The 139,018-nt window shown below is 37.1% G+C and overlaps 19 protein-coding genes and 1 pseudogene across 32 annotated transcripts; 6 read left to right on the top strand and 14 right to left on the bottom strand.

The window, feature by feature from the left end:
* Positions 1–4,510: 4,510 nt before the first annotated feature.
* LOC121803207 lies at positions 4,511–5,259 on the bottom strand. The gene has a single exon (XM_042202904.1). It carries the CDS (start codon positions 5,248–5,250, stop codon positions 4,645–4,647), a length of 606 nt encoding a protein of 201 aa, XP_042058838.1. The 5' UTR covers positions 5,251–5,259; the 3' UTR covers positions 4,511–4,644.
* Positions 5,260–7,894: 2,635 nt separating this feature from the next.
* LOC121804751 (26S proteasome non-ATPase regulatory subunit 1 homolog A-like) lies at positions 7,895–13,474 on the bottom strand. Its single transcript, XM_042204400.1, has 13 exons — positions 13,233–13,474; positions 12,517–12,580; positions 12,237–12,342; positions 12,029–12,140; positions 11,771–11,939; positions 11,118–11,629; positions 10,885–11,020; positions 10,518–10,766; positions 10,191–10,411; positions 9,840–10,098; positions 9,420–9,652; positions 8,832–9,324; positions 7,895–8,578 (listed from the first exon to the last, which is right to left on the bottom strand). The coding sequence occupies exons 1-13, from the start codon at positions 13,373–13,375 to the stop codon at positions 8,252–8,254; spliced, it is 3,024 nt and encodes a 1,007-aa protein (XP_042060334.1). The 5' UTR covers positions 13,376–13,474; the 3' UTR covers positions 7,895–8,251.
* A 1,188-nt stretch (positions 13,475–14,662) lies between these two features.
* LOC121803167 (cytochrome b5-like) lies at positions 14,663–16,068 on the top strand. The gene is made up of 3 exons (XM_042202868.1): positions 14,663–14,793; positions 15,562–15,628; positions 15,722–16,068. The coding sequence occupies exons 1-3, from the start codon at positions 14,707–14,709 to the stop codon at positions 15,964–15,966; spliced, it is 399 nt and encodes a 132-aa protein (XP_042058802.1). The 5' UTR covers positions 14,663–14,706; the 3' UTR covers positions 15,967–16,068.
* A 7,188-nt stretch (positions 16,069–23,256) lies between these two features.
* LOC121802821 (glycine-rich cell wall structural protein-like) lies at positions 23,257–25,707 on the top strand. The gene is made up of 2 exons (XM_042202523.1): positions 23,257–23,992; positions 25,649–25,707. The coding sequence occupies exons 1-2, from the start codon at positions 23,257–23,259 to the stop codon at positions 25,705–25,707; spliced, it is 795 nt and encodes a 264-aa protein (XP_042058457.1).
* Positions 25,708–27,758: 2,051 nt separating this feature from the next.
* On the bottom strand, positions 27,759–29,712 carry LOC121802193 (F-box protein PP2-B11-like). 2 transcript variants are annotated; one of them, XM_042201791.1, is made up of 4 exons: positions 29,689–29,712; positions 29,337–29,626; positions 28,687–28,796; positions 27,759–28,444 (listed from the first exon to the last, which is right to left on the bottom strand). In XM_042201791.1, the coding sequence occupies exons 2-4, from the start codon at positions 29,595–29,597 to the stop codon at positions 28,054–28,056; spliced, it is 762 nt and encodes a 253-aa protein (XP_042057725.1). In that variant the 5' UTR covers positions 29,598–29,626; positions 29,689–29,712; the 3' UTR covers positions 27,759–28,053. The 2 variants fall into 2 exon arrangements, with proteins under 2 accessions (XP_042057725.1, XP_042057724.1); XM_042201790.1 differs by lacking the exon at positions 29,689–29,712 and having other exon boundaries at positions 29,337–29,675.
* Positions 29,713–30,421: 709 nt separating this feature from the next.
* Positions 30,422–36,937, bottom strand: LOC121804937 (glutathione reductase, chloroplastic-like). 2 transcript variants are annotated; one of them, XM_042204659.1, is made up of 17 exons: positions 36,877–36,937; positions 36,393–36,543; positions 35,785–35,849; positions 34,576–34,645; positions 34,245–34,316; positions 33,940–34,143; positions 33,385–33,458; positions 33,210–33,293; positions 32,969–33,056; positions 32,675–32,756; positions 32,359–32,435; positions 31,915–32,022; positions 31,733–31,797; positions 31,392–31,505; positions 31,192–31,291; positions 31,051–31,104; positions 30,422–30,769 (listed from the first exon to the last, which is right to left on the bottom strand). In XM_042204659.1, exons 2-17 carry the CDS (start codon positions 36,531–36,533, stop codon positions 30,677–30,679), a joined length of 1,491 nt encoding a protein of 496 aa, XP_042060593.1. In that variant the 5' UTR covers positions 36,534–36,543; positions 36,877–36,937; the 3' UTR covers positions 30,422–30,676. The 2 variants fall into 2 exon arrangements, with proteins under 2 accessions (XP_042060593.1, XP_042060592.1); XM_042204658.1 differs by lacking the exon at positions 36,877–36,937 and adding an exon at positions 36,682–36,842.
* Positions 36,938–38,213: 1,276 nt separating this feature from the next.
* On the bottom strand, positions 38,214–44,802 carry LOC121804599 (annotated as a pseudogene).
* Positions 44,803–50,644: 5,842 nt separating this feature from the next.
* On the bottom strand, positions 50,645–52,923 carry LOC121803210. Of its 2 annotated transcripts, none has more exons than XM_042202908.1 (5): positions 52,722–52,923; positions 52,509–52,632; positions 51,927–52,164; positions 51,100–51,222; positions 50,645–50,951 (listed from the first exon to the last, which is right to left on the bottom strand). In XM_042202908.1, the coding sequence occupies exons 1-5, from the start codon at positions 52,832–52,834 to the stop codon at positions 50,869–50,871; spliced, it is 681 nt and encodes a 226-aa protein (XP_042058842.1). In that variant the 5' UTR covers positions 52,835–52,923; the 3' UTR covers positions 50,645–50,868. The 2 variants fall into 2 exon arrangements, with proteins under 2 accessions (XP_042058842.1, XP_042058841.1); XM_042202907.1 differs by having other exon boundaries at positions 50,646–50,990.
* Positions 52,924–53,703: 780 nt separating this feature from the next.
* LOC121804630 (pre-mRNA-processing protein 40C-like) lies at positions 53,704–64,062 on the bottom strand. Its single transcript, XM_042204251.1, has 15 exons — positions 63,927–64,062; positions 61,518–61,757; positions 60,525–61,155; positions 60,281–60,417; positions 59,678–59,715; positions 59,178–59,256; positions 57,780–58,187; positions 57,464–57,547; positions 57,127–57,267; positions 56,915–57,021; positions 56,021–56,144; positions 55,491–55,634; positions 55,157–55,303; positions 54,302–54,424; positions 53,704–54,224 (listed from the first exon to the last, which is right to left on the bottom strand). Exons 2-15 carry the CDS (start codon positions 61,698–61,700, stop codon positions 53,919–53,921), a joined length of 2,652 nt encoding a protein of 883 aa, XP_042060185.1. The 5' UTR covers positions 61,701–61,757; positions 63,927–64,062; the 3' UTR covers positions 53,704–53,918.
* A 495-nt stretch (positions 64,063–64,557) lies between these two features.
* LOC121802882 (putative vesicle-associated membrane protein 726) lies at positions 64,558–66,686 on the bottom strand. The gene is made up of 5 exons (XM_042202569.1): positions 66,305–66,686; positions 65,655–65,796; positions 65,470–65,590; positions 65,147–65,209; positions 64,558–64,872 (listed from the first exon to the last, which is right to left on the bottom strand). Exons 1-5 carry the CDS (start codon positions 66,492–66,494, stop codon positions 64,729–64,731), a joined length of 660 nt encoding a protein of 219 aa, XP_042058503.1. The 5' UTR covers positions 66,495–66,686; the 3' UTR covers positions 64,558–64,728.
* A 1,029-nt stretch (positions 66,687–67,715) lies between these two features.
* Positions 67,716–69,965, bottom strand: LOC121805992 (protein SULFUR DEFICIENCY-INDUCED 2). Its single transcript, XM_042206055.1, has 4 exons — positions 69,740–69,965; positions 68,819–69,031; positions 68,439–68,594; positions 67,716–68,205 (listed from the first exon to the last, which is right to left on the bottom strand). The coding sequence occupies exons 1-4, from the start codon at positions 69,836–69,838 to the stop codon at positions 67,801–67,803; spliced, it is 873 nt and encodes a 290-aa protein (XP_042061989.1). The 5' UTR covers positions 69,839–69,965; the 3' UTR covers positions 67,716–67,800.
* Positions 69,966–77,774: 7,809 nt separating this feature from the next.
* Positions 77,775–81,837, top strand: LOC121804590 (dihydroxy-acid dehydratase, chloroplastic-like). The gene is made up of 14 exons (XM_042204195.1): positions 77,775–78,329; positions 78,632–78,703; positions 79,190–79,237; positions 79,323–79,477; positions 79,554–79,748; positions 79,826–79,937; positions 80,020–80,089; positions 80,180–80,238; positions 80,316–80,439; positions 80,560–80,630; positions 80,805–80,906; positions 81,013–81,093; positions 81,198–81,356; positions 81,439–81,837. Exons 1-14 carry the CDS (start codon positions 77,790–77,792, stop codon positions 81,487–81,489), a joined length of 1,839 nt encoding a protein of 612 aa, XP_042060129.1. The 5' UTR covers positions 77,775–77,789; the 3' UTR covers positions 81,490–81,837.
* Positions 81,838–82,523: 686 nt separating this feature from the next.
* On the top strand, positions 82,524–84,364 carry LOC121802208 (sm-like protein LSM5). The gene is made up of 4 exons (XM_042201808.1): positions 82,524–82,682; positions 82,794–82,917; positions 83,959–84,031; positions 84,136–84,364. The coding sequence occupies exons 1-4, from the start codon at positions 82,646–82,648 to the stop codon at positions 84,166–84,168; spliced, it is 267 nt and encodes an 88-aa protein (XP_042057742.1). The 5' UTR covers positions 82,524–82,645; the 3' UTR covers positions 84,169–84,364.
* Positions 84,365–85,581: 1,217 nt separating this feature from the next.
* LOC121805075 lies at positions 85,582–91,673 on the top strand. 4 transcript variants are annotated; one of them, XM_042204831.1, is made up of 9 exons: positions 85,582–86,130; positions 86,852–87,876; positions 88,039–88,699; positions 88,849–88,905; positions 89,850–90,044; positions 90,368–90,453; positions 90,946–91,042; positions 91,140–91,235; positions 91,374–91,673. In XM_042204831.1, exons 2-9 carry the CDS (start codon positions 86,855–86,857, stop codon positions 91,434–91,436), a joined length of 2,277 nt encoding a protein of 758 aa, XP_042060765.1. In that variant the 5' UTR covers positions 85,582–86,130; positions 86,852–86,854; the 3' UTR covers positions 91,437–91,673. The 4 variants fall into 4 exon arrangements, with proteins under 4 accessions (XP_042060765.1, XP_042060763.1, XP_042060764.1 ...); XM_042204829.1 differs by having other exon boundaries at positions 85,585–86,120; positions 88,819–88,905; XM_042204830.1 differs by having other exon boundaries at positions 85,585–86,242; positions 88,819–88,905.
* A 2,643-nt stretch (positions 91,674–94,316) lies between these two features.
* On the bottom strand, positions 94,317–103,279 carry LOC121804481 (3-ketoacyl-CoA thiolase 2, peroxisomal-like). Its single transcript, XM_042204036.1, has 14 exons — positions 103,049–103,279; positions 97,281–97,357; positions 97,076–97,160; positions 96,846–96,972; positions 96,662–96,760; positions 96,520–96,587; positions 96,327–96,434; positions 96,169–96,246; positions 95,925–96,057; positions 95,751–95,847; positions 95,116–95,239; positions 94,928–95,036; positions 94,723–94,806; positions 94,317–94,657 (listed from the first exon to the last, which is right to left on the bottom strand). Exons 1-14 carry the CDS (start codon positions 103,142–103,144, stop codon positions 94,548–94,550), a joined length of 1,395 nt encoding a protein of 464 aa, XP_042059970.1. The 5' UTR covers positions 103,145–103,279; the 3' UTR covers positions 94,317–94,547.
* Positions 103,280–104,830: 1,551 nt separating this feature from the next.
* LOC121803670 lies at positions 104,831–110,840 on the bottom strand. 8 transcript variants are annotated; one of them, XM_042203303.1, is made up of 11 exons: positions 110,615–110,840; positions 110,228–110,413; positions 107,949–110,132; positions 107,486–107,862; positions 107,323–107,409; positions 106,292–106,444; positions 105,964–106,127; positions 105,740–105,887; positions 105,504–105,626; positions 105,326–105,413; positions 104,831–105,191 (listed from the first exon to the last, which is right to left on the bottom strand). In XM_042203303.1, the coding sequence occupies exons 3-11, from the start codon at positions 110,047–110,049 to the stop codon at positions 105,004–105,006; spliced, it is 3,429 nt and encodes a 1,142-aa protein (XP_042059237.1). In that variant the 5' UTR covers positions 110,050–110,132; positions 110,228–110,413; positions 110,615–110,840; the 3' UTR covers positions 104,831–105,003. The 8 variants fall into 8 exon arrangements, 7 of the variants coding, with proteins under 7 accessions (XP_042059237.1, XP_042059240.1, XP_042059236.1 ...); XM_042203306.1 differs by having other exon boundaries at positions 107,949–109,964; XM_042203302.1 differs by having other exon boundaries at positions 107,949–110,413.
* A 151-nt stretch (positions 110,841–110,991) lies between these two features.
* Positions 110,992–113,338, bottom strand: LOC121803671 (purple acid phosphatase 23). Its single transcript, XM_042203309.1, has 7 exons — positions 112,986–113,338; positions 112,715–112,906; positions 112,300–112,636; positions 112,012–112,229; positions 111,739–111,929; positions 111,278–111,682; positions 110,992–111,207 (listed from the first exon to the last, which is right to left on the bottom strand). The coding sequence occupies exons 1-7, from the start codon at positions 113,245–113,247 to the stop codon at positions 111,079–111,081; spliced, it is 1,734 nt and encodes a 577-aa protein (XP_042059243.1). The 5' UTR covers positions 113,248–113,338; the 3' UTR covers positions 110,992–111,078.
* A 14,112-nt stretch (positions 113,339–127,450) lies between these two features.
* LOC121802621 (probable pectate lyase 8) lies at positions 127,451–131,409 on the top strand. Its single transcript, XM_042202300.1, has 7 exons — positions 127,451–127,667; positions 128,023–128,082; positions 128,806–128,880; positions 129,501–130,143; positions 130,222–130,325; positions 130,419–130,557; positions 130,648–131,409. The coding sequence occupies exons 1-7, from the start codon at positions 127,564–127,566 to the stop codon at positions 130,867–130,869; spliced, it is 1,347 nt and encodes a 448-aa protein (XP_042058234.1). The 5' UTR covers positions 127,451–127,563; the 3' UTR covers positions 130,870–131,409.
* Positions 131,410–132,560: 1,151 nt separating this feature from the next.
* On the bottom strand, positions 132,561–136,212 carry LOC121802308 (inosine triphosphate pyrophosphatase). The gene is made up of 8 exons (XM_042201944.1): positions 136,028–136,212; positions 135,876–135,940; positions 135,654–135,717; positions 135,570–135,579; positions 134,481–134,512; positions 134,274–134,386; positions 132,934–133,010; positions 132,561–132,810 (listed from the first exon to the last, which is right to left on the bottom strand). Exons 1-8 carry the CDS (start codon positions 136,167–136,169, stop codon positions 132,696–132,698), a joined length of 618 nt encoding a protein of 205 aa, XP_042057878.1. The 5' UTR covers positions 136,170–136,212; the 3' UTR covers positions 132,561–132,695.
* Positions 136,213–137,385: 1,173 nt separating this feature from the next.
* On the bottom strand, positions 137,386–138,447 carry LOC121802819. Its single transcript, XM_042202521.1, has 3 exons — positions 138,337–138,447; positions 138,038–138,175; positions 137,386–137,523 (listed from the first exon to the last, which is right to left on the bottom strand). Exons 1-3 carry the CDS (start codon positions 138,445–138,447, stop codon positions 137,386–137,388), a joined length of 387 nt encoding a protein of 128 aa, XP_042058455.1.
* Between the last annotated feature and the right edge of the window lie 571 nt (positions 138,448–139,018).

Genomic DNA, 139,018 nt, shown 5'->3' with positions numbered 1-139,018 from the left:
CAACTACCAAATTAAATCACACATTATTTTCATTTCTTAAAAGTCCACAACAATCTAAATTTATTCTTCAAGAATGGCCTAAATATATAAATACATATTAATGCCAATTAAACTCGAACTCAAAATGATTATTATCGACGTACAAATAGAGGCCAGAGCGGTCAATATGCCATAAACAAAGCCTATCTACACATTTGTTCTTGTCTCGATCCCAATCAGATACAAGAAAATTCCCACGCAGATTCCCCAGAGTTATCGAACATGTTGCCTCGCTTCTCTCCTTCACTATGATATGAGATAGGAAATTCTTTTGGCCGAGAGAGGGGATGCTGAAGGTGCCAATGCCCGCGCCATTGGACTGGCACTCCGCGATTAGGGTTATGTTTGTGAGGTTATTCAGAGAAACCGAGGCATCGAACAACGTTAACGAGGATGCCGAATTGGTCAGACAAAGTGCCACCAACAATGTTGGAAGTACTATTAACCTTGAGCTTTTTTTGAAGCTGCCATGATCGATACTTTAATTTGTTAGTTGATGAGGTATTATTTACCTCTTTTTATAGTGACTCAAGATTGTATCAAAATTAATTATTTTATACACATAATCATGCAAGGGATCAATCATATCCTATCAACGGATTTGTGATCTTTTTTACGAGAATTAATGTGTTTAATGTTGGAATGAAGAGAATGTGTGATTGAATGAAATGATCAAGGCTACAATAATTAGGGCCTATTTAAGAAAGGAAGAAATCAATTTATATCAATCAAAGGTATTAGAGTTATAAATTAATGAGATATGTGTGAAGAGAATATGTAATAAAAAATCATTATTTCATGAATTTATATTTCAAAATTTTGAATAAAGAGAATATATGTGATTGAATGTGTTTAATGTTTATGATTCCAATTTTTTTCCATAAGTATACAATGTTTTTTATTTCAACATGAATTGACTATGATTCCAAATCCATGACTTCTGAAATTCTGATTACATGAAATCTTCTTATCAAATTTCTCAAAGACAAAGTGTATCTTTTTCAAACAAAAATTGAAATAAGTGGAAGTGGTTGTCCCATATGGTTAAGCTACAAGCACAAATATATACATATGACTATACGAGTATATTAGTGGAAGTCATGCACCCCCACGTGGAAAAGGACAAAAGTATATTAGTGGAAGTCATGAAGAAACTTAAGAACGTAATTATTTATTTGTTGATAACTAATACTCCCTCCGTAACATTTGCTTTTCGGCACGGAATTTTATGTAGTGTTGTTTTGTGAGTTAATGAAGAGAGAGTAAAGTAAGAGAGAAGAAAAAGTAGAGAGAGTATTGTTTCTATTTTTAGAAATGTTTCATTTTTAATGAGACAAATCAAAAAGGAAAATGTTTCATTTCTAATGGGACAGAGGGAGTATAATAATTTAAATATATAGATGTTGGGAGATAGGGGGAAGAAATTGACATAAAGGTATTGTCGTACGGATCAAACACATTAGGGGATAACCATCTTATCTACATATATCATGTTGGCCAACTTACTAAAAATCTTCTTTAATTTCGATGTGTAGAGAAGGAGGCTAAGAGGAGGGTATTAGAGCATACTCAGCGGTGAGTAGGACGCTGTCCGCCAGCGGCACGACACCGTTGTCCGCCACTGCGCTCTTGCCGCTGGCGCGCCGCTGCTCGATGCATCGAGCACGTCCGTGCCAGCGAGCAGCTGACGTGGTGCGTTCTGATTGGCCAACGACATTTCCGTTGTAAATTCAATTTTTTTTAAAATCGAAAATAATACCAAAAATTTAAAAAAATATATATTTTCAGAATCCCAAAAATCTGGCCGTTTTTTTACCGTTTTTCTAGTTTTTTTTTTATTTTTTTATTTTTATTATCCCCAAAATCATCTATAAATACACACATTCATCATCCATTTTCACATCAAATCATCTCTCATTCATCTCGCATTCATATTTTTTCATACAACTTATATCTACATCTTCCTCTCTCACTCAAACCCTCAAATGGATTTTACCCATCTCATTGCGGAAGCGGAGCGCGAAGAACAAGAATACTATGAACAACATTGTGCCGCTTATGAAGCCAATGTCGCAGCGAATACCCCCACCCCTCCTCCTCAACCAAGTAGATCAACTCGCCGATACATCCAAGGTGACCGGGAGGGAGCCAACGAAAGGCTCGTTGCCGATTATTTTTCCGACCAGCCGCGGTTTCCGGAAGATTATTTTCAGCGCCGTTTTCGCATGTCAAAACGCTTGTTTATGCGTATTGTCAACACACTGTCCGCCCGTGTTGAATACTTTCAAACAAGTACAGACGTGTGCCATCTGACAACTTGCTACTGCGCAAACGGCTGACCTCTTTCACGAGTATTTGCATGTCGGTGAGTCCACTGGAATCCTTTGCCTTAAAAATTTTTGCGAGGGCGTTCGTTCAGCTTTCGGGGATGAATTCCTTCGGGCACCCACCACCGATGATTGCCAACGGTTGCTTCGTCTTCACGAAACAGTCCATGGTTTTCCCGGTATGCTTGGCAGCATTGACTGCATGCATTGGAGGTGGAAGAATTGCCCGACTGCTTGGAGGAGGCAACACTTAAGCGGCTACAAAGGCGGCGGCCCAACACTTATCCTTGAAGCGGTCGTAGACTACCGCTTATGGATTTGGCATGCATATTTCGGTGTTGCCGGATCCAACAACGACTTGAACATGCTCTATTCTTCACCACTCTTCAATGATGTGTTGAATGGTGTAGCACCGGCGATCACCTACACCGTCAACGGAAATACATACCACATGGGTTACTTTCTCGCCGATGGTATCTACCCAAGGTGGTTGACTTTCGTGAAGACGCTCAGCAACCCACAAGACCCGAGACGGGTTCTTTTTGCGCAGCGTCAAGAGTCCGCTCGTAAAGACGTCGAAAGAGCTTTTGGGGTCCTTCAAGCCCGATTCAACATTGTGAAGGCCCCGTCTCGGCTGTGGTACGTGAAAAATATCGTCGACGTCATGTACACGTGTATTATCTTGCACAACATGATTATAGTCGACGAAGGACCGAGGGCGACTAGCTTTTTCGACTAGGATGAAGCCGGAAGCTCAATCGCGAGGTCTCCCCCACGCCGAGGTGTGCATACGACAGTGGGTGAGAGGATCGAAATAAGGCACACAATGCGCGATACCCGAACCCACGTTGAGCTACAAGAAGACCTAATCAAACACATTTGGGCGAAATTCGGCCACGAGTAGTGGGTTTTTTAAATTTTATGAATTTAATTATGTAATTTTTAATTTTTAGGATTTAAATTATATAATTTTTAATTTTTAAGACTTTAATTATGAAAATTTTAATTTTTAGGATTTTAATTATGTATTTTTTATTTTTTTTTGTAATTTGTAATATTATTCCGGTTATTTTTAATGCATTTTAATATTGTGGAAATGTTTTTATTTAAATTGAATAATAGAATGGTGGGACCCTTGAGCTTGTTCTTGCGGAAGAGCACGGATGTTGGTGTTGTGCTCTTGCCTAAGAGTAGGGAGTAAAAGTGGGTCCGGGCCCACATTCGTCCTCGTTGGCAAGAGCACGGATGTGGATGCTCTTAGAGCTATACAAAATGTGTCGGAGATCTATCGTCTCTCGAAAAATATTAAATATTTTAGTATTTTTATAATTTCATTTTGTAATCATAATTTTTAATAATATTACTACTCTTTTCATCCTGAAAAAAGAAATAATACATATTTTTGGCATCTGAATTAAGAAATGGTGTTCAGTTAGTTAACTGAAAAATATAAGAAAAAAAAAGGGAATGGGAGAGAAGAAGAGTTAATTTTGCACATAGATGAAATGCATCATTTATCTAGGACATCTCAAAAAAGGAATAATTCATTTTATCTTGGGACAAAGTGATTATTTATTTGGTTAAATTTGAGAATTTGGACTATGTGACATGTTGGAGCTTTAATTCTATGGAGATTCCATTTTCCTTTCTTTGCTAGTATTATTGATTGTTTTAAGATTAATATCAAGAATTTATAATAAAATTAGATTCTTTTGGATATATGTTCAACTATGAAATTTATGGAAAGTTAAGTTTGATTTGTGTTTTAATTTGATTTCGAAATCATTTTAATTTGTTGATAAACTATATATATAGTACTAGTATATTTTTTTGCCCTTCTAGCGGGAAATACATTACTCTTTACTCGCGTAGAATGGCAAGATATGATCACATTGATATTAATATTATATTAAAATGTAACTATAAATAATAGTAATATGATGAAAAAAGTAGTGGCTGCCGTTTTCGAATGATTAAAGGCATCATAATTCACGACCCTAGTTGTTATCAGAATAGGAGAAACTAACGAATGGAAGACATTAATTTTAAAAAAAACACGTAAAATTAGAAACCGCATTTCTTGCATAGATTGAACATTCTTAAAAAAGCAAAATCCATCATCCTTCACTAACTACTACAAAACAAACACAACATAGTTATTTTTTTTACTAACAAGCTCATAATAACCATTATACATAAACAAAAAAGAAGCCCAAACTTCTTATTAATTCATTTAGATTTTAATTTACACATCTCAACAAAAACAGCTTATATTTGCTTACATCCATGCAAAATCTTTGATCCATCCGACCCCATCATTGCTGAAGTAAAACCCATCCTCTCTCACCAGCCAAAGGCATTGCCCGCCGCGGCGTCCGCACCTAAACACGTCCCGGCTGGCCCGGAACGCCTCGAACTTCCGCCTCCTCGCGTCCCACTTAAGGGTGCACACGAATCGAGCCGAGCTCCACAGTGGGGCCACTCTGACGCTCCAGCTGTAGTCGTCGCGCTCTTGGAGGGCCCTCCCGCCTATGTCTCGCCCGTCCGCGGCCGAGCACCACACCACCAGCGCCAGCGACGAGTTGTTGGTGAAGCCGTTGATGATGCGGACGTCGTACACCCGGCCCGCGAAGGAGAGATGCTGCTTCCACGTCAGGAGCGTGATGTACACCGCGCAGCTTATGAGGAAGAGAGCCACCGCGTTTTGCGCTTTCATTATTTGGACTTTGTCGACTGCATTGGGAGGTTGTACTTTATATAAGTAGATTGATATATTTGGGTGATTTTGAGATGAAATTATTTGTGTAAAGTGTGAAATATGATTGTGGTGATAATGTTGCAATATTATGAAGATTATATTGCGAGTGGTGAGAGATTTTGTCATTTTGGCGTGGTTGAGATTTCTACTATTGGGCTAAAAGTGTAGTCAGACACAAGTAACTGTTTTTAGAAGATAATATCATTATTGACATCGATGTGACATCATATAGTATAAATTAAACACAGGGTGAAACATGGTATGTGTCCATATCATATAGCTAAAATCCCACCTCCGTCCAAAATGAATTTTAAATTATGAAGATAAAATAGTTGCAAACTTTTTATTTAGGAGTAATTGTCTCTAAATTCTTAAACTTTCGTCAAATTTTGATTTTGCACACGAGCAACTAAAATATGAGGTCCATATATATTCTACAAACACTAGTACTCTCCAATCATAATATACTCAGACAATTTTTTTATAACTCATGACGAAACCAATACTAAAAAATGGATGGCAGTGGCGTATCCAGTATATGAACAAGGGGTACAACTGTATCCCCAAAATTTGAGATCTTTACTATATATTGTCGAGCCTTTGTAAGGAAAGCTCTATTGGTCTAGTGGTAAAGTACCTCTTGTTCTTCTTACTCACCCAAGTTCAAATCGCAGTGGCTACTTTCAAGTTTTTGTATATTAATTTATATTTATTATATTGTTTCTTTTCTATTTGAAAAATAATAGATATTTCCTTGAATAATTTATACTATTCATTATTATATTTTTACTAATAAGATTTGCAAATATTTTATCAATTATTTGGTTATTAATTCTTTTTCTTGTAGTAATTGCAACTTTGTTCCAATAATTTATGTTCAAAAGATTTACTTTCAGGATATTTTATTACTACTATATAATTATTATATTTATTTAATATAAAATATTTATAATTAAGAAAAATATCTAAATAAGATATTCTCCACTAACAAAACAAAAGAAAAATGATTAATCGAATTTTAAAGCTTCAAATCAATATAAGTCTCGCACCCCCGAATCAAAAATTCTAGATACGCCACTGATGGATGGAGTACTTTTCATTTTTATTTTACATGCCACAAATTAAAAGAGTTGAACCATCCACTTTATTGATATGCAATTTGCAAGATGCTTTGATTAGAGAAGGGAAGCTTACAAAGACCCAAAACCAAGTTTTTATACACATAAATACTCATAATCATTAACAAACTAACCAAATCATCTCACACAATAATATCAATAGTGCTTCCACATAACTTCACTAAGAATAATGGATCTTGATGTGATGCAGCTACTTGTGATTTGTTTTCTTGATCGAGTATGATTCGCTCTAATCAAGAGTTATCAGGTTGGCACTGGCATGCTTTAGGTATTTAATATGATAATAGTGTCAAATACTTTAATTGATAGTGTAATATACTTTTTGAAAATGGGAGCACTATTGAGGTAGTTGCAGATAAGTACTAGTCAAGGGTTGGTGCTAACTTCACAATGAAAGTGAGGATATAAGAATTGTCACTGTCAGGCAAATTACACTCTGCAATGTATGTCACACTTGTAGCCTATGCAAAATGAAACCATATAAAAGTATCACAATAAGATGAAAAGTCATGAATGGTGTAATTTGTACCTTTAGAGAAAGCATTGAAGGAGTATATGCCAAAGAAAGGTCAAAGAACACATGAGAAGTGATGATGGGGAGCAAATAGTTCAACCATTTTGTATTCTTGAGTCATATCAATGTCATTCTTAAACAACATGATTATGAGTATTAATTTATGTATTTATCCGTGGCCTAGAATACTAATAAAATCATTGTCGCTAAAATGGAAAATAAGCTATGAAGCATATTCAGTGCGGTAGCTTCTGTGGTTGCCACTAGCAATTTATTTGCTACTGTTGTTTTGTAATTTTCAAATTTGATGATGTGAATTTTTCAGTACTGTGCTTAGATGGATATACAAACTAGTTCATGATAAAGAAAGTAGAATGTAACCAAGTTTTGCTACATCTTCATGACAGCTGAAATGGTTCAAAAACTTGAGTCGGGTTGATTCTGTTGCCAGTAGGAAAGGCATTCTAGCATAACCTTCAAGCCGCTCTGTAGCAGTTGGATTTCATTAGGGAATTTCCTTTTCTTGCTAGGCTGTTTCTCATTCTCAACATCCATCATATCACATAATGTCACCTCTGGAGCACATTTCACACTGTCCCTACAAATTTCCTCAGCACTTGAGCAGTGTGATCTGATCAGGACTAGCTTGTATTGTTGGACATGCCATATCCTTCTCCAGAACTGCATGGATCTATGTTGGTCGGTTTCACTTCCCCGCTGCAAATCAAGAGACAGGGAAAACATGTTGAGATGTGCAGGGTGTCAAATAAACTTGATCAGCTGGCCCCATGAGTAACAATTGTACAGATAAGTCTTTCGCAGAGAGGTATGAGAAAGCATGGCTGTGTGCAGATCAATTAGTAGTACTATTTTTGTTATGCAGATTCATTAACATTTCCATTCAACATCCATCCCAATCTTGTGCTCCAAGTAAAGATGTCCCCTAACTTTGGATTTTTTCTGAATTGTTAGTGGCTATTTCATTTATTTAATATAAATGAAAATCAAGAAACAGGTCATGAGCAATTGTATGATAAAGGGCTGCATCAGTCTAGAAACATGCAAAGATTAAACCGTGTCTCAATATAATGGAAATGGCAAAAACATGAGAGCGTGCTAGAGATAAAAATAGCGCAATCGAGGAAAGATATCCTAAGATCCAGTTCATGTAGAAGTGAAAATAAAATTACAGCCAAGTTAATCCATTGAGCAAATTAAAATGCCCGAGTCTCTCCTGCAACCCATACATCTATAGAGAAATTATGTGTTCGCCTTCGGCCCCGTGGCTAATGCAGTTTTCTACAGTTCTCTATTTCCCCGCGTTTATATATTGCGTAGGAAATGAACATGATTGAGCGGGGTGGAAGGACGAGCACCAGATAAAACCAACATTGACATTCGGTTAACTGATGTTCAGGCCATCTGTTGGGGTTTATCTGCAGAATCTTGGAGAAAAGAAACGGAGCATTCCAACCTATGATGTATATTCAAATGCTTGTGGCGGTGCAGGCTCGTCATCCACTGCCATTGACGAGGCAGAGCCCTGCTGACCAGTGGCTGGTGCACCAGTACCATTTGGTGCTGAGGATGAGAGTGAATCGGTCAAAGCTAATGCCTCAGGTTCACTTGGACGAAGGTCTTTTAGCAGAACAAAGCCCGAGGGTGCTGACTTCACCGGCACATATCTACTGTCTGTAAGAAACTTGATGAATTTTTCTTGGGCAGGAATCACTCTAGCCGGGTTGGTCAACATTTCAAATGATGGTTCAGGTTCAGCCTTCTTTTCTGCGGCACTATCAATCTGGCAACATAAGACACAGAAAAGCGCAAAGTCAGCAACTTCACATGTTCCCCTTATCAAGCAGTTGAGCGAGATCCATATGGGGTAGAGAAGAATTTCGGGTGATTCACCCCGTTACAAACTCTCATAGCAACCATATATATATACATATAATATATATATATACATATACATACAAAAAATAGGTGCAGATGATATCACCACATGCATCATCCATATACCAAAGAAAAGGTAAGGAAAGAAAGCAGATTACCTGCATAGAGTCGCCATCTTTCTCACTTGCTTTACCCTTTCCAGAACTTGGATTGGCCTTCTCAGCATTTGCTTTCTCCGCATCTTTCTTACTAGCCCTGGCCTTGGCTCTAGCTGATGTTGATAAAACTGCCGTAGGTAGCTTAGCAGCTGAAGTAGTGGTAGGTACAGTCGTAGGCTTCGGGTACTCAAACAATGACGGCTTTGCGTGTGATAGGAACTCAAACTTCGGCACTTTCAAGTCATTGTTCAAACCAATCAATGCAGTTGGTGAAAACGCCAGACTAATGAAATATATAAGTGGGTACCAGTACCAAAACTGACTGAATACAGCCAGGCCAACAACTGCCGTGATTTTATCATGCTTCGACTTTGAAAGCAACTTGATGGTCACATTCCTTCCACCAGCATCTAGAATTCCAGACGCTAAAATTGCACCCATCTTGCTCATTGTGTCTTCATGTTTATCAAGGATTATTTTCTCCAATTGTCGCCTATGACCAAAAGACAATGTAAGCTGAAAGAATACTAATGGATATGGTTAAGGCGTGAAGATAAGTTACGTATACCAGTATAGTCAGAATAATACCTGAACTGACCAACACGGGAATCACTGGCTTCACTGGTTTGCACCATCACCATTGCCATTGCAATTAAAGCACCTTGGCGGACAAAGTCAACGACATCTGATGTCAAAGGCTCTAGCAATGATATGGCCTCGCTAAGGCCAGTACCTGCACAAGAAATTCCAACAGCTAGTGCAGCACCATAACGAACATGTGGGTTGTATGACTCTGATAGTAGCGAAACAATTCGAGGAGTCTGCATTTTGAGTAAGTGTAAATAAAAAATTAGTCATGATAGGGAAGAACCCTTGCTTAGCACTTAGATCTAAGAGGAAGCAAGATAGACAAGTTTAGCATCCCATAAACACAATTTTCTCCCTTGATTTTCAAGCAAAGTTAATAAACAACAGATTAGCAGAAGGAACACCAAAGAAGGTACCAACCTGTTCCGGATCAGAATATAGAACAAATCCAAGGGCAAGTACAGCAGTCCTTCTGACATCATCACTCACGTCTGATACGGCAAAGTGCAGCAGTTGACGTATGGCCTTATTGTTCGCTGTTCCCCTGTATGCTAATGCCAGAGCATACATTCCACCATAACGCAAGATAGGGTCTTGATCTCTAGTCATTTGCTCAATCAGAGTATCGGCTTCTTCCTCTCTCCCGTAAACAGTAAGTGCAATACCCAATGCCAAACCCCTGCCAAAAAGCAGAATGAAAATAAAAGTAGGGAACAAAACATGACATGCAGTAATATATTTACTAGCCTTGAATGGAAAATCAATAATTACCTAATAATCTTCTCATGCTGCGTCTCATGAGCATAAGCAAGCATTTCTCCAGCTTTCTCGCTAGCAGTTCCAACCATCAATAAACCCATACTTATACCAGCAGCCTCACCAGCAACAGCACTGTCTGTGTATAAAACATTTTTTATCTCATCAAAAATTTCATCATCTGCCGTGCCCAAAGCCGCCAGACCAAGACCGAGGCAGGCACCATGCTGAATAACCTGCACCATTTGTCACATTCCAGCATTTAGATACTAGCTACTGGTGATTAATGAAATCATATAAAAACAAGAGTATAATATCACTTGAAAAGATCAAAGTACAAACCTCAACATTAGTACTACGCAAACTCTCTCTGAGAAACTGTTTAATGCCCTCCCCGTGATTTGCATGGATTAAACCAAGAGCATACAAAGCACCACCTTCGGAATAAGGGCTACCACCACTACCAGCCCCACCTTGTGGTAAGTAAGGTGCCATTAGCGATCTTCCTTGCTGCAAATGACCTCTGTGGATAACCCCAAGTCCTGCAGTAGCACTAAACTTAGCCCAATTTGTTGCCCTACTCAGCCAGTCCTGACGCACAATTAGTATGGAGTATTAGGAGAATAAATAGTACATAGATATATGATTATGATTTATGACTTATGAGGGAAATATTTATATAACTCAGACTAAGCCAATGGGTACATACCAGATTCTCGCGAAGAAACGTGTCTACAGTTGTTCCAGCATGCATAAGAGCATTGGCATATATAGTTGCACTGTGGCAAACACTATTTCTCATTTCAACAGATTGCTTTATCGTCTTAAGAATGAGAAGATCTGATCTGAAAAGAGAGAACAAATCAAATATTTATTAGACCACTTCATTTTTACCATGTCAGAAAAAATCCAAGACTAAGAACAAATTATAGAAACACCTACTTGTTATGGCCATGTAAAAACTGCAGAGTCAACTGAATGCAAGTCTCTCCAGACAAAATTCCTCTCATTTTCATTAATCTCTCATCATAAGCAGCTTCACGTGGATCGGAACATGTTGCACTATCATCTACTTGAGTCACATCTGTCATCTGAACCTCCTCTGATACAACAGCATTACTGCCAGTTGCAGCATCAGCGTCTGTCGCAGCATCAGCTACTGGCACAACATCTGGCTGCGCAGACTCGGACTGCTTTGACTCTGAAGGCTGCAACTTCTTGGCATTAGGGAGCTGATCTCGTACCTTCAAAAGGAAGGCTTGGTGTTCATTCTCCACTAGATCAAATGCTATTTGATATGCCAACAGTGCATCATCTGCATTTTCAGATCTTAGGAGTTTCTCCAATATGCTTGCTACACCTTCGGGCTCATCCAAAAACATTAGGCGCTGGCACATGCTCAAGTAGTCAGGTGAAGGCAATTGTTGGTATATCTTGACCAAAAGTCGGAACACCTGTTTAAGTTAAGAACACGAATGTCATTTTTATAAATTTATTACACATATAGCTTCCATAACTGCTAAACTTCAGCCATTAACATATCACGAGAATTTTGGCTACAATCGTAACTATCCAATGGGCTCAAAAAAATTCACCTCGAGGCGATACTCTCTTCTATATATAAAGTTATGAGAGACATCAATGCAGTAATTGATAGTAGAATGAACATTGTCACTCTTTATAACCGCTTCCTCAAGCTTATCCAATCGTCTGCATTCAATAGCAACTCCTATAGCTTGTTGGTATTTTCCATCCGCAATACATCTGTAAAAAAGGTAAGAAATGGCAATACAAAGTTATGAATTGAAACAACATAGCTATTGTTAATAACATGAAGATGTCAATTGACATACTTATCAAGCATTCTCTCCACAATTGCCTCCAGTCTAGGGTCAATTACTGCTGATTCATAATTTGCCTCAGCTGCTTTAGTCTTCAGACTAGCATATTCATCAATTGCTTTCGCTGAGGGAAACAAGAAGATAACAAAAAGCAAGAGTTTAAGTGAAATAGTGAATATCACATAATATCAAAGGGAAACATTGAAAATTAACTTCTTACCAAGAAGAGTATGAACATAGTCAGAATCCTCTGACACATCAAACTGGTGATCAGCTCCCAGAGCATATGATAGTGAGTCATTAAGTTCACCAAGATAATAGAAAACCTGGTGGGAGAAACATATGTACATTGTGAAAGAAGACAAAAGAAATTAAAAGAGGAAACAATTTATCATGCTTCAAGCAACACTTCACCTAAAAAGTGTAATTTCTAAAACCTAACACAGAGGAAAACGGCTATAAGTGTAACCATATTAAAACCAAAAGATGAAATATTATACCTTGGAAACAAGCAAGGCAGCCAGATGCCTTTGTTCGAATTCTTCATCTTCATATAAACTTTCGCTGCAGTCATATTAGATCATATTATAAACTCACTAATTACAAGTCAAGAATATACATATACTGACTTGGTCAAAACAGAATTCCAAGACAAACTCAAACCCAACCAAATCTTGCTAAAATATCAGGTATTAATAAGTGACTAACGATCCCAAAATGGTAAATACTCATCAGTAAATACCAAGGTACAGATAGGACATGCTGGTATATGTCTAGTCATTATATGGAGGCAGTTGCTTATTTAGTTTCATGAAGCTAACTCAAGTTTGGGTTGCTACCTATGCTGTTGGTTAGGTTACCAATACCATCTATTAACTTTGGAAGTCTATCAGACCTAATGTCCAAAACTGAACCAATCAAAAAGCTGTAGCTCAGCTCACTGAATTCCCTCTAATTGATGCTATTTCTATAATTCGAGGATTATAATACATCAGAAATTCAAGTATATCCCATCAGAAAATCAAACATGCCGATCACCAGGCTGTAAAGAACATAACTTTACTAAAAAGGATCACAACAAACATCCCAATTTTCAAATCAACTCGACAAACACAATCGAAATTCTCGACAATGTGAAAACAACAAGAACAAACCAAGAGAGAGAAGGCCCAATTGATGCAATCAAATGAGAATAAGAAAGAAAAAAGGAGAATACATGATCGGAACAGAGGTGGAGATCTCCGGCCAGAAGTAGTTGACAAAGGTATTGAGATGGGTGAGCGCGTGTATCTTGAGAGCGGGGTGGGTCTCGTTCAGCATAGCCAGTAGCCCACCGGCGCAGCTCACCGTCGTAGCCATTGCGCAGAATTAGGGCTTTCGATCGACTGGGATTTGGGGTTGAGGGTTTTCCTTGAGATGCGATTGATTGATTCAAAGACGAAACACAATCAAACTGAAATTAATTTCGTGTTGCATTCTTGATTTACCTGATTTGGGCCCTTATAGTAGTGAAGGTAAAGGTAAGATATTTGGGCCGCTTGTATTCGGCAAGGCCCAATTTCAACTTCGTTTAATAAAAATCACACCATCAAAACGAACTTTTAAATATGTCAATAATTACTCGAACTTAACAACTTTATCATTACACATCATTTTATTAAATAGTATATGAAATTTACATCATTATTACTTTATCAGATGACATCGTTGTAATTATACTCTTTCTTGAAAATAAAAACTTTTGAAATAACACGAGTTGCAAAATTGGTAAAGATAGAAAGAAAAAATAGGTTAGAGAATAAAAGTTTTCTACTATGAAAATTTTCTGTTTTTAAAGAACGGATCAAAAAGGAAAGAGTTTCTATTATTAAGAAACGAAAGAAATATAATACTTATATGGAAATTGTTATTCTACACTTAAATACTTGAATTAGAAATATAATACTTATATGGAAATTGTTATTCTACACTTAAATACCTGAATTTGGAGTGTATTTTGATTTTGCACACGTTAACTTTGAAAGTTGCGAAGAAATACATGAATTTAAAGTTTATTTTAATTTTATGAGCAAAACCCAAATGTACAGCTTTCATAAAGTTTTTTCAGCTCCTAGTTGCTTCCATAAAAATTTATATATACTACATTTTAGTTTAATTGTGAAATGATGGATGATACGCTTCATAATCAAAAGGAAAAAATAGTTTGTGTGAGTTGGCCTTATGATAGAGTGGTAATGTCTGAGGTCAAAAGTTTTGAGTTCGAATTATGTTTGTATCATGTGATGACCTATAAAAATTGTCCAACTTATCACAAGGCATAATATTAATTGCATATTAATTAATTTGATCAAAAATAAAAGTTTAGACCAATATTTGGAAAACGTTCTAATAGTGATCCCCCTGCTTCGATTGCTAAGCGACAGTTTGATTCAAGAGGCTCTTTCTATAAACAATGTAATTATTGAAACAAACAACAAATTGACAAGCTTGAAAACTCCACCTAAGTTAATGATAAAATATGGTATCAACCCTGTCAATAACCTAACTATGCATGTTATTATAAGATTCTTATATTTGTAGCATCGGAATACTTAATTAATATCACTAGTACTATGCCTATATATAAAGACATACAACCAATAATTGCTTAAACTCTATTTTAGTTTTAGCTTTAAAGTTCAAGAAAGAAAATGGGTGTAGAGAGCAAAGTATTCACATATTCAGATGTCTCTGCACACAAAACTTCTGATGATTGCTGGGTTATAATCAATGGAAAGGTATTTATATATTTTTTTTCTTCTTTTCTCTTCTTCTTCTGAAATTAATTGTGTCTATTTTTTAATTACATGAAAGCTTATTTTGGTTCGGTGAATAAAATTAATTTGTTACCAAAAAAAAAGTAAGTTTGTCAACTGATGCTTCCATCAATAAACTCTCAAAAGCTTTGTGGGCAAATTCGATGGGGAATTTACTAACGAGCAAACTCTTCCATTTTTTATAATGAGCCCAATATTCCAAAACATTTTAAATATTTACACAATAAAATCAAGGTGGAGATGAAATAAGACTCTGCCTCAGTGTGCAAAAGTCAACAGGAGTAACAGTAAAACCTTGTGTTTTTGTCTAGACTTTGTTTAAGTAGTAACTAGAGGTGGACCTCATTTTCTGTGTTATATAGTTAAAAAGTTTGGTAATAGTTTTTGCACTTTTGAAAAAAAAAATACTAAATGTACAATTATTGTGTACTATAATATTCTAAAAGAAGATATATCTATGATTATGGCAGCATGGGTCAATTTGTTTGGTCCACTAAATTTTGTTAGATGAAAATCTTAATATACATTTATTTTAGTGAAATTTAAAGCAACATGATATCTTAATTTTTATCGATTCAGTATTTATGAATTATGATGCCCTTGGGCTGAATGAGCTTATGCCAAGTTAGAACAGACTTGTTTTGACATCTCTACTTATACAAAAGAAAAATATATTTATAAGTTTGCTTGTATATATACATTGTTTCCAATGTTGAAAATGAAATACAGGTCTATAATGTTACAAGCTACTTAGACGAGCATCCCGGCGGTGACGAAGTCATACTGGGACAGGCAGGTACGAGTCGTGCGACAATATAAAAATTAACCCTGATTTACTTATAGTAAAATAAGCAAAATGAGATTAAAAAAAATATTGTTATTTTTCTAGGTAACGATGCAAGTCAAGAATTCGAAGATGTAGGCCATGGCAGCGCTGCAAGACTAATGTTGGATGAATTCTACGTTGGCGAGGTGGACTCCACCACAAAAGTTGAAGTTGTGGATTCGCCACCGGTGGTGGCCAAAGATTCCGGCGTCAAGCCGGAGGAGTCAACTAAGTTTCTTCATTTTCTTCTTTCACTTGGAATACTAGGATTGGCTTTGGGGGTTTTACTATTCAACTTCTCAAGATGATTATATCAATTCTCTCCTTTACTAGAAAAAATTGTTTGAAATAAATTTGTAACTGATATTAATGTTTTTAATATATTCCTATTCCACCTGCTTTAGAGTTAATATTATCTTAACACCCCCACATGGCCACACACTGAAGAGTGCATAATTGCAAAAATAAGCTTGCACTAACCCGTCAATTTGGAATCCATCGAATTCGATATCTTATTTTTCTTGGAAGGTGTCAAGAAAGAATTGGAATGGAATAAGATCGATTTATTTTAAAAAAAGGTTCGTATTATTTGACTTAACTTATATGGATATACATTGAAATTGTCTTCAATAATTATATTTCTGCCTATGGAGTTATTATTAGATTAATACACGTGAAAATGCCATTCGAATGAGTTCATCAAGTAAAATTTCTAGTTACATATTATATGTGATAAAAGCTAAAACGGGTTAAGTATAATTGATAAAAGGGATTATAGACCACAAAATTTGCTCAAATTTTGTCTAGTCTTATAATGTTTGAATTAAACATGTTCTCAATTAATTAACCGAATATTAAATCATGGAATTACAAATTTTCTCTATTAACTCATCAATTTATAAAATAATGTCTTTTAATTTGGTGGTGCTCAAACAATGTCGTTTCAATAAAACAAGGTTTTTTTTATAATATTATCAAATTTTAGGATTTAGTTGTTTATTATCTCTCTATAAATCGAAATGAATGAAACTAAAAAGTCCTGTTTGTAAAAAAGTTGCACAATATATGGAGCATTGCCATGTCATCTCTAGGTATGCATGTGACAATCCCCTATATAATGGAACCTTAGGAAATTGCAATTAATGTTCATGAATGCCAACAACCAAACAATTCGATAAAGTCCACAAAAATTCAAAGGTAATTAATTATGAAGTCATTAAAGTCTACTGTGACAAATACTATCTTGCAGTACAAAATTAAGGACTAACTTTATTCTTACTCAATCACTTCTATTAATTGGAACAATATTTTTTATGGTAATTAATAGTGTTGGTTAGTGGAAACTTGTTAAAAGCTCAAACTTAGAGCCACCACATCCACATCCATCCATGCTCTTTTGCCAAATATCATGGATATGGTCCTCGATCAATGTTTATTCATTTTTAATTTCATTTTCTTCCGCAAGAGCACAACACCCACATTCGTACTTTTCCGCAAGAGCCTACTTTTACACTATTCAAGGGTTTTTCACCATTTTATATTCAATTTAAATACTTCAATTACTAAAAATATTTTCATAATATTAAAATGCATTAAAAATATTTGAAATATTGTTACAATTTATTAAAAATTTAAAATTTTCGTAATTAAAATCCTAAAAATTAAAACTTACATAATTAAAATCCTAAAAATTAAAAATTATATAATTAAATTAAAAAAATTAAAAAAATCCACTATGAGAGAAGTGTGAGTGAAAGATAATTTGATGTAAAAAGTGGATGATAAATGTGTGTATTTATAGATGATTTTGGGGTAAATTAAAAAATCAAAAAATTTTGAAAAATATCGGTAGAAAAACAGTTACTCCCTCCGTCCGCCATTAGGAGTCCCGGTTTACCATTTTAGTTCATCCGCCATTAAGAGTCCCGGTTCACTTTTACTATAAATGGTTGGTACACCTCACTTTCCACTAACTCATTCAACTCATATTCTATTATAAAACTAATATATAAAAATGGGGCCTACATTCCACTATCTTTTCTCACCTACTTTTCTTTATATTTCTTAAAACCCGTGCCGAACTCAAATGGACTCCTAAGAGCATACACAATGGCGCCCGTCCCGACGGACGTCCGGCCGGCATGCCGGAGTTCCGCGCGGGATGTCCGCCATTGCGCAGCGGTGATGCCGATACGGACGTCCGTTGCAGACACCAGAGTTCTGCGGCGTTCCTGGGACGTCCGTCGTGACGTCCTTGCGGACGTCCGCCATTGCGTTGACCCCATGGACGTCCGCACGGACGTCCAGATTATTTTATATATATTTTTTTGAAAATTCTATAAATACGGCTCGTTGAACTTCATTTCATTCGCACTACTTGTATTAACGAGTATCTCTCTCTCTCTACGTTTCTGTTATATATCCAGAATGGCTGGTAGTGGTAGTGGTAGTGGTAGTGGCTTTGGTGCGGGCGGTAGCGGTGCGGGTGGTAGTGGTGGGGGGTATGATGACATAATGAGGCGAATTCATGCACGTGTGCGGGAGGCAGCGGAGAGGGAGATACAGGCGGCCTTGGCGCCGGGGGTACGTCGACCCATCCATCGTCGATCTATAGTACCCCGGGACCACCTCGCTACACACCGTCGGTTGTATGAGGATTACTTCGCTCCGGAGCCACGATTTGAGGAGAACATGTTCCGGCGACGTTTTAGGATGCATCGTCCGCTCTTTCTGCGTATCGTGGGCACTTTAGAGCGTCGATACGGGTATTTCAGGGTGCGGGAGGATGCGGCTGGTAAACCCGACCACACTCCGATTCAGAAGAGCACTGCCGTAATCAGGCAGCTGGCATACGGAGGCGCGACTGACATGTTCGATGAGTACCTCCACATCGGCAAGACGACTGCCCGTGATTGCCTAAAGTATTTTTGTCAGGGCGTTAGGGAGATATTCGGGATAGGTATCTTCGGAAGCCTACCCCCAAAGATTGTCAGGCTCTGCTGGATATGCACGGGACTCAGCACGGGTTTCCGGGGATGCCAGGCAGCATAGATTGTATGCATTGGGAGTGGAAGAACTGCCCCGCTTCCTGGAAAGGGGTGTACACTACGGGTTTCAAGGGCAAGAATCCCACGATGATCCTTGAAGCGGTAACTGACTACCGGCTGTGGATTTAGCATGCCTATTTTGGAGTAGCTGGGTCGAACAACGACATCAACGTCCTCCAGTCGTCGCCCCTTTTCAACGACCAGTGCATGGGCGTCGGTCCGGCCGTCAATTTCGTCGCCAGCGGCGACCAACACAACACGAGCTATTATTTGGCTGATGGGATATACCCTATGTGGCCCTTCTTTGTTAAGACGATCAGATGCCCAACAGAATAAAAGAAGGTATATTTTGCGGGTCGTCAGGAGGCAGCGCACAAGGATGTGAGGCGGGCATTTGGTGTGCTCTAGGCTCGATGGGCGGCAGTGAAGGGTCCATCACGGCTGTGGTATGCTGACAGCATCGCCGACATGATGTACGCATGTATTATCATGCATAACTGATAAACTCGTGGTTTAGCAAGTATTTTGGATGTTTAACGTGAACATTTCAGTGTTTTTGTAGCATACTACTTGAGTTTACATCCATTATCCACTACATAAGTGTTTTGACGAGTTTGTCGAGTGTTTGGAGCTAAAACAGGTGAAAATGACTTGAAAACGAGTTTGAAGGAAGAATCGCCTGACCGGGCGCGCTTCAATGCGCGACCTTCGTATAATAGTCATAACTCTCTCATCCGGACTCCGATGGGGGCGTGCAAGATACTCACGCGAAGCCATTTCGAAGACGAAGACAATGCTTTTGAAGGATTCCAGAGAAAACGCCCGACCGGGCGTTTTGGTTGTGAACTCCAGAAAGTTTGCCCGATCGGGCATTTTGGCGACTTAAAATCGCCCGGCCGGGCGATGTGTTCTGCGAGATTGAATATTTCTGCCCCGGGTATAAAAGGAGACCTAGGTTTTTGACCTCAGGAGACCATACACGCCCCATAGCAGCTTTTGAAGGTTTGGAGAGTGGAATTGAGAGGAAAGGCGTCCCAATCCTCAACAAGATTGAAGACGAAGACGAATTTCCGTTCAATCCACCCTTGGGAGTATTTTCATTGGTTTTCATGTTTTATTCAATGACTATGGTTTATTCTTATGTTTTTGAGTTGAATATGAATAGCTAAATCATTTGTAGAGTTTTGGTGAAGACTACAATGAATACTTGTGATTGATTCAATAGCTTTTGATTACATATGCTCTTGTGATTATTTTGTTTCATTCTTGTGCCTTTCAATTCAATTTCCTAGCTACCAATTGGATATATTGACCTAGTTTTGAGTAATCGAGAGATACCTAATTAGGATTGATAAAAGAATGAACAACACCTAGATAATTTGCATTCGAGAGAAGGAATTCTAGAGTGAGGACTTGAATCTTTTGAGTATAGGAGTTAATTGTGAAGTATAGAAGGAGACTTCAATATTAATAGTTAATCAACGGGTTGAGTGCACTCGAGAGGGGGCTTAGCCTAGAATAGCGATTGTCCTTCTAATCCTACAGACTTCAACGGGTAATCAAAGTTGTTGAGTTGTTTACATTGTGGGTATTGTAGTCGGATCCAAAGCTCTACCTCGTTCTTTTATTTGAAACCTATCCTTTGTTGTGTGCTTTTAACTTGTTTATGTTTAATTGTTTTTCCAAGAATCAACCAAACCTTTGAATCGTCTAGATAGTAGTTAAAATCGGTCCGTGGTACTTGAGTTTATACATTTTGTCTCTGTGGGATATGATACTCTTGCTTGCTTTGTGCTACACTAGCCCCGTACACTTGCGAGATTTTCTTGTGTTAAAATAAGTTGAGTCAATAACATTATTATCGAAAATGAAGGTCCAGCACTAACGGATTGGGCCAATGATGATGCTGATGATGCGTTCCAAGCCACGACGTGGCCACCGGCAATGTACGTATGGGAATACCCCATGACGAGGTCGAGCGAGTCCGTGCATTTGCCGACATGCGCCAAAAACAAGCCCATATTCGACTCCAGAACGATATAATTGAAGAAGTATGGCAGCTGAGGGGTCGTCGTTGATGGAATTTATATTTATTGAAGTGTACTTTTTTTAGTTTTTTTTTTGTTGAAATGTACATTTCTTTTTTTTATTTAATGAAATTTTTATTTCGTAATCGTGGTGAAATTTTAATTCCGTAAATTGATTAATTCCGTAAATTGTTTAATTTGGTGAATTTGTAAATTTTTATTATTGTGGGAAGTCCGTCGGGATGTCCTTGGGGATGTCCGTCACTGTGCAGTGGGAAGTCCTTATGACGTGGCAGTGCAGTGGGAAGTCCTTATGACGTGGCAGGAGGTGTTTTTGGGATGTCCGCCGGGACATCCCCACCACTGTGGATGCTCTAATGGCGGACGGAGTCACGGAGGGAGTATATTTTTGGGAATCCGATTTTTTTTCGGATTATTTTTGATTTAAAAAAAAAAGAAATTTCCAACGACATTGTTGTTGGCCAATCGCAGGACGCCACGTCAGTGTGCTCTTCTGCACGACGGTGCTCGTTGGGAAAAGCACGTTCGTGCCTTTGGCAAGAGCACAACGGCGAGCACGGTACTCGCAGCGCCGACGGCACGGCTGCTGCTCATCCGACAAGCATCGCTGCGGATGCTCTTAGTTTCACAAGGTAACTAAATTAATAAATGAAAGATTTAATAATACACATAAGTACATAATTAACTACGTTAAATGGATGTTATTAGTACTTTCTTTTTGTGCATACACTTTATCTTACTTTTTTTTATTTTTACATTGCATTTTCGTGACCAAAGTAAGGAAGTGGAAAAGAATATTTCGTAAAAGCATATCATGTTCTCCTAGGATTGTCGTTGATGTTTTAAATTATGATTGTAGGAGTATATTATATATTCCTTCAAAATTTAGTACCAATAAAACGATTGCCTACGGCAACAAGACTTTTATTGAGATTTAATGTTTGTGTACCTAGCCTATATAATTGTAGCTTTCAATATACGCAAAGCTAATTCAAATTATACTTTGATATTTTGAAATTTCACTATAATTACTAGCTACTTAAGTACTATTCCACAGTATTTGGCATGCAAATACAATGCAGTTTGACTCTCCCATTACTTAAACAAACTTTGACTTTTCGTAGATAAAGTTTGATTAATCTTTGACTCTCCCTTTGGCTTGTAATATATTGTTTGTTTAATTCGTATATAATCTTTTTACTATCATATTAAATGTAATTTCAAAAAAAATATCATAGAATAACTAAGAGCAAATCCAAACTTAATAGTAATCTTTTAGCTAATTTTTAAGCTGCGACACACAAAAATTTAACCAATTTTCATGATTTTTCAATAATTTTCTATGTGGCTCTTGATTAATCCCAACTTTCATTATTCTTGCATGCGACGGACTTTCCATTTTGCCATAATTGAAGCGAGTTTGGATATTATCCATTTCAAATCAAATCACTCAATTTATTATACACAACGCGCAATGCTTTTCATTTAATGCATTTGAAATATGTAGTCAACTATACATTTCCATAGAGCATTTGAAAACCAATTTTATTTTTTTATTTATAAAACCTAACGTATGTAGCAAAATTTCGTGAAAAATATCATTAGTTGGCTCACGCCCACGTCTTCAAAATTATCCTATACAAATGCGCTCACTTAATAATTAATATGAAAATAATTTACTTAAATGGATAAAGTTTTAATAAAATCACAATCATGTTGCTATCCACCTTACGATCAAAGATATATTGTAATGTAACTCGACTGAATCGTCCAAAAATTTGAATCGAATATTTTAAATTTGAACCATGAAAATCAAGTTGAACCAAAAGAGCCAAATTGCATAAAAATAGCAAAAAATCCGAAAATTCAAAAATTAACGTGAAAATCCTAAACCTATTTTTATAATCTTATCTTCATTTTAAAATATGCGTATACAAAAATAAATTTCAAATTTTGAGAATTTTAATGTATACAAGCCAAACCGAACCGAAATCTGAAAAAAACAATCGAATTAAAATTTTAATTTCGATCTGGTTGGTCGGAGTTGTGGTACTTTGTCCACCTCTGAGAGCTATGGCATAAAGATACTTTTAATTTAAACAGAATTTGGATCAAACTCTCCATATCAAAATTTTATGTATCACACGCCATTACTAATTAATAGCACTATTTCAATGAAAATTATTATAAAAATAAAATTATTACTACAATGAATACTATTGTGACTGCTTAGAATTCGGGACGGAAATTCAAGAGTCATGATTCGGAGAAATAAATTTGAGACCAATGTCAAGTTAGAATCAGCAGGGTGACAGTTGAGGGTAATAACTCTCAAACTACACACATTTAATTCATATATACAATGTGAGCTGTAGCGCTGAACCTACCATGTGCACAGCATCTCCACCATTTGTATTTTTTTTTAATTTTCCACTTCTATAAGTAGTGTGGAATTATGCATCACTCTTGCATGCATGTGGTAATTAGGGTTTGTCAGAAAATAATGAGAGGAGGGTTTTCGAGTTTGTTTGTTGGTTTAGTGGTGGTGGTTTTGGTGGTGGAAAGTGGTGTTGTTTATGGTGATTTGAAGGATGAGAAGTTTTTGCCTAGGGGCCCTCTTTTGGGGAGGAGGATTGGAAGGTTGAAGCATGGAATCGGTGGGGGGTTAGGTGTTGGTGTTGGAATTGGCATTGGAGTTGGCGTTGGCGTTGGCGGTGGCGGTGGCGTTGGTGGTGGTGGTGGCGGTGGTCTTGGAGGAGGTGGTGGCCTTGGTGGTGGCCTTGGAGGTGGTGGTGGTGGGGGTTTAGGTGGTGGGATTGGTCATGGTGGCGGACTTGGTGGTGGACTTGGTGGGGGTGGTGGTCTTGGAGGAGGTGGTGGCCTTGGAGGTGGTGGTGGTGGGGGTTTAGGTGGTGGGATTGGTCATGGTGGTGGACTTGGTGGGGGTGGTGGTCTAGGAGGCGGTGCGGGTGGTGGTCTAGGAGGGGGTTTGGGAGGTGTGGCTGGCGGCGGATTAGGCCATGGGGGTGGCATTGGGCATGGTGGGGGTCTAGGAGGTGGTGGTGGACTTGGAGGTGGTGCAGGTGGAGGAGGGGGTTTGGGAGGAGGTGGAGGACTTGGTGGTGGCGCGGGTGGAGGAGGGGGTTTAGGAGGGGGTGGAGGACTTGGTGGTGGCGCAGGTGGAGGATTAGGTCATGGAGGTGGCATTGGGCATGGTGGGGGTCTAGGAGGAGGAGCTGGTGGTGGAGGAGGACTCGGAGGAGGTGGAGGACTTGGTGGTGGAGGTGGAGCTGGAGGAGGTGGAGGACTTGGTGGTGGAGGTGGAGCTGGTGGTGGACTCGGAGGAGGGGGCGGATTAGGAGGGGGCGGCGGCTTAGGGGTTGGTGGTGGTATTGGTGGAGGTGGAGGTTTTGGAGGTGGGGGAGGTTTTGGTGGAGGTGGTGGTCTTGGAGGCGGCGGTGGCTTTGGTGGTGGCGCAGGGTTCGGAGGTGGCGGAGGCCACTAAACTTAGTCATTTGCAACAAGTGGTTGGTTGCATTGTGTTTAAAATGGCATATATGTTTAAGATCGGTAAATTCAAGGCTTTGTCTTATGAATTTGTGTATTTGTTTCAACTGTTTCGACTTGCATATGAACACTATGAAATATTTTATGTTAATGTTATATTTTTACATATCGTGGATGATATTCATGAAAACAAATGTTGTTTAACTAGGGTTCAATCCACATTGCAATTCTCCCTCCAGAAAGAGCTGTTGCAATATATTCATTGAATTGTATATGTGTGTGTGTATAAGGCATTATAATAATTTTCTGATATTTAGAAAAAGCTCATAGAAAAAGAGAAACAAAAAGCAAATGTCCTATTCTCTCTGAAGGTTACCGCCCTGAACCAGCCCAATGAACAACACGAGTTCCAATTCCAGTAGTAGTAGTAGTAAATAAATTTCGAAATCAATTGTTAAAATAAATAATTAATCAAGAAAATAATTACACAGATATATATTTTTTTCCTATGAACATTGTGGCATATTATTTGACATAGCTAATTTTCATAGTTGAAACCAATTGCCAGATATTTAAGGATACAATTTAACCAAACGCAAAATTTTAGATGCCAATTACATCAAATTAATTCAAGAATTTCAAATTTTTGGAATTTTAAACTTAAATATACTAACATATCCCTAGCGGCCTAGCCAAACATAGCATTTAGCATATGTCATTTTTCCATGACGTAGAGAGACAAGCATCAATTATTCAAATTTTCACCATAGTCATAATTATCGAATCATAAGAGCAGTTGGAACCCACCTCTTTATGCGACAAATGCAAAAATCCACTCAAAATAACTTTAACAAGTAGTACTACACTTCTCACTTTTTTGCACATCACTGAATTTCTGATTCTTCCAACACCCCAAAAAACGAAAATTAATGAAAATATGGCATATATAGCATCATTTGGTAATAAATAAAATAAATAGCCAAATATAATCAAATTCTCGTCCATTCCACAATTTTCAAAAACACAATTAAAAATTACTAGAGGTTTGCAATTTTCACAAATTTCTATGGAGAAATACACAATGATATGACAGCCGATTTTAAGATGAATTTTCCCGTGGTGATCGAGGTAATTAGATTAGATACATAGTTTATTAATGGCATTATTAACACACTGCATATGTTAAAACCCTAATTAATGTATAAGATCCATATCCCCTCAACCAATAGGCCTTTCATAGAAAAACACACATGAAAATCAAATAAAACCCGCATCTAAATACATTCAAACACAAGAATAACATAATTGTCTCCTTACACTATATATCCAAACAACTCATGAAATTATATATTACCTTCAAATTAACTTAATCTGAGCATCTTCACCAGATTCCGACACATACATCAGTTCGACTCCGGATTCGGACCACTCGGAACCTCATGCTTAGCCGCACCATAGAAATCTTGATTTTTCTTGAACTTTTCATTCTTGGAAGAAGAAGAAGAAGAAGAAGAAGAAACAGTAGCTGTAGTTTCTCTCTCATCACTCAGCCTCCTCATCATGGGATCATGAGAGAGAGTAGCCATTTCCTTAGAATCCGAGGAAGCCTCGAAGAAAGATGGAAGAGAGAGAAATAAAAGGATTAGAAAAGGAGCAATATGAGATGATGATGATTTTGTAGCCATGAAAATGTGATGAGAGAGAAAATCCAGCACCCCCCAGTTTTCCAGCAGAGATCAATATCCATGAACCAAAAGGGCTTCTCTCTCCAAATTTGAAGAAATAATTTCAATTTAAGAAGATCGAAGGAACAAGGGTTTTGAAATGGGAAAATGGGTTAATAAAGCATGGAGAAATGATGTTTCACCATTTCGTCTATTTTATTTTTGTGCAAAGAGTGAATCTTTTGCTTCATAATTGCGAAAATATAGGCAGCCTAAGTGAACGTGAATGTCAAAGTTTCATATCTTTTGTCGACTATTTGTCGTCGTTTTGCAATATTTTATATCTGCTCCGTATCTTTTTATGATGTCTTATCTTATCACTATGTGGAAATAGATGAATCATTCATTTGAATAAATCAGCTTAGAATTATGAACAAAGTATTACTGATTGGATTAATTTATGTATGGCCGTTTTCTTTTGTGAAAATTTAAAAATAAAAACAAACATGTACAAAAAGTAAATCAATGAACAAGAATTAAACGAATAAATATATATTTTTCGCTACTAATGGGATTCAATCTCAAGAATTGCACTTATCCAGAAAGATATGCATCTATCGTAGATCTTTGTTTAAAGAGCTTAAAATAATTCTCAATTTCCTCTTACATATTTGGCATATACGACTATACATATATAGAGATCAGAGAGTGTTCAAATGAAAACCCTTTCATATCGTAATTAAAAATACAAAATTTATTTTAAATTTCTAGATCGCTAGAATCTACAATGAATGCAAATATGTAGTCTTAACCTATGATTGACGAATAATTCCCCTTAGAATAAATGCAATTATGTAGTCTTAATTAACCTTTAAAAGGCAAATAATTTTAGCTTGATTAATTAATTTTAGTAATTGACTTAGATATTTAGATTAAAATAAAGAAAAGAAACCGCTCCTCTTCTAGAGTAGTACGTTGAAATGATATTTTCAAGTTTGTGAAAAATATGAAAGTAAAGTAGGGAAAAAGTAGGTGAAAAAAGTGAAAAAAGGGTGCAGAAAGCTACCAACTTTTTTTATTGTTGGACTATATATATTGCCTCTCTGTGTTAATTTGACTTGGACTTTGCATTAATTGGAAAATTACAATTTATTAATGTTTTCTTGTGTAGTATGGCGTGGCTGTCACATTTGTATATATAAAATACACGCATATGTATATATAAAATAAAAATAAAGCCATGCAGAACGTGAAAACAAAAGCAAAATCAAAGGCATGAGTGGGGTTAGGCTTGTGACAAATTTCAGCACTTGTCTCCTTGATTGAATGCACACATCCCCACTTCTAGGTGTCTATACATATTTAGATTGATTTTTTCTCTCTTAAAAATCAACCATTCGTGTATACTCAAATCTGTACAATAATTGCATCAAACTTATACTATAATTGTGTTAAAAATCCTCAAGTGTGATTAAGCCATCTAGTATAAAAAAATAAGTGGTTAAACGAATACCCATTTCATTTAGCAAAAATTAATATAACTAATCATGCTTTAATGAAAATTTTATCATAAAACTAAAAATATCACAAAGCTGCAAGATTTGAGATCACTTTATGATTTAGTATATACTAGTAAACTGAATTTGATTTAAATATATTATATCAATATTCAATGTGATGGAGTAATATTTTTATAACATATAGTATGAGCTTTTTTTACCACGATTCTCTGATCCGTTTATATATTCATTTTATTTTCAAATTAGTCAGCATATAACATTTTTCTAATAAAGGGCTTATTAATTTGAACTTATAACTTGTAAGGTTGGCCCAATTCAAAGTTAAAAAGATATCATTGACAAAAGATACAAACAAATGTTTATTACTGTAGTATATTAGAACTGGTCGTCGAACTATAGGCTTAAATTTTAACTGACCGATAATATATCTACAATTCAAATTTGCTAGTACAATTTAACATAGGGTCGGTTCAACTTGGTCAGAAAAACCCTGCTTGGAATAAAGAGAGAACTAGAATCACTATATAACCTATAATTTTCGCGGGCTACTTTACTCAATTTGTCACCATAACAACATGGAAAATAAATGTATTGTTTGACGTTGTCGTGCTATAAAGGTCGGAACTCGATACCATGGACGATAAGTCCGGACTTGTCGTATGGGCTATTGATCTCGGTGAGCCACGCCTCCACCTCGCCTTCGTCGTCGCTGCTGTTGTAGAACCTTCCCATTTCTATCTCCAACCATCCATCTCCTCTCATCTTTGCTAATTTCCCAGTTTCTCTGGATTCAATACGCTCTTTTTTTATACCATTTTTCCTTGATTTGTCATTGAGACTTAACCTTAATACTGTGTTTGATGATCTTAGGCCTTCCTTGCTTTCTAGCAAGAACACTAAATAGGCTGCATACATAGTGTTTTTGGACAAGATTTCAGTTTTTATTTTTCCTTGAATGTGAATCCATCCCATGGATCTCAGCTTTGCCACCTCTGAGAATCTGAATAAAAACAACAACAAAAAAATGAATTTTCTTTACGTGACGAGTCCCTTCTTGCACGCGTGCACGATATGCACTTAAAAACAAGGAATAAATGTCATTTAAATTACGAATTTCGACCCTAATGGACTAATTGTGTCTCAATTGGGTCAGAACTCATGATTTAAATAGCAATTACTATTTCGAGAGAGATGAATTTATTGAAACACTTGAAGATTGTTTAGTTAAGAAATTATTTAAACCTGGACATTGGGTTTGGAATGAAATCCCAACAGCCTTTCCATGAAATCATAAGCTCCCTTGCTCCAATCATGAAACACTTCTTTCCACTTCTTTTGTCGATAGAAAAGCTCTGATTTTGATCAAACATAGTTAATTATTAGTAATATACAAGTGACATGCATTGATATCTCATATATTAAAATGGAAGATAAAATACGATGGAAAGATATAATTAAAATATGGATATGTATGAGCTTTAATCAAATAGCAAGTAACAAGTCAAGCCAATAAACTTGACTTTAGTTTCGGCTTATTTGAGTTGAATTGTATGATAATGTTTTTTAATCTATGCATTTTGCAATATTTTTGTAAAGGAAAAATTGTGCAACTTCACCAACTTTTAGAAGCTACGAAAATCTTTTATCTATTACTCCTTATGTCATACCATGGTCGTAAAGTGGGTGAAAAATCTAAACATAATATGAATTCTACTTTTATATAGAATAAAATATGAATGAGAAGAGTTAGTGTAATAATATGAAGTTTTTTTTATCAAAATTAGTAAAATATAAATGAAACAGTTAATAGCGGATGAAAGGAAAAGGAAATATGAGACGATTGTTTGCGAAAAGTTGAAATATGATAAAATGGAATGAGAATGAAGTGTTACCATTTTGCCTTGATCAATGAGGATAGGGGAGTCAGAGAGGCTGAAATAGAGATCTTTTTTAGTGGCATATTTGAGAGGAGAGACTGCTTTGGAGATGATTTCTTGATAATCAAGAGGCAAGAATCTCTCCCAAACGACATCGTTTTGTGCCACCGATTTGAGCTCTTTCGACGCAGCCGATGATCTCGAAGCATCCACAGCCGAAGTGTATGACAGAATCTCTGATATGCAATCCTCAGGCAATCTTGCAAACCACTCCATATCAAACTCTCTCTCTCTCTCTCTCTCTCTCTCTCTCTCTCTCTCTCTCTCTCTCTCTCTCTCTCTCTCTCTCTCTCTCTCTCTCTCTCACACCCCTTTTGGTGATGATTGATGAACTAGAAAGAATGATGTGTTTGCTTTGTTACATACAAATAAATAGAGAAAGGAGAGAGAGCTAATGAGATTTTCTTGCCTAAATTGAAAGAAACTGTCAAATACACGTGATTGTTTGGTTCTAGTTTGGTCTGAAATTTGCAAGTCTTAATCTTACCTACTTTCACTTGGGCATGTATATTAGTATGATATTGGATTTCGATATTAGTATTATTTTAATTCACTAATCATGTGATTTATTTCGATTGAAGATAGTTAAGCAAGATGCCATGTCAAAATGGTTTCTTGATAATCATTACTAAGCATTTTTAGCCAAAACCCAAATTAAGTGACAGCTTGTTGTTAATAATTATGTTAGATATATAATTACAACAACAATTATAACATTTAATAATTGAAATATTTAGTGAGGAAAACGGCGTGTAATAATCATTCCAACAACCCATCTTTTACTAATGAAAAAACACTACTTAAATGTGCGTCCAGAGTTGAAAAGTCCATTTCTGCTACTATGAATATTCATTGAAATATAACAGTCAATATTATCTTAGAAAATACTTTTCAAAGTCTACATACAAAAGAATCATGTGACTTATATCCAACTCGAAAGTAGTTTCCTAGAAAATGGAGTACCATTTTGTATTTTGGTGATATCGAAAATAAATCATACGTTAAATCTTAGGAATTTGAAGGGCAAAAACAAAGAGCAATTCAAGAAAAATCCATGCCATTTTCCATCATTAAGCCTCTCAAGATCACATTTTCCACCAAATTTAACCCAAAAATCCTAACTTCACAAAAATATCATAAAATTCAAGGAAAATGGTAGTAGTATGTATTATGAGATTCCAGCTACTTTTATATCTGCTACTTTTCTTTTTTTCTGCATTTTCCTGCTGAAAATATAATTTTGGTGTGTAACAAGGTTTGGCCAACTATGAAGCATCACATATTCTCATCCATGGCTACTGAATAGTCTTCGGCTTGCTAGGAGAAACTCGCCTCGTTACAGACCGCATGGTCACGAACTCCTCTGCAGAAGAGGGGTGAATGCCAATCTACAACACAGACAAAGTGTTAGCAGCACTGAGATGGTCGAATTGGTGCAAAACAATGTAGCAAATATCTCACACGTCGTCTGCTTCTTGGAAGTTCAAGAAAATAGACGAACCAAATCGTAGAAAAGTTCAACCAACAAGGTTAAAAAAAAAGACATCCGTTATCAAACAAGCTAGATTTAGTGTCAAGGCAATAGTTGTGCATTGAATCAAATAACAGATGAAAAGTGTAAATGACAGTAAGTAATATTTTGTTTCTAAAAAGGTTGATTATAACTCACCGTGCTGTCGAATTGTGCTTTGGTTGCTCCACACTTGAGTGCGACAGCAATTCCCTGTGTGGAGAGGGTCGTGTTAAGGTTACAAGCGTGAAAAAAGGAATAACGATGAATAGAGATAGAGGAGGAAATTATTTTGAGTACCTGCATGATCTCAGGAGCATCAGGCCCACACATGGATGCTCCAAGAACCTTATCAGTCTCTGCATCAGCGACGAGCTTCATGATTGTTTTCTCTTGTCGTCTGCACAACATCAACGGATATCATCAGAAGCGCGTGTTTAGAAATTTTACGGGTAATATTTCATAATCTGTCATACAGAACGAACTCTCCATATGCATACCCGGAAATAGTGTTCTTCATTGAATTAAACGTAGACGTGAAAACCAAAATGTCACCGGTTGCTTTCTCTAGAGCCTGTTCCTCACTGAGGCCGACTAACGACAGTGGTGGTATGCTGTCAAATAAGATAAGAACATGTTCAACGTAATTATAAAATTATAAAATGTTACAAACAATTACTAAGACAAGAAGGATGTGAAGGATGCATCAAGAATCCATATATAGTTCAAAGTTTCAAAGCTATTTATTTGGATTGCCTAAATTAAAATCCAATACCAGAAGGGATAAAACAATTAATTAAAATTTGCGAAGTAAAACGTTCAGCTATGAAGGCGGTAATACCAGAACACAGCACAAGGAACGTTGTCATAATCAGGTGCCGTAGGCTGTCCACCAAAGACGGTTTTCTACAACAGTAAAGAAAAAAACTTTTCTATCAATTAAGACACATTTAATTAGAGTATCATGATATATCTGGATCTTTGTCAAACACACAGAAGTTTAGTGTGAGAGAGGGAACATACGGCAAAACAGGTCCCTTCCATCAAGGCAACGGGAGTAAGATTCAATCTGTTTGTAACATCACCTATGGCCCATATGCTGGGTATGTTCGTGCAGGAGTATTCGTCGACCTGTCATCTAAGCTTAAGTGAACTACAGAAAATCAAACACGACAAATAGCAGTTTCCTTATACTATGTTCGTGCAGTTTCCTATATTATTTGAAATTCAGGAAGACAAATATTAGAGTATAGAATGTTGATAGGCTACAAGGAACTGCAGTCGTGCCCTACTATGCAGTATTGCACCATGCTGATTTCATTTTATTGTATATTTAGTCGATAATGGTCAGAAATCTTTCTGTAATTGTATATTTAATCGATAATGGTCAGAAATCTTTCTCTTATCACGAACTTTCCGGCAATACAGAGAAAATTCTACAATTATGACTGACTGATAACAACTCACCTTCACCGCGCCAGTTGTACTATCAAGCTCAACTCCTACAGATTCCAGATTTAGCCTTTTAGCATTCGGGACCCTGCCTGTAGCCAACGAGTGTAAAATCATCATTGGCCTCTCATGAAGGGAAAGATTACGCCAAAGTTAAGTTCATTTCCAAAAACATATGTATATTTCTTGTTCAGCAGTGTATAAATTTCAGACCCACATGTTCAAATGCAGGTTCGTTCCAACATAGAAGGGATTTCAAGAAACTATGTTCACTGTAACCATATCACTATCGGCATACCAAAATAAAGTGGCCCCGATGTTGAGAAATTACCCGTGGCAAAGAGTACAACATCGGCGGTAATTTCTTCACTGTGGCTGGTGAAAATTTTTATACCCTCTTCGGTTTTAACAAGCTGAATCACCAATTAGTTGTGTCAAGTCATTATCAATATCAGAATGAACTAAAATATCAAGCATAAAATGTGAATGCAATACATTAATTTGTTGATTCTTTTTTATTTCCAGCATGGGTTTCCTTTGCAAATTTCATCCATTGTATTTCCTTTTCTCTGTGTGTGTGAGATCTGATGAAATTGGGAAGTCGAATTTAAAAAGGATGTGGCACCTCAGTTATTGCTGTCCAAGGATGCATGGTGATTCCCCTTGCTTCTAAATTTCTTGCAACCAGAGCTCGCATCTCGTTATCAAAACCTCTGGTAAGATTTTAGGAGAGAATAGTATGAGATCATCGTACCAAGTAAGACCAAAGTACAGAAGAAAATGATCTATGCCTATGATATCCAGAAGTTTCACTCTGGCAGGTAGCTAGAAACTAGAGAAAAATGATTTCACGTAATTACTTTCACCTTAAAGGAAGTTCTTTTCTGAAACACAGATCAACATCTACACCCATCCCTCGCCATATTGAAGCAAACTCAAGGGCAATATACCTGCATTCAGAATTTGAGATAAGTGACATTCACTTCGATTCCATGCTGCCTATATAGATGTGTTAAAACAAAGTGCAACAGAGATAGTTACCCTCCACCAAGTATGACAGCTCGCTTAGGCAACTCTTCCAAGCTCAACGCCTCATCTGAAGTTATGGCTAATTCCTGGTGTAAACACAAATACAGGTGTACATCATAGCAGTTCATACAGGGCAAAGTTCGCCATAACAATTTTGGGAGAAAAAATGGACACTAAAACAAACATACAGGTCGTGATCACCTAAAGTAGTACTCCCTCCGTTCCTTATTAATAGAGGCGCTTCTTTTCGGTATGGAGATTAAGAATAGTGTGTTAAGTGGATAGTGAATAAAGTAAGCAAGATGAAGAGAGAATAAAGTAAGAGAGAGGGTTACTTTTTGCCAAAAATAGAAATGACTCAATTATCTTCGAACTTCCCAAAATAGAAAAATGACTCAATTAAGTTAATTGAACGGAGGGAGTATCTAACAAGCACAAGTTTACACTTAACGCAGTAAGTAAAAGTGAGTTTCTGCTCTCTACAAATAAAAGAATCAGTGAATCAAATTAATTGGAATCAAGATTTGCACGAAGTTAATCATATATAATGACAACAGTTACACTCACCTGACCTGGAATATCTGGACGCTTAGCACGGCTTCCAGTTGAAATTAGTATATGTTTTGCAGAATACCTTAGTTTTGTCCCATCGATTTGAATCACTTCAACGTCATTAGGACCTGCAACTCTTCCCTCACCTTCAAAAAGCTTAACTCCAGCATTCGCAAGTAAACGCTTGTATGTTCCATTTAATCTAACTATTTCTTCTGTCTGGCAGCATCATGAAAAGATCAAGAAAATGCATGAGATAGAACTTGAAATCAATTTCTCTTAGTATGGAGTTTGAATAATATTCAGTACGTTTCATGTACCTTCTTGTGTAAGTGTTTTTTCCAATTAAAATCAATTTTCTCATTCAGCTCCCATCCGTAATTCCTTGCATCCTGCAAGTCCGATGTGGGATGATTGAAAACATTCATTATTCAATAGGTCAAGAAACAAGATCAGGTTATATTGTTGATAAATTATACTCTATTGGATTCTGGAACCAAACCATATTAATATAAGATTTTATATGTTGGATCAGAAAATTTGATATTTAAAAAAATTATTCTGACTTTAATTATAAGTTTATAACTCAAAAACTCTTCCTAAAATACAGATTTTGTATAATTCATTCTAATTACATGGTCAAAAACTCACCTCTAGATCAGAACCAAAAGAAGCACCATAAAATAAAATCTTTTTGGGAACACAACCACGAATGACACACCTGAAATACAAACAAATAGTTCTTTAGCTACATTGCCAATCTCAAAATTAATAACTTGTACTCTTGCAGCTCATGTACATGAGACAAACTAATTATGTAAATGGATTGTAATCCACAAAAGTTGACTACTTTATGAAGGAAAGTCATCCTTCATGCACATGCAGCAAGGCTGACATTTTTGAACCAGCTTAACACTTATAGCTCGGAAAACTCTATGTCTGACAACAGTTGCTGCTATAGAGTATAGATATCATCAATATAGTATTTGAGCAATTACTTTTATCCAATTTAGTTAGACAGCTTAAATCAATAATCTCCCGGCACCATGGTGCATATTTTTACCCTAAATTTCCACTGAAGATTTTACTTTTATCTCAGGAAGCTAGCCTGGAGCATTCTGAATGCAACTGATGCCAATGCAAATTCCAAACGCAAACCGAAACTAAACATGAGAATATACAATGTGTTGCATAGAAAACACCCGAACGATTAAAACTAGGCAATCAATCCTCAATATCAACAGCATGACAAATATCTACCTTTATTCAGCTGCTATAGAATCAGAAATTACTGAGGTGACAAGTGAAAAAAATGTATAACTTCTTGTCATGCAGTCTTCGTAAATGCTAGTTTCTAGACAATTTCCAGGAAATTGTGGATCTTTTTTCACTGGAGATTATTGTTTTAACTCAGGAAGCTTGCCTGGATCATTCTCAATGCAACTAACAAAATGCAAATTCCAAACTCAACCGAAACTAGACATGAGAATTTACAATTTGTTGCATAGAAAATATCTGAATGATTAAAACTCGGCAAACTATCCTCAATATCAACAGCATAACAAATATCTACCTTTATTCAGCTGCTATAGAATCAGAAAATTAACTTCTTTTATGCAGTCTTCCTAAACTCTAGATCTAGATAATTTCTTGGAAATTGTGCAAATCCATCTACACTCAATGGACTGGATAATCATTTACACAAAATATTATCATAAAAAAGACTTCGCTTATGTTTTGGCTGACACCCAGGAAGTGAACTATAAAAATGCAGGAATTCAGGCAGATATTCTTTGTAAAACTATCGTTAGAAAGGCATCACACACAAACCTAATGAATCTAATACTACTTTTTACTTACGTTCCGCCAACTCCTCCAATAACTTCAGAGCTGATAGGATGAAATGGAAGCTCACAGATCCCAACCTGTTAGCATTGGAAGTATTTGAGTGAAGATAAACTTTAAAATATCACATTATTAGGACTCATCAGCTTAAAAAGAAGTGAACAATGTATATGTAAACAACCTTACTAAACCAGGAAATAGAAATGTTTAAAAAAATACTCAACCATAACTAAAGAACTAATAATAGATAACATCATAACACATCTCAGGTCCCAATTTGAAGAACGGCCCCTTGTAGCACTTGTCATTCAGTTATTTTCTTAGTTATTTAGATCGAAGCATGGAAGCTGACATACATTAACGCATAACCGGACACCACATCTCCCACAGACAAATGTGCAATAGCCATTGCAGAAATAAGAATTTAACAGATTTTGGCCGAGCTACAAGATTAAGAACACACTTACAAGCAAACCAGCAATGATAAACAAGAATAAGAACAAATTTTCACTAAGCAGTTTATATTGTTGCACCAAGTATGTAGACCTCAACACTAAAGTGAACTGTCGGAATATGCACCATGTACCAACAGAATCTCGCAGTTGCACTCTCATTGTTGTTACCTTAGCTCCATATTGAGCAGAGAATCTCGAGGCACGAACTCCTCCACTTCCTGCCCCAATCACAAACAAATCAAAGTCATAGAGAGCCTCCCCTTCATCAGATTTATCCAGATCCCCATCAACAAGCATCTTCCTCGTCATTTCCACAACACTACAATCCACAATCAAGAATGACTAAGAATCCATTAGTGAACTAAGAAATGAGGATATGAGACCAAACCCAAACCACAAACATATTCTGATTTCTGATAAACCTCAATGCCTCATCTCACACCGAAAAGTTCATTACCTGTCACTCGGTTCTGATGGAAGAATTATGCAGTTAACGGATTACTTCAACTACTCAACTACCTCTATCTCCTCTTGCATTCAGTGAAAGAGAGCACATTTTGATTGTAGTTCAAGCAAGTTTTTCAAGATGACATCTTTTTGCATAAATAAGCAATAAATAAGCTGGAAAGTGGAAACAGATCAGTCGACTCACATTTATTCGTCTTGCTCCCAAAAAAGAACAATGTCCAATTTTGCTCTGGGCCAAATCTTGGGGAAGGAAATGGAACAAAATATCAGATAATAATGGGTTATTAATAGGGATGTCAATGTAGCCCGCAACCCGTAGGTTGGCCCGAATAGCCCGCCAAATTTATAGAGTTATGGCTGAAAATTTCTAGCCCGATAAAATTAAAACCCGATTAGCATGCACCCGATTAACTTGCGACCCGTTAGGGCCAGACCCGAAAACCCGATGGGCTGGCCCGAAAACCCGATAAAATTTCTATTATTCTATTTTTTACTCATAATTCAACACTTCATTGATTAATTTTATAATATAGATAACTAAAAAAATAACTTTCAATCTAATATTAAATATACAAATTATATATTGAATTTTTATTAATATAATAATTGATAAATAAATTAAAAACTTCAAATTCACTTAAAAAACTATTTAAATTTCTAAAACATGCATTAAAATTTCACGAAATATCTCAAATATTAGTATTTGATCATGTTTATGATTGAATTTGACGATATATCTCAGATTTATCATAATTAAATATTTTACATTTTATGAATATAACTAATTTTCATCATTATTTATTTGATCGATCACATGTTAATCTTATCGGTAGCAACCCGCTTAACCGCTGGACTAGCCCGAAACCTGAGCTTTTAGGTTTAGGGTTGAACTTTTACAACCCGATTAGCCCGCACCTGATTGACCTGCAACCCGAATAGAACCGGCCCGATTGACATCCCTAGTTATTAAATAGAGCGTAAAGGTAACTTTGTGAAGCGCAAGTTTAGAATTTCATTGACGAAATTGAATACTTGATGACGACAGAAATGGACATGATTGACAGATGTCAGTTGATTTGCCCAACCGAGAGCTGTGGGCATTATTATTACAAGCAAGCAAGAGTTAAGTGAGGATTGACAATTGGATAAAAAGATACTGTAATTAATTACCGTTGTATTTAGATTTTATACTCCAATCATTGAACTGACTAAATATAGACATAGTCTCCTTTCCTTTTTATTCGAAAATTATGAAAATTTATTTTTGTATATTTGAGAATTCAAATTTTACTCCCACTATTAATTTAAGAATGCACGAAAGAAAAAATAAGGCTATCAAATATGACTTCACATTCAATAGTTACATTTTTGGTCTCATTTTATGTATCACTTTAATATTTTCATATTTTTATTTATTTTTTTAATTTTTAATTTTGTTTGCATTAATTGAATTTTTTTTAATAAATGTAATTAAAAAATCTTGGCATTTTCTAGTCCGTTAAATTTTGAAGTCCGAAGTCATGCTTACAACATTTTGCATAAATTTGAACTAGAATTCGACTATACAATGTTAAAAATGAATGAATTACAATTGTCATACAAATGCAGTAAAATTAGGTTCCCATCTATGCACTTCCTCTCAACACGAACAGTGAAATACGGCATTGCCAAAGCACCACGGCTTCTTCGCTATCTTTTTCGTGCCACCCTCGTTGCATGAGGGATTTGCAGTATCGGAGGGTACATGCGATCTATCCATCGCCATGACCACAGGGGCTTTCCTGATCGTCTTCGACGAGGACAGAGCCCATTGCATCGCCCATATGGCGAGCGGCCTCATGTATATGAGGGAACGGAAGTGGCCGTCAGTCGTCCAGCCTTCTGGCGTCTGGAAAGCATACCTGCACGAGTAAAGACGGGATTAGACCATCTTCGTACTCGAGCAAATGTTGTTGTGTTGTGTTGTGTTGTGGTGTGGTGAGTTGATGTGACATACCCGTATCCCTCGTCCGACCAGCTAGCTAGGAATATGCCTTCGGCGGTGGTGAAAGCCTGCTCCGCCATTCCGGCGTGGATCATGGTAGCAGCCGCGGCATACGTTACTCCCGTCCACACTTCACGGGATTGCATGCATGATTCGTCTACCTTACCGTTCGGATGCATCCCGTTAACGGCCCCGATCCTTCCTCCTTGGACTTTCATGACGTTGAAATCGTGGATCTTCTGGAGCGCGCTTCGGATCTTCCGGTCGTCGAAAAGATCAGGCAAGCCCGATGCAGCCGTGTACCATTGTCCCGCGAGCTGATCGGCTTGGATGGATTTACTGTTACTGCTAGACCCGCTGTCGTAGTTGAAATACGACCCGTTCCATAACTTCTCCTCGAATACGGCTTTCCCCTTTATGAATTTGTTCTTGCACTTTTCAGCGAAGGCTTGGTCGCCTAGCTGGACGGCCATCGTGGCGGCAGCTTGAAGCGCGGCGAGCCATAAGGAACCACAGTAAGCACTAATGCCGTGAACGGTCCAGGCGTCGTATGTTTGATCCGGGAACCCATCGTTTTCAATCATACCGTCATTGTCCCTATCAAATTGGTCCATGTAGTCTATTGCCGCGCAGACAGCAGGCCAGACCTCTGCTCCGAAAGAAAGATCCCCCGTTGCAGCAAAGTCTCGGTACACCTGAAGAACAAACTTCGGGTTAAGATCCTTCCACCTACTCGTGTCATGTATGTTGTATGCGTTCATCTCGTGCCACGGGTCGTGAGTTCCAAGATCGTGAGGAACGGCTCCTTTCACCTTACGGATTCCGTGATTCCCCTCCGCTAAAAACTTAACTTTCCGTCTGTCCTCAAACAGCACAGCGTTTGCGAATTCCCGTTGTATGCTGAGCTCGATCTTTGGAAACAGCTCAAGAAGTGCGAATGACGCGTAGAAGTGGACGTCGTACGTGCACCACATGATATACTCGACACCCTCCAAATACAAAAACTTCCCTACATCATTATCATCATCATCATCATCGTTCACGGGCTCTATCGACTTGATAGGTGAAGTCCCAAGGGAGTTGCCTCCACCACCACTCCCACAAGAGCCCGACTCTTCTTGGTCTGAAGATTCTCTCACAGCCGTATCTCCACCTCCGCTTGGATCAATATCTACGGAGGCCTCAGAATCTTCAACAGCGGACTCATTTACAAGTCCAGCTGATTTGTGAACTATCCGTACATGTTGATTTTTCGATTTTTTGCTGTTCGTAATCACAGACTTAATACCAACTGAATCCTCCATCGGTGAGCCAGAGTCTGCATGAACAGCACAAGCAGTTAAGGAAACAAAGCAAATGATATCACATCAAGTGCAGTAAAAAAAATACGTTGAAGAATAAATACCAATCCAAACTGTTCCACCGGCAACTAGAAAATAGAGCTCATTGAACAGAGTAAATTTATACCTGCAAACAATGCACGGCATTCAGTTGAAGACTAATCATAAGCTAGAGAAAAAATCCTTTCTATCGAGCACAAGGAAAAAGATATCGACCACAGAACAAAAACGGGCAAACATTTTCATATGTGGAAACTTAGCAAACACATCTCTAAGGGGTTGTTAACCGTTGCTTACCATTCTGGCAGTTTATCATCTTTAAGAATAGGGTTCTGCCATTTTTCGATCTCTTCTTCCCACAGCATATACTCTGTACAAGAATCAAACAAAAACGTGATTATTGCAGTTGAGGATAGTGCCCTTTTCTAACAACTTTGAAGTCTTCAAGTTCAAAAGAGAAGAAAAATAAAGGAAACTTTTAGCTTTTCTATTGAGCGGTGAAATGACAATAGAGGTAACGAAATCACTCACTTGTTAGAGAGTCGTGGACCAGGTCCTTTGCTGCATTTTTAGAAGTGCCATAGTATTTAGTATACCTCCTGTGTCCATTTGAACAAAAGAAGAAAGGACAGGTAAGAATATGCAACGACGTGATCCGATTTTTTGAAAACTACGTGGTTGATCTTAATCGAAAAGTGAAAAGTTAAGAACAATATAAAAGAGAATGACAACTCAAAAGTAGTAAAAAAGCAAAGCACACATGTAAACATCAGAAAAATCGACCGGAATTACCTATGGTAGGACTTTCCTTTGCAGAATTTAACTTTAGGAGATGACCAAGAAACAGCAAATGCGATTGTGCACTTTCCATGAGGCTCAACCCATGTAGAAGCAGAAACTGCAGCGCAATGGGTCTCCCCAGGTGACGACGGCATGCTAGGTCCCTTGCTCGAGTTCTCTCGATCAAAGTGGCCATCCTAAGAATCAGACTAGATTAGCTAACAATGCTAAAATTATGAAGAGGAATAAAAAGTACGTGAATTAAATCTAAGCCACGTGCTAGGTAAGCGAATTAAGCAAATAAAAATCCAAGCAATATGTGGCAAATCAGCGTACCTGTGCCATTTTGTCCCACATATCTTTTGCAGTTACGCAACTTCCTTCGTTCAGGCTAAAACAAGGCAAGACTGAGACGCTCACATTTTGAGTTTCACAGGCAGCAATTGCATAAGTCACGGGAGGGTTATCTTTTGCCGTCCTGAAAGTGATAAATATTGCAATCCATTAGGTTAAATTCCAAAACAGCATGTGCACGTATATAAATCTACATACGGTGTACTGAAGTAAGTCATGTATAAGTCCAAACATACAGCAGCATAGATTTTGAAGACACCTTGTACATATAAATCCAATCGAGATCTCTCAAAATATTAGACAGCACCATTTCCATATTTTAACGCAGTAATGACATACGAACGTATTAGAACACTCGACACCAGAAAACGGTAGCTAGCTCAAAACTTGCTCTCAAATAAAGCTCTATTGCAAATAATTCCCTTAGTTAACAGTGAACTCGTCTGGAGAATAAATTGACCTTGTCTTATATTAAGACCTAAAATTCTTGATTGGGCGGGAAAGAATCCAGAATTTTGACTCCAATTCAAGAATCTGAAATTTTCACTCCTAATCCAGAGAAAATATGCCAACCAACCGTCACATTTAAGTAAAAAAGGTAAGATGACTTGCTTGTGATGTAGCAGCACGCCTGATACTCCATCTTCACCTCTATAAGAAAAGAGGAAAAACAAGTACAAACGTCAAAATACAATAAAAAAGTTGATTGGTTAAACAATACTCTGTGAAATAAACTTACATAAATGGCTCGTTGACGTGTTCCCCTGTTAGATGTGAGGTGCCTCCAATAGAATTCTGCGATGAATAGAAAGATGTTGCCAAGTAAGAACCCAAACTCAGAAACACTGATATTGCCAGAACTAAAACAGCTATAAGGGCACGAACAACTCACCGCCCACGTAAAACATAGGCTGACTTTTGCCCTCTCCTTCCCGGTATTCACCAACTATATAAGACATAAAAACCAACGTAACAAGTGATTATTCATGAGCAGAATGTTTGCTGAGATAGAAGGATAGATGTTGAAAATGCAAAATTTACATACAGTGTACACAAATACAGATGTGGGAAGGCTGCTCTCTCGATAATTATGAGGTACAAATGGTGATATCTGCCTACAAGATATTTTCAGCTCAGGGTCTGGTTCACCTGTTGAAACAAAAAAGAAAGAATGAAAAACGCAATGACCAAAATTGGCACATCTACCAGCCATAAAACACTTGAGGTAGTAAGTTACCGTCATAAACTGTCCATGCCCTGGGGAATAGAGCATGATATGTAGAATGCTGACCATTTAAATTCCAACCCCATGGTGATATACCTTGATCACTTGGCTTTCTGTCAAAACAAATAGAATGTTAATGAGGAGCTCAATTATGTCTCCAATTCGTTTCACCTTAAAAATGACATTTCACTATGATGCACATCTCAAATGTACTAATTAAACTGTCACAATGCTTACCCTAAGCCCTCATGTCTGCCAGGAGATAAAACCGATGAATACTTCTTGTTTCCTCTATCACGAGATATGAAGATCTGTAGAACTAAAGATATTAGGATGTGATAAAAATAATACCACACATGTAGATAAAGACATTTTTTCCCTTTGTAATGAAAAAATATTTTTTTGAAATTCATGAACAGCTCACACATTGACAAAGATACGTGCATTCATCAAAAGCAGGAATTACTTTACGGATATATTGAGGAGAAGATTCTTACAGAGAATTGATTGGCCATCACCGGTGCGGTCTCACATGTACCAGGAAGTATTTGAAAATGCCTGAATTCCCCCCTGAAGCCTCTAGATATGCTACCGCTCCTGTGTGGGCATAGAAGACGATCCGTTAGGTTTCCACGACATGGTCTGCGAGAAAGAGGAGAGCCAGATTATAGATACTGCTTACCCCATCCCACCTAGAGGAACACCTTGTGATGCTGAGGGTTTGCAATGTTCTCGAGTAAAAGGGTCTATGGGTGCTTTCTGTACAAGAAGAGAAAACCAAAGTAAGCTCGTTTATTGAAGGATGCTGAAAAGGGACAAGATGTTCAAAAGGATGGGTGATGGGAAACTTACTCTTCCATGGGATGCTTCTTCCCGTACGTAATGCCATAGTCGTATTCCAAGTCGAATCTTTAACCGAGAACAATGTGTCAATGACGAGTCAAGAAAACGGAAGGTGTTATGAGAGATAGCGTTGATTACCATTTGTATGGCTTCTCGAAATGTGATGCTGAATTCTTTAAGAATGCTGGCATGGCTATTCAATTTTCTTCTCGTGCGTGCTCGGGAGGGGCAGAACCATCAACATCAAACTGTTGCCACACAAAAATCAGATTACTGAGCTGCTTATATACAACTACTAAATGCTTATATAATAACTGTGAAAATTATAAATATGAGATGAACACAAACATAAGTGGAATTAATAAATAGAAAGGACCCTAGATAACATATACTGTAGTAGTTATATCTGTATAATCAAAAAGCTGATTTAAACATTAATTTATCAATTTCTTTTCTTCCACCCAATCAGCTCGCTTAGCACATACATGGTGAAACTTGCAGGAGATGCCTTTAGACATTATCATAACACACTGATTAACCAATCTACATTGTAATCTTCCCTGCTATATTTAGATAAAAGAGCATCAAATATATCTTATTCTTAAATGAAGGTGTTTTCAAACAATTATGAAGAAGGAAACACAAAATTAGTTTATCTCTATACGTATATAACAGGCAACAGAAAAACCAATAGCAATGAAGACCAAATTTTAGTGCTTTCTGTAACCATCGATCATACTATCTTCAAACTTGCCAAAATTATGTGAAGTGCAGAATACAAAGGCCATGGATCTTTAACTTCAAAGTTGAGTGCCGTAATTGGACTGACTAACTAAATATAGAAATCACAGCTTTGCAAGAAAAGGCTTACCAACTGCAAAGTTGATCGATTAATGTATTCTTCCGGCGGCCATGAATTCTTTCTATAATGAAACAGATTTCCACCCACCATTCTCACTTTCCCACCTCAATATTCGAGAATTCAATTTTTTTCTTTTTTCAAATGATCCAATCCTTTGAAATGGTCAGTAAAATAGAAAATCACCCCCAGTTGAAAAAATTGGGGAGAAGATGAAGAATCTTAGCGTCGAATCCTCCAAAAATCCAATCTTTAAGATAACCCACCTCCAACTCCCAATAAACGTGCAGCAGGAAACAGAAATCTTCAGTTTTTTTTTCTTTTGTTAAAAGTTTGAGGCTTGATCGGTAGAGTGCAGAGAAATTCCGGTTGGAGGAGCAGAGTGGTGGGTGGGGTCGGGATCGAAAATCTCGGGATTGGATATGGATTTTTCTTAAGAAAATTAAAATCTAATAAGAGTGGTTTGTTGAAATAGAGGAGAATCCACCACCTGGATGTATGGAGCTCTTGTGAATTGCCAGGTGGTGATGAATACGAACAGTAACACCTCAAGCCTGCAACTCTCCCTCTCTCCTACTTAATACTTATACATATATATATACATATATAATCAGGTGAGAGGCTTCTTCTATAGTTGTATGTAGAGAGAGACAAAGGGGGAAAATGGAAGAAAGGTAGAAATAGCATGATTTTGGGGATGTAAAAAGTTGACTGTGGATTTTAGTGGTTTGGTTTTCACTTCTCTTTTTGGTTGGCGCTGCTCAACTAGTTTTCTCTCAATGCCACTGTCAAATAAATTTTGATTTTCAGTTTTTCTTTTCTTTTTTGGTTATTGTAAAAAATTAGTGGAATTTGATGCTGTTACGTATATTTTAACACGCAAAATTCTGAAAATCACATTGTTAGAAATATTTAATTATGGCTAATAGCGGATCTTCATAGTATAAATTGTAAATATCATTGATAAATAAAATGACAGGAGTGTATAGAAATAACATGTTTTAAAGAAAGTTTTAATAAATAGAACGTGATTAATTTTGCTGGATGAATAAGAGGGAAAATGAGATTCTTATTTACAGGTGAATTAAGTACAAATTAGCAAAATACTGTGAGAAAAAAATATAATCACACTTGGTCAATATTATTACACCATTCATAACGAAAAAACTATAGCACAATACTGTGAGAAAAAAATATGGAGTACTATAGATTGAGTCACATTGAAAAGAATCTTGTAATTTCTTGTTCTATTATCTCAATTTTCAAAAGGTTATCTGATAGTAATTTCTAAATGGTGTTTTCAGCATTTTCTTAGTAGTCATAATACTTTTCACATTGTAAAGTAATATGACCATGGAAATAGGAATATTTGTAGCAGGGTAGTTTTGCCGACAATGCTATTAAATAGTATTAAAGTGACTAGGCCATTAATAATAACTTTTCTTCGTGTTTTTGGAATATAATTATATCCACATATTTAACATCAAGTAACTTAATTTTATAATATCAACTCATGTAATTGTGTATTTAAAATTTAAATGATTTTAATTTAATGAAAAAAGAACTACAATGAAAGCTAAATAAAAATGACATGAAAAATTATTGGTCAATGATAAACTTGTCGTGCATTTAGCCCACACAATTATATACACAAACAAAAATATATGTGAATCGCAAAATGATCATTCAGTACAAAATTTTATGAGATGCGTTATTAGCAAATTACACATTTTATCGATCACGTGAATTTTCTCATAACTATGAGTTATCAACCTATCGTTATGGACTAAATATTTATTTTATAGAATTTAAAGAAAATTAATTAATTTTTTGTTGAAAATTACGTACACTTGAGTAGTTGGATTACCCTTTATCACTAAAATAAAAGAATATAGTGTGTGCGTGGTATGACACTTTATAAATTATCAAAAAAAAAAAAACATGTACTGCTCCAAAAAAATTGTGGTGACGCATCAATCCAATTATTTTACATTCCATGATTAAGTCAATTATAATCACAAAAATGTGTACGGTTCGGATGTACTGCTTGTTTGAGAATTGATTTATGAGTTAATAAAACAATAATACAGAAACAAAATACAAAGTTGACATGACCCTATCACACTTGATTCAACTTTCATCAAATGTCGGTATCTACCAAATAAAATAAAAATAGATAAATAAGAAAACTAAATATCGAAATAAGCTTTACATTTTTGCTTCAATTTTAAATTTTAATTTATCGGATGCATACAGTATTTTTTTCAAGCAATCACTATCAAATAATAACTGCACATATTCTAAAATTAGGTGGGACTGAAATGTCGTGTATGCCTTGAATTAAATTCTAGTTAATGCTTTACATTTTGAATTATATACACTACAAAAATTCTATGCGAGCTATATTAAATAACTATGTATAATTTGAAGTGGGATAGGTATATCCGTATATAAATTGCAATGTAAGTACCAGAGTTATGTGAATAATATTTTTTTTGCATTTTCTTGAAAAACTAGATTCAAATAACTCTCAATAAATTTCTTGTATCAATGAAGTTTTAATTCATGTCGATCACACATTTATTTGTCAACTGCATACGTTTCCCATTAGATAGTACTTATGAGAAAACTTTACAATTAGAAAGTTGGTACAATCTAGTAAAATCCCATATTCAAGATTCGAGCCTATTCGTTAATTTAGTGATTGAATTGTCAATTTATTCGCTATGCTTATATTCTACGAGAATATAAACCGTGTTTGCGTACTAAATCAAATGCCTATCAACTTTATCAACGCCCATCACATTCATTAACACGGTTTAACATCAGATTATAGACCTCGATAAGATCAAGACTAAAAGATCAATTTTTGTACTAAACATATGACCAAAATAAGAATCTGGTCTAAAATATTTATTTTTTGAAAAACAAGTCCATAACAAATGAAATCCTTGTCGGAGTGATCATTTTTTGGCAGTTCCGTCAAAAAACTAACGGTCATACCACTATGCAATTAGCGTTGATCGTTTGTTTTTTAACATAACCGTCAAAAAAGGACTACTTCAGTGTTGTTTTCATTTATTACGGACCTGATTTTCATAAAATGAATTTTTAGACCAAATCCGTATTTTGATCATATGTTTAGAATCAAAATTGACATTTACTCCTAGATAAAATATTACCAAAGCATATGATTTTTGAACTAGTGGAGTAATATTTTACTAGCCAACCCCTTTTGAGTTCTTCGATTTTATTATGTCCAAATTTTGAAAATTTACGATATTTTTACTTCTACGATTATTGAAAAGAGCCTCAATTGAAATACAAGCTCTATAAATTTTGGGACTTAATTTGTCCCAAAATTAATATATAGGCAAAATCAAATATTATATCCAGAATCACTATAGAAGAAAAGCAATGTACGACATAAGTAAATAGGTGATCTCACATCAACTTTAATTAAAACTAAATGAGAAGTTTCAAACCACAATCACAAAATACATCAAAACATTTACTAATCAAGTGAATTAACAGAAAAAGAAAAGCATAAAAACAAATCATACAAAAAAAAAGCAACGTAAGACCATCCACAATGCCGCCCAGTCGAGCGCCGGCGCTGGGCAGTTCGCTGGGCGGTCTATTGCAGTCGCCTAGCGGGCGAATGGAGAGAGAAACCGTGCAGCGCTGGGCGGTCCGCTCGGCGCTATTGCAGCGCCCGGATCGCCCAGCGCACCGCCTAGTGCGAAATTTAATTTTTTTTTTCCGAAACACTATATATACGCACTTTGCTCGTCATTTTCATTCGCACCACTTGTTTTAACGAGTACTCTCTCTATCTTAATTTCTGTACAAGATCAACAAGGGAAATGGATCTCAACAACGAGCCTAGTTCCGGGAGTAGCGGGTCACAAACTCCGTCGATCCCCGTGGGAAGTGGATGGGGTCAGATGCCCGGGTACTACAACATGTACCCGTGGCAGCAGATGTATTCCGGGATGCCAACGGGGGGGAGTCCGCCGGGGGGATTTCCGGCAGTACCGGGATGGGCACCACCGAGATGGGCACCCGGGATACAGATGATGCCCGGGGGGGTACCGCCGACACAGGGGACTCCGGGGGTAGTACCGGCTACACAGTGGACTTATGGGGGGTCCCCGGCGACGGCGGGGGATGTCTATCGCCCCAGTTTAGATTTTTCGACTGGTTCATCGCACACATCGACCCAAACGCCCTTGGGGTTTGATAGTTTCTCCTTAGATGACTTGGTGTTTGATACTCCCGGAGCTCCGGAAACTCTCGTTGAAGGGGGAGGGGCAGAGCGGGTGCGTGGCGCCCCCGCGAAGAAGGGCAAGAAGAAGGTCGGCGAGTCGTCGCAGCCGGGTGAGGAGGAGGTACGGAGGAGGTGGACGGACGAGGAGAACGTCGCGCTCTGCAAGGCGTGGGTGAGTGTTTGCGACGATCCTCTCGTTTCGAACGAGCAGAGGATCGTCAACATGTGGGGCAAGATAGCAGCAGCCTACATGAGATTTTGCCCGGAGGGGAGGCCACGCAACGGGGAGGATTGCCGGAAGGCCTGGAACCGAATGAGGAGTGCGGTCTCCCGATTTTCGGGTTTGTACACCAACGCACTCCGCATGATGAGCAGTGGCCAAACGGAAGAGGACTGCAGGAGAATAGCTGAGAAAGCCTTCCCACTGAAGGGGGTATACAAGGACTTCACCTACTGGAACTGCTATCTTGTGCTGAACGAGTCCGAGAAGTTCCGAGTAGGTGTCGACTCTGGCTGGCCGAAGAAGCAACGACTGAACTACACCGGCGATTTCAACGGCAGCAGCGGTGGTTCCCACGACCTCCCCGAGACGACGCAGGAGTTCCCACGCCGCGTTCGGTCGGTGGCCGACCTCGCCCGATGGGGCGCAAGCGCGCTCAGCGGGAGGCGAGGGGGAACGCCGGGGCTTCCCAGGAGGTCCAGTCGGCATCCCCCCTTGGCCAATCCACCGAGGATCTCAAATTCTTCGCTCGCGCCCAAACGCGCGCTAAGTTGATCAAGACGATGGCCGAATGGCGGGTGGCGACGGATCCCGTGGAGAAGAGCGTGCTTCAAACCTTGCTCATGAGCCTGCAGGACGAATTGGAGGCGGCACGGAGGGAGACCGGCGGCGGCGGCGGTGGTGGTGGCGACAGCGACGGAGGCGGCGACGACGGAGACGATGAGTGAATTGACACTCCTTTTTATTATTGTATTTTTTTTTAAATTAATGTATTTTTTTAAATTATTGTACTTTTTTAAATTTTAATATTATTATTAAACTTTTCCCGTATTTGTCTCGTAAATTAAATTTCGTATATTGTGTGATTGTTAATTATTTCATTTTGTATATATTTGTTAATAGTGATGTGGATATTATGTGGCTAGGCTATGGCTGGGCTATTGCTGAGCTATTTGCTTGTTTTGATGATGTGGCAGGAGGATTTTTAGTGCTTATAATGTGGCAGCTGGGCTATTGCTGGGCTATTCCTATCATGGATGGTCTAAATACACAAATGATCAATAACCACAAATGCAGGAAACTTTTATTTCTGTAATTACGTTAATGTTATGAGACAGTTACACATAAAGATCCGACAATTTAAATCTAGACTACAAGAAAAAGAATGTGAAATCATTTATTAAGTGTAGTCAGTCAAACTTTTGCAGCTAAGCCTATTTGGCTACATAACTAATTAGCTCTCCCAAGACCAGAAACTTGGAAAAGATGATTGAATTGAAATCGACAAACTACTTTCAATATTTCCAACACTTCTGGATATTTCTGATGGGTCAGTTACAGAAAGTAGGAGAAAGAGAAAAATCGTCTAAATATTGTTAGTTGAAGATGAATAAGTAGAAGTAAGAGAAAAGTGATGGACATGGACCCTAATAATATAAGTTGTAATTAAGTTAGATGTATTAGGAGCAATGTGGGGTGAAAAACTTAACAAAAATAGACGAAGATTATAATAGGCAAACATGATTATTAGTTGTGGATGGAGGAAATAGTATTATTAAATAAGATTGGTCCATTCTAACAGAATAGTCAATCATATTGTCCCAAATAAGAGAAACTTGATCCTTTTTATTTGGATACCTGAAGTGTATGCATATGTAAATCAAAGACTCAAGTTCAATACACAAATAAAAATAAAAATGAAAGTTAGACAGTTAGTACTCCATAATACAAGGTTAGGGCAATGGTTAACTTGTTTATGAAATGATGATAGCAAGAATCACATTAATTGAGTTTTTGGGCTCACATCTAATTTCCTTCATTGCTTATAAACTAGTTAGCACATGAAACTTTATTGGGCTTTGGCAAGTTTATAGTTAGGGCATTCTTTTGTAAATTATTTTAACTATTGAAATAAATTCAAATAAAAACACATTGATATGTTCCATTTTCTGTTCATAGATTCAACTCTTAAAAAATCTCAACTGTAGTCTACATAACATGTATATATGTTGATTTCAACTTTCAGGAGATAATGCATATAAATTATAATTCTTACTAATATCAATGGCTGTTCTAAAAATGAGGGGATTATCTTTTCTTGCAAGAAAGAGAATAGGATCATATATATACCTCAGAGAAACTAGAATAAACCATTTCCATACAAAATCTGCAACTTTTAAGAGCAAAGTTTCTCAAAACATGTCTGAAATATACTATTACTGCTACTGCTACTAATACAACAACTAGTACTACTCATACAGAAAGTCGAGGTGCAAAAGAGAGGAGTCTTACCATCAGCTGCTAATGCCATTCAATGCCCCCGAGTGTGGTGCAGCCTACTCCTTCCCAAACATCATTGCAGCCAACTTCTTCATTGTCAACGCCTGCCATATTCTCGTCCCACCAACCACCCCCATTATCATCTGTTTCAAGTGAAAATTGTATCTTAAGTGTGCGTAATAACTCATCTCATTGGTGCATCTGTTACACTATTGTGCGAAGTTTGATATTAGATCAGAAATTGCAACTCACAATGATTAAAAAAAGGTTTGCTTTCCCCACTGGTGAAAACCTTCCTTGGTGAACTTCTTCGTGGTTTTGAATCATCTCCAAGGACTACCACCCGCTTTCGACCAGTTAGCTTGTTATCATGATCTAATTATTGAAATGCAAAACAACATAAATTACTGTGCCGGAGATACTTACTGGTTCTACTTCTAATAAAAATAGGATTGCTAGAATAGCTATGGCTGGAAATGTCCATATATATTATGTAGTAAAACAAATGAGCTTAATGAAACAACAACTCAAATTTATGAACTGAAATGAAGTTTTCATGAGTGATTATAACTATGAAGCTTGCAACACAAGCTCTAAACTAAATGGACTAGGACAGCTTATACACAAACTTACCTTCATCTAACACAGAAAATAAAATTTTAAATCGATTTGTTGATACATGGAAAACGTACATATTATGAAGAACTGTATATAAAGAGGGTTGCCTCTGAGCAACAAAGAAAGAAAACACCCCTTGTATCTTTAACCCTTCCTAAAATGAAATTAGTTGTAATATGATTCAATAACAAATTAACAAGGAAGAAACAATGAAATACATTGAGTACTATGTGTGATTTTACAAAAACTGCTTGAGAGTTGAGACCAAGGGCAATAGGAAGCTCCAACTCACTGGTCAAACTGTAACATATATTTACGGTTTAAAATGCAGTTGTTAATACAAAAATTTATTAAGAACACTCTAGCAAGCCAACATGTAAACAACTTCAATTCAGCAATTCCATCATTAGCTACATATTTAACAGCTTCATGGATGTACTCTAATTAGCATAGAATCTAACCTTCAAACAGACATTTTCTCTTTCTCGTTGGCTCTATATCATCAACGTCGATGATCTCTATTCCATTGGTTGAGCAAGTATTTCTGAACTCATTACTGCTCTCGTTCTTAATGTTCTTTAAAATATTGATATCAAGAGCACCCTTAATTGGAGACTTCCCCTTTCCTTCTCTTCCTTCACTTTTCTCTCTTTCTCCTTTTACATCCCTTGACGGAGATGAAGATGGTATCTCTGTCCCCTGCCACAACAGATATTCGAGCAAACCATTGGCTTTTAATTCACTAGATTGTCCAAGCAAACTAAAACCAAGCCATCCGATTATACAACTATTACAAAAAACCTTCAGAAAAAGATTATTGTATGCAGTGCAAAGCATATTCAGTAATTAATAAATCTATAAATTTGGTACAAGTTACCCTAAAAGAGCTCTTAGATTTCCTCACAAATTCTTCTTTTTATGCCATTTAGAAATAAGCTAATACACATTTTTCTTTCTTCCATTTCCACAATTAGTCAACATTTATCAGTAAACATCAGTCTATTTTGCTAATAAATTCGAAAGGAGAATATAGAATAAACTACCCCAACTGATGTGGGTAGCACAGAACTCCGGTGCAGCTTCCTGTTCAGGAAATCGGAGAGCGAGATGCGCGAAGCCTTTGCTGTCGGAGCTTTGATTCCCGCATTTTGGTCACAACCATTCGACCTTTTAACTCATCCAAAAATAAAAATTGAAATTAATTTTGAGATGCTTGAGAAATTGAAGGGATAGAAATTTAGAGCTGAGAAGCGTACCGATTGGAAGCGCGGAAGAGAGGAGTAGAGGTGATGGAGCGTTGCCCAAATGGCCTAAGAGGATTCTTGTTAAAACTCATCTCTGATTTTCCACCTCTCGATTCTTTCCTCATGTTTCTTTCTCAATTTTGTGTTTTTGTTGAGTTCCAATCAAATTAAGCTAATGAAACTTTTGGCGCCAAAAGTTTCGAAAATAGGAGTAATTGGTAGCCACGAAAATATGGGTTAAAGAAATGAGTAATGTATTTCATCAAAATAAGAATATTTATTGAAATATGTAAGGGCACTGGGGACTGCCGGCAGTATTGGGCCCGATCTAAGGCGTGGGCTCGGATCGTCCATTGCACGAGAGTGTGGCGGGCCACATGCATGGTCTGCATAGCGGTATAGGTCATACGGAATTTGTCATAGCAACAAGTGACACCAACCGTTTGAAATTTTTGAATTCGATTTTCTCTTTTTCATTTGTAATTATTATTGTGATTTATGATTTTTTAAGTCTAACCTATCCTAGTTTGTGAAATGTGAATTTTAGGTGCATGTGAAAATTAATTACTAGCTTCGTCTCACTTAAAGTGGAATATTTAATGTTCGGCACATGATTTTAATCAATACTACTATTGTTTTATGAATTAAATTGAAAGATAATAAATAAAAACAAAAACATGAAACTTTAACTAGAAAGTTCTAAAAAGTAAAATAAGTCGCTCTAAATAGGATAGAGAGTATTGCAATATAACGTGTATAAAATAAAAAAAATTGCGAGTTGAAATTTTTAAATATGTCAAATTTCAGATCCATACTTGTATTTGTTCATCTTTCATAGTGAAATGAGACCAATTATAAAACCATAGTAAAGATTAAAATAAAAAACACGAGAGTAAAAGTCTATTATAAACGATGGTGTTACACATCAACTCATCAGAGCAAGAAATCAGACTTGAGTTCCATCATCACCATCACCATCACCATCACCAAAGCATAGATAACCAAAAATTTCACATTACAAAATTCTAAGTTCGAAATTCTTACACTGCCACACCACATTTCCAGATACTCCTTTACTTCGACAAGGTGCTGTAGCACAAACTATGTCAGCTACATATAATTCAAGGTTTAAATTGACAAAAAATGTCACATGTAAACGGAACGATGGGGGATGCTTCGCGCTAAAAGTTGAGCGAACATGAGAAGCGGCTATCTTCTGTCATTGGTTCTCCACGGATGCTTCCCGGAATCCATGCTAGCTTTACTTTTTCCATCAGCAGGTTTGTCTCCTTGATCTTGATCTTTCTTTTGCTTCCGCAGGATCTCATCAGCATGTCGTCGCCACAAGGCTTCTCTTTCTTTCCTCGGCATTTTGTTATATCTCGGATCAGTCTTCAAGAGTAGTTTTGCTGTCGACCAAGATTTTAAAATGGTTTTACCATCTTCTGTTTCTTGAGATGCACCTTCTGAAGTTATGACGTCTACCAACAGAGCCCTGAAGTCCTGTGCACACCGCTATAATTGCGAAGAAATGCAGTAAGTGTACAAGCACTTAGGAGAACAATGCTATATCAAAGGAAAGCCAGGATTACCTCATGCAAGGACTTAATGTGTTCACGGAAAAGTTTCTCTAAATCAGATTTATCGAGATGTGGATGGGCAGCACGTCCTTGAGGATCCTTCTCCAACTTCAGCTTTGATTCTGACCAAGATGCCTAGATACAAATACAAAAATTTGGGAATGATCAAGTTCAAGGAAACTAGAAGAGGGTCAAGAGCACAGGACATCATATATATGTCCCAGATAATAATTACAAATACCGCAGTTGATGTTTCAATGTAGTGTTCTGTTACCTCTTATGTTTGCATATAAGAGGTGATTCAGATCTTTTCTAACTATGAAGCTGTAGGATTGAAGGCCAAATCTTTTGCAAGATCCGTAGATCAAATAATTCACCGGTGTGCAAAATAAATTTTTTTTTCTTTTTAAGTTTTAGCTGATTCTGTAGACTAACAAGCCAAGTGTGTCAGTTGCCTGATTAGCCGTGATTGAGAAGAAACCATTAGATAATTTTGCATTTTTTTTCTTAGTGGCTATATTAATATCTATGAAAGTAACAGGATAATCTAAAGTACAACCAGCAGATACTTCCAAGTTCCGAAAATTATAGAGTCCAAGTACTTAAAAATAAGATACCAGATAGCCTCCGTCCATGAAATATTGTCCAAGTTTGACCCGACACGAGTTTTAAGAAATGTGAAGAAAAGTGAGTTGAAAAAGTTAGTGGAATGAGGGTCCCACATTTATATATTAGTTTTATAATAGAATATGAGTGTAAATAGTTAGTGGAAAGTGAGATCCATTTACCCAAAATAGCAACTTTTCACGGACGGACTAAAATGGTAAAACTAGACAACATTTCACGGACGGAGGGAGTATTAATTACCTGAGGATCTTTGATTGTTTCCACCAATAGAGCTTGATATGATTCAACAGCTTCCTTCCTGCGAGCTTTCTGCCTCACTCTCTCAACTTCTTGCTCTTCTCTTTCTTTTCGTTTTCTCAAAGCTCTCTCTCTCTCCTTTAGTTTATCCTACAAGCGGCACATGCACATTAAGTTCCATGAGGCCAGATTATAGTAAACTTTTTGCTAATTCCTTTTATAATTTGCTTTGTGAGAAGAATCAGTTAATATAAATCTTTCACAAAACAAAAAATGAATGTGATTGGATCATTGGAACCAGCAGTTACTGAGGGTCAGAAGCAAGCATTTGTCTTACCTCCTCATCTTGTTTTGCCTTTGCCTTCTGAGCAGTCTCTTCTACAGCAGCCTTTAGTTCTGCTACGTATTCATTGAATAACTTCTCCCTGTCTTCATGCTTGACTGACTTGTATCTGGGATCACTTCTTAAGCTATCCTTCACCTACCAGAGAAAACATTCACATCTTAACACAACACTGTTCAAAACTTCTGCATAAACATTTGTGCACAATATAAAGAAGCCCCAAGGCCCTCAACCTACTAAAATTCTTTCGCATCAACACATAAATCACTCTTTTCATGCTCATTACATTGGCATGACTGCAGCTATATGATTCCAGAGCAAAACTTACGCAAGGATATCTTTTGTATGTATTATGGAAGGAAGAAGAAATAATTCAATATTCACTCAAAACACTGATATGAAAAGATAGAACTCTTACAAGAGCAAATGAAATACTATGAGTATCTCTGAATCGCTAAGCTGGGTTGGCAAAACCAGTCTGCACTAGGAACTAAAAATAACATCACATTTCAGCATAAACTTACCTTTGACCACCTGGAAGTAGATGTAATGTCTTCTCTATCCTTAAGCAGTGACTTGAAATTAGATGTCGTTACAGCACGCTGTGCTTGAGCTTTTTCTTGAGCACTCCTTTTCAGAAGTAACACCCTAGCAAGGCAGAAACTAAGTTATGCTATAGCAGTCTAGATCACATATGGAAGTCTCATAACATTTTCACAAAAGTATATCAGTGTTAGTATAGTTACATCTTACAGATTATAAACATTGTTATAAAAAAATCACGATCATGCCACGCATCGAATTTATAATAAGATATGATGTTTCAATTTCAGATTTTTGAATTTCATTCTTTTCTTTCATATTTATGATTATTATGTGATTTAAAAAATTTTAAATTTGTAATATCCACATCATAGCTCAAGAAAACAGCAGATCTACTAATACAAGATATCTAGATAAAATGCCGTTCATGGAAACCAGTGGGCTCAGAAGGTGAGGTACAATTTCTTTCGCCAACTTACACTTACACTTGTGCAGTACATCAATTTTTTGCAATCTACATAGCATACTCATCCAGCATTGCGAAATGAGAGGAACTAGTGCCTTTACGAAGGGATCAACTCAAACCAGATTGACACCCAAGACAAATTAAGGCATACACACTTTACCACCAAAACACAGATAGCAACAGGGAAGTTAATGACTGATTTTAGTGAAGTGAATGACTGATCTTATGGAGTATCTTTTAAAGCTTATTAATTATGTTGGCTGATTCTCTCTCATCAATAACAAATTGTAGCTGACAGCTTATAAGACATGGGACTATTATAACAAGGTCCACTAACAGATAGTGGAAATCAGCAGAAAGACGGTTACCAAACTATAAACTTTGAATATTAGTGAAGTGACAATCATACCTTTCATTTAACAAATGTTCCCTCTCTCTCATGTCCAAGGCCAGAAATCGAGGATCTTCACCCCATCTCCTCTTAAATGTTTGATAATCAGTATTCTGATCAATGTCCTGAATGTGATAAAACTGTTCTTAGTCCTTTAACTCCCATATGCCAATCCAGAATTCAAATTTAAGTAACAGAGAATACTTTAACAGGAGACAATTGCACCAAACCTCCTTTGCTTCTTCCAGTAACTGCTTGAAACCCTCCAAAGCAGCCTTCTGAGCAGCTCGTTTTTCCTTTCGTTCCTCTTCAGCACGAGTTCGAACATAGTGCTCAAAGAGAGCTCTTCGTGCACTTTGGTCTGGAATGGCCTGCAGCAGATTAACCTCGTGAAATACAATGTATTGCAAACACTTTCTCACGGAGACAAAAGGTTCCATTGAATAAGAAGAAAGCTCAGCATATAACCAGCTGACTGAGATTAAACAACTATAAAAAGAAACTTCAGATCTCAGGTTACCCAAAATCCACGACAAATTACTTTATTGGTAAAGAGAATCAACAAACCTTAAAGCGTGGATCAAAAACTATTTTAGGAAGTTCTTTCTCCCATTTTGAGAATGGTGCCACTCCCCTTTCCTTAAGCATCTCCTAGAAAGTTCAAAGCACGAGTAGATATGAAATGAGCAGAACTATAGGATATAGACTTAGAGAACATGCACACAAATGCTTCATCAAATCATTCGTATATAGAACTTCATAAGGAGTCAAGAGTCAAGACAGTAAAATGTTTGGAGTATATCTCAACTACAAGTTCTAAGGTATTTTATTACCACAAATGAAATGAGAAGAGAGTTTGGTTATAAGCATTAAAAAAGAGTACCTTGAACTGGAGGAGACAGTCCTCCATGGTGGGGCATCCATCTTCATCCTCAGAATCGGAAGAAGAATTGGATATGTCACCATCCTCCATTGGTTTTGAGCCATTAAGTTCTACTGCAACTGAACCAGACACAGATGGGGAGGAACTAGAATCGGGAATTCCAGAATCTTGCAACTTCTTTTTTATGAGATCCAGTGCAGAAGATGAGGCAGATGCACCTGAAGATCTAACTGCTATGGCATCACGACCGCCTGTGTTAGCAGCAGGTGTGCTTAAGCTAACAAGATCAGATCCTTTTTCAGTTATAATATTAGTATTGGTAACTGACACTGATGAAACTTGCAAAGCATCAGCATCATGCTTCTTTCTCAACTCAGTTATCTCACTAGGTATTTGCCAGCTACTTACCTAAGTCAGTAACCGTTAAAATTATCAGACTACTGCTCAAGCCACCAGTTCATAAGACAGAAACGAGATATGAAATTCAGATAATGAATATATTGCCAAAACACTAGAGAGCATTGCTGCAGTAATTATACAACCATTTGACAATTTAAATAGGATCCAGCTGCGTGGACATCAACTGAGTCCAAATATATACTCCCTCGGTCCATAATAGATGGCATGCTTGAGTAAGAGAAAATAGTATATTTATATTAATATGAAAGAGAACTTTTTCCAAAAATGAAAATGCGACATATTTTGTGAGACAAATTAAAAGGAAACGTGTAAAATCTAGTATGGGACGGAGGGAGTACATCTCAGGTGATGTTACTTGGAGGTGTCCAACAGTTCACCACTTGACGTGGAACTGAAACCAGACCGCCAATGAGAAAGATCGGTCACAACTCCAACTCCGTTAACCAATAGTTAGGATTCTAATTTTCAAATTCCAGCAAGTTTTTTTTTCTCACTTTCTTATCCAGTGCAAAGTGCAAACAGCCACTATTTCCCTCCAACTGACAATTCATTTGCGCCATTCATCAATAACAGTGAACAACTCTCACTGTTTCAACTTTCTAAACTAAAAGAAAACACAAATGGCTACTTTGAAGTCTAGTTTACAGTTTCAATAAACACCTGAACTGTAAAAAGACCATTTCCAAAATGGTTGGGGACTTAGAGATTACAATTTTAACTGGAAATGTGGACAGTCTTACAAGATTAGTTTTTTCTCACATAAGTATATGTTTTAGCTTTTAGGTATATGTATTTCTAGTACAATGGTAACCTATGTTTATGCAATCTATATGGGTCATTTACCCTAAACAAATCTAAGAAAATCTTTTCTAACTAAATCACAGTCAAAACAGAAAATAAAGGCCAAGGAAATAAGTTCCAAATCGCCAAAACAGTCTATGAGATGCAGCAAACCAAATGCAGTGAGAAGCTCCAGACCTTTTGTATGGTGTTGTAGTAATATTTTTTCCCATCATTAGTGGTGACAAGTGTCCAATCAGTACCAGATAATTTCTCCCTGGTCAGAAAAACGAAAAAAAAATCAGCATAACTTCACAAATAAACTGTATAAGTTAGGAAAGAAATGAGTTTCACCAGGAAAATCGCAAACAACAAGCTCCAAGCTCCTGTGCTGTTTGAAAATAACAAGTAGTTTTGACAGAGAAAGACATCACTACTACCAACATCTAATTGGGAACTCGAGAAATCTAGAGGTCATTTATAGAACTAGATGAAGATTACCATATAAGCTGAGTGTGCAATACAAGTCAATTATCTTTGGTTCACTGATTTACTTTGTTATGTTGATGATAGATATGTTCTTTCACACACTCATACATAATAGGAGCCAATATTCATATCTGTTACTTCCAGCAGTATTAGCAGAAGAAAAGTCAATCTATTAAAAAGTATCCCAACAATCATTGCAGATAACTCACCATGAAACAGGAGTTGGCTGGGAAGTTGCTCTATCCGACTGCATTGTAATAATAAATACAAAATTAGGACACCCACTAAGAAGATGTTGGAAGATTACAAGGTAAGACAAAAAAAAATTGCAACAACAAATGCAGAGCGAGATCAATCAAATATTACAAATGAAATAAAATAACTGATGTGTTCAACAATCTTTAAGCATGAAAGGTATTTATTTCTGATTTTAAGCATTTGCTCTCAGCAGCAAGTTGGTAGAACAATATCAAAATTCACCATGAATTACCTATCTGCATTCTAGATGCATTGAAGAAAAAAAATCACTGGATACTTGTGACTTTCACTTGAAAGTTTTTATGCCCCCAACACACACACCCAAACAAACAAAACCATTAAGGTCTTCAGATTCTTCCTACGACCACCTACTATAGCAGGTCAAAAATAAGAGGCTAAAGAGCATAAGACAAAGCACATGTTTGGGAGATAGGATAAAGAATATCAGAACCAAATTTTCCTATGAGCAAGTACAAGACATAATGCATATTAAAGAGAAACAAACAAAATAACTGCACCACTATTTTTTTATGATAATCCCATGCTTGCAGTACCTCTCCTTTAAAACCTGAAGGTTTCTCATATGTAGACTCCCTCGTCAATGCATTATAATAGTACACAATTCCAGACTCTGTCCTGTGGGCTGTCCAGGCATCCAGTTTTTCGTTGCTAGGAGTTTCATCATTAGTTTCTGCATTCACAGTGTTCCAAGTTATCCATAGAAAACCTTTGCAGTGTCAAGGCACAATAGAATAGGTACAGCTGCAAAGAAATTTGAAAGTGGAATTCTGGTTTTACCAATTCCAGGGGGTAACTCTGCCTGTCCAGAACCATGGGATGACTGGTTACCAGCAGAAAAGGAGGCTGCAGGAGCCCCCATTGCAGATACTGCAGGTGAAACTCCAGGAGGTTGGATATCAGAATATGAAACAGATAGTGGGGGCATGCTACGCATCGGCATTGGATAAGGCCCAGGAACAGCAGCACCATAAGGTGAAAAAGATGGTCTAGCAAAGCCACCGATGTGCTGATGAGACAGCCATGGTCCAGGAGGACCAGCCTGAGGAGGAGCAGATGGGTAGATAGCAGCTGCATTATGCTGAAGGGGAGGGTTGGGGAGAGCAGGAGCACCAGGCATGAACGGTCTTAATCCAATGGAATCCTGAGACGAAGCATGAATGGTTGAACTTGAGGGAGAAAGTATGTTAGAAGCCATTCCAGGGGGGCCAGGGGTAGCAGGAGCTTTAGCCATCCTTGTGGGCACTTGAAATGTGGCTGGGGCAGGCATCCATGAATTCATATTGCTAAAACTGTTGGGTGCAAAATGTGCTGCAGGACTGGCATTAGGGATAGGCTGAGAAGCAGACTGTATAACTACTGATGCAGAAGTAGTTGCTCCCGTTTCTGCAGTACCAATAGCTCTTGCATTCTGAAGCCAAGGGAACCAAAGGTAACATATAAATATTGTGTCACATGTAAAGAAAGTAAGAGAATATAATCCTAAACATTGCAGCATGCTGCTTAAGGAAACATGAGTACAACCTCACATATTGACCAAATAGTAATCAAGAGTTTTGTATTAGTAGAAAAGTTGTAAGTTGTGCCAAATACATCGACTGGATGAGATCAGAATGAGAAAACAAGAAGATCGTGATGAACGATCAAGGACGTTGGTAAATTGCCCGGCAGTCATGCACATACTGCTAGTTGAAGCAAAGTCTCATAGACAAAAACCACAGAATATCTAACATGGCGATAAACAGAGTGAGAAATGAGTTTGCTGAGCCATACGGTTGTTTGTGATTGATCAGTCTGCTTTGGTAGCACATTTCCATTGAAAGTATAATTTCCAGCATGTGATGAATTTCCTTCAGGAACAAAAAATGGAGGGCCTGGATGGGCCATGTCCTGGCCTGCTACCCCAGATGAAAATGTACCAGTATTTGATGGGAGTGACGAAGTAGGAGGTATCATTGATTTTGAACTAGAGTCAGCACTATTTCCTACTTGAGGAAGATCTTGTTCAATGGCCTGCACAAATGAATCAAACAATAAAAATAAGACAGACGGAGACATATTTAATGGGTGAGCATTAGAAGAAAGTTACAATAAGACATAGTACAACAGATGAGAGCATTTCTTCTCACATGGAGAAAGATAAATGCAATATTGTAACAATAAGGGGTAGCACAGACTTGAATTTTTTTCATTTATTTAAAAAATGGGGGTGTCAGTGGTAACTTTTAAAAGTAACTTTTTGTATTTTTTTTTCAGAAGTTACACATGTCTACGCACATGTGACTCATAGAAGTTGATTGCTTTATTACAACTGGTAAAGAATGCAAGCTTGCACCATACACAAGAATCTACTATCAAACACAGAAACAAAGATGATAAAGTTTGGTCATTCAACAATAGTTATAATCACAATCCCAATCCCAATCCCAAGTATATACCTTTCTCTCAACCCTCTGCTAGCAGCTGAAGTCATTCATTTACTACTAATTACAGACACAATTGCAGCCATGATTATTAAAAAAACTGCTGCAGAACTAGTGCCATGGTACACAACATTAAACAGACAAATGATCTCAACAAGATATAATATTAATACCATTACAATAATGTAGTCAATTGGCATTCTGGCAACAGATAAGCAGCTCAGAACCAGCTCTAAAATGCAAGATATTCAGTGAGAGAAATGAATCGGCACAAACAACAACAGAATAAGAAAAGAGGTGCTGAATAACCTAATGCCTCACTTGCACCACCAACAGCCAAAACATCAGGCTTCAGCAGTGCACATTTTGTGATTTTCTAATAAATCATTACGTATTTCCTTATTTGTGCTAAGATGAAGGAATGTTGTGAAAGCTCTGAGGAGGCCAACAATCACATTCAGTCATTCTAGAAAGAAATCAAAGGTTAATACCAAGTAATATCCACAAATAGATGGATTTCCAAGTAGCATCTCAGATTTTGTTGCAGTTTTAGGTTAGCTAAGGATGTAGCTCTATTCCTCGATTTCCATACTTTGCAATAGTTATAAATAATTTTACAGTGGTAGTATTATAAATTTCCTATACAGGAGAACCCAATTGGTCAAAAAAAATCAAATCAATTTTGCTTTCTATACAATTTCCTATACAACTGATTTATTCCTTCAGAAAAAAAATCAATTTTTCTTTCTATAAACAAAAAAGGGCAAATTGAAGCTAAAAGACTCAATTTATTGACCATTAAATAAAAATCAAACCTGACCAGCACACAACACTGAGTACGAGACATATCAATAAACAAAACAGCAACAACATGAATGCATAGCCAAGCCAAATTTGAGAGATAGGCAAATGACACATGCCTTTAAAGGAGACGGCACAAGCAAAATGGAGCAACAATTCACAGAATACACATTTTCTCTGAATCACAGTAAAACAAAACCGTCTAAAACGATCAATCAATTCATCAAGACGAAGCAGTAAGGCTCTCCTTGAGTTCATCCAGCACGTAAAATCTTTCAAATTTGTGGTAAGGGGAAAACTTGGGTTGCAGAAAATTCCGAGCCAAATTATGAGTTTAATTATCAATCAGAAAAGGGAGAGAGTCCATTTCCAATTTCCAATTTCCATTTCCATTTCTTGGCCTCCCAGTTGTGTAAAAGGCGTTTGTTTTGGGTGTTTTGTTTGTTGGAGTTAAATACCATGCGTTTGGTTTAATGGTATGGTAACAGTGGAGTAGCCTATAATTTCCTCCCTACCCTCAGTTAATTTCTCTCTATGTCCAAAATTGTCCCCATTTAACCCTAGAGACATAAACCATTTTTTTCCGCCACAATTTTGAAGCCTCCAAAACGTTGCCTCCTTTTCTCTTCGCCTGGTGTGGAAGCTTGAAGCTTAATTGCAGATTGTTGTTCATAATTCACCACAGAGTATTGTAAAAACTATGAATTTAGTAGTAGTATCTGAAAATCGTAAAGATTCACACCCAGAACAGCACAACAAATCAATTTGGCAGTCCCAACCGTACAATGAACTTCAATCTCCATCACAGTCATTCACATGGAGTTTTGGATTTCTTCAGTACAAATTAACAAATTAAAGCTTGTCGGACTAATACCCAAATTTTTTATAGCGCAATTGGGCGTGAGAAATTTGGCGTATAACAAATTGAGGGATCGAATTACAACATAAGAGAACTAACCGTGGTCTGTTACAATGCGAATTGAGGGGTGTGTGTCCGAACGGGATACGCGCCGGCGTGAATTGCGGCGAGCTCGAAGAGTTTGAAGAACTTGCAGTCGACGAAGATGAAAGAGAGCTTCAGAAATTTAATTTTGATGAAAATGAGTAAATGGCGTTGCTGAACATGCGAGGGTATTTCTGTAATTGCAGTGGCTTGCTAATCGCCGGGCCAGCCTCCTAAACTTGGGCCTCTCGCTCTCAGTTTTGCAAAGTTACAAATCAAACATGTAATGGTAATAGGTCTTGTTAGTATAATGTATACATAATTAATATAATTGGCAAATTATTGTGAACAACAAAAATGCTAATTACTTTGTAAACGAAATTGAAATGGTTCAGCAAAAAATCCTTATCACTTTTGTAATGGATATTGAAATCATATTAATTACTATTATTACTAGTACGTAGAATATATAATATGATGCATTCCTCATCTACACCAATATAAAATAATAATGAAATTAGACTTGGAAATTTAATCTGGTTTATCAGTAAATTATCATCTACTATTAATCTTGGATTCTTCCAATCTAGTGGTAAAAACACTGTCCAATACATGTATATATATACAAGAAAGTGTGAAACAACAATCCAAAAGCTTTCTATAATCAACAATTGCTATTCCCCTGCATACCCCACGAGGGTAACATGACACAATTTAGAGGCTAACTCATACGAAGCAAAACTCTCACTAACAACGTTGGTGGGCAGCGGACGTACGAGGACATCCAAGTAGCGAAGGCCAACACTCGATTCTACAATCAACACTTGAATTTGGGACACACGGACAAAGCCACCAGGAGAGCCAAAAGCGCGACTATACCAAACACCACCAGTTTGATCTTCATGTTCTCAATCCACATATTCCTCTTCATCTTCGTCCCTTGCTTCCTGAAATCTTGTGCCTGCAAATCCCCATTTCGAAATGCAAAACAACCAAGACCAACAAAAATAGACAATGCTTGTAGTCTAACAAGTATCCAAATGCAAATCTTGAACCACATTTAGAAGGTTGTTTCATGACGATGTATCAAACTAGCATATGATTTAAGACTATCACAATCTCAACCAAGACAAACGAAAAAAACACACTGCTTATGGTCTAACAAGTATACAACATGCAAATCTTGAACCACATTTTTAGAAGGTTGTTTCGTAAAGATTTATGATCAGACTGACCTGTGATTTAAGATTATCAGTCTTGTCAACAAGCAATTCGATCTTCTCTCCACGGTCAAGAACCTATGCATGAACACATAGAGCGTTTCAAAAACCACGGATACGAGTATACAACTATGCAACAAGAACAATAAAAACATCTACTATATAATATATATATATATATATATATAGGGAGATGATCAAAATAAGTATGTGTTTAAATCCAGAAATGCAGACCAAATCTCAGCCCTAGGATTAGATGATCTAATGGTCAATAATTAACCAAAAACACGGAAGGTCATAATTAAGCAATTTTAGGTCATATTATAATATATATATACCTTCTCAATGTTTTGCATCATCACACCTTTCACCTCAGAGACTTGAGCCTTCACTTTAGCAATCTGGCTAATTTCTTCGGGATGATCAACGCAGTACTGCATTTGCTCCTTCAATTTAGGCCTGCAACAATACCAAAAGGAGTCGGAAAGATTATTGAAGAAACAAGAACAGATGGAGGCTTTACCCAAACTCTCTTTTTAGGCTGTTGGGGCTTGCAGTCAAGGCTTTGCCGCCTCCATATTTCTTCGTGAAATCATCCTTGATACGTTCCAGAAAGGCGATTGGTAGTTGTCTGCCCGCAGATTCAACAGCAACAACACAATAAGCTACAAATTAACATATATATCAAGTAAAGTCAAGTTACACATCCACACTTTTCATACACCAGATAAATTATCCAAAGATTAATCAACTTGACATCATTCACTAACAGACTTTGAATTGAACTTCTCTCTTTTAAAATGGATTTGGAATTCTTATCATCCCCAAATGAATTTACAGATTCAAATCCAGATTCAATTAGGTATATGAACCCTAACGCACAAACACAACTAAGAACAATAATTAGCATCCACATTTGGGCAAAAAATACACCAATAAACCTAATCAAATAAAATTAAAGCCAAAAAAAGGATGAGATGAAACCAGACAAGCGAAACAATGAATGAAACCAGAAAATGAATTAATGTCATATTGAATCAAATTTATCGATTAAAATACAGATTCAATCAGGCATATGACATCTAATGTTCAAGCGCAGCTAAGAACATTAACTAGCATCCACATTTGGGCAAAAAATACACCAATAAACCTAAAGCAAATCGAGGTTCATATTGAAGCCATTATCGACGAGGTAATTGAAGGTGTGGTCATCGCAAGTGTAGGTAAATCGGTTGTTTGAAGCAGAGAGCTTTTGCAGATACTGAGAGGCAATGGTGTTGAAATTCCCCTTGAATTCAGTGTAATCGGCCAAAACAACGGTTCCCCTCGCCACAAGGCTGTAGATTAATTTCTGCTGACCCATTTTAAGAGATTATTGTTGCTCTTTCTTGATTGGGTTTGTTATAGATTATATTAACATGAAATATAAAACCCATAAACCAAAAAATGCAAGCATGAGGGAGAAAGAGCTGAGGTTGGACGAACAGAAACATAGATGGATATTATTTGATTGGGAAAGAGGGGGAAATTAGGGATCAATGGAGGAGCGGGAAAAATGGCGGCAATCATGTCTTTCCTATATAGAGGGCAGTTGAAACAGTTGGTCTACTTCCATGTGTCCAATCATTTATTTATGAAATATTCTCGCTACTCTCCGCGTGCTACCATCACTTGTCATGTTTGGGTGTATGTAATAGGAGATGAAGTAGGAAATGATACACTTAATCTCTAAGTGATTTTTGTACCACTAAACTTTTACTTGTTTAATTGAAATTGACTATTCAATATTTGTTAGTACTTATAAATTGATGTCATTTTTTCTTCTTGCCACAACACAATTAAGTACATTAATTTACCATCAATATAATACTCTTCGTCTCACAAAAATATGCATTTTTTCCTTTTCAGTTTGTCACACGAGAATATGTATTTTCTAATTTTGAAAACTTTTTAATTGGAGCTTTTTTTTCACTAACATTACTTTAATAATTTTTTTTCTTTATCTCTCTTACTTTACTAATTATACATTAAACACATACCTAACCAAAAGTGCATATTCTTGTAGGACGGAAGGAGTATAACATTTTACGAGATAATTGATCAAGTATTGGTGTTTGAAGAGGATCTTGATGAAGATTGAAGAGTGTGTTGTTGAATAATAGTACAACCTCCGTCTCCTATAAATAGAAACTTTTGAAACGACACGGTTTTAATGCAAAATTGGTAAAATAAGAGATGTAGAATGAAAAGTGGGTTAGTGGAAAATAGGTCTTATCTTATTAAAGAGAGAGAAATTTCCTTAAACATGAAGTTTATTTTTTTAGGAGACGGGTGGGATATAATTTAGATGTAGAATGTGTCGTTTGAGTTGATAGGGAATCTGACTTTAATAAAATGACATGTCAATTTAACAGCTACATACAAGATGCATAAATAAAAAATCAAACTAAAATGAAGAAAACAACGGTTCAAAAGTTTCCATCTTTCATATTACAAACGCATCTATATAACTATTTTATAGAGAATTATATCAAATTCCAAATAACACCATGCTACAAAATACAACCAGATCAAAACAAAGTGCTAGCTGAAGATATTTATCTATTTATGTAGTTTAAGCTTTATGTTTACAAATATACAATCACAACACAAAATAGAAACAAGGATGATCAACAGGCTAATTGATCCCTATTTGAAATGATCTCTTCAAAAATGGGAAGTCTTCTTGTTCTATTTGGGTTCCAGTTGTTCAACTGATTAAGACCGCCAATAACGGTATCTTCAAAACTTAGACCTGAAGAAGGCAACGAAAATCTGGCAGATTTATATGCTTCAATCTCATTCAGGAGCTCTTCGAATCGCTGCCTCGATTTAGAATCTCCTGAACCGGGAAGTGTGCCTATCATTACCTCTTCAAGAACTGCGTTTGCCTCATCATATCTTTCTTGCTTTATAAGGCAGAGGCACAAGTTGCAGGCTTTGTTTGCATCGGGGTCTATTTCTTGGGCTTTTCGATAGACTACCTCAGCTGTGGTATAGTTCGTAAGCTGCATGTATGCCCAACCTAAGTTTCCCTGCAATGTCGTGAGAGATTAATGCATTATATTCCGACCTTATGATGAATACAAGTAAATACAAGAAGGAAAGAAGGTTGCAACGCTCAAAGCATATGTAAATGACCATCTTTAGCAAATAGTAGCAATCTAAAAAATAGTATGAACAATCATATGTCTTCAATGTATCATAACTGTTGAAGCATTTGAAACATTAGCTAGTACTAGTAGTGAGATGAAAGTTGCGGGTTTACCAGTATTCTGGATGTCTCTTGGTTAATAGTGACCTGAAACTTCTTTCCATGTGAACGAGCTGTTTTAGTTGGTTTTCCATTAAAGGCTTCTCCTTGACAAATCATCCGCAACTTCTGCTTCAGCAGCTCAATTTGTTCATCTAGTTTACCGCATTTCTACAAAATCAGTGATGTCGTGAGAAGTTATTAGACCGACTGTTTGCAAAGTCACCACTTAAGGCAGAAAACTTTGGCTTGGTTAGGGTAATGCAAGAACAAGCTAGCATCTAGCAAGCAAATCAGATATTCTTGAGAATGTGGATTCCTATGACACGAGTACAACTTATCAACAGAGGATCCACAACGTATGTTTGGTTCTTCCTAATAATGCATGATTATACCTTGTATAGATCAATAAGGACATTATCCAGTGATTCTTGGGCTTGTTTGGAGCATCGATCTCTAAACGACTTAATAACTTCAATAGCTTCTTCAGCTCTATCTAGTTGTTTCATAACCACTGCCATGTCTTTCAGTGCGCTATCTACTCTGTCTCCAGCATTTATCGCCTCCCAGAACAAGACCACGGCACCTTCTAGGTCCTTCTCAACCATCTAATATTAACAAATTACAGTGGAATCAGCAACTATTAGAACTAACAACGCATAAACTTCAACATCTGCACACAACCAAACACAACATTTGCAAGGTTCCAAGTGAAATAGGAAATGTATAAATGGCACAGAAACATAATTAACTATTCTAAACAAGGACGGTAGCAGTTTGAAAGGTTTACTAAATCAATCTTCAGCAACTTAAGCTCAACCAGAGAGCTCTATCCATTTCAAAAGAGTCCATCAGAAAGGATCAAGCAAATATATGAGAATGTATGCTTCTTGTTGATCCTATTACCCAAGGAAAATACATCAACATTTCATAATCAGCAAAAATGAGATTGCTTTTGCAATTCTAATGAGCTAATCATAGTCAAATTAGCTATTAGGCCAGCTAAGGTTGCATAATGCACACCTAAAGCTAAAACAACCAATATTTCATATAAGGTCTAGATTGATAATATAAATAACAATACAACAAAGAGCACACAGAAATTAAGAGACGAAATCTGAGTTATACAAGAACCATATGAACAGAAAAACACAAAACAATTACAAGCCTACTTCACATTCGCACACACAAATGTAGTCGAATCGACAGGGTGAGCTCATCACCGAATCTAAAATCCACATAATTCTTTACACAGTATAAAGTAAACCGGCAGATTATGAAGGTGAAAATGCCCAAAAAATGTAAAATTCGCATACTTGAGAATACTTGGCTCTGACGTAAGGACTGTCGCCGGATGGGAGTTTATGGATTACATGATTTGCTGTTATGCTGCTACTGTTCTTCGTCTTCTCCATCGCTGAATAATTCTTTCAGTTTTGGTTAGATTTTGGGATTGTTTGTGAGAAATGGCAAATGGATTTTTGTGGAAAAGACTAGGGATATCGTGGAGAGAAGGCATGGGAATGGGATGTGGAGAAAGTCAAGAAATAAGAATCATGAGATCGAATGAATGTAGACGTTTTTCAGACTAAGTTCTTAATCTTCTCTGTTTTGAATAATTAAGGGCGGTTGGTCCCTCTGTTTGCCACGTGTTACTTATTTTACTATTATCGTTATTTTCTGTTGTGGCGGTGGAACGTAGTATATCATAAATTTAATAATTATTTTGTGTATTGTACTAGCTAGTATTAATTATATTTCAAAATATGTAGTTTTAGATTATTGATTACGTATTATTTTTACATCTTTTATTTTAGGTAAGGGGCAAATTTAAATTCTTAATTTAATTATCTTATTCTTTGAAGAGCCTACTAATTGGCTACGCAATTAGTCATTCGATGCCTTTGTTATATTAATGTATCAAAATATTAATTGTCTCATCCAAACGCCTCCTAAGATGATTTATCTTAAAATTGTAAGAGGTTATGTCTATTTTTTGCGCCTAAATATTAATGTATCTTGTCCTTGTCACAATCTATACGCATAACTACGCAGGGACGAACCTAGCGCAGGCCAAGCCGCCGCTTCAGCGGTGGCTTGGCCGGGGCCAGAAACACCCCAGCCATGGTTACCAGTCACCCAGAGCAAGAAAGTTTGACGGTAAATGTGTGAGTGTATGAATGAGATGAGAATATAAGAAGGAAGAAGATATAGAAAATTTTACTCTTTAAAGGCAGATTTATAGGTTACTAACCGACTTTATCCCTTTTAATAAATCAACAAGATTTTCTATTTATTTTTACTCAAATTAAATTGCTATTGTTTATTGCCTTCTGTGTAATAACGAGTACTCCTACTAATTACTCTTTTTTGATTAAATGAAATAATTGCTTAGTAGGAGTATTTCCTACTTCCTTCTTTCTATTTAATGAAATAATTGCTTTTATTTACCAACCCACTAATATTTTAGTAAAATTTAATTAGAGTATCTGCAAATTTTTAAAATAATTAGAGAAATTGTTTACTTATAATAAATTGAGGCTTTGTACTTTATTAGTAATTTATTTGATTCAAAAATTACAATTTTAGAAATTATGATATTGATATATGAATTAGACGGAGTAATTTGTTTTTATTTATTTGGGAATTAATTAGAGCCAGATTTGAGATATAATTTATGATTTGTCTGAAGTTGAGAATATAGATTTATTGATTTTTTTCATTACAATGATCATACTATAAGATTTCATAAAAAAATATTATATTATATATAAAATTAAATATTTTAATATTATTCAAATTTTAACACCGGCTTATTCGAATTTCTGGTTCCGTCCTTGTAACTACGTAAGTTTTACTACTCCATAAAACATATGAGCACTTAATAAATATCGTTTTAGAAGCTAAATTATTTATGAATAAACACTTATCGTGAACTATTGAAATTGTATTAAATCATAAATTACTAGTTGTATGCCAGTTGTACCACACCTTCATTTTATGCCCGTTTTCCACACACACGTAGAATGTGGAAGTAGTTCCATTTCTACTAAGGGTGAGCATTTAAATTTCTATGAAAAATGAATTTGATCCGATTCAATTCGAATTGCCCTAAAAATTCAAACTATGGAACCCGACTTGATCCAAAACGTCCAAGATTGTATGGAAATTTATAAAAATCTTAAAATATCACCAAAAAATGAGAACATTTGGAAATCTAATACTAAAATCCAAAGATCTTATACCAAGACAGGCAAGATTCAAAAATTAAATACAGGTATTCAACATAAAGATTTTATATTTCTTTAGTTTATAATTATAATTTTTATTATATATATATTGGATTTCATATTACTTACAATTTTAAAATATCCATCCGATCATCCGAAAAATAATAAAATCTAGAGGGAACATCTTTTTTAGTACATCAATTATCTTAAATGGGCAAATTTAGTCTGTAACATTTCATAATATCTTTTGAGGTTCATCAAATATAAGTTAATATCAATTTTACTATTTTTTGCTATTTCCGATATTTTCATGACCAAAGTACCCTTAAGGCCATGAAGGGCAACTCAATCTATTTACCCTCTCATTTTCGATAAAGTATGTAATTTATTTTTCTTTCTTTATTCATCAACTCTCTTCTTTCTTCTAACTTATTTGGGCTTAAGTTTAGTTTCTTATACTATTATTATTAATATATACCATATCTTATTTGAATATTATGATATTACTTTCTAGTACTAGTTAATACTTTTATACGGTTACATTCTCAATTATTTAGATTAAATTAAGATAAATATTTTATTTTAATGAATCTCATAAATTTATTAAATTGAAATTTTAAGTTAGTCATAATATATAATATATACTACATTTAAATAAAAATTTAATAAAGTGAAAAAAATATGATTCACGAATAGTCAAGGTAATAGATATGAAATGTTAAAGACCAAATTTGCTCATGTAGGATAATTAATGTACTAAAAAAGATGTTCCCTCTAAAATCTAAACAGAACATCTAAACAATCGACCTAATAGTTGGTGGGTTTAAACTTTAGAGCATTAGCAATAATGCATAAATAATCAATATCATTTCAACAACAATTCCATGTTTAACTCTCATGTAATGGCACGAAAACTCATTTCAATCACTACTCAAAAGTTAATTATGAATTTGTTTAATCATCTTATTTTTCAAATACAATAAATAAAGGGTTGTGAAAAGACTAATTATATTCTTTCGATTAATATATTAAAAAAATAAAATAAGGTTCAAAATATAATAGTATTTCGATTCTACAAGGACTTAATATAGATAGGCCCAATTAGAACACACAGTTAAGCCCATTTAACATTTTTCATGTATCGTTTGCCACCATTTGGTAATTCTGATTAAGAAAATATTTAGGTCAAAGAGAAAGATGTTGGCAGGGCAAATGATATTAGTAAATTACAATACTTTATCTAGGAATGTCTCAAGATAGTTGGTCGTATTTTTAATTTTTAAAATAGTTGAATTGTTTTTTTTAGCAAAACATTTTTCTATCTTATATTTGACTTTTTTCTTTCTTTCATACTCTTTTCCTTTTTTCTTTATTTTTTCCACTTTAATTTTTAATATATCAATTTATTAAATTTTATGTCTAAAAAAATATCAACTTATCATGGAACTAAGAAAATACTAATATAATTGATTTGGTGGTTTACGCATACCTATTTCATTTTGAGTTATCAACTTATTTTATTCTCTTTTTTAATCTTTTTTCCGCCAAATTGCCCTAAATAGTATACTAAACTGTTAAATTATCTTACTGCTAATTTCATGTAATTTTTCTCCATCCAAAAAACAGTCATACTCATGAAATGTCATGAGATTTTATAGATTTTTGTGTGGTGTGTTAAATGGATAGAGAAAATATATTATTATTAGTAATATATCTTAATAAGATATATGACTTTATCTAAAAAGGAAAATGTGACATTTTTAATGGAATAACTAAAAAAGAAAATGAGACATTTTTTAAGTGGATTATTTATTACTCTCTTTGTTCTAACCAAATGGAGTCAAAACTTTTGGTCACGAAGATTAAGAAATTGTGTTGAAAAGTAGGAGGACAGAATAAAATATGAAAAATAAAGAAATAGTAAAGTAAGTGATGGAATAAAGTAAGAGCGATTGGATGCACTGTTTTTTTTTTCAAAAAGGAAATAACTCAACTAAAGTTGGTATATCTCAAAAGAGAAATACGACTCTAACTTAGTGGAATGGAATAAGTATTTGACGAGAGCTTTTATGTAAGCCACAAAGCATTAAAACAAGAGGAAATGAGTATTAACTTGTGTCATTCATAAATGAGACTATTTTTTGTGGATTGAAGGATTATTTGACATAAAATCTTATGTACTATATTTATTTTGTGAATTTAGTGGAAGATAATAAAGTAGAAAAAAACAATAGAAATAATGATATTCCCAATAAAACGTGTGAATTAAAAACAAAAACGTCAGCGTGGAATAAAGCGAGGAGTAAGGCCACCCGCAAAGCGTCTCGCGGGTGGCTCGTATCTCGTCCCGCCGAGACGAGACGGCGGCGAGACGCGTTGCAGCGCCCCTTCTCGTCCCGGTCTCGACGAGACGCCCGTCCCACTGAGACACCTTGCGAGTTGTCTCGCCACGCGCTTGCGCGACGTGGCGTGCTCCGACGCCATGCGTGACGCCCACTCACCGGCCCGCGAGCGGGCTTCGTCACGCTGACGCAATAAATCATTTTTAAAAAAAATTCGAATGTAATTTTTAAAAAAATTGGAAACGGTAATATTACCGTTTTCCGACCGTTTTCATTTTTTTTTACTCTATAAATACTCTTATTTCATCCTCATTTCACACACAAATACACATCAAATCCTCCAAATCATCTCCATTTCCTCTCCAGTTTTCAGCTAACCGCTCATCACAAAATGTCCAGTGATGGAAACTCTGGCGGTGACGGCTCCGGTGGGTTTGGCATCAGCGCGTTTGGCGACTAGGGGGCATGTACAACGTGTTGGGTGGTTCCGATTCCGGTTCGTCTACGCCGGGCACCCAAGGCTCGTCGACGCCGGGGGTACCAACCACCCCATTTTGATGTGGATGCATACGTTCGTCCCTCTGCCCCAAGGTACATGGATTATCTCAAATTCGGGAGGATTATCAGATGAACCTCATCCGGAAGGAGGACGAGGCGGTGGAAGCTCCAGGGCATTCGACGCCGTGGAGGAAGAGGCGGAGGCGGCCGAGGAGGATGAGGATGCAGGCCGACATCCATATAGCCGCAAGGACACGATGGCGATGTACAACGCCTGGATCAGCGTCTCGTACGATCCCATCGTCGAGAATCAATAATCCCGGAAGTGCTTCTGGGAAAAGGTCACCAAGGCCTACAACGAGATCAAGCCAAGAGGGTCCCGGCGTCGCACATTGAAGATGCTTCGCGCTCACTTTGACCGAGTCGACAGGGAGGTCAAAGAATTCTGCGGCATCTACAAGAACGAAGCGGCTCATTACCAAAGCGGAGCCACGGGAGCCGACATTCTGAGACCGGCTTTGCGAGTCTACTTCGACGACACCAGCAAAGAATTCAGACATGTCGATGTTTGGGAGGCCGTCAAAGACGAGGAAAGGTGGGCCGACTGTGTGCGGTCCAGCTCGGGCTCGACCTCGAAGCGCACGAAGCACACGACGGGTGGCCAATACTCGTCTAGTGGGGGCGGTTCGGGCAGCGCCGCATAAGAGGCTACCTCGCAGGAGGTTGAGGGCACTGCAGACGATGCCAGGAGGTCCTCCCGTGTGCGCCATCGGCCGCAAGGAACCAAGGCGGCAAAGGCGGCTAGAGTGAGGAAGGGCCGAGGCGAATCAAGCCACCGCCTTCAGGAGATGATTCGCCGGCGGAGTAGTTTTTTTAATTTTTATAAAATTGTATTTTAAATTATGTTTTTTATTTATTTTGCCATGAATTTAATTATGTATTTTTTTTTATTTTAAGTTGTATTTTATTTTATTTAATAAAGTGTATTTTTATTAATTGAATTTATTGAAAAAAAATAAAAAATGAAATTGAATGAATACTAAGTCAAAAGATGGTTAAAAGACGAATAAGGCCATCCACAACGCTGTTCCTATACCGTTCCTAAACCGTTCCTTAAACCACTATTTGAGGGCCCCACTGTACTTTTTTACTCCATTCCTTAACTAAGGAACGGAACCTGCAACCCTCGTTCCTTAACCGTTCCTTAACCGTTCCTTAAATTACTATTCATTCAATTTCATTTTTTTTTAATTTCAACTCAATTCAATTAAAAAAACAAACACATTTTATTAAAAAACACACAACATTAAAACAAAGTTACAACTTAAACTTAAAAAAATAAAAGCACACAATTAAAATCATAAAAAAATAAAAGTACACAATTTTAATAATTTCATCCGCCAAAGTTTGCCCAAATGTGCTCAATTAGATCATGTTGGAGTTGGGTGTGGGCGCTAGAGTCGCGTGTCCTTGCCCGAATAGCTAACCGTTCTTGTATAGACGGATGCGCTCCACTTCGAGGCGGACTACTTGCGGTTGAGCTTCCGGGGGATTCGGGGTCGAACCAATTTCCCGCCTCGGGTCCTTCGTCTTGGACAATCATGTTGTGCAAGATTATGCACGTATACATGATGTCGACCATGTTCTCCATGAACCACGTACGAGCCGGGGCTTTGATGATGTTGAAGCGCGCTTGGAGAACCCCGAACGCCCTCTCCACATCCTTGCGAGCAGCCTCCTGCTTCTGCGCAAAAAGAGCCTGCTTTGGGTTCGCAGACCCACTGCACGTCTTCACGAAGGTAGGCCACTTCGGGTAGATGCCATCGGCGAGATAGTACCCCATTTTATAAAGCCGATTGTTGGCGACGAAGTTGATGGCCGGCGCTTTACCATCCAAAACTTCGGTCAAGAGGTCGGACTGGTTGAGCACGTTTACGTCGTTGTTCGACCCGGGGACCCCGAAGTACGCGTGCCAGATCCAAAGGCGGTAGTCGGCAACAGCCTCGAGTATAACGGTTGGGTGGGTACCTTTGTGGCCGCTCGTGTAGGACCCCTTCCACGCCACCGGGCAATTCTTCCATTGCCAGTGCATGCAATCGACGCTGCCGAGCATCCCTGGGAATCCGTGCACTGTTTCGTGAAGGTCGAGAAGGAACTGACAATCGGCCGTGCTTGGCCTCCGGAGAAATTCGTCGGTGAAGGCTGCCCGGATGCCTTTGCAGAATTTGAGCAAGCACATTCGCCCAGTGCTATCTCCGATGTGGAGGTATTCGTCGAACATGTCGGCCGTTTGTCCAGTCGCAAGCTGGCGGATTGCTGCAGTACATTTCTGCAGCGTCGTGTGGCTGGGACGTCCGACCGCGTCGAACCCTTCCTGGAAGAACTCTTCCCGGGCTGCCAAAGTATTCGCGATGTGGAGAAATAACGGTTTCCCCATGCGGAAACGGCGACGGAAGTACGTATCTCCCCAAACCGGGTTATCGCAGAAGTAGTCGCGTACTAACCTTGCGGCGGCTTCCTCCCGGTTACGATGGATGTACGTACGGGAGCGACGTTGGGGCGGAGCGGCTTCTTCCGCCTCCCGTCGTCGATCTTCTTCAAGTGATTGTTCCAATATTTGACGCATTTGTTCATAAGGATCCATTAGTTTGATTAAATTTGGGAGAAGGAAAATAGAGTTGATTTGAGATGAAAATTGGGGTGGAAATAGAGAGAAATAGATGTGTGTTTGTGATTGAAATGAGTATGAAATAGGAGTATTTATAGAGTAAATAAATAAAAAAAAAAAAACGGCTATAAAATTAACGGTCTCATTACCGTTAATAAAAAAAAATTTTATTTTTTTTTTATTAAATTCGATTTTTTTTTTAAAAAATGAATTATTGCGTCATCGGGACGAAGCCCACTCACGGGGCAGCGAGTGGGCTTCACGCGTCGAATGGGAGTCCGCCACGTCGCCTCGGCGCGTGGCGGAACGTTTCGTTCCGCGTTCCGGAGGAACGAAACGCGGCACGGCATGGGAACGGTGGCGGCACGGAATGGCGACGGAACGCACGCTGCAACGCGTGCCGCCGCGAAACCGTTCCTCCGGAACGGCATAGGAACGGCGACGGCACCGCGTTGCGGATGCTCTAACAGACCGAGTTGCGGATGAACTTAATAAATTGAACGAGAGAGTAAGTAGGCTAATAATAGCCTACATAAAATCCCGTCCTCGTCACTGCTCACTGCTTACACACACACTCCCAACCTAACCCCTCCAATCATCAACCCGTCCGCCGCCGTCCGCCGCCACAATGCAGGCCTCCTTCCTCCTCTCCCCTCCCCCTCCCCCTCCCATCGCCGCCTTCAAAATCCACTCACCCTCCTCCCTTCCCATGAAAACCCCCTCTCCCCTCACCGTCCGCTCCTCCACCACCACCGAAACCGCCGTACCTCCGCCGCCGCCCGCCGCCGCGACAAAGCTGAACAAGTACAGCTCCAGAATCACGGAGCCGAAGTCGCAGGGCGGCTCTCAGGCGGTCCTCTACGGCGTGGGCCTCTCCGACGACGACCTCAAAAAGCCCCAAATTGGAATCTCCTCCGTCTGGTACGAGGGGAACACCTGCAATATGCATCTGCTGAAGCTCGCCGAGGCGGTGAAGGAGGGCGTGACGGAGGCCGGAATGGTGGGGTTTAGGTTCAACACGATTGGCGTCAGTGACGCTATCTCGATGGGGACGAGGGGGATGTGCTACAGTTTGCAGTCTAGGGATTTGATTGCTGATAGCATAGAGACTGTTATGTCTGCTCAGTGGTATGATGGCAACATTTCCATTCCCGGCTGTGACAAAAATGTAAGAACGAATGCTTTTTGTTTGTGTTGCTGTTAGGGTTAATTACTTTAATTTGCTTTTCAATTTTGTTATTTCGATTGCATTGTTTATATCACTTAGGGAAAGAGTTGAAGTAAAAAATGGATGACAAAATGTATTAAAATGAAAGAGTTGATGGCATCAAAACATAGACGACGGAATGTATTAATACGAAACACGAAGCAAAATTTGAACTTTTTGTAACAACGGTTAAACACTCTGTATGGATAATGTAATTACCTTCTTGTCGATAAGCTATTTGTGATTTCGCTTGACTACTACAGATGCCTGGCACTATTATGGCTATGGGACGGCTGAACCGCCCTAGCATCATGGTTTATGGTGGTACGATTAAGGTCAGCCTCTAATTCACCCTTTTTGCTATATCGCTTTCATTATTCTCGTATTTAACATGAGCAACTCATTATGTTTAAACTAAGTATCGGTGTAGTTTGATGAGTGCAGTTATGGCCATTTCTTTTCAGTGTTAGTATATCGATAAAAATATTCCTTGATGTTTGGTTAGTGTGGTGTTCTCTATTGTTAAATGAAGTTAGCCTAAGATTATGAAGAGTTTATGGTTGAAGAATGACAACTCTGTGCAGTTCTTGTTTCGTACTGTGTCCACTATTGGAGTGCTTATGCATTGTGTCTGAACATCCTTTATGATGCATGTCTTCATATCTCTGTTTTAAATTATACGTTTTCATGTTTTTATTGATGGTATAACTGTACCTTCTTACTTTGCAAATCATTCATAGGCACAAAGACATTATTGTGTATTGCTTAAGAAAGACAAATCATAGTAATGTTTGCTTATTCATTTTATTCATGGTATGCAGCCAGGTCATTTTCAAGGTCACACGTACGACATAGTATCTGCCTTCCAGGTATGTCTACATAAATCCTCCCTCCCTTTGTACTTTCCTTCTTCAGGTCACATTTAATAGTTGCTGGTCGTGGTTCATGCTGTAGGTTTATGGAGAGTATGTGAGTGGTTCAATAAGTGATGAAGAAAGAGTGAATGTACTTCGTAATTCATGTCCTGGAGCTGGGGCTTGTGGTGGTATGTATACTGCAAATACAATGGCTTCAGCGATCGAGGCTATGGGGATGTCTCTTCCTTACAGGTATAAGAATATGATTGACAACTATGAATTCTCTTATGGACTTATATTGGAACTAATTCAATGATATTTCAAATAGTTCGTCAACCCCGGCTGAAGACACTTTAAAGTTGGATGAATGCCGCCTCGCAGGGAAATATTTGCTAGACTTGATCAAAATGGACTTGAAACCTCAGGATATCATCACTGAAAGATCATTGCGTAATGCAATGGTGATTGTCATGGCACTTGGTGGATCTACCAATGCAGTTTTGCATTTGATTGCCATAGCCAAGTGAGTAGAGTCGTGGATAGTCATTGTTGGTATAAACAATTAATACATCAAAGTATCTCATAGCTAGATTTTCGCAGGTCTGTTGGTGTGGAGTTAACTCTAAACGATTTCCAGAAGGTCAGTGATGCGGTTCCGTTCCTTGCAGATCTTAAACCTAGTGGTAAATATGTGATGGAGGATGTTCACAAGGTATGCTCGATTGGAATTAAAAAGCCTTTGTATTTCTTTGTTACCTAATACTGCAACAAGTGTGAAAATATCATTGAAACAGATTGGAGGTACACCTGCAATCATTCGCTTTTTGCTGGAACAAGGGTTTTTGGATGGGGATTGTATTACAGGTACTTTCCGAAAAGTTTAGTTGATAATGAAAACTATATACTATATTATTGCTTCCAAGATTTTATGATTCTTTTGCTCTTTTGTTGTAGTTACGGGCCAAACTTTGGCTGAGAATGCAAAGCTATATCCTTCCCTGCCTGAAAATCAGGTGTGTCCAAGCAAAAATAGTATTGCTATTTGTTCTCTTGTGCAAATAATGGTGACATCTTTCATGTTTGATTGCAGCAAATAATTAGACCCCTGTCGAACCCCATCAAAGAAACGGGTCACTTACAGGTATTATATGGCAATCTTGCGCCTGAAGGCTCTGTGGCTAAGATCACTGGGAAAGAGGGGTTGTACTTCTCTGGTAATGTGTTTAATTGACAGTTTCTTTGTTTCTCATTTTTCTTTTCATTTCTGTATGATAAAATTTAATGTTTTCTTAAAATTCTGCCACAATTATTAAACTCCAAATTTTGGTTTACAGGCCCTGCACTTGTATTTGAAGGAGAGGAATCTATGATTGCAGCTCTCGCTGAAAATTCATCTAGCTTCAAGGTAAAATTATAAAAAAGTGACTTCATCCCTTCTTGGTGTAATTGGTTGAGTTCACTAATGTTGATATCGATATTCCTGTCCTTTAGATGATTTAGAAAAAGAAGAAAAAAAGACCCAAATGTTTCGTTCAAAATGAAAATGGTTATTTATTTTGTTGTCTTTATTGTGTTTCAGGGAAAGGTAATCATTATTCGAGGAGAAGGGCCCAAAGGTGGGCCAGGCATGCCCGAAATGCTAACCCCAACAAGTGCTATAATGGGTGCTGGACTTGGCAAGGTTTGATTATTGTAGTTTGTGTTTGTGCTTGATGAGAGAATTTTTCACCTTTGTTTTGTGTTGCTTGTCCCTTCAATTGATCTTCTTCGTTTCCCTGTGCATTCAGGAAGTTGCACTGCTGACAGATGGGAGGTTTTCTGGAGGTTCACATGGATATGTGGTGGGCCATATATGTCCCGAGGCACAGGTTTGTTTACCTATTTATGTTCTTGCACGTCTCCCTTGAAACTGCCATGGAATTTGTGAACAGAATGTTGTATTCACATAACACATCTCTATTCATTATTTCAGGAAGGTGGTCCAATTGGTCTGGTTGAGAACGGTGATGTGATCACCATAGATATCGAGAAGAAGAGAATGGATGTAGACCTAACAGAGGCAGAGTTGAATGAACGCAGAAAGAAGTGGACACCACCACCTTACAGAGCCACCAAGGGAGTTCTGTACAAGGTATTGTAAAGAGAGTTAAAAGTTTCTAAAGCTCTGTCGAATTCAACTTCATCTGATTTCCCCCTACTTTTCTTGTTTTCAGTATATCAAAAATGTACAATCGGCCTCAAATGGATGCGTGACTGATGAGTAGAAAGGAGACCAAGGCATAGCGAGCTCATCGGGTATCTTCCTTGCAGCTGCCTAGGATATCTGAATCTGCTCTGTTACTTGAAAGTCTTTTCTTGAATAAAACCTCCTGCCCCAGTTTTGGTTAGGTTTAGCCCTGTTAATTTCTTCGATTTCTATCATGTTGTAAGATTCCATGGTTGTTGTCTAGCCAACAGTGTGAAGGTGTATAGTAGGGAGCAGAGCTCCAATCTTGTTTAATGTATTGTGTTGGCCATTGGTTTGAGAAAGAGGTTTTAGTGGACTGAGTAACTTATCATTATTTTGATGTTGGATAATCATTTATGGGGACATTTTTGATCCTTAGGATTTACTATTGTTTATCTTTCTTGATTTTGATGTTAGATAGTTGCAAAATCGTTTAAAGAAATAAGAAAAATATGGACCGGCAATCAATAAATGTAGTTCTAGATAAAATTTTCTTTTAAAAAAATTATATACTCGTCCACCAATAATCTTATTTTTCTTGTATTAGGGAAAGTTAATAAAAATTAATCTAACTTACATTTTTTATAAAGTTCTCTCTCTAATTACAAATAAAAAATGTGACCACGTTTATGTAATTTTCACTTATTGCTCTTATTGACATTCCATTTATTGAATACTAGATTTTACTTGTTTCCGACTCTTAAATATAAAATTTATTTTTATGAATGCGCGAGTTTAAGTTATTTTTTTTATCTTTCTTAAAATTCCTTTGAAATTTGAAATACCATTATGCATCATTTTATTACATTGTTTTGATATTTCGTAATTTACCAGTAAATTTTTTTCCAAAGGTTACGTAATATTAAATGAAAATTCATGAATTTTCTGAATTTAAGTTTTTCATACAATATACTACCCTTTTGTAAAAAAAATGTCTCATTTTGCTATTTTGTTATGGCTGCAATTTATAATCTTATTTGTTTTTTTCTATTTTAAATAAACTATAACAGTTCTATTTTGGGCCCATATAGAATTTTTGGCTCAAGTTAAGCCCATAACAGTTCTATTCAGCAATACATGAAAAAGAAAAAATATTTTGGTGTAGTGTAGGTCGCACTATCGTCTTCTCCACTATTTATTTAAAAAACAAATATTTTGAAAAAATCCTCGTAAAATTCCCCAAGTATTTGTTCATGTCTTCTAACAATCCATCGCAGCTCCTCCCATCAGGTCAGTTTCCATAAGTGTTCAATTTTTCCCCTGATTTGTATGAGCATATTTTGCAATTAAATGTTCTCGAAGCATTTTTGTGGGTTTCATTTTTTGATCCTTGCGCTTCAGAGTTGATTGACCGATGCATCGGGTCGAAAATATGGGTGATAATGAAGGGAGACAAGGAGCTGGTGGGTACCCTCCGCGGATTCGATGTGTATGTTAATATGGTGTTGGAAGATGTTACTGAATAGTAAGTTTGTTGGTGTTAATAATGCTGTTGCTCAATTTGATTTTGATGGATTAGACAGGAGTTACTGGATTTGGTTGCTTGTTGAATGTGCATTTTGATAATTTTTTATGCGTTAATATAAATGTAGAGCTGCTGTTTCATGCCTTAATTTTTAATACTTTGCTCACAAGGGCTTTGTGGAGTAGTACTCCTAGTTTATGTTATTGACAAATGAAACAGGAAAGTTGTGATTTATGTGATCATATCAGTTTGGATTTCCTGTTACAGTTAGAAGACCATGCTGCTATTTGAAAGTATATAAGGTTTTTTCGAGCATCTAGTCGTGCTGTAGGTAATTTTTATTGTCTTAGCTGCAGTCATTTGGTAGTTGTTTTGTGCTTGAAAATATTATTTTTGGAACGTATAGAGAAGAAACAGACTACCCCGGTTTATGTTATGATTTAGGGCCGTTTATCGGTTTATGCATATTCATCAAGTCATGGTTGAGTATTTTTATCCCTGTTGATAGGATTTCGCCAGTCCCATCCTTTCAATGGGATATGAATAAAGCAAAATTAGCTCAAATGAGAGAATTTATCAGCCCTTCGGATATACCAAAAGTTCCAGACATCTAAGTAAACTTCTATCTAGGCTAATCCTCATAAGTAAGATCTCCCTTAACCGTAAATTTATTTACCTGAAGTTAGTAATACTGTTTTTTGATGTCCTTTCTGATGCTCTGACTCTTCTATCTGTGATGGTTTAAAAGTGGGATCCTTGTTTTAGTAAATTTAAATTGGAATTTAAATGATTTTCTTGATGACCATTTTGACTCTATCAATGTGCAATGCATAAGTACTCGATTATGAAGACTGAGTTCAGGTCTTTACATTCTCGTTTTTTGTATGTGATGGCTAGTTACTATGGAAGGTTGTTCGTCTAAACTTTCTCAGTTAGCTATCGATCTGTTTGCTAACATGTCAATTGTTGCATCATTCTAGATGCTCCTGTATACATGTTAGTTGTGCTGTGTTTTCTCTTAACCAAGTAGGTTAATTTCAGTGAGATCACTTCTGAAGGACGCCGCATTACAAAACTTGACCAAATCTTGCTCAACGGCAACAACATTGCCATAGTAAGTCCGCCACGCGTGTTGAACATTTCTTCCGAATCCCATCTCTTGCATTTCATTTCTTATTCTTTCAATAAATTGAGGGCTTGTTCTTTCGTTGAATACAGTTGGTTCCCGGTGGCTCACCAGACCCAGAATAAGATGGCAGTCCGGCTCCTGCTGTCATGTGTTTGATGATCCGCTTCTGTTTGAAAAGAAGCCGTATAACCTCTAGTAGATCAATTTGAATTTTGTAAAACAAGACTAATGGTATGAAACAGTGCATTAGTTTGATGTAGTGGTCATATGGGATAGTCTCTATTGTTCAATATCTGAAAATTCCGTTCTGATTTCCTATGCTGAATCTTGTACTACTTCTATGTATTTTACCAATGTTTGCAGAATATGTTCCATCTTTTAAAAATTTAGGGCAAATTATTGGAAAATTCATGAAAGCTAAATCAATTTTGGTTTGTCCTGTGACTTTGAAAATTAGGTAAAAAAGAATGATGCTGTATTAGTATTTGTTTTGAATTATCCTTAAATTGCATCTGATAAGGGTGAAGGCCTGAAGGGTGAAACTGTAGTATCTTACAGTTGAAAAAATTATGGACATTAGTTGCGTTACTGGCCAATAAATTAAACAATGTTGTCTATTTCTAAAACGGTGGGATGATAAATACACAATATATTACACGCAAGTGATTAGGATTTTGACCATGAATATTTACGAATAAATTCAAATTTCATTATTTTTTTTACAATTTATCTTAAATTTCATATACTACTCTGTTCTTGATTTGCCGCTGTAAGAAGTTAGGGTATTTTTGTTTTCGTCATATTCAAATGTAAGTACTCTCTGTCGAATTCTTTAATTCTGGTATTTGTGTAACATACAATTTGTCAATCTTCCTCCCTTCCCAAAAAATGGGAAAAATGATGTAATTTAATTTAGATTGTACCTGTACCCAAGTTTATAAGATCAGTTCTAAAAAATTCTAAATTTTTTTGCAACAATATAAGATCAATTCTAAAAAATTTCAAACCATATTAACATAACTCTCTGCCGTTCTAAAATAACGTCACAGTACTTTCTTTTTGTTTATTAAAAAAAGTGCTATATTTCCATGTATTTAAAAGTAAATACTAAATTTATTATTTTTCTCTAATTATTATTATTTCAATTAAAATTTTCTCTATTATTTCAATTAAAATTTTCTCTTGTCAATTACTAAGATATTGAAAATAAATACTTCATTTTACTTTTTTACCAATTTTGACAAATAAACATCACATTTCAATAACTTATTTGACTCATTTAAATCATTTTATTATAAAAATCAATGATACTTATAAAAGTAGGATCCATGTTTACAAATTTTTTCATACTCATTTTATTTTACAGAATTAAATAATTTCTTAAAAAGTTTGTTCCCTCGTTTTCATGGAAAACCGGAATCAATTAACTGTTTCAGCTCACATTCAAAGAGAAAGCTCTGCTGGTCCTTTTCCGAAGCGGTTCGGATTTTATGATCAAACAATTAGCTTTGTAGAAGCTCAGAAACAACCGGAAAAGGGAGAGAAGTGTGTGTCTGTGTGTGACGGTAGCAAGGATGATGAAACATGCAATAGAAGAGAGAGAGAGATTTGTAAAATGGAATCGCAGCCAGATTTGTACAATAAAAACAGAGCAGTGCTCATGAAGAGAGAGAGAGTGTTTGATGAAAATCCTAATAAAAACTTTTTTACATTTTAAATTTTGAAGTAGGAAAAGGAGAAGTGGTGGAATCAGGCATGGCAAGTTGTAGATTACTTCCGCTACACATGTCTTACATGCAAGAAATTTGTCTCATCAAGATATTCTTGGACGGCTGTGATTGATTTCAGGTGAATTTGGTACGTGGTTCTGTGAAACTGACCACAGCAGATTAGAAATTTGAAACACGCCAGTGGTGAAGGCGTGTTTGAAATATCTCTGCAACTTTTTTTGGAAGGTTGGAAATTTTGGAAATGGCGTTGATGTTGTTTTGATTGATTATCAATAGCCTTACACTTGACTTTCCTGTTGTCATTCTCTTCACATAAAGCTCGCTGGAGTTTCCGGAGATTTCACGTAAGTGAAGGTGAATCATTCCTCCGATTTGTAATATCTCTCATCAATTGAAATTCAGTTTTTGGAAGGTGACTTATTCTATATTGATTTTGTTATTTCCCCTTCTTATCCGAACCCTAAAGGTAATGAACGGTCTGCGCTTTCTTAATTTTAGCCCTTTTTTTCGTTAAATTCTAGATTTTCATTTTGCCTAGTGTGTTTTTTTTTTGTATAAGCCATTTTGTTTTTTTTGCGTTTTCGAAGTATGCTTTTCTTCTTGTTAGTTACGGTAGTCTGGGTATATAAAATAAACTAGGTTTTGATACCAAAACTTTGATTAAGGTTGTTTGTTTATGTTTTACCTTTTTTAATGACCTCGTGAGTCGTTTATTCGACGAACTTGGCTACAGGTTTTTGTATTTCATGATCATCAGTGGTTCAATTATACTTTGGCATGTGATAACGTGAGTGATCTGTGAGATTTACTATCTGATGTCTATTAGGTGATGCTTGAATATCAGTGTTTACTATCTGATGTCTATTAGGTGATGCTTGAATATCTGATGTCTATTAGGTGATGCTTGAATATCAGTGTTTACTATCTGATGTCTATTAGGTGATGCTTGAATATCAGTGTTTATGATATCGACTTTTCCGAGAGCGTGTTGGGTATTGTTTGTTGGATACATACTGATATTATGTAACTGGTGCATTGCAAAATATTTGAATCAGCATTTCTTTTTGTTTTTCAGAAAATGGATCATATGGACATCGATGAGATACTTGAGGTTCCCGACACTCCTGATAGATTAGCTAAAAATGGAGCCAATGGGAAGAATGGTGCTAAAACTGAAAATCAGCGGTCATCAATGCCCCGTCGTGAGCTGATGTTTCCTGAAGAGGGTTCTAGAGATCAGCCAATGATCATTGACAGTGGAAGCCGAGGGTTGTCTTTGCGTCCTCCAAAACGTCCTAGCATCCCCAAGAATTCTCAGTTTCCCAATACGTCTGTGTCCATTTCCTTGGAAAGTTCACCATCATCTAGAAACAGTAACCTATACAGAAAAGGTGTGGCTGAGAAGAAACCCGGTTACCCTACCCATGATTCCATGCATAAACGTATGGAGTCCGTGAGACCATCACATCCTTCAAAATCTTCCTCATCTTTTCATGATGATGACATCTTAGAGCTATCAGAGTGGAGTTTGCATCGACCTGCTCGTAAGAATGCTTCCCCAAGTGCTATACCTGGAAACAATCGAACTGACTTCCAAAAGAGATCAGATTTACCTAATGGAACTTCTTCAAATGACCTATCAAATTTGACGAACATATGCTGTAATGGCAGTGAGGAGAAAAAGAAACCTAGCAGAGGTGGTCTGGGTATTAATTTGGGTGAAAGAGTGGGGTCTGTTGGTATTAATAAGAAAAAAACTGAGAATGGTGGTATTTCTTCTGATCCTATTGCGCTGCCAAGAGTAAGTAAGCAAAAGAGATTGGTAAGAAATGGGTGTATATCTCCCAATAACATAGCTAAGGCTAAACAGTTGGTTGGCAATGGTGTTAACAGCTCTGTAGTTGTTGGACATAATACTGGCCCTGTAGCTATTGATCATAATATTGGCTCTAGGTCATCTAATCCAGTACCCGTTTCAATTGATATAAGGGATTTGGTTGCTGAAGATGATTATTCTAACTCACGAAAGGGAAAAAGGGTGATAAGTCACCCTTGTTCGTCCAGGAGACTTGATTTGGAAACCAAGGATTTGCTTGGCAGGTAGTCTACTCTACTATAAAGTTAGTGGCACATTGAATATGTTGTGAACTTCATATAATGCTCTAATGAGTTTTGAAGACTCTTTCAACATAGATCTGTTTGAAGTTGTTTGGCCAGGGAAAACTATAACTAAATAACCGAGTTGAATTTTTAAACTTGCAGGAACTCCGTGAATCCCAGTGAGAAGGCTGTAGAATCGGTTGATTACAATTGTGACGCAGGTAAAAGCATTGAAGAATCAGCTGGATGGAGGAGTACGCGTAATCGGCCTAGAGGAATGAATGATATATCATCCAATGATAAGGAAAAAAATTTGAATAAGGAGTGGGTGACCCCAAGATTGTCATTTCAGCAACATGAGACTAGATCAGATAGAAGAGGAAGAGGCATAAATCTTGCTAATTGTGACAATGACTCAAGTTTCATCTCGTCCGAGCATTTTCATGCTCAATCTGTAAAGGAATCAGTATCCCATCCTAGAGCTCGAATGGGACGACTAAATGAGCCTCATTCTGCTGCAGGCATGCTTATTAAAAGGCAGAAGCAGGGATCTGGCTTCAGTAGTTCTGGTGAATGTTCCACATCAGTCTCCGACAATCTAGATTTTGTTTCGCTTAGTTCACCTGCAGAAGCAGCCAATTTGAGATCTTCCAGTAATGCAAACATGCCTCCAGTTATTGAGGTTGATGAATCTTCTCCTCAACCGCCACATGATACCGGAGATGACAATGCTAGGGCAAGACAGCTAGAAGCAGATGAACTTATGGCTCGTCAACTTCAAGAACAACTTTATAATGAGATGCCTGCGTTTGGATTTCAAGAGGTTTGTTCCCATCTATATTTATTAACCTTTCAATTGTTATATACTTGTTTCCACATATGAATCTATGATCAGATAGTATATTTCGTGCTTCTTCTCATGCAATTCCAACTCAATGGCAGACTGATGAGCATGTAGCACTGGCCTTGCAGCGACAGGAAGGTCCAAGTCATGGTCATTCTCGAGGAAGGGCGCCAGTGTTCGATGTAGTGAGTTTCCGTGTTCTTATGTCATGTGACACTGCAGGGCCTACAGTATTTTTAAATGTCTCCTTTATGTTCTCTTGATATGTGCTATGTGATATCTATTTGTTTTGCTTCACTGTCATCTGGATTAATCAGTTGCCCAGAGGTAAAAGTGGATGGGGCACATTTTGTCATCTTCAGTTACATAGAAAAATGCTTCTTTGAGTGCACTGAGTATGACCCAAGGTTGTCAAAACCATAAAACACGCTCGTCGTAAAGAGGTTCCCCATCTCCTTTTTTCCTTACATTTTATTGACATATATACCGAAGAAAGATACCTTTTTCAAGAACTATAGTTGAAGAAACACAATTGACTGCATGCTTAGAAATAAATAGATCTTGTGGTTACTGGGTTGACCATTTCAACCTGGTCCAGTCCAACTGCTATCATCATGTAATGGCTCTAATTCCTTTGATTATTAAAATAACGCTCAATTGTAGAAAAAGAAAATGAAAATTCAGATATCCTAGCGATGCCCATTTCCTGATTGAACATGGTTTGATCCGATTCATTTTTCAAGGAATGTCCCAATGGACTTCTTTCATACTCCCTTCGTCTCGTAAAAATAGGAACTTTTAAAACAACACGAGTTTTAATGCAAAATTGGGAAAGTAAGGGAGATGTAGAAAGAAAAGTGTGGTAGTGGAAAATGGGTCCCACCTTATTAGAGAGAGAAATTTTTTAAATAGAAAATTTCTATTTTTAGGGGACGGACTAAAAAGGAAAGAGCTTTTATTTTTAAAGGGACGAAGGGAGTAATTTTTTTTCTGATCAGGTGTCTTATACACTTCTATTCTACACATTCTTCACCATGCCCACGAAATTGTGATAATTATGAAAGCGTAGAGAATAGTTTGATTTATCTTCTGAATTGTGTTGCTAAATAATTTGCACGCTTTTGCGCAGAGATCAATGTCCAACTTGTTTAGACAATCTGCTTCTCGGTCTTCTTCAAATGCTCCTCGAAGAGGATATGTGGCTCGATCTCCACCATCAGGAAGAATGACTAGGCAAAGAGGTCGTTTTCCCGGGCAACCCCGGACCTTATCATCTTCGCGGCAGGGAAACTCCATGTTTCCTCCAGACATGGATATTGACATGGTACTAGCCTTCATCATCTCTCTTTCAATTTTTTTGTCATTTTTTAGTGCATGCAGATTTTGTTTGTCGTTTCATTAACTATAGTATGTAATAACCAAGTGTCTCTCTTGCTGCATTCTGATTTCTGCCAACATATAAAAACGGATGCTTTTGAGAAATTGTGTATATGATGAAATGAATGATGTTTGCTGTATTTCTTTTTGCTCCTCTCTGTTACCTAGGACAGAGGGATTAATTAATTAGCTCATTCTGTTGATGCTCATCTATGTATGCTGTGAATTGTTGGCAGTTTCTTGAGGTGTATTATGTCTTCTTTTCTGCAGAGAATGGAAATACTCGGAGCGCTAGAAGAGTTCAGTGACATGGGAATGAATGCCAGCATCCTTCACTCCAACCGTGATTTCAATGAGTAAGACTTAATCTGAACACTCGGCTTTGTCTAGAGTCTACATGCAATCTTTTTTGTGCTAAGCTTTAGGAAGCTAAACTTTAATTTTTAATGTAATCACGCTGGAAATCCTGGAATAGCACCATTCCTTCGTTTCATTACTTGGTACTCCATGTTGTCGGACTTCAATGCATGGTGATCTTTTTTATACATTGGTCCTCAACTGTGCTGATTTTACTCAAACTCCCTCGCATATTTAAAGATGTCATAACTATTACAAATGTTCAAAAATCTCTGATGTTGCAAATATAATGAGTATGTAGTAAAGTAAAATCGAATAGCCGGAGGGACACTGGGACTGGTAGAAAGGAAATCATGATTGTTGTTTTTGGGATCTGTGAGAATCCAGAACAAGCAAAGTTTTTGTGCATTAAACTTTTAACTCATGTGTAAAACCAAACAATTAACCCGAAGATTTTACTATGTTTGACATGACTTTGTACAATTTTTCAGGAACGATTATGAAATGTTGCTGGCTCTTGATGACAATAACAGTCAAGGTGGTGCATCTGGTCATCAGATTAATGGCCTCCCACAATCAACTGTTCAGGCAAGCTTCCTAAAATTGGCCCTAATCTGTAAATCATGTGTTAAATGTGGAATCTTCATCGAATCCTTTTGCTTACTCTTTTGATCCATTCATGCAGACTGATCACGAAGAAGCCTGTGCAGTCTGCCTCGAGACTCCAACTACCGGAGAGAAAATCCGCCACCTCCCTTGTTTGCACAAATTTCACAAAGATGTAAGAACACCTTTTAACTTTACATACTGTAGCAACCTCCCCTACCCCCCTATCCAATTTGTGCACAGGGAGTTCAATTATAGTACTATTACCTAATGACCTTAATAGTGGCTAACATGTGACTTTCCGGGATATCAGTGTATTGATCCGTGGCTGAGGAGGAGATCATCTTGTCCAGTTTGCAAGTCATCCATAACATGATGTGTGCTCATCTCGTCTTTTTGCAAGTGGAACCTGGCTCCGTTGTGTGAGTCGATATCCATGTTTTCAAGTATGTAGCATTTCTGGGGTGAAAATGCTGGAGGTTTTGAAGAACCACATATGATTGACGACGTTGACGTGTTTTTTGGGTGCTGAATTTGCATCAACATAAAGAGCATGGTTACACACTATTGGTTATTCATGATAAATCTTAATGAAAGTGCTAGTTTCTTTGAACATCTACGTGCTTGGGTTTCGATTAGAGTGGGGATATGGAGTTTCTTTTATCCAATTTAATATACTCCCTTAAAAAATGTTCCATTTTATCATTTTGGGATATTTATAGTTTAAAATTCATTTCTATTTTTCATTTTGGAAAAGTGAAACCCGCATTCTATTAAGTCATTATAATCACATTTGTTATCACTAAAATAAAAGTATTCTCCGTTCCATATGAATAACACAAACACAAATGATTTGATTGGAGAGATAGAAAGAGGAGAGCTACCTTAACAAAGAGAAAAAAATAGACATGTTCCATATGAATAACACAAACACAAATGATTTGATTGGATTGATAGAAAGAGGAGATCTACCTTAACAAAGAGAAAAAAATAGACATTTATAGATAATGCTCTGATAGGGGCTCTAAGGCCATCCGCAAGGCTGTTTCTTAACCGTCTCATCTCTTCACTATTCATGGGCCCCACTGTACTTTTCATCCCATCTCTTAACTAAGAGACAACACCTGCAACCATCTATCTCTTAATTCCGGCAAGATGGGCTTGATATTGGGGAGGCGTCATGCGGAAAGTGTCAGCCATCGTTGCGGTCAAGTACATGGACAATAGGGTGTTTGAGCCCGAGACCGAGCCCGCCTGGCTTGATTCGCCTCGGCCCCTCCTCCCTCTAGCCGCCTTGGTCCCTTGTGTCCGACCGCGCCCACTGGAGGAGCCCCCTGCATCGGTGGTCGTGCCCTCAACCTCATGTGAGGCGTTGCCTGACCCGCCCTCACTAGACGAGTATTGGACACCCGTCGTGTGCTTCGTGCGTTTCGAGCTCGAGTCCGTGCTGGACTGGACACCGCCAACCCACCTTTCAACGTCTTTGACCGCCTCCCAAACATCGACATGTTTGAATTCTTTGCTGTTGTCGTCAAAAAAGACTCGCAAAGCCGCTCTCAGAATGTCGGCTCCACTGGCTCCGCTTTGGTAATTCGCCGTTTTATTCTTGTAGATCCCGCAAAATTTTTTGACATCTCTGTCGATTCGGTCAAAATGACCGCGGAGCATCTTCATGGTGCGGCGGCGTGAGCCCTTTGGCTTGTTCTCGTTGTAGGCGTCGATGACCTTTTCCCAAAAACACTTGCAGGTTTGTTGATTCCCGACGATGGGATCGTACGAGACGTTGACCCAAGCGTTGAACAGAGTCATCGTGTCTTTGCGGCTGCATGGATGACGACCTACATCCTCCTCCTCCTCGACCTCCTCCTCCTCCTCTTCCTCCACGACGTCGAATGCACGACCCCCGAAGCTTCCACTGCCTCGTCCTCCTTTCGGAGTGGGTTCAGCCGAAAAATCCTCCCTAATTTGGGATTATCCCTGCGATTGACCATACCTCGGGGCGGGGGGACGAGAGTATGCATCCACGTCAAAATAGGGTGGTTGGTACGCCGCCGACATCGACGAGCCTTGGGTGCCCGACGTCGACGAACCGGAACCGGAAGCACCCAAGACACTGTACATGCCCCCCAGTCGCCAAACGTGTTCAAGTTATAGCCGCCGGAGCTGCCAGAGTTTCCGTCGCCGGACATTTTGAGATGAAAATTGGAGAGGTGAGATGAAAATTGGAGAGGAAAGAGAGATGATTTGAGAAGAATAGATGTGTGTTTGTGTGTATAATGAGAATTAAAGATGAGTATTTAAAGAATAAAAAAAGGAAAAAAATAAAAAAAATTATCGTTTTTTTATTTTTAAATTTTTTTAAAAAATGAATTAAAAAATAATTTATTGCGTCAGCATGACGACGCCCACTCGCGGGCCGGCGAGTGGGCATCACGCCTAGCGCCAGCGCGCGCCACGTGGCGCTGGCGCGGGCGCGTGGCGAGCTGTCTCGTAAACCCACCCTCCGGGGCGAGACAGGGGACGAGACCGAGACGAGACGAAGGGCTGCATCGGCGTCTCGCTGCCATCTCGTCTCTCCGAGATGAGAGTGAGACGGGGGCGAGACGCGTTGCGGATGCTCTAAATGACCAACCAAAACACTCCATTTTAGTGAAAAAGATCAACCTCACCAAAGAGAAAAATAGTTAAAAATAAAATTATTAGTATTTTTATGAAATAAACTAAAATAGCAAAACTAGTCTATTTTTATGAAACAAAATAGTACTTCCTCTGTTCCATAATAGTGGAGTAGTTTTATCATTTTGGTACGTTCTATAATAGTAGTCATTTCCCCTTTTAATAAAAGTCAACACATTTCTTTAATTTACTTTACTTTCTTAATTTATTGTCTATTCATCTCTCTACTTTTTTCAATTTTTACTTTCTTTATTATTTCTTAACTTAACTTAACTCAGTGTACATAATTTTTCTTAAATCACATTCCAAAAAGAAATGTTTCCACTGCTATGGAACGAATGGACTAATATATAATGAAATCCATGTTTTACTAATTTTTTCTACCAAATTTTTTTCACGGTTTTTTTAAAAATCCGCACTAGGTCAAAATGGTAAACTTCAAATCATAGGGGACTAGATATTAACATACTCCCTCTAAACTCTATACCCTAACTTATTAAATTAGTGAGAATTGTGTTGCAAAGGTAGTAGATTTTACCAAAAACACCCATAATCATTTTATCAACAACCTTTACGATCATAGCGTAAACGACTTGGAGGCGTAAATATGGGTATTCATTTGTAGAAATAATTAAAAATCTGGACGAAATACAAGACACATATTCAAAGATGAATTCTAAATGCTTTACTTAGAAGTTCTTGTGTAGATCTGGACATAGCTGAGCGCTATGAATTTTATCGCGGCGGCCATATTGATCTCTGAAAGAGATGCAACGTTATTGGAATTTATTTTGTAAAGCTGACTTCAAGTTTAGAGTGTATCCTTCGACAGGAAATTCTGGTTCTTCACGGTTCGAGTGTTGCAAAGCTCATCACACGAATCACCTCTTTCGAAAACAGCAGCAGCACCCATACCAGTCCCTGCCATAGAGATCAAGAAAATTGTGAACCTGAAAATCGATAGATAGATCGAGAGAGAGAGAGACCTATACACATTGACACAACCCCAAAGCGACAATCTTTTCCACGACGCTTCATTTCATGCAGCAAGGTAGCAACACAACGAGCTCCTGCAAAGGTTGAGCAATAAAATATTGAGATGCATATTTTCGGTAAGTTTTTCTCATACTGGCAAGTTTTTGTATTCATGGACGACCTTTGATATAGTAATGAAATCGAATGATTAAGTACCTGTTGCGCCCAGAGGATGTCCAATTGCCATAGCACCACCGTTCACGTTGATTTTCTCAGGATCGAGTTCTAGCTTCTTTTGGCAGTACAGAAATTGTGAAGCAAATGCCTGAACAATATCCACAATGAGAATTTGCTTACAACATTTTAATCTGAAATTTACTTACAACTCATCTAGGGAAAACTACCTCATTTATCTCGAAAAGATCAATATCCCCAAGCTCGAGACCAGCAGATTTGACAGCTGCAGGAATTGCAACTGCTGGACCAATGCCCATGATTGCAGGATCTACACCAACAGCAGCAAAGGTTCTGCAGGAGCAGGAATAAGAGATTAAGATAACACAACCTTTATTTCTTGAAATTAATAGTGGCCTATGTATCTATGTAGCCCTAAATCACCAGAACCAATCATGTGTACATACAGCATGTGGTTTAATGAGGAATCTGTTTACAAGGAATCTTATCCATAAAAGTTTTACTGAACAAGGAAAGCTCATCAAAATGTTCATCCATGCAGAACTGAAAAATATGCTAGAAATGGTATATTGCGGAAGTGCTTATATAAACATGTAGAGAAGAGCACGGTGAATGCAGATGCTGATCAGATGATTACCACTATTCCTGCATGTATTTCAGCATACCATGGGTCTTACAGAAAGGAATAGAGAATTCGGACACGAGTCACATGATTATAAGCAATATACGATCAATCTATTTGGCAGAAATATTAGGGTCTGAATGAAATTCAGATCCATGCAGCTTGAAAATTGTGCCTAAATGCTTTTTTAACTGCATGATAATATACCAAATTTTCACAAACCTGAATACACCAAGAATAGGAAGTCCTTTCTGCATAGCAATACTTCTCTTCATGAGTAGAACAGCTCCAGCACCATCGCTCACTTGACTGGAATTCCCTGAAAAAACAGTGTACAATAGTTAGCTTAGCAGAATATGAACTCCTAATAGATGCGTGATGTAACACCCTATTTACCAGCAGTGGTTGTGCCATCTTTCTTGAAAACAGGTTTTAGCTTGCCCAAATCTCCCACGGTTGTGGATGCTCGGATCCCATCATCAACAGATATTGTAACTGGTGTCTCATCCCCAGATTTTGGGTCCACAATCTTTCTCAAGAAAGGATCAGAACAAGAAGAAACTCATATCAAATATGAAAACCTAACTGATACTGAAGGCAAAAGATAAAAGGCCAATTTTGTCATCAGAAGTAGATATACCTTTGTTTTCACCGGTATTATCTCATCTTTAAATTTGCCTGATGCAGTGGCTGCAGCAGCTTTTCTATGTGACTCAGCCTGAAAAGGGAATTTGTCAGTCATCAATGACAATCAATACCTTGAAACTAACCAATCCCACAAAATCACGTGAGACTCACTGCAGCCTTATCTTGCTCCTGCCTTGTCACACCAAAACGATGTGCAACATTCTCTGAGGTAATACCCATCGGAAGAAGGCAATTTTGTGCATCTGCCATTGTTTTTACCTGAAATTTAACCACTGGTGTTAATACTGACCCAGCTCATATCTTTTCTTATACAGGATTTATGGGTTATAGAATGGAGGTTTACTCTTGGATTGACTGATCCTTCCCAAGCCATGGGATTAGTGGTCATTGACTCCAACCCAGCACCAATCCCTATTCCAAAATAACAATGTGATATTATGGCCTCTCTCTTTTTCAGGTTATGCCAACAGACAGACATGTCGTACCAATATCATAAAATCCGGCTTTAATAGCAGCAGCCACATCAGCTACAGCTTGAAGGCCAGAAGAACATTGCCTGTTCACGGTTCTAACAGGTACAGTTTCTGCATCCAATATAGCCAAAAATAATCAACAACGTTTTAAAAGAAGAGAAAGAAAACATAAACAAAGACACCAGCTAACCCGTACCAGGGAAACCGGCATAAAATGCAGCCATCCTGCATTCACTTGCTCTTTGGGACCCTGGAGCCAACACTGAGCCCACAACAATGTCCCCAACTTCAGCTGGGTTTATATTTGTTTTTTCTATCAATGCCTGTAACATAGAACATTAACAAAAAGGAAAAGCGCTTTAATCTACACAAACTAAGCCCCATTAGAACAACAAAAATGGATACACATGGCAGAATGTCACGAACCTTCAGAACTGGAGCTAACAGATCATCCGGAAAGGTATCTTTGAATCCACCCCTCTTCGACTTGCACTGCGGAGTGCGATAGGCACTTCACAAGTAAATAAACAGAACATCTTAGGAAATATGCTGCCAGTGAAAACCAATAACTTTACTTACATAAGCAGAAACTCAAGCTTAAGGTGTATCTAGGACACTATAGAATACTTACGCCACTATAACCACATCGTCACCAAAGACAGAAGACCGATGGTACGCTGCACTATCCCCTGCAGAACATATCGATGCCTGTTGAAATAACATACAATAAGTTCAACAAGTACAGAGAATCAAAGATACAAGAAATAATGCAGGTGACTTCTTTCGTTCTTAATACACTTAGATGGACTGGAAACAGAAACAGAAACAGAAACAGAGGAGGTGATAATTAACTTGAACTAAGTTTATAGCCTTAACTATTTCAATATCCAATTTGAAACCACATAAAAAGTAATCCAATCAACTGAGCAATCTAACTCATAATTGACAAAATGTACTAAGCCAACAGTGTCCTGTTCAACATAAACATTTGAATTCAATTTGTTACATAAGAACCACTCATATTGAAAATAATTATTTATGAACTTGTCCTGTCCTGTTTCATGTTGAAAACTTTATCTGCGATACTGTAAGCATGTCAAACATAAGCACTTCTTCGAGTAAATCCATAATTGCCTTTAGATCCTCAAAAGTAAGCTCATACAATCAGAAACCGTTAGCTAAATCACATCAGAAACGAAACATCTTCATTTCCGACTCTCCACCTCAACTTCTTAATATATTCGAAGCAAACGAAGGCGATTCACGAACAAATGTGAAACTGAAAACTGAAAAACTAGTCGTTGTAACTGAACGAGCTGTTCAAATACAACGGTTGGTAGCCGAGCTTAATCGAGCTCGGTGTTGGAGAAGGTTAATCGAGTTCGGTGTTAGCCGAGCTTAATCGAGTTCGGTGTTAGCCGAGCTTAATCGAGTTCGGTGTTAGCCGAGCTTAATCGAGTTCGGTGTTAGCCGAGCTTAATCGAGTTCGGTCCTCAATAATGACTTGGGCCGATGGTTGGTCCAGCCACACCAAAACCCAACAAATCTCCACCTTGGTTGCATCCACCATCCGGCCAGCCAAAACTCCACCTTCACCAAAATTCCCTCATCTTCTTGCAGTCAAGTTAACCAAGTCTAAACAATGCTCGAACTTAGCACTTGGTAGGGGTTTAGTCATCATGTCAGCTGCATTTTCAGAGGTGTGGACCTTCTTGACTGCCACCACGCCTTTGCTTATCTCATCTCTTACAAAATGAAGTTTGATGTCGATGTGCTTACTTCTCTCATGGAAAGTCTGGTGCTTGGCCAAGCTAATGGCGCTGTTGCTGTCACACAAGATAGTTACAGCCTCTTGCACCACACCAAAATCCCCCAATATTCCCTTTAGCCATTTAGCTTCTTTAACCGCTTCTGCTAAGGATATATACTCTGCCTCCGTTGTAGAGAGCGCAACCACAGATTGGAGATTAGACTTCCAACTGATTGCTGTACCAAAGAGCTTGAAGATATAGGCAGATTGGGATTTTCTGCTATCAATATTTGCAGCATAGTCTGCATCACAGTAGCCTATGAGCTCATCCTCACCGTCTGCTGTGCAGAACAACAATCCCAAATCTTGTGTGTCCACCAAATACTTCATTATCCACTTCAAAGCTTGCCAATGTGTGCTACCCGGGTCTGCCATGTATCTGCTGGTCAGGCTTATGGCATGTGACAGATCAGGCCGAGTACACAACATCATGTACATAATACTCCCAACAATACTTGCATAAGGCACCTTAGACATCAACTTCCTTTCCTGATCATTAGCTGGTTTCTGACTGACAGAGAGCTTGAAGTGTGGACTTGTTGGAGTTGATACCTTTCTAGAGTCAATCATCTGAAATTTGATTAACATCTTCTTGATGTAGCTATGCTGCATCAACCATAACTTCCTAGCAGCTCTCTCTCTTATGATATCCATGCCAAGAATTCTCTTTGCATTTCCCAAGTCCTTCATTTCAAAAGCTTCCTCCAAATCCTCCTTCACTTGCTTCACATCTGCCTTACTAGGGCCTGCCACAAGCATATCATCCACATAAAGTAACAAGTAAGCAACAGCTTTACCTCCCTTGTACCTTATGTAAACACAGCTATCAAAGGCAGATTTCTTGAAGCCAAGTCTCTCCATCTGTCTGTCAAAAGTCAGGTACCACTGCCGGCTGCTTTGTTTCAGTCCATAGAGGCTTCTCTTCAAACAACAGACCTTATCCTCATCTCCCGGCCTTATGAATCCTTGTGGCTGCTCCATATAGATTGTCTCCTCCAACTCACCATGCATAAAAGCTGTTTTTACATCAAGTTGTTGCAATTCCCAATCTCTCCGAGCCACAATTGCCAAGAGTATCCTTATTGAGCTGTGTTTCACCACAGGAGAGAAGACCTCGGTGTAATCTATCCCCTCCTCCTGTGTGAAACCCCTTGCAACCAAGCGAGCCTTGTATCTGATACTATCATTCTCAGAGGCCTCCACCTTTTTCTTGTAAATCCATTTGCAAGAGATAGGTCTTTGTTGAATCTGTGATCTGAGAACTAGGATCCAAGTTTTGTTTTTGATGAGAGAGTCTATCTCATCCTTCATAGCCATTTTCCATTTCTCTTTGTCTTTGCTGCCAATAGCTTCCTTATAGGTGCTTGGTTCTGAGATCTCCAACTCCTCTGCAACACACAAGGCATAGTATACAAAATCTGCATCTCTGAACCTTGCTGGTGGTCTGATTTCCCTTCTGGTTCTGTCTCTGGCCAGAGCATATTGCTGAACTTGTGGCTCTGGATCAGAGACATCTGGAGTATTATCAGTAGGCTGCTCATTCTCCTCATCTGAGGACATCATTGGCTCTTGGAAATCAGCAGCATCTGAGGCTCTATGTTCTGGTTCAAGTTGATCAAAACTGACCCCAGCAGGTTCTGGAGTTATCACTGTCTGCAGAGTAGGCTTGAATGGCATAATTGACTCATCAAAAATGACATCTCGACTGATGATGACTTTTTGATTCCCTTCTTCTGTGCACCAAAGTCTATATGCCTTAGCACCATCTTGGTAGCCAAGGAAAATGCATTTTAGTGCTCTAGGTTCTAGCTTTCCTTGCCTTGTGTGAGCAAAGGCTCTACAACCAAAAATCCTAAGCTTCTCATAACCTCCTAGGCTTCCATACCATCTGCCATCTGGAGTATCAAAACCAATGGCTGAGCATGGACATTTATTGATCAATTTGGCTGCTGTGGAGACAGCTTCTGCCCAGAATTTCTTAGGCACTCCAGATTCAAAAATCATGCATCTTACTCTCTCAAGGAGAGTCCTATTCATTCTCTCCGCGGTTCCATTTTGTTGTGGATTCCCCGGAGCTGTCCTATGCCTCTTCACTCCCCTTTGCACACAGAAGTTATCAAATTCCCTTGATAGGAACTCAAGCCCGTTGTCTGTCCTCAGACACTTCAAGCCATGCCCTTTCTCAACTTCAACTGCCTTGTACCATGCACTGAACTTGCTGAATGTGTCTGATTTCTCCTTGAGGATCCATACCCAAACCTTCCTGCTATAGTCATCTACTACACTCAAGAAGTACCTTCCACCACCTATGGAATTAACCGGGCTAGGACCCCATAGATCACTGTGACAATAATCCAGAGGTCTTGTGGAGTTGTGCTTTCCTGAGCCAAAAGGCAATTTCTTTCCCTTTCCCAGTAAGCAAGACTCACACATTTTTACACTCTCCCTATCATCACATGCAAAAACGCCCTTCTTGATCAATTCTTTAAGCCCTTTATCACCCACATGGCCTAATCTCTTGTGCCACAACACCAGATTCTGTTCCTCAGCAACATAGGAATCTCCCACAATGACCTCAGCCTCCAGATAATATAATCTATTTATCCTAGAGGCTGACATAACAATAGCACCACCATTCATAATCCTCATACTCCCACCAGAAAATACACAAGAAAATCCTTTCATTTCAAGCACACCAACAGATACAAGGTTCCTCTTAATAGTAGGTATATACCTTACTTCAGTCAGCAATTTAATAGAACCATCATGCACCTTAAAACGAATATTACCAATGCCTTTAACAACACACACCTGGTTGTTGCCGAGCAAGACTGATCCCTGTGCTTCAGTCAGGTTCTCAAACCAATTCTTGTGGCTGCATATGTGGAAAGAGCACCCGGAGTCCACGATCCAAGAGTCTGCAATGGGCCTCTCAGTCACATTCATGACCTGAGCCGGCTCCAAATCTGCTGCACAGTCAGCAGTGTTCTGATCAGAATTGCCATCAGCCTGCTTCTTCTTTAAGGCCCAGCAATTTTTCTTGATGTGCCCAGGTTTCTTGCAATAATTGCAAGACCTGGACTCCTTCTGATCCCATTCCCTTTGGCCTTTTCCTTTCCATTTTTCAGAACCCTGCCTCTTCCATTTTTCAGGTTTCTTGATATTGGCTTTCACGTTCAAGCTTTCCCCAGCCTGATCACGCAGTCTTGTTGAAGAACTCTGAAAATCCTTCAATTTCAGGGCCGAATACACCTCTTCATAGGTGATCTTGGAGTCTCTTCCAAGGAGTATAGCGTCCTTGAATTGTTCGAAGCTCTTCGGTAATGAATTGAGAAGCATAAGTGCTTTATCTTCATCCTTGATCTGCTCATCGATGTTCTCCAGATCATCCATGCATTTACCAAAATCTTCGAGCTGCTCCAAGATGCTCTTCGCCTCTGATATCTGGAAGGTGAAAAGCTTCTGTTTCAGATGAAGGCGATTTGCAAGAGACTTCGTCATATAGATGGACTCAAGCTTCCTCCATACTGCCGCAGCGGTCTCCTCCTTCGAAACCTCCCTCAGGACTCGATCGCTGAGACTCAGGATCAGAGTGCTATACGCCTTTTGTTGAAGTTCTTGAGCCTTTGGATCGACCTTTTCATCCGCACCCTTGGCGGTGTCGGCCTCCCCATTTTTGACGATTTCCCAAAGCCCTTGTTGCATCATCACGGCCTTCATCTTCAATCTCCATAGACCGAAGTCATTCTTGCCCGTAAACTTCTCCAATTCGAATTTCGCCGTAGACATCGCGCCGATTTCTTTCCCACAGACGGCGCCAATTTGAAGAATCAAATACAGAATCGACGCGAGATTCACGAACAAATGTGGGACGATATTATTACGAATACAAAGCAAACGAAGGCGATTACAACACACTATCACTTAGCTCGCTACTCAATCGGAGAAAACAACTCGATTGTGGATCACTCACCTAGCTAGCTCAAGAATCACAAAGTGTATTCACTTCTCTATCTAGTTTCTTGAATCACACGAATATATGGAGAAAAACAAGATGTGAAACTGAAAACTGAAAAACTAGTCGTTGTAACTGAACGAGCTGTTCAAATACAACGGTTGGTAGCCGAGCTTAATCGAGCTCGGTGTTGGAGAAGGTTAATCGAGTTCGGTGTTAGCCGAGCTTAATCGAGTTCGGTGTTAGCCGAGCTTAATCGAGTTCGGTGTTAGCCGAGCTTAATCGAGTTCGGTCCTCAATAATGACTTGGGCCGATGGTTGGTCCAGCCACACCAAAACCCAACATCTGCGATACTGTAAGCATGTCAAACATAAGCACTTCTTCGAGTAAATCCATAATTGCCTTTAGATCCTCAAAAGTAAGCTCATACAATCAGAAACCGTTAGCTAAATCACATCAGAAACGAAACATCTTCATTTCCGACTCTCCACCTCAACTTCTTAATAACGAATCAAACATATCGAATCAATTTCAATAACGCTCAAATATCCTCCACAAATTTAACTATAGTCAGCTATACAAATCAATCGTCACCGAAAAATGTCAACTGAAAAATATTTGGCATAAACTCACGGAAAGTGAAGAATCGATATCTTCGAGGGATGATGAAGTGAAGGACGGACGGAGATGCTGCAGCAAAACTCTTTGCCTCTCAGTTGCTTTTTCCATCGTTTCTCTCTCGCAAAACTTATCAACAAACTATATCGAATTTTGATCGGAAGAAGCTTGATATCTGTATACAGTATATATACGTATATGGAGTATCGATCTTCGGTTGGTATTGGGAAATGTGACAATAATGTGAAATTATCTAAAATACGAATATACGACACGACTATCCTATATCTTAATTTGACGTCACGCAATAATAATTAAATAAAGTAATTCTCCTTGTTTCCACCGTAGCAATAATTAAATAGAGTAATTCTTCTTCATGTTTAACTATACTTATTAATTGATTACAAAAAATATAAAATATAGTATTACTAATTGCGACTCTTTTTATCAATCAAAACAAAGTATAGACGTTTGGAATTTGAACAAAAAATATCACATATGATACACATGAAAAGTTGGAAACGTTGTCGCTTCAAGCAATATGTATATATTTTTCCGATTAAGAGGAATTTTTTACGAATATCAACCTATACAAACATCGTGTTTATTTTTAATTATATCCATCTATTATTAGTCAAATTTTAAAATATTATCAATCGTGGATAAATCTAGGAGTAGAATTTATAAAGTAATTTAATTAGCTTAGATCGAACTCAGTTTTTATTTTATTAGTTACTCTTGAGTTGTGTGCCAAACTAGTAGGTCGACGGAGTGGTGTGCGCCCATGAAATTATTTTCATGAACACATCTTATTTTCGCATATATCATGAATTGTATTGTAACGCACATGGTATTTATTTTTTTAAAACGTGATGTGTTCAAAGATCAATGTTTTAATATCCAATACTTGATTTTTCAAAAAAATACTAACTTTTAACAATGTCTCATTTTATACCTATAATATTTGTGTTAGTTTTTACTGAATATGTAAAAGAAATCAACATTTTTTTTGTCAAAGTTACGTTATTGAGAAAGTCAATTTTGAATTTTATCAACGTTATGTTTAATTACGTTGTTCTAATGAACTAAAAAATAAGTAAATCACTAATACTAACAAAAATTAAGGATTTTATAACTGAGTGTTTATTTGTTGATTTGGACTTTTGGAGTGTGTTTATTTGTGTTGGAACATTCTAATATGGCCCAACATATCAGTCTAAAGATTGTGTAATATTTATGATTATTTATTAATTGACTTTATTACGTGATCTACTAAGGTTATATAACTTATAGGGTCAAATGATTATCTATAAAAGTATGAGGACTATTGTGCACATACTACTTTGGATAACTTTAATTTTATTATCAGTGAAATTAAAATTATAATAAAGTTATAGACTTATTCTCTAAATCCTATTGATCAGACTTATAATACTATTTCACATATTACATCTTATTGATGAGACTTATAATACTATTTCACATATTACAGAGAATCTGTAAATGCGTAGTCATTTGTAAGACTAATTTCCATAATTCAAAATCAACATCATGAATTCAAATTCATGTACGCTTCCGCTTTATGTTTATCAATCGTATTCGACATGTATGATTTATGTGAATCATTAATTTGATTCCAACAATTTGTTCACCAAGCAAATAAAGATTTTTCATTACCAGGCAAAACAAAAATAATACTAATAGCAAAAATGAAATTATGGAAAAAAACTAAAACCGTGCAATTAAATCAAACCTGCCTATCTATTTCACAAGTTAAATAACCAAAAAACGCAAGCATTTTAACTCAATAAAGCAAGCTCTTCTTCAAGATTTGTTAACATGCAAACTTCCAAAGAGGAAGCTGAGAAGGATCTGTACATAAAAAGATAGCTATACAATACAACAGCTCAAGGAATGAAAGGCCCTCAGAAAATGAAGAGAAACACCTTGCATGATTTATGCCATCTTATTCATCTCTTTACTCTATTCACTCTCTTTGGTAGGATACCCTTAGACATACCTTGCAGTCTCTTTGTTATCTCCGAAAACGGCGGCCTTGCTTCAGGCTCATGCGACCAGCATTGTTCCATCAGCATTCTCCACTCTGGATCACATCGTTCTGGCACTGGTGGCCTCAGCGAGTCGCTCACAATTCCACCTACACATAACAGCATAAACTTTATGCTCGACCACAATTCACTGTAAATCGAGAAAGATCAAACATGCTACTCAACATGTAGGTGTAGTCAATTAGGCTATGACTTTGGTTTTGAATGTAGTTAGACAGCTTACCTATGATAGCACCACAGCGCATATTCACATAAGGTTCTTCTCCAGTCAAAATCTCCCACAGTGTGACGCCAAAGGAGAAAACATCTACCTGCCAGATTGGTTTGTTTAGATAGAGATGATCGGTAATAGTAACAGTTCAAGTATATTTATGAAAAGTTAAGGTTTGTAGAAGTCTAACTTTCTCAGAAACCTGACTACTGTTTCCATTTAGTAATTCTGGAGCCATCCAAGGAAGTGTTCCTCGAACACCTCCTGACACAAAAGTATTCCGCTTGATTCTTGATAGTCCGAAATCACCAACCTGAAACGTCAAAGTTTTTTTGGTATCTGAGTTTCGGATTTGGGTAGCATACTTAAGGAAAATAATCCTCAAGGAAAAGAAAGAGAAAACTAATATCCTCTATGAGACATTACCTTGCACACAGGCCTGCGAGGATCGCCCAAGTTAACTAGCAAGTTGTCACACTTCAAATCAAAATGAACGATGTTTCTCACATGCAAGTATTCCATGCCAAAAGCAGCATCCAATGCAATGATAACCTTTCTACGCCGATCCAACACTCTGCAAGTGGAATCTAACTCAAAGTCCATTTTCTAATATTGCAACTGAGAAGAATATGAAAAACACATCAACTCACCGACCCTTCCTCAAGAGGACATGTCGTAGTGACCCGTTTACCAAGTATTCGGTAACAGTAGCCAATGTCCCCCCAGGCCCATCAGGAACCACCCCATAGAATGCTACTATGTTGGGATGGTGAAGTGTGGAAAGAATTTTAGCCTCCCTCCAGAAATCTTTGGCCTGTAAAAAGAGTGGATGATGTGAAGTTTTTTTTGTGCTTCCCAAAAGAGAAATTGAATCCACCCTGACTTAATACAGTCTTTTCCTGGAAATAAATTGGCGAGTATTTTATGATATGGAAAAGAACTCAGATTTTTCAGCTATGTCTTTAAGTCGGGACAAACCAGTTTTTCTTGTTCAGAAGATCTCCCAGCAAAACAGCTCTGTTTTATTCTCTTGATAGCAACATCTGTCCCCCTCCATTTTCCATGAAATACTGTTCCAAAGGTACCAGATCCCAACTCTTGTAGGTCTTCAAGTTCAGTATTTCTTATGATCTGCCCCAGGTTATGTGGTATTCAGCCGACATTATAAAATCACTCTTTTTTACAACAGAAAAATTAGTACCAAGTAACTAATTCCCACTATGATTTACTTTTTGTTAAAAGAAAAATGAATTTTCATAAATGGATACTGCACAGAAAAAAAAAATTTAAAAAGGAAGCACAACACATTTGAAAAGGAGAATAGCATAACTTTTACAAGTTATCAAGCCCCAAGGAATCTGGAGCAGCTAAATCTTAGCACTTTGTCAACGGGGAGGCTGAAAGAAAGCAAGAACACCATTTGGTGCACCACTTTGGATTTTCCCTGCACCTATGTAACTATGATGCATCAAGTAACCTAACAACTCACAAACTCCAATAGAAGCAGAGAGTCTTTCTCGAATGAGAAACTTTAGAATTTACAAAGTCAATCTAGTAGTAGTATTTAATTTCAGATGTTTTAAATTAAAAAACGGCATATGTTTTACAATAACTGCATTGTCATCTTTCTAAATAAAGGATAAAAGTTAATCTGACAATCATCAAACTTCATCCAGAGAGTGGCATGAAAAAGCTGTCTGTACAGCCACATGCTTGTTTAGAGAGTTAAGGGTTTATGAGGTGTAACATGGATGCATACATATATTAATGCACACAGACATCTATTTTGTATAGAAAATAGACATAAAAGACACCTTTCAGAAAATTAATACTCCCATACATGCAGTATGAAACAAATATAATATTAACCAAAGGTTTAGATCTAATCAAAGTAATTTTAATTTAATAAATATGATTCTTCAATATGCAATCATGAATAAATAGAATGCCAAATTAGAAGGAAAAAAGTTAGCATGCTAGTGAAGTTGATGCAGTGGTGAGTGGTGAACCTGCAAACCATAGATGCTGGCTTCCTTTTCAATAACTGCAGCTTCAATTAATAATTCGCTTGTAGTTATTTCATCAACTCCAACAACCTATATTTGAAGGTGCAAGTAAATCAATAAAATCAATTCCTCGTATTTGGAAATTGAAGCACTAAGAATGTTATACATAATCATTAGATTCAGAGAGATGACTTTCAGTTCCTGATGTATCTTCAGGGGACTCAGCAGCTTCACTGTCTTCATCAGGTCTCTGGATGGAATTTGTTGAGGAGGAAGGGATTCCATGTTGCAGGCTGCCAGCCACATCTTCAACTTTAACAGGACCTTGCTGTATGCCAGGTTTATGATAATTATTTGGGTACTGAGAGTTTACAAAGATCCCATTTCTAATGTCCAAGTCTTCCATAGAATTTATATAGGTAATTTTGTTATTCATGCATTCATGAGAACTTGTCATGTCGTTAGACTTCTTCACCATTTGCTTCTGGCAAGTGACGTCTCCCTTCAGAGCATGGTCTGCAGTTTCTGGGAAAATGAGATGATCTGTCAAGCATAAACCCACACTAGAATTATCTAGAAGTAGAACTGGTTATTTCCTTTGGTTGAAACAGGATGAAGCACATGACTACCATAGAAATCTGTATCACAGTTAGTTGAACGAGGTCCTGTTTGGCTCTTGATGAGAAATTCAGGCTTGTTCTGACTTATTTGGCAGTTTCCAGAAAGCTCTCTCCAGAAATCTGCTGGATATTCTGCAGAACTAAAGGACGAAGAAGAGTTGTTGCTTCCATTCATCTGCAACTCAGACTTTGGGACATGAAGAGAGACTTGTGAGTCTGGGCAGCAGATTATTTGAGGCAAATTCTTTGTGTGCTCCAAAAACTCGTCATTTAAGACATAATTCTTCTCAATGGCAAACATTTCCCTAAACTGACCAACGGAATTATTCTTTATCGGCATTATTGTATCTCCTTCCCATTCGATAGAATCCTTGTTAAGATTGATAATTTCATGAAAAACCTGATACTCACTCCTAGTTACTTGATCTTTCTCACGTGCTTTCTGTCCTTCAACTTCCTGAAGAGATGAAACAGACATTTCAAGGGATGGTAACTTTTCTGCACCAAAAGCCCAGGAAATATTTTCTGTCTCTTGTTCTAAAGGGACACTTGATCCCACTTCATTCGTTGGCTGTGATTCAGGAATAGGATTGGTGTTTGTCCAGTAAGAGTTACCAACACCAGTAACTGGATAATAACCACATTTATCTTGAGAAGGGACTAACTTCTCGGATTGTGGTGGCACATTCGCAAAACCTATCATAGCATCGGCAAACCTAGGAACATATGGTGAAGTAGGCTGAAAGTCTTTACTAGGCATATGAAAGTGAGAGACCACTAAAGGATTAGTAGCATGTTCATATGCCATTTGGCTGTTTTGATTTGAGCTATCCAATATTGCCGATGTATTGACAAGCTGGTTATGGTCATAGACTGCAGCATCAAAACAATGGGGATTGTCGTTTGCTGTGCTCTCCATAACATAAGGAAATTTGTTTGTATATCCATAGGAGGATTGAGCATCTTCATACCCTTTCAAGTAGGAAGCATTGGGATATGTAAACTGAACAGGGGGAAATGGAGATGATGCCACAGAGGTCGTAGAAGGTACTTGAGGAGTACTGAAGACCTGACTGCTGGGGTTAGAAAGTGTCCATGTGGTATTTAACGAACCACCTCCATTCTGGTATTCTAAATGATGAAAAGAAGTAGGTGAGTCCATCTGTAGAGTTGGACTGTCGACATTATTTGTCCACTGGCTTTCCAAGCTCTCCCTGCTATAGGTTCGACGAGGGCTAGAATCCACCATGCCATTAACAGCAGCAACATATGGACAGTCACCTTGCTGCATAGTCCTACCTTCTGAAGAATACGGACTCTCAATATCACCAGAAGAAACAAGAAAAAGTCTCGGTCTCTGAGATACTTTCTCTAGATCATGATATTCTTCAAACATATGATGAAGATCTTCATCAGAAGCCACCGATATAAGCGCATCCAGATCTTCACCTGGAAGTTGGTACTTGATTGTATTATGATACTTACAAATCACCATTATTTTTTTCAGAAGCTCCAGATAGGTTGCATTTTTCTCAAGAGATATAATCCTTGTATCACCACCAACATATCTAAGCTTCCCATCATTTGGTCTTGGTAATATTTTTCCTCCAAAACTGCAGAGGAGTTTTAATTTTCTTGAAAACGAACTGTCTGTACATTCTGATCCCTTACTATAACTCTGATTTGAATGAGGAGACTCTGAGGAGTAAACAAGTGGACCAGATGGACTACCTCTATCCAAATCCCCAGAACACTTTCTGTGGTTCTGTCCATTCACATGCAATTCCTTGTAATATGCATTTGATCCGTTCATATTGACTCCATTTCCCTCAGCAGAAGATAAATCTACATAATCTGGACAACTCTCGGCATCTGTTTTCCTAGTATCATGAATACTTGTAACAAGGTGATCCTGAGCAACATCATAGCCTGGTTTGCTCGAGGGGATCTGATCGGTGTCATTTGCAACAGGCACTCTCCTAGATGCAACGCGGTCCCTCAAAAATTCATCTAAAAATTCCTCCCCTGTCAGCACACATATGTTAGGTGGGCTTTTCACTCCATTGTTCTGATAATCAGCATCAGTCTGTTCACAGAACTTACTTCCCATGTCTACACACAAATATCAATTCCACAGCCATCCATGATTCTTTTCGTATATCTAAAAATATCATGCCGCCTTACCAGTAAAACCTATGTATTCAAAACGAACTCTCATGTTGGTTCTATGCCTATATCATCTGATGTAATGACTGAGCTAGCAACCGATGCTCGAAACAATAGATTACCTTTCATTTAACAACGGCTTTTTTCAGAATTCCTCATTATATTCACCAACAATTTTGCAACTCTTAAATCGTTCAAACGATAACCTCAACTTAAAACCCTTCGATAATTATTCAGCAATCACGCAGCAAACCATTAACGCCCCAATTGCTCGCGATATCAGTATTAAATATCTGGAGCAACAAAGACTATATCCAAAGAAAATGAAAACCGTGTGAGATGTTTGAATAATCCGATCAATCGTAAAATTACAATATAAGAAAATTCGGGCTTAATACATCCAAACTACAAAGCATTGAGCAACCAAGGAAAAATTATTCTTCCACGCAAGATTAAAAGGGAGAAATGAAAATCAGAACGAGGAGATGTTTGGAAACCCCGAATTTTACCTTTTTTCATGAAGAAAATCTGATCGAATTCTTACCCCATCTTTCTGATATATTTTCTGGAAAAAAATCAAGGTGGAATTCGACGTTGGGGAAAAGGGAAAGGAATTGGAGAATTGGGGTTTGGTTGGGAGGCGAAGATTGGTTGAGAAAAGGGGCGTTCCATGGTTTTCGGATTATCGAAACATTTGTGCATATGAAATATACAAAAAATAATTGGCGCCACAATTGCTCCCAACTTCTATAACTAAAAAAACTAAGTTAGTGGAATTTGTGTTTGAAATAATTGGCACCACAATTGCTCCCAACATTTGTGATTAAGCCCAATTTTTTACAAAAATTAATAAAAATATGAGTGAAAATTTTATGACAATAGAATGTGATTTAATAAGTTAGTGGAATTTGTTGTTGAATATGTGTTCTTGCTTCAAATCATACATAAGAAAGCACATCCCTCTCTCTTCCTCTTAACTGAGAGTTTGGAGAGAAAAAGCAAGCAAGTGATACAAAATGGTAACTAGCAAAGGACTGGTAAAGGCAGCAACGACAGCAGCAGCATTTGATGATGGTGCCAAAGCAGGGGACACTCCAATTTTCTGTTGAATCAAAATGTTACAAAACAAAGGACTATATTTCACACATTGAATCTACCTAGCTTTTGTCTACCTTAGATCCAGCCAAACACAGCTCAGGCTGTCGAACGACGTAAATCTGATCACCTCGGCTGTTCTCCTTGTAGATATCCTGGTTCCGATGCCACGTCCACAGTGCGTAAGTCGAGTTCACAACCTCGAGCACACCATGTCCGAAGCTGCTTTCTCTATAGGCACTCCACTCGGGCTGCCTGTCCCAGCAGAATCCACCTTTCCCCGCTTCAAACGAGAAATTTGTGTGACACACGCTCCCAAACTCGGGCACGTTGTCACTTGGAGAAGGGCAGTTTCCCTCCTCATCCGCGTGATCAACATCAACTTTCTCAATGTTGCCTCCATCCCCAACCGTGATGTACACGGCCCCACACGGATCCAACGTGTAGTTGTAGACCCGATTCATCCTCTCGTACGCGTGCACCTGCAGCCACTGCACCGTCACTTTCTTTAACACAAGAAATAAAGAAACTAACATACATGACCAGAAAACACAATGTCAACTCCATATTTGATGAGAAGAGCTTCCATTTGCAGCCTCATGCATTCGAACTCTTGGTAGTGAGACGAGTAGCTGTTGTACCAAGGCGAATGCCACGCTGCCACCAGCCACGGGGTCGTGCCACGGTCCACATTCTCAAGGTCTCTCTCCAGCCAAGCATACTGATCACCTAATTAAACAAACAAATGCCACTCATCCCTCCCCATCATTTCTCTAACCAATTAGTACTACCAATTTAATCAAACCTAAACCTGTCTTATTGTAGTCCACATAAGCTCCCAACATCACAAAATGCACACCTCCTGCATCAAAAGAGTAGTACATTTTGGTGTCCGAACCCGACTCCTCTGCCGGGACAGAGAATCTACTTGTATACGAAACAAAAGACATGTCATTCGCTTGAGGCTCAATCTCATGGTTCCCTTGGATCACCATCATAGGCACCCTCGACGTCAAGGGCTGCATAAACCTGCACCACAACGCGTTTCACCTCATTCCACCGTAAAAAAACAACCTCAAAACACACAACTTTCTTTTACCTCCCCCACCCGTCCCAACGAGGCTGGTAAGTCTCCCTTGTGGGCGAGTCAGGAAAGGCGCACGAGTAGCAAGAGGCTCCCTTCCCTCCAGTGGTGAGGTACTGATTCGCGTATGTCAAGTCGCCAACCATCAAAACCAGACAGGGATTGTTAGAAATGAGATGATCAATGGTGGTGGTGGAGTTGCTAGTGAGGCCTAAATCTCCAACCACTGCAATCTTACAAGGGTAATTCTCAGAGCTGGGTAGTGGCAGTGTCTCAAACACATGCTCCTCACTCATTGCATCAATGGAACTATCCCCACATTTGTAGTAATACTTTGTCTTGGGCTCAAGCCCTGCCAACACAAATACATTACATCCTTGACTTTCTTGAACTCAAACAGCCTAATTCAATGTGAATGATCAAGAATTACCATCAATTTTGACATGATGAATGATGCCAGAGGTGTAATTCAAGAGCCCCTCAAATGGATAGAGCTGGTTGTAAATCAAAGATATCCCACTTTTTTTGGAGGTGTATTTGCCACTCTCTTTCCCATACCACACCTCACTACCCACAGTGGTGGGATCAAGAGGAGTCACATTCACCCCAATCTTGGCATCCCCTTTTCATTTTTATTTCACAACAAAATCACACACTAAAACATCAACTAAAATTTTAGAATAAGAAAGAAGAATGATTACCAGTGGTCCAAGAAACAAAGAGGGAGGAAGGGGTGGACAAGGCAAGAGCAATCTGGTCAGGGAAATTTGAGGTTGCATTCTTCCTGAGGCGAGGATGATCCATGGGCAAATCATCGCTGCCGCGGCGCAGAGAGGCGTCGAAACGGCGGGTTACCGGCGGAAAGGGGCCTTCGAGGGTGGTCGGAATGTGCTGAGCAAACACCTTGTTTGCGACCACGAACGTCAGAGCGAGGAAAAGTGGCAAGATCTTGAGATTATCCATTAAAAGGGTCCTCTTAAATTTGAGTTTCTTTGATGTTTTGTTTTGTGTTCGCTTACATTAGTTTATTACTACTAACTTTGGTTGCAACTTGCACGTTTCAACGACCACTGCGTTGTTTTTGTCTGTTGAATGATGATGATATAGTGTGATAGGTTGACTATTAAATTTTATTCACCCAATTGAAAAAATTGTGAAAATTAAAAAAAGTGAAATTGGTCTTCTTTCCACATGTGAAAACAAAGTTATGTCATCCACAACACTAATTCACATAAACTATAGTTCTCTGTTATATTCAAAATCAATGATTTTAATATAATAGACTATATATACTAGTCTGCAAAATTGATAAATTTAGGCTATCAATACATATAAACAAAAATGATTGATGAATATTAGTAGAAAAATCTACGGAAATTGAACGTGTCAAAAATAAAAGGTGACTAATTTTTATAAACCATAAAAAATATATGATATGACTACTGGTTGGGGCATACGAAAGTATAATTTAATTATTCATGTGTGATATCAATTTTTCTTATATTATTACACAAACTAACAACGGTTAGCCCAAACTGTAGCAATTTAACTATTCATAGGCTGCCACTGACTGTTTTCAATCCATTTTTATTTTATACTACTATTAATCTAAAAACTAGTAAGAAAAGACAGCAACTTAAAGATCCAGTGTTATTTATGTTGAATATTTGTGCCTATAAGGACAAATGAAAGTTGAAACATTGGAAAATGCATCTTTTTTAGTTGAAAAAAAATACATTTTCCATGAAATTAGACTATCCAAATTTCTAGCCCTTATAATTGGGTCCATCGTAATAGACCAGTCTTTTAGCTGAAATCGGGGGCAGATCTAGTAAGCCCATACGAGGGGCGTTGCCCCACCTCAAATTTTCTATTCATTATATATACTGCCTATTATAAAATTTATTTCTTTTATTTTTTCAGTAAATACCCTTCCTCAAATTCTTAAATGTTCTTCATGGATAAATTTTCTTCATCCAATCAAAAAAAAATTTGAAAGTAAAAACTGAAATTGGTTTATTAGTAGAATAATGTACACCATGTTAGAGAGTGAAACTTATTAATAATAGAAGGTAATAATTTTTATGAACTATTAAAAATAAAAAAAAATATGATTGTTAGTGAGGGAGTCATACGTAATTATATATATATCACATCAATTTTTTTATAGTATTATACTTAAATTATTCATTGTTCACAAATCTACCAAAAAAAAAAAGAAAGAAATGCAACTTAAAATATACTAAGTCAAATATTGTACAAGAAGAAGCATAAAAGAGAAGAGGAGGGTATATATTAATGCATCTACTTAGATAGTACTCCATTTCCTAAAGAAGACAGGAAAGTGAATTAAAGGTCATACTTCACTCCTTGTGGGTATATATTAATTCATCTACTTAAATACTACTAGTATTTCCTAAAGAAGATAGAAAAGTGAATTAAAGGTTATACTCCACCCCTTGTGCTCTGATGCTCGGTTGAAATCAGTAGTAACTTAAAATCTGATTCAAATATCATTATTTGTCCTCGTAGTTGCAGCTATTTTTATATTTGAAACAATGTTATTTATGTTGAAGATTTGTGCCTATAATGACAATTTCAATGAAATTGGACTATACAAATTTCCTGTCCTTATAATTGGGCCCATTCAAAGCCTGCAGAGGCCCATCATATTTAAAGCAGTCTTTTGGCAGAACTGAAAATGAATAATTATAGTGTGTACTTATTCATCCCTTAAATATTTAAACTTTTTCCATTTACGTTTATCACTTTAAAATAAAATTTTTTAAACATTCTTCTATGTGAGGAGGTGGGTTCCATAATCCATTAACATTATTTACACTATTTTTTTTTCTTTCTTTTTCTTACTATGTATTAAAACTCTTCCTATTTCAAAAAAAATTTATTTTTCAAAGACGGATGTAGTACAACGTTGGTAAATGTATGATGATATTTCTATAGTGGTATGTGGTTCGATCTCGTGTAACACATTTTAAAAAACTTATTTTGTAATATAAGAATGAAATTTTGCCGAAATGCATGGATGCAATTTTTTTACACCAAATATAGGATATAGCCATAAAAAGTTTGCACCGATGCAATTTTTTTACACTAAAAGTTTTTGAAATATTAATTATAGGGATAACTGTCTTAAAAGTCACAAACTTTGTCTAAATTTCGGTTTTTCCCACGATCTATAAAATTGGCGTGTAAAGTCACCAACTTTGCATTTAGTCGCCGATTTCCCATGATGGTTTTTCCGGCCAACGAGTGAGCTGATGTGTCATTTTTAATTGACGTGGCGGCTCGTGGCGGCTGACATGGTCAACAATTATTGATTATGCACCGAAAATTATATAATAAAATTACAAAATACAATTAAATTTTACCCTAAACCCTTACACTAAAATTCACCCTCAAATTCACCTCCAAATTAACTCCCAAATTAACCTAACCTCCTGCCCCTCACCTCCTCACCTCCTCCTGCTCATCACTTCACTGTCACCTTCCCACTCCTCACCGTCGGTGTAACTCTCCGGTTCCCCCGGCAAGAATCACTCATACTGCTCCTCATGCGCCGCCTTCGTAAAATAAACCGGCACCGACCCGGCCACCAGGCACTCGAACACCGCCTTGCTCGTGAAGCTGCCCCCCTTCGGCTGCAGGAAGAACTCCGATTCCAGCAGCGGCAGCAACGTCACCGAAGAATTCCTCGCGTCAATTTGAGAGATACCAGCAACCCGACAAAGTTGGTGACTTTACACGTCAATTTTATAGGTCGTGGGAAAAACCAAAATTTGGGCAAAGTTGGTGACTTTTTAGGCAGTTATCCCTTAATTATATTATGTGAGTTCTATACATCTCAGCCCATTACTTTTGGGCCGTAATTAGATGTCATTATAGAGCATAAGAAAAATTTATAAATAAACCTAATTTATCTATACTATAATAACCCATACGTAAATAAAATAAAGTTTAAAATATTTGATTATTTCCTCGTAGCCCCGCTTATTCTTCAACTTGTTATGAGCTAATAAATTCCATAATTTTGAAGAAACAAGTTTTGTACATACAGCTAAAATAAATACCAGTATATAGAAAAAACAAAACAATACTAAAAATCCAAAGAATAATTGGACTATACTGTTCGATATTTTGGTTTGCCCCACAAGATTCTTCAAATTAAATTTGATATAAGGATGTCACATTTGATTGGAGCTGAAATACCACATATTACAATATTAATAAATTCTTTTGATAAATATAGAGCAGAAGAATAAAAGAACTTGTATATCAATCATGTCTATAAATGAATAGCTATTATTTCAACATATTAATATAATAATTATTTTTTAAAAAAGTATTTTGTTATTTATGCGATGATTCTGGAGTCTGGACCATTATTTACCCAACTTTATTTATTGATTTATATGTTGATACGTTCCTATTTTGTCGCCTTTGTGTTTACCTAACTAAAAATTAAATCTGCGTGCAGAAGGTAATAATAAATGCTGTAATGAAGTAAATAAATACATATTCATTCGACGTACTCCATATGATTTTGCCCACATTGTTTGCTTCATACCCAAATTTTATGGATGAGATTGTCAAATAATGTTAAGATGTGTATTGTCCATTTAATTATATTTTTTTATGTTTGACCGTTATTTTTCTTTTATACGATACTACTTACTAGTAGTTGTTTTAAATAGAATTTTATTTATAAAAATACATAAATCTTGTGTTTAGTCATGTAACTCGTTTTGCTTCGTATCCAAATGAATAAAATTGAATAGATCAAAATGAGAACATATGAGAAAATGGGAAAATTAACATAATACGCAAAAGTCCATGATATTGGTAACTGATTTTGAAGTTAAAAAAATCGAAAAATGTCATGATATTAGCGCTATTACCCGAAAATAGTTTAAGAATTAGGAGAATAAAAATAAAATAAAAGTAAAGTAAATTTTTTACTGTTAGTGTGATTACTATGTGGATATGGCTCGTGTAATTAATGTCGAATCATGAATAGTTTTACTTATATCAATTATAAAAGTGGTAGGACTTCCAAACTTAAAGCCGTCGACAAAACTTTCAAATGAAATTAGAGCATCCGCAGCGGTGGCGAAAGACGCCACCGCCGTCCGCGCCGTTGGCAAGGCGCAGGACCGCCGCCGCTGCAGCCGCGCCGCTGGTACGGCGCTGCTCGATGTATCGAGCACGTCCGTGCCAGCGGACGCACACGTGGCGCGCTCCCATTCGTCAACGGCATAGCCGTTGTGTTTAAACTTTTTTTTATTTTTTTTTTAAAATCGGTATTTAATTATAAATAATGCTACAAAATAAAAAAAAATATTTTCCAAATCCCAAAAATATGGCCGTTTTTTTTCCCGTTTTTTCTGAATTTTTTTGATTTTTTTTTATTTTTTTTTTCCCCAAAATCATCTATAAATACACACATTCATCATCCATTTATCACATCAAATCATCTCTCATTCATCTCTCATTCATAATTCTCATACAAACTATCAACACATTCATCCCCCACTCAAAATCTCAAATGGATTTCACCCATATTATGGCGGAAGCGGAACGCGAAGAACAAGAATACTACGAACAACATCGTGCCGCTTACGAAGCATATGTCGCGGCGAATACCCCTGCTCCTCCTCCTCAACGAACCAGATCAAATCGACGGTACATCCATCGTGACCGGGAGGGAGCCCACGAAAGGCTCGTTGCCGACTACTTTGCCGACCAGCCGCGGTTTCCGGCAGATTACTTCAGGCGCCGTTTTCGCATGTCAAAGCGCTTGTTCATGCGAATTGTCAACACATTGTCCGCACGTGTTGAATACTTTCAAACAGGTGTAGATGCAGCCGGCCGGCAAAGTATCACGGCGTTGCAGAAGTGTACGTGTGCCATCCGACAACTCGCTACTGGGCAAACGGCCGACATGTTCGACGAGTATTTGCATATCGGTGAGTCCACTGGAATCCTATGTTTAAAGAATTTTTGCGAGGGCGTTCGTTCTGCTTTTGGGGATGAATTCCTTCGAGCACCCACCACTGATGATTGCCAACGGTTGCTTCGTCTTCATGAATCAGTCCATGGCTTTCCCGGAATGCTTGGCAGCATTGACTGCATGCATTGGAGGTGGAAGAATTGTCCGACTGCTTGGAGGGGGCAACACTTGAGCGGTCACAAAGGCGGCGGCCCAACGCTTATCCTTGAGGCGGTCGCCGACTACCGCCTATGGATTTGGCATGCATATTTCGGCGTTGCTGGATCCAACAACGACTTGAATGTGCTATATTCGTCACCACTCTTCAATGATGTGATGAATGGTGTAGCACCGGCGATCGACTTCACCATCAACGGAAATATATACCGCATGGGTTACTATCTCGCCGATGGTATCTACCCAAGGTGGTCGACGTTCGTGAAGACGCTCCACAACCCGCACGACCCGAGACGGGTTCTTTTTGCGCAGCGTCAAGAGTCAGCGCGGAAAGATGTCGAAAGAGCCTTCGGGGTCCTTCAAGCTCGATTCAACATTGTGAAGGCCCCGGCTCGGCTGTGGTACGTGAATAATATCGCCGACATCATGTTCACGTGTATTATATTACACAACATGATTATAGCCGACGAAGGGCCGAGGGCGGCTAGCTTCTACGACGAGGACGAAGCCGGAAGCTCAACAGCGAGGTCTCCCCTACGCCGAGGCGAGCATACGACGGTTGGCCAGAGGATCGAGACAAGACACACAATGCGCGATACTCGAATCCACAATCAACTACAAGAAGACCTAATCAACCACATGTGGGCGAAATTCGGCAACGAGTAGTGTCATTTTTAATTTTTAGGATTTTAATTATGTAATTTTTAATTTTTAGGATTTTAATTATGTAATTTTTAATTTTTAGGATTTTAATTATGCAATGTTTAATTTTATTTGTCATTTGTAATATTTATTGTGGGTTTTAAATGAATTTTAATATTATGGAAATGTTTTTGTGTAATTGAATTTTATATTAATTGTGCTCGTCCTTGCGGAAGAGCACAGTTGTGGGTGTTGTGCTCTTGCCAGAGAGCAGGCATGAATAGTACCGCCCGGGCTCACAACCGTGCCGCTGGCAAGAGCACGGTTGTGGATGCTCTTATATCACTTAACTTATGTGAAGTAAAATTCTTCTCAAATAAAATTAATGCGTATTCATAACATACACTAGCTACTACTTTTTATGAATTCTTGTTTTGGATGTCGGGTGACATTCAATACTCCATTTTTCGCATAGGTAATATTTAGTGGTCCATTTGTATTTCAATCTATGTATTATTTTTTACTTTGTATATTATTTAGTTAAATATTTACTTGATAGAATAAATTTATTGCATGAAATGAGAATATGTAATTATTTTTTAGAATTATTAACACTTTTATTAGATAAATATTAATAGGGTTGATATATTCAAAATAGAATACTCCATATAATTAAAAGCATTAACACTATGTGTTATGTTATACTCCACTAATAATCCATTTTTATATGAAATATCATTAAAATAATTAATTTAGGGGGTGTGATATATATATTAAAGGAGATATCTGGAATCACCCATTAATAGTAATAGAACTCTTCGCGAAGTTTCCTTCCGTGATATGAGTTACTGTCCCTTGATCGGTTATATTGTCCGAAACATTTGACTGCAACTTTTGACTGAAAAAAGAATATTATTACTCCATTAAAGTAGAATTGTATGTTAAGATTATTAGAGCATCCACATTCGTGCTCTTGCCAACGAGCACGGATGTGGGCTCGGGCCCACTTTTACTCCATGCTCTTAGGCAAGAGCACAACACCCACATCCGTGCTCTTCCGCAAGGACAAGTTCAAGGGTCCCACCATTCTATTATTCAATTTAAATAAAAATATTTTCACAATATTAAAATGCATTAAAAATAACCGGAATAATATCACAAATTACAAAAAAAATTAAAAATTACATAATTAAAATCCTAAAAATTAAAATTTTCATAATTAAAGTCTTAAAAATTAAAAATGGATGATGAATGTGTGTATTTATAGATGATTTTGGGGATAATAAAAATTAAAAAAAAATCAAAAAATCCTATAAAACGGTAAAAAAAAATGGCCAGATTTTTGGGATTCTGATTTTTTTTAAAAAAAATTGGTATTATTTTCGATTTTTTTTTAAAAAATTTGAATTTACAACGGAAATGTCGATTGTTAATCAGAACGCGCCACGTCAGGTGCTCGCTGGCACGGACGTGCTCGATGCATCGAGCAGCACCGCGCCAGCGGCAAGAGCGCAGCGGCGGACAGCGGTGCCGAGCCGCTGGCACGGACGGACGGACAGCGTCCTGCTCACCGCTGCGGATGCTCTTAATACTAGAATCTCATCAAACTCATTTTTATTTATTATGGGGAGACATATCGCAATATAATTCTTCCTTTATAAATAAGTTGATAATGAATAATTGAAAAAAAAATGTACTGACCTAAATAATGTTGAATCAAAATACAACTAATATTAAGATTACACCTCATATTAATCTTTATACTCTCATAACAAAATGGCTAGGCTGGCAAATTTGATACGTGGCCGGTTGGAAAAGCGAAAGCCATCAATCACTCCATAACATAATCTTGAAAATCTTTTAAAAGTTCAAATAATTGTATTACAGAGAATTGCATTTAAATATACAAGAAGTTTAAAAATTAATTAGTTTATGTACTGGATTATATATAATTCACAAACATTGATCAAGGTGCTTCTTAAACATCTCTTGAATATTTTATTGGCCTTATATTCCGAATATTAATTATTAGTTGAAGTGAAATATACACCAAAGTATAATTCATTACACACATAATCATTTTCCTTTTTTTTTGTGTGTGTGGTAACTTATGCTTTCTCATTTCTGTCATTGCCTCCTCTTGTGCCAACACACATGCAACTCCAAATTAATTTCATGGCTTATATTTATTTTGACTTCAATATTTGATTTGAATTAATGGATAAAAACAGCCTGTGCTGCATTTTAATATAACACATTGGTCCACTCATAGCCCTAATCGAAGACAATTATGTTGTGTTTGGGTAAAACTTAGATACTTCTATCTTCAAGCATTTATGGGCTATCATAATTCAAAGTATTCAACACCTGCCTAAATAAATACGAAAAAGCAAATACTTAACAACTAAGGCCTATGCATATTATTGCAATATTAAAATGAGTTATTAGTATATTGTATAAATTGTCGGTAAATTTTGTAATTTTTAAAATAGACAATTATATGACTTTTATATCACAACTTTGACATGCTCTCTGTTATCACATTGATTTGATTTGGAGGAACGTAGAAACCAAAATCTATAATTTTTTATGCATATGTATATCTCACATAAGCCATTGATTTAAGTCTGAAAAATACTCCTAAAATATAAGATTATGCTAATATATTGTGACTTTTAGGATATGCACAAATTCCTCCAAATTTCAATCAACGGGATGGGATGATTGAGAAAAATATCAAAATTGTGGCTTATAATTAACACCTTTTTAAAATTGCGACACTAAACATTAATCAAACTTCATAATTTTTTCAATATATTGATAATATTGTTAATGCGTCATTAAGTATATGACTACATCGAATATATAAAATTACTAAATTTGTTCCGTAATTTACCGTGGTTAAGAAAAAGGTTCAGTATCATAATATAGTATTATAATCTAACGATTTTTTCATATAAGTTCATTAAATTATACAGCATATTCATTAATAATATAAGAAAAAACCTAAACCTCTCCCTACATGCATATGTATTAAGACGAATTATAATGATGTGATGGTTGATGGCCATGACTCCAACTTAGCACATGGTGCACACATGCACATGCACTTGGTAGGGGTATTTTATGATCAACACCCAAACTAGTTGTATTTAGACATGCCCACGGTTCGTAAACCGGCGGTTCCGGTTTCGAGAAATGTGGAACCAGAACCGAACCGTGAGGCTATTTCACGGTTCCGGTTTCGGTTCCGAATCGCCGGTTTTCCGGCTGTTTTTTTTACGGTTTTTACGGTTCCGGCTAGATTTCACGATTTTTTGACGGTTTTTCACGGTTCCGGTTTGGAACCGTCCAGAACCAGCGGTTCCGGCATGGTTTCGGTTCGTAAAATTTAGAACCGGAACCGGTCCGCGATTCAAAATATGACGGTTCGGGTTCAAGAAAAAAGTCACGGTTCCGGTTCAGAACCGGAACCGGCGGTTACGATTCCGCGGTTAACCGCCGGAATCGAAAACCTTGGGCATCTCTAGTTGTATTGTTAGGAATATGAAATTATCCAAATGAATATTTTGGATTGATTATTGAACTAATTTTGGGTGGGAGAAAATGATTGGTTGGATGAAATTGAAGTCCATGTTCTCCATGTGTATGGTAGGGAGACATGGTGGTGGTCATACACCAAAACAATTTCATTTAATTCAATGTATAATATATCATATTCTTGTATTATACGGTTACGGATACTATCTTTGAGAAATTAATTAATTGTATTACTTATTTTGCATAGTTCGTGGTGATAAGAGGAGTGATAATATGAATATAAAAACTGATTGGGGTAACTTACTATATATACTAAAATGTTTTTATTCAATATATATAATTTTGATTAAGGAGGGATATTAAGTTACTTTTTTTTTCAATAGGGAAGTAGAGAAAAATAAAAAATATATATGCCCATGTACGTTTCCCCAAGGCCTAACATTGTGTATGGAGACTATTTCCAAAATTGATGTTATTTTAATATATATGGGGAACTACTTATATTACTCCCTCATATGGTGAAATTTAATTTAGAATAAAGTAACATAATTAATGCTTATTGACTTTGGATACCTCCGTACCGTTGTATGTAGGTTGTTTTAATTATCAATTACTATGTTTTTTCTATTTTTTTGTTTAATACATATAATTTCAAAATATTTTTTTTGTTTCGAACTTTAACTTCATGTCCTTAAAGGCTTAAACAAGTGCTTTTTTGGTCAATTCATTAGATTTATGACATGACTAATTAGTTAACAAGTAGTAGTAGTACTTTTTTTTCCAACCGGTTGTTGGTTAGGAAACTTACCAAGAAAAGGGAATCCCAAAAAACTTAATTTTTGTGGCGTGACGTCACCATGTCATTTTTATTTGAACAAAATTAAGGTTAGTGTTAATTAATTTCTTAAAAGTGAACTTAATACTTCCTAGTTATATATAGTTGATGATTCATGTACCTATTTCCATCCTAAATGTCTCTATTCTTATTCCTAGACTTCTTATATAGAAAAGAATACCCACAATTTTGAGTTTTGTTTTTTTGGAATAGTACAATTATAGAAAATTGCTATTGAAGTGAAAAAAAAAAAACCAAAATTCCGAAATCTAGCATGATTTCGGTTTGTCTTGTTTAGTGTTTAATATTTATTTATATTATTTTCTTTCGAGTAATGGGAGGGGCCTATACTTTAATTGGATGCCTGTTACTTTATTGAAGAAAAAAAAAGTTGTGAAGATGAATTTTTTTCATCCAATATGTGGAGATGGTTAAATAGCAACGACCTGCCAATTTTCTGGTAACAAAACTTGGCCTACAAAATCTACCTTTCATTTATTTTAGAACCCCACAAAAAAAAGTCTTTACCAATTTGGAAGAAGCAACAATAACACTTCGTGTCCCATTGTATGGTTAACTTTAAATAATTAAATAAATATATTCACTATATATAGTCTATGTAAAAATATAGTAGTAATACAATATAGCATCATCCACTATATAGTCTTAATACATAATTAAAATAAAATGACTAAATGAGATATGAAGTAGTAGTAATAGTTTTTGAGTGGGCACATTCAATCATTAATTTAAAGCTTTGATAACTTTGTGGGCCTTTTTAAACTTATTTAATTTTTCCTGAAATTCTTACTAATCAAAGGTGAACTAAGCAAACCATAAACTTACGGCATCGACTAATTACGCCTCATAATGATGCTGAAATTATGATTAGGCCAGTGTTTAAATTGTTAAACGAATATATTGTCAGCCAACTGCCTATAATAATTAGTTTTAAGTTTTATCAAATGTCACGTTATTCATTTTTAAGTTAATCGTTGGAAATAAAACAGCATTTATCAGGATAATTATGAATTTATATGGAGTACCATTTAGTGCCTCTAGATTAATTATATAGTGAGTCGTGAAACGTGATATGGCAATTTCTCAATTTTCATAATTCCATCAAATAAATAAGATTTGATCTTATAAGTTATATTGCAACCGTCAATGATTATATATTGGCTGTCGACTATAGTCATCATCGATCCTTGGATTCCTTACATATAACCGCCGGCAGTTATAATAATGCATCAATAGGAAAAAAGTTAGTTATTTTCTCTATGTGATCTAATAGTTGGTAAATGTGACAAAGTGTGTGGGAATATATTTTAGTGACCCATAATAATTATTGATTGGTGCATGTCACGCCACGTTAATGGGAGGGGGAAGTGGGCCATTTTTTTTTTTTTTTTTGCGTATGTTGTATATTTATTTATTTATTTTATACCCCCCTCGTCTAGTGGAGTATATAAGTAATGTGTTATTAGATGTTTACAAAAATGTACTATACAACTTTATTTTTTCCAATATATTGATTTCTTATTTAACATATATCTTTGTGCGTGTGTGTGTGTGAACTTTTTGTGCATGGGGTGGGGGATGGGGAGAGTTATATTTGGGGCAATTGTTTTGTAGCAAGCGTGACATATCGTTATGATTGGAACACATAAATTTGATGTTTGCATGCATGCTTCGCTTCCCCAAAAAGATAGGAATATCGAATTTTTTTGACTTACCTAAAAAGATCGTTTTGTTTACTTAATTTGTTTACAATGTATATAGGTTGTAGGTTATATTATTGAAAATAAAATTCAATATTATCAAAAAAATGTATTATATTTTGACATTTTGTACCTGATTAATCTATTATAAAAATAAACTCAATAATATTATAGGTTATATAGGTGTGGTGAATAGGAGCTGTGGATAATTTAAAAAAATCATAGGTACACAATCTATTTGGAGCTATAATCAAATTTTAATAATGAAATTCTTCATAACATCTGGATTAAAAAATAAGCAAAACTATATCATGAAGTCACGTAATAAAGAAAAAAAATTATTTTCTCTCGTATTTATAAGAAATCGATCGTCGTCAATGCAAGGAACAATAGTCGCACCTTCTCTGCCTTCCGATAACGTGAAAAACCTTTTCATTACAAACGTTCCCACGACTTCCGCTTCTTAAATAACATCGTGTTTGGTTAGTTAGCTAAAACCATATCTTAAGATGCTCTAAATCTTGGAATAGGCAGTCCTACTCCGCAATGACATGCGCCGAGACTAATGGAGCAAGCGAAACAAACTTGCCGCCCAATCAACTCCTAACTAATTCATTTATAGCCAAAAAACAAAAATTGCAAAATTCCAACTCCCAAATTGTGTTTTTCCTGGTTTGGAACTTGAGATTTGGTTGGGTGTTTTGCGGAGTGGTCCCATCATAATTAACCGGAATGCATTCAGCCCAAAACCGGCAAAAACCGAAAAATCGAGAAAAACATCAGTTTTAAATCAAAATCGAAATCATTAACTTATTTGTTGGGTTCGTTAGATTTTCACTTCTCTTGAAACCGTAATTGCCGATTCCAAGCCGGAAGTGGCCTAAATTTAGCGAGTTAGTGGAATGTGGGGCCTCTTTACCATTTATAGTAATATGAATCGGGACTTTTATTCGCGGACGGACCAAAATAGAAAAACGAGACTCCTATTTGCGAATGGAGGGAGTAGTGTTTTATAATATACTCCTATATAGCAGCAAATTAGCGCTGGTATCGTTGGATTTAGTTAATGGAGATTATCTTTTTTCAGTAATAAATTTTCTTCAATTCAAATACTGTTCAATACTAAGGAGTAGTATTTTATCATTGTAGTACCCATTTTCACATAATGATATATATATTTTTTAATAATAATAAATGTATAATGCATTATTCACCGAGTACATTTTGATAGGAAATTTATTACATCATTTTACCAAAGTCATTTTAGTGGCCTAACTCGATTTATAACATTTTGCAACTCACCTAAATAAAGGCCAACAATACATTTATTGATAAAGAAAATAAAAACAGAAGGCGTGAGGTGTGCCACGTGAGCGACCGCCACATGCACGTGACAGGGCAGACAGAGTGGATATAAGCAATACTAGTTCGTTACAACTTACAAGTATCAATTATTAAGCTATTGAAACAAAATTAATGTGGACTAAATTTTTATCATAAAAAAAATACTTCATTCTCAACACAGCAATCATTTTAATTTATCATTTTGCAATTAAATTTCAGAAAGAGGTCACCAAATATTTACACGTGTACTTATAAATTTTTCACTAGAGATTCCACCAATTAAAAAAAATTATCCAATCAATTAATCGGGAGAGATGGGATCAAGTAAACAAAGTGACATGTAACCCTTAAATAGATATTATGAGAAATGAAAATAAGTACTTATGCGATTCATCTTTATTTAGATAATTAATCATTATGTCTTATTGTCATAAATGAACTACGTTGATTATTCAATGAAGTAATTTATAAGTAAAAACCTTTGTTTCATTAAATTAGACTAGAAGTTAGTTTGTTATTAACTACCTAAATATAAATCCGTAAACATAGATTTATAATTTTTTTCTGTTTCTGTGAAGTAGTGGCTTGTTTCAGTTCAGATATTAATACTCCATTATTCTTTTGTAGATAAGATTTTTATCAATTGAATGATCTCAAATGAACAAATGATATGATTCTTGTGAAAAAAAGCAATACTATAATAGTACGAAAAATAAAATAAAAAAGTAAAAGCGCAATTGTGATTGGCAGTGAATGCAGTTAACCGGTAATTAGAGGCAGTGGGGGTGGGGGTGGCAGTAATGGCAGTTAGTTAACGGACGTTAAGTGTAACGTTTCTCTGTACGTCACAGTCTATAAAACGAGGAGGAGTCCGTTATGTTGGTCGTAGCGCTACCTTTTCCTGCTCCATTTTCGTTTCTGCTCTTCCGCATTCTTTACCGAATCAAATACACACATTTTTCACCTATACATACACTCACATTAAACTCACACAGAGAGAGAAAGGTCACGTAATGGCGTCTAAGAAATCGCTACCTCTGTTTTCGCTGCTGCTGTTCGCGTTTGTCGCCGGAGCTCTGTGTAGAATCCAGAAAGTCGAAGAATCAGCTATTTTGAGGTTCAACTTCGCGATTTTTGCTTTTTTTTTTTCCAAAATGCTTGTGATTCCAGCTTGAAGATTTGGGGAAAGTTCTCAAAATACTGATTTATCCTCATTTTAATGCTGAATTTCGCGATTTCAGCAGAGATCTCGCAGCTTTTTATTTATTTCGATTTTATTCCTATCAAATCTGCTTCGTAAATCACTTGCATTTTGCGGAAAAATGTTGTGATTGTTTATGCTTGGGAAATGGAAAAGGAAGGATTACTCAGATTAGGATAAACAGAGTTAAAATCTCCACATTTTTGTGAATTCTGTGAAGCGCATTATACTATATATGTATATTGATAAATTTTTTTTGTTGCGGCGGCAGTGCGGTTGAGAAAGAGGAGTTGCTGTTGCAGAGCTCTCGTAATTCGACGGCGGCGGAAAAGTGAGTAAACACTACTACTTTTCACATATCTAAACCGTCGGTTTCATAAACTCTGATCTAAGCCGTCAGATCTTCTAAAATGAGCACCATCTCCTTTTCGCGAAAAGGAATCGGTTCCATATTTGCTGCAGATTGTTGAACAGTTTAATCGGTTGTTATGTTAGGCGAATCCCCCTCGGGTTCTTCTGTTGGAATTATCCTAATATATTATTGCTCTCTGTTATTTGGAGCACTGCATTTTGATCCTCTTTAATCAGTTATCAGTTTATTCCCCTCCCTCTCTCTCTCTCTCTCTCTCTCTCTCTCTCTCTCTCTCTCTCTCTCTCTCTCTCTCTCTCTCTCTCTCTCTCTCTCTCTCTGTCTCTCTCAATGTACAACACTCGTGTGTAGTGCAATATGTGGGTGAGTCATGTCATGTGTGATGCGTTAGCCACTTTCTAAAGTGGAATTTCAAAATTAATAAGCTGAAAATATAGGAGAGAATATTTATGTATGTATAGTTATTTAATTTGTGAGATGTCGGTAGCAACTGACACCACCATGTGGAATTACTACAGTATTATTTCCTTTTCAATTTTATTGACCTCCCTAGAGAATCAGCTATAGTCGATTTGGTCTAGCCTAAATGGTAAACTCCTGGTCAAATTCAGATCCCAATCTTCGGAAAAACTTCTTACAGAGTCATGTGATTATGCATTTATTAATTAAAAAAAATTGGTGCAGGTTGGAAGGAATTGAGGAGTATTACAATGAGCACGCAGTTGATGATCCAGAAGAAGTGGCAAGAATGGTAGAAATGTAGGTCTTTTCTCTCTTGTTATATCATTTTTATTAATATTTAAAGAATTATTGGGATAAATAATTGCCGTTTTCTGCATTTAGTGCTAATGAGTTATTCTCGTTGTGGTCAGCAAATATTCAATGTCACTATACTTTTTTCTCAGCAGCCCTACGTCCCTACCCACATGCTGTCTTTATTTCTATAGATTTTTTCTTTGATTAAATGTGTGAATTGGATTATGGGGGCCTCTTTTCTGACTCCCTTGTACAACATTCCTTCACATATAATGCTCATGGTAATTTTATAGTAATTCATAATTATTCATGTTCTTGCTTGTATCTCTGCTCCTTATCTGGAAATTTAATTCTCTGTTGTTAGTTATGAAAGCTACTTCTCCAATCACATACTAAGTGGGATTAGCTGTGTTAGTATCTTTTTTCACGTGACTGCATGTGTTCCTATACAGAGTCTGTTATGGAGTACTTATTAAAATATTAGTACATAGTTAGTTAATTTAATATAACTAGAGAGAAAGAGATTACATAGTTAGTTAATTAAATATAACCAGAGAGAAAGAGATATTAACTCCACCGACACAAATTCAACAGTTTGATGAGGAATCTTTTGAACCGTACAGGGCCACAAGAAACAGCACGGAGAGGAGAAAACTCGGTTTCTTCTCATGCGGAACTGGCAACCCCATCGACGACTGCTGGCGCTGCGACGCCAACTGGCAGAGTAACCGGAAGCGACTCGCGGACTGCGGGATTGGCTTCGGTCGCAATGCCATTGGCGGCCGCGACGGCCTCTACTATGTGGTCACAGACGCTGGCGACGACGACCCTGTCAACCCAAGGCCGGGCACCCTGCGCCATGCTGTCATCCAGGACGAGCCTCTGTGGATCGTCTTCAAGCGCGACATGGTCATCACGCTGAAGCAGGAGCTGATCATGAACAGCTTCAAGACCATAGACGGACGTGGAGTCAATGTGCACATTGCTAACGGCGCATGCATCACGATCCAGTTCGTTACGAATGTCATCATCCATGGCTTGCACATCCATGACTGCAAGCCGACTGGCAATGCGATGGTGAGGAGCTCGCCTTCGCATTACGGCTGGAGGACTATGGCGGATGGTGACGCGATTTCCATCTTTGGGTCAAGCCATATTTGGGTCGACCATAACTCGCTGTCTAACTGTGCGGACGGGCTTGTGGACGCTGTCATGGGATCCACTGCCATCACTATTTCCAACAACTACTTCACACACCACAATGAGGCAGGCCATCCTTCAAAAAACAACTTCATCTGTTTTGCATTTTGAAGAGTTTTTACTAACACACTTGGGTGGAAACAGGTGATTCTATTAGGCCACAGTGATTCTTACATGAGAGACAAGACGATGCAGGCGACTATCGCATTCAACCACTTTGGAGAGGGACTCATCCAGAGAATGCCAAGGTATTACAATCAAGAAAAAAATGTTCCAATCTTCCAAATTTGTCTTTGCTTTAAAAAATCCATCTTGATCTGTTATGTATCAACCCCTTTCAGGTGCAGACATGGCTACTTCCACGTCGTGAACAACGACTACACTCACTGGGAGATGTACGCAATAGGTGGAAGTGCAGAGCCCACCATCAACAGCCAAGGCAACAGATACCTTGCACCAGTCAATCCTTTTGCAAAGGAGGTACTGCAAGCCTCAGAATTTCCACTTCTTTGTCGCATATTTCTCTCTACAAACAAGATTTTATTAAAAGTCTGCTGTTTCTACGATCAGGTTACAAAGAGAGTCGACACGGCTGCAGGCAAATGGAAGAGCTGGAACTGGAGATCAGAAGGAGACTTGATGCTGAACGGAGCTTACTTCACACCATCCGGAGCTGGAGCTTCAGCCAGCTATGCTCGTGCTTCGAGTTTGGGTGCAAAGTCTTCCTCCATGGTCGGATCCATCACTTCCGGTGCAGGGGCCCTTGGCTGCCGCCGTGGGCGGCAGTGCTAGCCTACTGCATGAAAAACAAGAGCAAAGAAAGAAGGTCTTCTTTCCCCGCCTTCTTTCTTTCTACACACTCCGAGCCTTACAGTAATACCTATTTTCGCCGATTTTTTAAAATTCCCATGCTTCATTCACATTGGCAAGTGTACATTTTTTATACATGTCTGGGCATTCTCCAATCACACACTCCATTTCATCATCCCACCATCACCACATTATTGTGCAACCTCGGCCTGATTCAGTCGGAAAGAATTATCATTGTTCTGGAAACAGGCGCGGAAGCGTTGTCCAAAATCTTATCCATCCCCATCCCTGTCGTAACAGAGAATATATATCCATCTATATATATATGAATATCTGTTTATCATTATTATCCACAAAAATTGTGGTTAGCCTTTGAGAATCTACCTTTCATTTTGTTGTATGGAGCTATATTATAGTGTGAATGTCCAAAACTTTGTGGTGAAGTAGAAAAGAAGGAACTTCTGTAATAGATGATGCATAGTATGTAAGTAGTGAGGTTCAATGCATTATGATTTTACTATATTTTTGCTGTTTCTTCTTCTTCTTCTCTGATAGCGACCTTTTTCCTTTTTTATCTGAATGATTGTGGATTCTATTTTATTTGGATTTTACTTCCATCTTTTGGATACATTGTGGTTATTACAATTTACAGCATGCTCGACAGTGGACAGATCTGATTATCTATCCTCGATTGTATTTTATCATTAATTAGCAACCGTTGGATTTTTCTTTATAAGTATTTTATTAGTAGTAGTTTTGGTTAATAATTAGAAGAATAAAAATACACCTAGTTATTTATTTTCTTTGTGAAATTTGGTTTAAGGTTGATCGTGAATTGTAGCTGACATTATAATCGAATATCGAGCTCTTTATTTTATAGTTTGATATTTGTAATTCTCTTTTATTATGAATTGTTTTGATTTTGTATCTATTATTGACTGTTTGTCTAATAATTTGTTAATAATTTTTTAATAAGATAGATGGAAGTTTAGAAGAGTGCACACCTCTATCGTAAAATAGATAAATAATTACTCCTATTGCAATATTGTCATTAAATTATGGATACGATGGCGCTAATTAAATTTTATAAAACGAGATTTTTTTGGTAATAGGTATATACATTAACATGTTACATTTTTGTACAATTACATTGGTCATAGTAAAATTATACTTCTATAAGTTTGGAAAGTAATTTTATTATTATATTAAATTAAATTCAATAAACTCAAATTAAAAACGACTTTGAAAAGAACAAATCGAATAAATACTCTAATTATAACATAATAGTAGTACTTAATTAAGATGTAAAATTAAATACGTAGGAGGATGCATCGCTGGGCACATGTAACGATTGGTGAAGCACATAGCCTAGCATGTGATGATGGGTCCATATAGCAAGGGAGCTAACAATTTTATCTTTTCGTATAGACAAAATGGGGCCAACAGCCATAGTCACAATTAATTAATTCACCATCGATGCCCACTTCCATGTTACTTGTTTATATACATGTGTCACTCTCACATTCAATACAGACTAAGGTACATGCAGATGCAGTTTCAATCAAGAATAATCTCAATCACTTTCCAACTTTTTTTTTTAAATCTAAATCAAATGGTTGTTAGCATCTAATCTAATGTTTTATGAAACAAATAGCCAAGGGAGGATAAAACAATAAAGCAAAAAACTACTTCCATTGCATAACTGTAAAATTTTGCAGCAAACCTATTTTCTTAGCTCTTAAATATGGTTTAATAATTTGCATAAAGGTGCTTTCATGTTCTATGAATGGGACAGAGCATTCTTGAGTTTAGGATTCGTTCTGGAAAGCATAATTAGCCTCAGCAAAGTGTGCTTTCACCTGTGCAAGGGCCCGGTAGCGGTGAGAAATCTTGTTCTTCTCTTCCTTGGGCATCTCAGCATAACTGTAAAAAGCACATTGGTTAGTTAGCAGGCCGCTTTTATGGCAAATTGGTTGGCGAGTTATGATGCTACGCAGTGAATAAAACCAAAGTCTTTACTACTAGAGAGTCGAGTAATGAACTTACGTCTGGTCATATCCATCAGGTTGGAAAACTGGATCCCATCCGAAATCAGTTGGTCCCCTAGGAGGAACTATCTTTCCCTGAAATGGCAGCGGCAAGTTATATCACTTCTGTACTATATGCGTGTTTTGTGATTAAATTGTCGGATGCATATGCACGGGCCCAACATGGAAGGTACTAGTTCAATGCTAAAACAGGGTCCATCAATATGTTGTAAAGTCGAACATTCACGTAAAGTTACCAAATCAGAGCCAATACAGAGAGGGTTACAAGTAAAAGAAATGAAAGTACATGCGCTGAGTTTGTCCGTCAAAGATGTTTTGGTACATGTATGCACGAGTAAATTCTGGCAATATAAATTGTAGTACAACTTATGACTTGTGATGGCAGAGTTGGTTAGATTGTCTACCAGTTTTTAGGGGCGAGGAAAAGTGGTACGATGTTAGACCAGCTCATGAGCGTTTAACAGTTTAATCACAACCAATATATGAAGATGAACCACTTTTGTATTGAATATTCCCTCAAGATAAGGGACATAAAAGTATACATAAGGACAACCACTTTTGCTAATAAACTGATCCAGGCTGCACTATCCTAGATGCACTCTCTCCGTCCCACGATAAGTGAGGCGCATTCCTTTAAATTTGTTCCACTTTATTATGTCTTCACTTTTCTACTTTATTCTTCTCCTACTTTATTACTACCACTTAGCTCACGAAACACCACTTCCTTAAATTCCGTGATGAAGAGAAATGTCACACTTATTGTGGGAAGGAGAGAGTACATCTTAAGCAGCATAAGCTCCTATTTAGTTAGAAGTTTGAAGATGTTACTATATTTGGTTTGCTTTAAGCAAAAAATTTTCCATATTGTTAGGTTAGGTAAAATTCTCAGTTGTACCAAAGCATTGGTATTAGACAGAAAGAACGGAAGTTTCAGGAAAATGGATTGGTTAAAAGGAGATGTTTGTTCATTGACATGCTCATCAGTATTATGAACTACACAGATTTTCAAAGGAGCTAAGCAAATAAGGACAATTTTACTGAAATATTTTCTTATGTTGGTAGGAATGGGGTTGTATTTTGGGTGGGTAAGTTGAGTTTAGATATTTGCGGAATTTCACCACAAATCATAATATACTGTTGTGTTCAACCAAATTAATCGCTCTAAGCGCTGATTTACCCAATAACCCAAAAAAATGAGACTAGTCAGTAATATCATCTGAACTCTTTTCGTTCTTTTTCTTTTTCTTTCCCCTATAATATTTCAATTTGTATAGAAAATCAAGCCACTGGATCTAATTTTGTGGAATTTATTATAGAATTAGGAAGCATAGAGCATACCGGAGTCTTCCCTGAAAAAGTAATTGGATCTGCATTTGGCCCAATAGCAAGAGAGAATACGCAGAGAGCATAAGCAGATTTATCATCATAAGCCATCAACATATTGTTCAGACCTAAAGAGAAACAGAAGTAACATCAATATAAGTACTAGGAGGCACGCTTCACAAATAATTCAACAAGACAAGTAACTATGCTTGGCAATGATACCTTCATGACCAATCTTCTGCAGAAACCACTTGCTGCAATTTTGTTTATCCACATCAGTGGGGTAGAATAACACAAAAAGCAAAATAATTAGATGGAATTGAAGAAGATAAACTGATCGTTTGTGCACATTAACAAATTAAGAAAATGTCAAATTTGGTAGCCAAAGAAGAAGAAAAATTGCATAGAGTATTTGCCTCACCTTCCTCACAATGACATTACTTGAAAGCAGTCTTAGGATATATACATATCTCATTCAATCTTTCTAGAATTAAAAGTGGTAAAGTTTGCTAGTCATTACACGGTCCAATTCTGTTAAAGAAGCATATTGAAAGATCCCACAATAACATTACAACATTAAGCACACCCAAAGAAAGATGTGGACAACATATAGGGGTGGGGAGGTAAAAGTGGTTGCCATTCACATAGGTTTGTTATCATGAAACCCTAAAAGAGATTGCAAACATAAGAGTGGGTAGTATAATAGTATGCAAAATAAAGGAGCAAAGTATAAAGCAAGATTAAGGTACAAGATAAACCCAATGTATAAGCTAGAGCGTTAAAGGAAAAGTTTAGACATTCTAGCATGATATTGCAAGGGACCAAATATGGAGGATGAAACCACATATTCGATAAAATCAAGTAGTACTATAATTTTCATTAACATAAACAATCAACACCATGTGACTTCAAGGACAAGTAGAAAACCATTCCTTTGGGCATGAAAGGTTTAAGGTACATAAAACTTTGTTAACGTTGAGTTATATCAGCATAACTGTTATGACAAGAACATCTAATGTGGCCGATAAAGTTACCATGACCTACGAACAAGACGCCATATTCTCTTAGATGCAAGACATTGTATCCAATGAAAGAAAAGAAACCTCTATGTGGCCGATAAAGGCAACTATCTACATACAAGATCATAGTTCGATATAACTGTAAATTACTAGGTTCCCATAACAATCCAAGCCCGAGAGAAGTAACATAAGATAAATTTCACTAGTTTATGAGTTTTCACTTCATAAAGCTCAGAACAAAAATGCTATAAAAACAACTTCACCTTGATGGACGAATATGCAAGGAACTTACATGTAAGGCCTTGCAAAGATTTTGTCAATCATTAGCCATATTCTAAAACAATCATCATGACTTAAGCTAATAGATCAATATTACCAGGTAGTCCCTTCAGAGCATTGAAACAAAGGCAGGTATCCTCCACCAGCACCGGCCCGTTTACCTTTTCAAAATTTCATAAACAACAACATTTATAAAAACATATTTTCTTCACAAATTGTTAGTATCTTTTTCGCAACTAATCACTTTTTCAACGATTCATAAATATCATTCTCTTATAAACATTTATACAAACATATTATCGGCACAATTTGTTCGTACCTCTTTCGCAGCTAATCGTGCCTTTTCTCTGGAAATCTCCTCAGGCTCGCCTTGCAACTCTGGCACTGGTTAAAATATAGCACAAAATCCCAAAAATATTCAGTAAAACAAACTACAAACGGCGATGGATAGATCATGGATGCGTAACGTACAATCAAGTTTAAGCGAACGAAAGGGGATCGAGTTGCCGAGAATCGAGCGAACTTCTTCGAGCTTCTTGGCGTTGCCTGTTACGAACGTCACCGGCTGAGAAAGCACCGCCGCCCTACTTCCACCAGCCGCCGCCGCCATCATTCCCGCTCTTTCTCTTTGTTCTTTGCCTATTACTAGTATTTTTAAGAAAGTTTATATATTATTCGCACTTTTTTGGTCGTTAACTTGATATCGATTTTCTATTATAATTAAATTAGTATTTTAATTATAATGATACTCACTTATAATAGAATACTTAATTAACTATAATATATTCATTAAATACCATAATTCTTACTTAAAATATAAATAGTGTAAGTAGTTTGGGACGAACTAAAATAAAAATGTGCGAGTAACATGAGATATAGAAAGTATTAGCGTGTTCGAAAAATAAAATTTTGAATAGTCAAATTAAAGTAGTAGGAGTAGAATATAGATGAGATATGTAATAACAGATGAACCTAAAAGGAAATATAATATTAGCTGTGGACAGCGATACAATGGAGTAAATCTCACTCCGTCTTTTGTCTTTCTCTCCATGTATTTCATTAGACATATCATATAACAATACGTCTAGACTATAAATTTAGTTAGATATATTATATAATAATATATCTAGACCATCAATTTAGACACATCATATAATAATATGTTTAGATAGTCAATTAACCATGTCTAGATTGTCATTTTTTTACTCATCGCTTGTAATATAACGTCTGTGAATAGTAGAAATACTAGTGGGCGTGACTAGAGTGAAATTCCTCACGAATAAAATTTTAGAAGATATAGTAGTTGAAAAAAAATGAAGAAGAATGAAGAGAGATGGAGATTTCATTAATTATGATTAATTTCACGCATCACGCTACATATGAACCACATGTGATAGACTAATCATTTAAAAATGTTGGTTATACTATTTATTAGTTTGTCATTATAGCGATATTTTTATTAGGCAGAGAAGCCAAATTTGAAACATATAATTTAATTTATTTTGCATAATATATGCCCCATTGTTTTGGTGTTCATATGAAAACAAAATATCCACATCAAATTTGGGTATTTTCATCTTAGAATACTGAAAATATCAACTTAGTTTTAGAAACAGTACTACTAAAGATTGACCTATAATTTTCTAAACTGTAGCTGACTCGCTGCAAATAACATACTGAATAGATATTATTTTTGTTGAAAGTTGAACATAGGACAAATGTAAATAAATATATTCAATATTTTAGGCTAACATTAATCATACGATACCCAATCCACTTCAAATAGTTTGTAAATGAACTACTCCGTGCTTGTGTGTATGTGTGTGTTTTCATTTATCCTTTTTATCAATCCTTTCTTTTATGGCTTGGGCGACGACTTTGCCGGTGTCTAATATATCTTTGCTTTTTTTACTCTTCGCTTTATCCGCTGCGTGTTCAAATCCCTTCTTGACCGCATCAGCCATCATCTGTCACCACAGAATTATTGTTATTAAATATCTCATATTGCTATTTTAGGATATCTAATAGTATTAACGTGTCATTTGATATTTATACTAAAATTAACCGGGACTTCGCATTCAAATAACTAATAATTAAGGTTTATTTTAAAACTAATATGGAGTACAAAATATGACGTGTATTTTACCAAAAGATTTTACTACTTTCCTCTATTGTTTAAAACACGCTTCAAATCAAAGTGAGGCATTCATTCATGGGAGATTAATTTTAAAAAATCAATAGATTAAAAAAACTTATTACTTGAAACATAATGAAGCCAAGTCGTGGGGCTATGCGCGCGTTGCATGCACGTAGCCGAATCCGATAGGCTGTGGCATGCAAGGTGGGAGGCGCGTGTAGCGTGCGCATGTGTTTTTACATGCAAAATTTTATGAATGTTTTACAATTTACACAATAGTGGCAATTATGTGTTACACAAATCATTTGAATTTTGAGAGCGAAAGAGAAAAGAAAATTACATACATTTCCGGTAGCCTTGGTGACCTTTTCGGTGATAGCTTCGCCGACGCGCTTGACTTCCTTAACCACATCTTTCGATCCCTCTTTCACCGTTTCAGCTGCTTCTATAACCTTCTCGCACGTTTCTTTATCGATCTTCTCCTATTTAATCAAATCATAACACGATTTTTTTAATCTCGTGCATTATTAATCTGTCAGTTTTAGGTGTTGAATTTAGCTTAATTAGTCCAACATTGTTGTTTTCCAATCCATCATTATTCAATGCAATAATTAAAATAAATCAATAGATTAATGGGGCTTACTTTGTGAGATGGCGCGGTGGCAGAGACAAACCCTCTGCAAATCCATGCATTGTTGAGAAATGTGTGTGATCCATTGATTATGGATTTGGAAGTTAGTCGGTGAAGTGCCATTTTTTTCTTCATTTTGGCGATGATTAAAGTCGGTTATTTATAGAAATACACATGTAAGAAAATTATGTTTCTTTGCAAAAAAATCGGTTACTTTGTGATGGGGATTGAAGCATCTGCAAATACACATACAGTTTTGAAGGATCTGTAAATACATATGCTAGTTAGCTTGAGCATAATATAAAATTTTTGTGTAAATGTACTAATGTATAAGAATATTATACTATGTGCTAGTGTTTTGATTTGCATATATGTGAAATGTACGTATAAAGTGTTTGATTTTTTATGATATTAGTTAGATGGTCACATAGCTTGAGTAGAAAACAATATATACATATTTTTAATAAAAAACTTATTTTTAGTAATAAATATTATAGTGAATGAGATATCATAACGTGTTATGCACGAAGAAACTAACGATCGACAAGCAAAGAATGACCGATGTGGGCTTGGGTCAAGATGATGGAGCAACCACGGATGTGGGTTTGGCCCAAGAAGATGGAGGAGGAATCGAGAGGGTGCGGCGATTAGCTCGGGCTAGGCGTCGTTATCCTATTTAGTATTTGGAGATCAA

The sequence above is a fragment of the Salvia splendens genome, chromosome 5, assembly GCF_004379255.2.
Source record: "Salvia splendens isolate huo1 chromosome 5, SspV2, whole genome shotgun sequence".
Classification (NCBI taxonomy): domain Eukaryota; kingdom Viridiplantae; phylum Streptophyta; class Magnoliopsida; order Lamiales; family Lamiaceae; genus Salvia; species Salvia splendens.
Note: the sequence above shows the minus strand (reverse complement) of the source record. Positions and strands in the feature narration are given on the sequence as shown.

Coding starts and splice junctions, on each gene's coding strand:
- LOC121803207 (XM_042202904.1), bottom strand. CDS start 5,250: ATGACAAAATCTCTCACCACTCGCAATATAATCTTCATAATATTGCAA.
- LOC121804751 (XM_042204400.1), bottom strand. CDS start 13,375: ATGGCTACGACGGTGAGCTGCGCCGGTGGGCTACTGGCTATGCTGAAC. Junction 12,343..12,516: donor CTGCCTTGCTTGTTTCCAAG/GTATAATATTTC, acceptor TTCTCCCACCAG/GTTTTCTATTATCTTGGTGA. Junction 12,141..12,236: donor CTATGTTCATACTCTTCTTG/GTAAGAAGTTAA, acceptor TGTTTCCCTCAG/CGAAAGCAATTGATGAATAT.
- LOC121803167 (XM_042202868.1), top strand. CDS start 14,707: ATGGGTGTAGAGAGCAAAGTATTCACATATTCAGATGTCTCTGCACAC. Junction 14,794..15,561: donor GGGTTATAATCAATGGAAAG/GTATTTATATAT, acceptor AATGAAATACAG/GTCTATAATGTTACAAGCTA. Junction 15,629..15,721: donor AGTCATACTGGGACAGGCAG/GTACGAGTCGTG, acceptor TTATTTTTCTAG/GTAACGATGCAAGTCAAGAA.
- LOC121802821 (XM_042202523.1), top strand. CDS start 23,257: ATGAGAGGAGGGTTTTCGAGTTTGTTTGTTGGTTTAGTGGTGGTGGTT. Junction 23,993..25,648: donor GGGTCTAGGAGGAGGAGCTG/GTGGTGGAGGAG, acceptor CATCTTCACCAG/ATTCCGACACATACATCAGT.
- LOC121802193 (XM_042201791.1), bottom strand. CDS start 29,597: ATGGAGTGGTTTGCAAGATTGCCTGAGGATTGCATATCAGAGATTCTG. Junction 28,797..29,336: donor TCATTGATCAAGGCAAAATG/GTAACACTTCAT, acceptor GATCAAAATCAG/AGCTTTTCTATCGACAAAAG. Junction 28,445..28,686: donor ATTCCAAACCCAATGTCCAG/GTTTAAATAATT, acceptor GTTTTTATTCAG/ATTCTCAGAGGTGGCAAAGC.
- LOC121804937 (XM_042204659.1), bottom strand. CDS start 36,533: ATGACGAGGAAGATGCTTGTTGATGGGGATCTGGATAAATCTGATGAA. Junction 32,023..32,358: donor GTACAACTGGCGCGGTGAAG/GTGAGTTGTTAT, acceptor CTTAGATGACAG/GTCGACGAATACTCCTGCAC. Junction 31,292..31,391: donor ATGAAGAACACTATTTCCGG/GTATGCATATGG, acceptor GATGTTGTGCAG/ACGACAAGAGAAAACAATCA.
- LOC121803210 (XM_042202907.1), bottom strand. CDS start 52,834: ATGAGGAAAGAATCGAGAGGTGGAAAATCAGAGATGAGTTTTAACAAG. Junction 52,165..52,508: donor TGCTACCCACATCAGTTGGG/GTAGTTTATTCT, acceptor CTGTTGTGGCAG/GGGACAGAGATACCATCTTC. Junction 50,991..51,099: donor CAAACCTTTTTTTAATCATT/GTGAGTTGCAAT, acceptor CACTTGAAACAG/ATGATAATGGGGGTGGTTGG.
- LOC121804630 (XM_042204251.1), bottom strand. CDS start 61,700: ATGATACCTCCTACTTCGTCACTCCCATCAAATACTGGTACATTTTCA. Junction 55,304..55,490: donor AGGCAAAACAAGATGAGGAG/GTAAGACAAATG, acceptor TGCCGCTTGTAG/GATAAACTAAAGGAGAGAGA. Junction 54,225..54,301: donor ACATTAAGTCCTTGCATGAG/GTAATCCTGGCT, acceptor TCGCAATTATAG/CGGTGTGCACAGGACTTCAG.
- LOC121802882 (XM_042202569.1), bottom strand. CDS start 66,494: ATGGGTCAGCAGAAATTAATCTACAGCCTTGTGGCGAGGGGAACCGTT. Junction 65,797..66,304: donor CCTCGTCGATAATGGCTTCA/ATATGAACCTCG, acceptor GTTAATTTGTAG/CTTATTGTGTTGTTGCTGTT. Junction 65,591..65,654: donor AGCCTAAAAAGAGAGTTTGG/GTAAAGCCTCCA, acceptor GTATTGTTGCAG/GCCTAAATTGAAGGAGCAAA.
- LOC121805992 (XM_042206055.1), bottom strand. CDS start 69,838: ATGGAGAAGACGAAGAACAGTAGCAGCATAACAGCAAATCATGTAATC. Junction 69,032..69,739: donor TCAGAGCCAAGTATTCTCAA/GTATGCGAATTT, acceptor TGTTAATATTAG/ATGGTTGAGAAGGACCTAGA. Junction 68,595..68,818: donor TCCTTATTGATCTATACAAG/GTATAATCATGC, acceptor CTGATTTTGTAG/AAATGCGGTAAACTAGATGA.
- LOC121804590 (XM_042204195.1), top strand. CDS start 77,790: ATGCAGGCCTCCTTCCTCCTCTCCCCTCCCCCTCCCCCTCCCATCGCC. Junction 80,239..80,315: donor CTTCCCTGCCTGAAAATCAG/GTGTGTCCAAGC, acceptor GTTTGATTGCAG/CAAATAATTAGACCCCTGTC. Junction 80,631..80,804: donor AAAATTCATCTAGCTTCAAG/GTAAAATTATAA, acceptor ATTGTGTTTCAG/GGAAAGGTAATCATTATTCG.
- LOC121802208 (XM_042201808.1), top strand. CDS start 82,646: ATGTCTTCTAACAATCCATCGCAGCTCCTCCCATCAG. Junction 82,683..82,793: donor ATCGCAGCTCCTCCCATCAG/GTCAGTTTCCAT, acceptor CTTGCGCTTCAG/AGTTGATTGACCGATGCATC. Junction 82,918..83,958: donor TTGGAAGATGTTACTGAATA/GTAAGTTTGTTG, acceptor GGTTAATTTCAG/TGAGATCACTTCTGAAGGAC.
- LOC121805075 (XM_042204829.1), top strand. CDS start 86,855: ATGGATCATATGGACATCGATGAGATACTTGAGGTTCCCGACACTCCT. Junction 88,700..88,818: donor CTGCGTTTGGATTTCAAGAG/GTTTGTTCCCAT, acceptor ACTCAATGGCAG/ACTGATGAGCATGTAGCACT. Junction 91,236..91,373: donor TGCACAAATTTCACAAAGAT/GTAAGAACACCT, acceptor CCGGGATATCAG/TGTATTGATCCGTGGCTGAG.
- LOC121804481 (XM_042204036.1), bottom strand. CDS start 103,144: ATGGAAAAAGCAACTGAGAGGCAAAGAGTTTTGCTGCAGCATCTCCGT. Junction 95,240..95,750: donor CCTATTCTTGGTGTATTCAG/GTTTGTGAAAAT, acceptor CTGCTCCTGCAG/AACCTTTGCTGCTGTTGGTG. Junction 94,807..94,927: donor ACATCCTCTGGGCGCAACAG/GTACTTAATCAT, acceptor CAACCTTTGCAG/GAGCTCGTTGTGTTGCTACC.
- LOC121803670 (XM_042203302.1), bottom strand. CDS start 110,049: ATGGGAAGTAAGTTCTGTGAACAGACTGATGCTGATTATCAGAACAAT. Junction 107,863..107,948: donor CTGTGATACAGATTTCTATG/GTAGTCATGTGC, acceptor TATGCTTGACAG/ATCATCTCATTTTCCCAGAA. Junction 105,414..105,503: donor GTAGTCAGGTTTCTGAGAAA/GTTAGACTTCTA, acceptor CCAATCTGGCAG/GTAGATGTTTTCTCCTTTGG.
- LOC121803671 (XM_042203309.1), bottom strand. CDS start 113,247: ATGGATAATCTCAAGATCTTGCCACTTTTCCTCGCTCTGACGTTCGTG. Junction 112,230..112,299: donor CGTTGGGACGGGTGGGGGAG/GTAAAAGAAAGT, acceptor GTTGTGGTGCAG/GTTTATGCAGCCCTTGACGT. Junction 111,208..111,277: donor TGTGTTTGGCTGGATCTAAG/GTAGACAAAAGC, acceptor TTGATTCAACAG/AAAATTGGAGTGTCCCCTGC.
- LOC121802621 (XM_042202300.1), top strand. CDS start 127,564: ATGGCGTCTAAGAAATCGCTACCTCTGTTTTCGCTGCTGCTGTTCGCG. Junction 127,668..128,022: donor GAAGAATCAGCTATTTTGAG/GTTCAACTTCGC, acceptor TTGCGGCGGCAG/TGCGGTTGAGAAAGAGGAGT. Junction 128,083..128,805: donor AATTCGACGGCGGCGGAAAA/GTGAGTAAACAC, acceptor AAATTGGTGCAG/GTTGGAAGGAATTGAGGAGT.
- LOC121802308 (XM_042201944.1), bottom strand. CDS start 136,169: ATGATGGCGGCGGCGGCTGGTGGAAGTAGGGCGGCGGTGCTTTCTCAG. Junction 134,387..134,480: donor GCAGAAGATTGGTCATGAAG/GTATCATTGCCA, acceptor GTTTCTCTTTAG/GTCTGAACAATATGTTGATG. Junction 132,811..132,933: donor CCTGATGGATATGACCAGAC/GTAAGTTCATTA, acceptor TGCTTTTTACAG/TTATGCTGAGATGCCCAAGG.
- LOC121802819 (XM_042202521.1), bottom strand. CDS start 138,447: ATGGCACTTCACCGACTAACTTCCAAATCCATAATCAATGGATCACAC. Junction 138,176..138,336: donor CCACCGCGCCATCTCACAAA/GTAAGCCCCATT, acceptor TTGATTAAATAG/GAGAAGATCGATAAAGAAAC. Junction 137,524..138,037: donor TCACCAAGGCTACCGGAAAT/GTATGTAATTTT, acceptor CTGTGGTGACAG/ATGATGGCTGATGCGGTCAA.